Source organism: Cherax quadricarinatus, chromosome 83 (assembly GCF_038502225.1).
Source record: "Cherax quadricarinatus isolate ZL_2023a chromosome 83, ASM3850222v1, whole genome shotgun sequence".
Lineage (NCBI taxonomy): Eukaryota > Metazoa > Arthropoda > Malacostraca > Decapoda > Parastacidae > Cherax > Cherax quadricarinatus.
Genome location: NC_091374.1, coordinates 13,420,650 through 13,564,828, shown reverse-complemented (window position 1 = coordinate 13,564,828; position 144,179 = coordinate 13,420,650). Strand labels below are relative to the sequence as shown.

Sequence of the window (144,179 nt, the reverse complement as noted above, 5' to 3'; positions counted from 1 at the left end):
TAAGTTACTTTGACTTTTTTGGGTTATCATATGTAATTACACATATACTGCTATGTATGATAATTTAAGTAGCTATTTATATGTACCTGTGGTTTAGAAAGACACGTAAGCAAACACTATGACATATTTATTAGAAAACGTTTCGGTCCTGGGACCTTGATCAAGGTCCTAGGACCGAAACGTTTTCTAATAAATATGTCATAGTGTTTGCTTACGTGTCTTTCTAAACCAACTTGTCGGTATTTATTACCAAGGTTTATACCATATGTACCTGTACCTGAATAAACTTAACTGCAGCAGAAATGATGAGGCAAAGATGAAGTATTTGTGTACTGTTCCAGCCAGGATATTGTGACTTTATTCTTCCAAAATAAACGATTACTAAAAGCTTCAGGTGTTATAAATATAAACCAAGAGACGTGTCATAGGTAGCTTATTTAGATTTTTTGAAATGTTTGCTACCCCCCCACCCCCCCGAGCGAAACTTTTATATTTCCTGTATCCTTTCTGAATTTCCGTATTTAGTTTTTCTTGTGATCTCTAAAATGACCAGTTACTGTGATTTCATTCACGTCTTGTGTAAAGATCACATTAATTTCTTGTTATCAGTAAGCTGTTCATAGTGTTCTCAGCGAGCCCTAATATTTGACCTATATACTAGAAACATTTCGGATTTGTTTTGGGTTCCCTTGCAACTTTAATTTCAGTCTAGCTTTTTGCATCCCTTTTTTTTGGCCTTTCTTTTAATAATGGTTTGCAAGGTGACCTTTTTACTTCTTAATGTGTCGACAATTCCTCTCTTCTTACCTAAGATGTTTTGGACTTCAATTCATCTATGCGGGATCATTTTTATTTAATCTAATTTCTCTGTTGGGGATAAATGCTCTTCGGGCATCTTGTACACTATTTCGAAAAATGTGGCTACCTTGGTCTATGAGAGATTCCCACAGGGGCATCCTAACTCAGTGTCTTATCTGGCTTTAAAAACTGGTAATGGATGATTTATTTACTAGCAAGTGTGGTACATAATGCGGCTGCCCTTATCTATGATATTTTACATGGTCACCTGAAGAACTGTGCTTGCCTAATAGACCCACCAGTCAGAATGACTATCAGACCATAGTTCATTATTATTATTATTATTATTATAATCAAGGGGGAAGCGCTAAACCCGGAGGATTATACAGCGCCTGGGGGGGGATGTGGAAGGCATTCAGGCTTAATTCGGGGAACTGGAGCACAGATCCAATTCCCTAAATCAAGAGCCCCTCACCAACATCAAGGAACCTTCCTTGAGGGGAGACCATAGTTCAACACAGAATTGTGGGTCACATCCTGGATTGAGATGCCATACAATTGTGTGCATTTTCATTCATGCTATAGCTCTTGGTAAACCACCACCAATTAGAGCTCCAGACTTACTGACAGTATTCACGTGTTGGGTAAAATATTGATATAATACATTTTCATGCGTCGATAGCGGGGAAAAAAAAGTTTTCGAGATTCAACGTCCGTGAGCCTCGGCAGGAAGAGTTCATTACGGCTTGCGTTGTGGAGGCCCTTAACAACCCCAACAAGAATGACAGGGGGTGGGAGTGGCGCCAGAATTTTTATGCTGAGGAGGAGGGGGGAGGGGGCTTGCTTAGAGGTGGCTCTGTTTGAAAGTAGATGCTACACTATTCGAAGCAAGGCAATTCTTATTACTATTTTTATTTTGGGGCTAAGGGAATTTTGGGCGTTGAAGCCCTCATTTCCCCACCCCCCCACTTGGTCCCGCCCTGCAGACGGGTATATACACTAGTGCATGACCTTCAAAACTCCCAGCAACACAAAGGAATGCAGAAGTATATACATAAGACATTCTTAGTGGCCTCATCTATAAACTATACTTTTAAAAAAGCAACTATAAGGCTTATTTACTTAAATTAATTCTTAAATTCTCAAGTAAACAAAAAATAATTAACGTCAACATACGTGGGGAGCCATGTGTTAAGATTTAAGAACATAAGAAGGAAGGAGCACTGCAGCAGGCCTACTGGCCCATACCGGGCTAGTCTTTCTCAAATCCAAACCCATTAACAAAAACAAAGGAAAGTAGAGCTAATTTTTATGAAAGCAAACTTATTCCCCTGCTATATCCTGTAATTCACTGTACTAAATATCTCACTATGTACATTTTTCTAATTTAATTATTAATGTAAGTAGTGTATACTGAGAACTACTGTATCAGGAAGATAAATGTGTTTGTTTCTATTTTATTAAGAGAAAATTAATGAATAGTGGAGGCGTGAAGCGGTGTACCCTCAGTAGCTAGTGACAGGATGCTACATGGTACCGACATTATACCAAAGTACAGAAAATAATCTCACTTTTGTCTTTAAGTTGTCAGGTGGAGTGTACTTTGCCTTCTCCTCTGTGAAGTTTGTCGCCATGGTGGAGATTGAACGAGTTGGGAGAGAAGACTGGAGAGTGGAGCAGCGAGGAACGTTGAGTACAGGAGCTGCACAGTAACTGCAGCTGGCGTAGTAACAGCGTGGTGCGGGTAGTTCACCACCAAGGACGACCAGGGAGAAGTTGCAGGGGGAGACTAGAAGTAATGGTGTGGGGGAGAGCCGGGAGTTGTTATAGGGAAGGAGCTTCCCCATCCTGCTCCCTCCCATTAACACTCTCATCCCACAACGATACAACATAACTATACAATGAAACAGAGTTAAGATAACAGCTTCTATGTATCTTCAAAACGTTAGCAGCTCATCTGTCTGCAATTAAGTCACTTTTTCTCCAGGCGGTTCAAGTTATTTATTACTAGAATTAATTATCTCAAGGATGCCAGAGACCTCTGGATAGATTGATGTAATATTAATATGCAAAACTGGCTCTCCTCTTCTCAAGTTTAAATTATTAATTAGGCCAAACGATCATCTTGTGTGTACACAAGGGAAGACCTGGCAGGTTACTCACAGCTCTCAACCCACACTGGCTGTGGTTCAATACTATATGTGTCTTGCCAAGAACTAGCGGTATTTCCTCTTTATTTCCTTATATTTTTGTTAATCTTGACTACTGAAGATCACTGACTCAATTCCAGCTCTACAGCAGGACGGAATGAACAGATAAAACATAGTGAGGGTATTAACATCGATCTCGCCTATGTAGTAAACTGAAAAGACTTGATTATGAGAAGTACCTGTGAAAGTAGTTAATGGAACTCTGCCAGCAGTGTTTAAATCTAGCGGTCTCGCTTAACCACACATGCTGTATAGTCCTTGTGGCTTAGCGCTTCTTTTTGATTATAATAATAATCGCTTAACCACAAATGTACATCAAAGGAGGTTCCCCCTTCTAGGGAGGTGTCTTGATGCCGATGAGGCTCTTGATCCAAGGAACGGAAGCTACCCTTCCGTTCCTTGGATCAAATCTGCTTGCCTCCAGTTTCCAGGGTAGTGTATGACCCCTTTACAAATTTAGCGCTTCCCACATGAATAAAATAAGCCAAGTGAGTTTCCTGGGATTAAACCTGATTATCTCCCATTCCACAGGCTCTTTGTGTTCCCTACAGGTTTAACGCTTCTATGTGAGTATAATAATGATGATCTCTTTTCAGTATCATATGAAATTTGTACCAAGTGCCAAACAATATGTTAAGTTTAATAGGTTTATCATACAGCCCATCATCCTGGGCGGTAGTCAAAATATTACAGAGGCACACGATGGGTCCGGTGACCGGACCCTCAAAATTTGATGGGTAAGCAAGTTACAATGGTAATGCATTATTTGCATGGCAATAATTTTGGTAGAATTACCGACAATATGTTAGGTGAAAGGACGCGTTTGCAGCTAATGATATATTTTATTGTGGCCACAATACAACAAGATTATTTACATATTTACATCTGATTACAGATATAAACCCATAATGGTTTATGTCTGTGCTCGTTCAGTCACTCTGAACACGATCTACTTTTCGTATCGCTCAAGCTGTACGTACTTTATATATATATATATATATATATATATATATATATATATATATATATATATATATATATATATATATATATATATATATATATATATATACAGAAGCCGGTATGGGTGTTTTCACGCACACCACGTCCATTGTCCGTCAAGTTATATTCACTTAGACCTCGTGTTCACTACTGGACTCATAATAGAAGGTCTTTGATGCAGGTGTGGTGCTCTTGATGTAAGGAAGTGGACCTGTCTATATTCCGCTTCATTACTGCTTCCCATTCCCTCAGGCGCTGTATGACCCTGTATGTATAAGAGTTGTGTGCAGTTTTGTGTCGGCTTATACAACGCTACACTGTACCGTGGGGTCATCTACGACCCCAACGGATTTAGTACTTCCTCAGAAATATAAGAGTTATGTGTCGGCTAGTTTAATTAATTTAACATCTTTATTTTGCACCCCATACCCATCCTGTGGGCGCTCTTGTGTCAGCTTATACAACACTACACTGTACCCGTGAGGGGCATCTATTTGTTGGATCACTTATACTGTTGTTGTTGTTGTTCTTGATTCGCTGAGGTTCTATAAGTATCCCGCTACCACTGATGTTGTCTACGTAGTTTCAAATCTCAGAACACTGATACGATCCCACAGATGTTCCACCACGGTAAATAAACTCCCACGAGCTACAACTGTGCACTTTCTGAGGACACTTCCCACACAAGTGACTACAGCAGACACAGGGAATAATGCTTCAAACATCTGGAAATAAGTAAAGGACCCTAATGGAAATAAGTTACTTTGACTTTTTTGGGATGGGTGATCCCGTGGCCTGGCTGGCTCTTGCTTCACACACGGAGGGCCCGGGTTCGATTCCCGGCGGGGTAGAAACATTTCGACGCGTTTCCTTACACTTGTCCTGTTCACCTAGCAGCAAGTAGGTACCCGGGTGTTAGTCGACTGGTGTGGATCGCATCCTGGGGGACGAGATTGAGGACCCCAATGGAAATAAGAGAGTCCTCGATGACGCACTGCCTTTCTTGGGTTATCCTGGGTGGCTAACCCTGTGGGGTTAAAAATCCGAACGAAATCTTATCTTATCCAAGGTTTTCAACACATATGCTGCTATATATAATAATCTATGTAACTGCATCTGTGTATACCTGAATAAACTTACTAATCTTTGGTGAACTGGCCCCCTGAGGCCTACTAGTCGCACTCCGACGTCGAAATCGCTGACCTAGCAGTAAATCGTTTCAGTGAGTGCCAACATGTTGCCTTGGCACTCATAAATAACAATATTAGTATCATCAACATAGAGTGTTGCACAATACCATGCTACTGTACTATAAATATAAGGGCATAATTCATAATTCTGAGTTATGTGTAATAACTCCTAATTTGTAGTTCACACTTCAGAACACTCCTCTGGAGGTTTATAGTTCTGACTCTTAGGTAAGACGTTAAGATCCCATTTTTTTTTTTTGGTATTAGGGTGATGGCTGATGGGGACAGCGTGCTCAGGTAGCTTTTCTGTGTCAGAGACCCAGGCCAGGGTGGAGGAGGTGACCAATGTACTTCCCCAGCACGACACACAGCCGCACCAATTCCACAGCTGCCTGATAAGTGCTGCACACCACCGTTGACGCAATCATCAACCTGAAACGTAAACAATATATGAGAAACAAATAAACATTGCTATAGGCCTACTGGCTCAATCTACGCAGGTTTTACTTAATGGTCGTCTTCAAGAGGGAGCTGGACAGATACCTAAAGTCGGTGCTGGATCAACCGGGCTGTGGTTCGTACGTTGGGCAACGTGCGGCCAGCAGTAACAGCCTCGTTGACCAAGCCCTGATCCACCGGGAGGCCTGGTCATGGACCGGGCCGCGGGGGCGTTGATCCCTGGAATACCCTCCAGGTAGACTCCAGGTAGGGTGGGAAAGGTAATATAAACATCCTCCCACCTCATTCTCCTCCTCCTTCAGTTGTATGAAGATCATTTTGTCACAAAAAAATGCACCAGTTGCTGATCATGTTAATGTTTTTCAGAATTATGCTTCCAACTGTGCAACATGCATACTGTGTTCCTCTGTGCCAGAACTTTTGCAACACACCAGGTGGCCCGGTGGTCTGGTGGCTAAAGCTCCCGCTTCACACACGGAGGGCCCGGGTTCGATTCCCGGCGGGTGGAAACATTTCGACACGTTTCCTTACACCTGTTGTCCTGTTCACCTAGCAGCAAATAGGTACCTGGGTGTTAGTCGACTGGTGTGGGTCGCATCCTGGGGGACAAGATTAAGGACCCCAATGGAAATAAGTTAGACAGTCCTCGATGACGCACTGACTTTCTTGGGTTATCCTGGGTGGCTAATCCTCCGGGGTTAAAAATCCGAACGAAATCTTATCTTATCTTATCACACGATATCAGTTGTTTGGATAAACGATGGCGTAAGTTGAGAGACCCCGAAGTTTACCTAATGAAGGCTTTGGGGATCAACGTCCGAGGAGCCCAGTCCCAGACCAGGCTTCCTAGTAGCCTGATCAACCAGGCAGTCAGTACTTGCTTCAGTGTCCAGTGTATGCATCACAGCCCGCCTGATCAGGAACTGGGTGAGGAACTTATCGAACCGATGAGTTGGTAATCCTCACTTATGTATGAAGGAAGTATGCTGAAAATTCAGTCCCTTAATGTGTATTGTGTTACCTTTTGTTGTACTCACGCAGCCTCCTGCTTATCTGGGGTTATTTTGCACCGTCTGTCGAGTCTCATTGAGAACGACTTTGTGTGCAGATTTGGGACCAATCTTTAGAATTATCCAGGCGTAAATTGTGACGCATTTTTCTCACTTACGTTCCATAGAGTTCAGTTATAAAACGTCATATTTGCATGTTTTCTTGCAAGCGTAGTCTATTTCTCGCCACCAGGAATTTCTCTGAAATGTTGCATTACTGCAATAGCGTTGTGCCCTATAGTATTGACGTCTTTGCAAATTTTGTTGGTTGTCCACCTAGATCTTGCTACCTTGCCTTGCATTTTGAATTACTGTAAATACTGCAATGATTTTCATATCTGTTAGTTACTAGATGTCTCCATCAGTATCTGTTTAAATATGGCATATTAGGTGATGGTATTTTCTTCTAATATTAAGGTAACCTTACCTAAGCAAATCAACCTCACAACCCTACCTGCCCTTTCCTAAAATTGCCTAACCTAACCCTGCCTACCCTTCCTTAAAATCACCTAACTTATCTTTGCCTTACTTAACTTTACCAAGACTAACCCAACCCTACTGGAACCTTGCTTAACGAAAAATATCTTAACCTAAAGAGGAAGGAGCCCATATTTTTTTTTACTGTAGGAAAGAGAGAGATTGATCTGAAGAACTTAACAGGACAGAGAGATTGATCTGAAGAACTTAACAGGACAGAGAGATTGATCTGAAGAACTTAACAGAACAGAGAGATTGATCTGAAGAACTTAACAGGACAAAGAGATTGATCTGAAGAACTTAACAGGACAAAGAGATTGATCTGAAGAACTTAACAGGACAGAGAGATTGATCTGAAGAACTTAACAGGACAGAGAGATTGATCTGAAGAACTTAACAGGACAGAGAGATTGATCTGAAGAACTTAACAGGACAGAGAGATTGATCTGAAGAACTTAACAGGACAGAGAGATTGATCTGAAGAACTTAACAGGACAAAGAGATTGATCTGAAGAACTTAACAGGACAGAGAGATTGATCTGAAGAACTTAACAGGACAGAGAGATTGATCTGAAGAACTTAACAGGACAGAGAGATTGATCTGAAGAACTTAACAGGACAGAGAGATTGATCTGAAGAACTTAACAGGACAGAGAGATTGATCTGAAGAACTTAACAGGACAGAGAGATTGATCTGAAGAACTTAACAGGACAGAGAGATTGATCTGAAGAACTTAACAGGACAGAGAGATTGATCTGAAGAACTTAACAGGACAGAGAGATTGATCTGAAGAACTTAACAGGACAGAGAGATTGATCTGAAGAACTTAACAGGACAGAGAGATTGATCTGAAGAACTTAACAGGACAGAGAAATTGATCTGAAGAACTTAACAGGACAGAGAGATTGATCTGAAGAACTTAACAGGACAGAGAGATTGATCTGAAGAACTTAACAGGACAGAGAGATTGATCTGAAGAACTTAACAGGACAGAGAGATTGATCTGAAGAACTTAACAGGACAGAGAGATTGATCTGAAGAACTTAACAGGACAGAGAGATTGATCTGAAGAACTTAACAGGACAGAGAGATTGATCTGAAGAACTTAACAGGACAGAGAGATTGATCTGAAGAACTTAACAGGACAGAGAGATTGATCTGAAGAACTTAACAGGACAGAGAGATTGATCTGAAGAACTTAACAGGACAGAGAGATTGATCTGAAGAACTTAACAGGACAGAGAGATTGATCTGAAGAACTTAACAGGACAGAGAGATTGATCTGAAGAACTTAACAGGACAGAGAGATTGATCTGAAGAACTTAACAGGACAGAGATTGATCTGAAGAACTTAACAGGACAGAGAGATTGATCTGAAGAACTTAACAGGACAGAGAGATTGATCTGAAGAACTTAACAGGACAGAGAGATTGATCTGAAGAACTTAACAGGACAGAGAGATTGATCTGAAGAACTTAACAGGACAGAGAAATTGATCTGAAGAACTTAACAGGACAGAGAGATTGATCTGAAGAACTTAACAGGACAGAGAAATTGATCTGAAGAACTTAACAGGACAGAGAGATTGATCTGAAGAACTTAACAGGACAGAGAGATTGATCTGAAGAACTTAACAGGACAGAGAGATTGATCTGAAGAACTTAACAGGACAGAGAGATTGATCTGAAGAACTTAACAGGACAGAGAGATTGATCTGAAGAACTTAACAGGACAGAGAGATTGATCTGAAGAACTTAACAGGACAGAGAGATTGATCTGAAGAACTTAACAGGACAGAGAGATTGATCTGAAGAACTTAACAGGACAGAGAGATTGATCTGAAGAACTTAACAGGACAGAGAGATTGATCTGAAGAACTTAACAGGACAGAGAGATTGATCTGAAGAACTTAACAGGACAGAGAGATTGATCTGAAGAACTTAACAGGACAGAGAGATTGATCTGAAGAACTTAACAGGACAGAGATTGATCTGAAGAACTTAACAGGACAGAGAGATTGATCTGAAGAACTTAACAGGACAGAGAGATTGATCTGAAGAACTTAACAGGACAGAGAGATTGATCTGAAGAACTTAACAGGACAGAGAGATTGATCTGAAGAACTTAACAGGACAGAGAAATTGATCTGAAGAACTTAACAGGACAGAGAGATTGATCTGAAGAACTTAGCAGTAGAGAGAGAGATTGATCTCAAAAACGTAGCAACAGAAAGAGGATGATCTGAAGAACGTTGCTACACAAATCGTTTAGATATACACTAACTGGTGTGTGTTAGAATATGAATCTCTTAATTATATGCATGAAGGACGTGTGTTACATGACACCACCGAGCTCAGTGACTAAGCAATGAGCGGCGTACCCAAGCTGAGTTGCTACCCCTGTCGAGAAATATATTTGTAAATAGTACTTTCTGGGGATATTTATACCGTATGTACTCACCTAATTGTGGTTGCAGGGGTCGAGACTCAGCTCCTGGCCCCGCCTCTTCACTGATCACTACTAGGTCCTCTCCCTCTCTGCTTCCTGAGCTTTGTCATACCTCTTCTTAAGACTATGTATGGTTCCTGCCTCCACTTCCTGACGACTCTTTGACTGAAGAAACACTTCCTAACGTCCCTGTGACTCGTCTGAGTCTTCAGCTTCCAATTGTGACCCCTTGTTTCTGTGTCCCCTCTCTGGAATATCCTGTCTCTGTCCACCTTGTCTATTCCCCGCAGTATCTTGTATGTCGTTATCATGTCTCCCCTGATCCTTCTATCCTCCAGTGTCGTCAGTCCGATTTTCCTCAACCTTTCCTCGTATGACATTCCCCTGAGCTCTGGAACTAGCCTTGTTGCAAACCTTTGTACTTTCTCTAACTTCTTGGCGTGCTTGACCAGGTGTGGGTTCCAGACTGGTGCTGTGTGTGTGTGTGTGTGTGTGTGTGTGTGTGTGTGTGTGTGTGTGTGTGTGTGTGTGTGTGTGTGTGTGTGTGTGTGTGTGTGTGTGTGTGTGTGTGTGTGTGTGTGTGTGTGTGTATACTCACTTATTTGTGGTTGCAGGGGTCGATTCACGGCTCCTGGTCCCGCCTCTTTGCTGGTCACTACTAGGTCCACTTTCTCCCTGCTCCAAGAGCTTTATGGTACCTCTTCTTATTACGTGTGTGTGTGTGGGATGAGGGGTAGGTAGTTTTTGAAGCGAGTTGTAGGGGTATTGTTTAGGGAGTAGGTTATTGTTGATGAGAGTTGATGCTGTTGAAGGGGTTGCGGATGTTGTGGGAGGGGGTTGTCGATGTTTTAGAGGTAATTGTTATAGTTAGGGAGTTATTACTGGGGTTGTGAAGGTAAATATTTTTGGGGGTTGTGAAGGAAAATATTATTGGGGTTGATCTTGTGGGTGGATGTTAATGCTTAGATCCTTATTATTGTTAGGATATTGATGTTCTCTGGGTGTTGATGTCTCGTGTAAATATTATAGGTGGGTTAATTGTTGTTGTTGTTAGGCGGTTATTGCTCTTTCGGGGTTAATGTTGTAAGTTCATGGTAAAGCTGGGGTCTACTAATGCCATTGAGCAGGTGCATAAGGTTAAAGTATCAGTCACTGGGTGTTGATGATGTCTGGGGGGGGGGTTGAAGTGGGGGGGATCGTACATGTTGTTGGTTGATATTTGGGTGCAGTGGTGGTGATTGTGGTGGGAGTGATCATGTCGGAGGATCTCACCTTCAAGGACCATAACATTGTATCAATTGCATCTGCTAGAAAAATGACAGGATGGATAATGAGAACCTTAAAACATCGGAGATAACAAAGTCTTTTCGACCCTGGACTTGTTACAAGGGTTTTGGTAAGTCCTTCTTCATGAGAACAGCCAAGAGCTAACTGCATTCTCCACTCCTACAGGTCATTATCACTTCCTCCATATGGCCTTTGGATTACGATCCTCCCCTATCACGTTCTCAAGGCTCATGACTAATATCTTTAGAGGTCTCATAGGTAATGCACTTATGGTGTACTTAGATGACGTAATCGTCATGTCTAAAGACGTGGATACACACTTGAAAAGACTTGATGTAGTGCTTGGTAAGCTTGAAGAAGCCAATTTAAAATCAAACTGTCTAAATGTCAATTTTTCAGATCAGAAATCAAGTTTCTTGGTCACGTAGTCACTCCTAGAGGGGTTACAACTGACCAAAGTAAAGTAACTGCAGTACTAAATTTTCCAACCCCCAAAACCGCTGATGCCATAAGATCCTTTGTGGGCTTAGCAGATTTTATAGATCTTTCATTGCCAATTTTTCTTCCATAGCTGCTCCTCTAACTGAGTTGCTTAAGAAAGGTGCTCCTTTAGTTTGGACCTTCCGTAAAGAAAGAGCATTCCAAACTTTAAAAGAAAAGCTCCAATTCTGAAATTTCCAGATTTTTCTAAGCTCTTCTATCTAACAACTGATGCTAGTTAAATTGGCATAGGTGCCGTACTAGCTCAGAAGACTGATGGTAAATACAACGCAGTTGCATTTCCTAGCTGAGTCCTTATGAAGGTTGAACGTAATTATACAGTAACTGAGCAAGAAGCTTTAGCAATAGTATGGTCTTTAAAGCACTTCCGAGACATTATTTACCAGTACCCTGTTCATGTCTTGACAGACCACGCTCCACTGATACCTTTATTTCAGAACAAACAACCTACTGGAAGGTTAGCCAGATGGACCTTGGCTATCCAAGAGTTCAATCCTACCTTTGCACACTTACCTGACAAGTCAAATGTAGTCGCAGATGCCTTATTGCGACATGTTAGTATAGTTACTGCAGACCCTCCATTTAGGGCTAGGGATGTAAAGAATGCTCAACGAAGAGATCCCATGTGGTCTGGTGTGATTCGATTCCTGCTCCAGGAAGATCTTATTCTGACTGTGAAGCCACCAGCACCTATCAGTGACTGTCATGAACCAAGAATTACTGTATCGAACAGCTGAGTTGGGTACTCCTAGCAGAAGAGTATACCAGTTAGTAATTCCACAGTCACTAGTGAATGTAGCCTTACAGCTAGTTCACGATGTACCAGGTATTGCATACCCTGGAATGGATCGCTCAGTAAAACAAGCCAGATTGAAATACTTTTGGCCTCGTATGGCAACTGATATTTCTGAGTATGTTAAGAAATGTAGTGTCTGCATGCAACACAAAGGTAATGCTAATGGTCCTAATCCAATCCAGGTGTATCCAACTACTAGCAAGCCTTGGGAAAGAGTTGTGCTAGATTTATTAACCAATTTCCAATGTTCCCTCCAGGGTAACAAACATCTGTGTGTTATGGTAGACCATTTCACCAGATATAGTGAGTTAGTTCCTGTTGCAGATAAGACTGCCGAGACAGTAGCTAAAGCGTTTAAAAAACGCATTATCTGCAGGCATACCACCCCTAAGTCCCTAGTAACAGAGGATAGAGGTGAATTCTGTAATGAGATTCTTGAAAATTTGTGTACCTTGTACAAGATCTCTAAATCCACCATTGTTCCTCATCATCCTGCCAGCAGTGGGTTAGCAGAACAAACCAATAAGTACCTGATGTCTTGAGAGCCACTATCAGCCCCAACAGTAAAACTTGGGATGAAGTTATACCTGATGTTCAGTTGTCCCATAAATTCTGCTTACAATGTTTCTATAGGTGACACTCCACATTATGCATTGTACGGTGTAGATAAACGTTTGCCTTATGAGTTGCTATATTCTAATCCGAAATCAAATTATAACCTTGATGATTTCATAGCAACTCATACCAGCCTAGCTCAAAGTGTCTTTAGAAGAATCCGTGAAACACTTCATAAATCAACAGCAGAATTTACAAGAGTCGCAAACACTCGAGCAAAGCCGTCCAAAATCAAAGTAGGTTCGAGAGTTATGCTGACTAACTTTAACAAAACGTCTGCAATGCCTAAGCTTGATCAAAAGTTTGTTGGTCCTTATCGAGTAGTTGAACATATCACTGGCAATAAGTATAAGGTTAGAGAAATTAGTACTGGTCAGTATAAAGAATCGCATTTAGATCATATGAAGTTAGAATGTGATGATAATGATGTTACAACCCAGACTAATGTGACAGACTCTGACAGTCTTCCTGATCCTGTACTCTCTACCTCTAATACTCAGTCAGACGATCAACCTAAATGTCGTTATTCCCTATGCACATAACAGGTATTGAGAAATCCTCAAGTATCATTTGTAACTACCAATTCAGATTTACCTCAAATACGGCATGAGTTAGCTAGTGCAACAGAGTTTGATCCTCCCCGAGATGACACCCATTCTGCATATATCAATATCACCCTAGCAGAGTTGGGGTTAAATGTAAATAACCTGTATAGATGAATAATTACAGTATCACTTTATCAATATTCAAGATTTTGTGTGTTCACGTTCTCTCCAAATTCTGAGATTTAACAGTCTAGATTTGAGTGCACCAAGTCTGCCTTTCTGTTAAACACTTCTTTCTTTGTATATATTTCTTCCTCAGAATCCGTAGATCACATGAATACAGATTGATCGATCAAATTTGTTTTTTCACTTCTATTGTGTAATCCCAATGTTGGGTCTCATTCTATGAGTTGTGTTATATCATACCTTGTAATGCATTACAGTTTCATTACAGTAAGTTTCATTGTAGTCAATTACGTTAGCTCAATTCCAATATTCTACTTATGTATGTTATAATGTTCAATTGCTGTGTACTTTGACACTGTATAGAATTAGCCCAATCCGTACGCCTGCCGTCTCTAGTTTGTGTTAGCTGTATGTCGGGACGACATACGTTAGCATCGCCGAGCTCTCAGTAGTATCAGTTCCTAGTAACCAGTTACCAGTAACCAGTTACCAGTAGTATGACTCACTACCAACCGTCTGTGTGAATCACTTGTTATTCACTGTTCAGCTGATCTAGCATGTTTTGAATGCCGCTACCCTCCAAGGCACTCAGCAAGCCAGTTCAAGTAGAGATGTTAAGACAGATGGCAGGTCACTTGGTGCTCCCCCTATATTCCATCCAATATACTAGAACATCCAACGTGAGTGTTATTACCCAATCCACGTTATCGAACCCCCACATGACATAAGAACCTTCAAAACTAGGGATGCCAAGCCCATGATGACACTCTTCAGGTTGCTTGTTCTATCTAGGCTGGAATATTGCTGCACACTAACAGCACCTTTCAAGGCAGGTGAAATTGTTGACCTAGAAAATGTACAGAGAACCTTCACGGCGCGCATAACAGAGATAAAACACCTCAATTACTGGGAGCACTTGAAGTTCCTGAACCTGTACTCCCTGGAACGCAGGTGGGAGAGATACATGATTATATACACCTGGAAAATAATAGAGGGACTAGTACTGAACTTGCACACAAAAATCACTCACAACGAAAACAAAAGACTCGGCAGACGATGCAACATCCCCCCAATGAGAAGCAGGGGTCTCACTAGCACGTTAAGAGACAATACAATAAGTGTCAGGGGCCCGAGACTGTTCAACTGCCTCCCATCATACATAAGGGGATTACCAATAGACCCCTGGCTGTTTTCAAGCAGGCACTGGACAAGCACCTAAAGTCGGTACCTGACCAGCCGAGCTGTGGCTCGTACGTTGGATTGCGTGCAGCCAGCGGTAACAGCCTGGTTGATTGGGCTCTGATCCACCATGAGGTGGCGTTGACCCCCGGAACTCTCTCCAGGTAAACTCCAGGTAAACTTCCCGCTACAGCTTACTCTTCATAATCTGGTATAGAACTCTACCTAACAACATTTAACGAGGGGAAATATTATCCATATCTTGCTGGAAACAGAAAAGGAAGCAGGTGTCACCAAATGAAGGTTAATATGAGGACAGAGATCTAACAGCACCAACAGTGTGGATGAAGGGACAGGAGCATACACGTAGGACATTTTTACGAGAGATGATTCGGTTCTGGGACCAAGATCCTGTTTTCTGACCAGTCTTACCAAACCTACTGAACTAGATATACCTCCTATATCTAACAAATTACTACTACTACTACTACTACTACTACTACTACTATTACTACTACTACTACTACTATTACTGCTACTACCACCACCACCACCACTCAACGATAACATGTGAGAAAGTTACAGGGAAAACGTCATACACAAACATTTAAGGCTAATCTAGCTCAGGTCAAATTATTTTAAGTTAGGTTTGGTTAATTTAGGCTGGGTTGGGTTAGTCAAAGTCAAGTCAAGTCAAGTCAAGTCAAGTCAAGTCAAGTCAAGTCAAGTCAAGTCAAGTCAAGTCAAGTCAAGTCAAGTCGGGTCGGGTTGGGTTGGGTTGGGTTGGGTTAGGTTAGGTTCTACATACCGTGATTTTTTTTACCTAGATTCTACTCAACATGCCAACGTGTCTAAACATCTATCATAGGACAATAGGCCTACTGCAGTGCTCTAATATTTGCTTAATTTCTAGTGATTATGTTTCTGTCTTCTGATTATAAATTATTTTACCATTAGGTGTGATTACAAGACTTGATAAATGCTGCTGCGTGGGCCAGACTTTGTTAATAATATAATACCAATAATATATATTTATTTCTACAAGTATATATACAAGGTATACATACCATAGCTGACATCAATGACATACTACTATATAGAAAGCCGTTTGTTATGCAGAGCATTTCGGGCAAATAAGGTCAGTTTTGTCCCAGGATGCGACCCACACCAGTGGGTCGGTGTAAGGAAACACGCTCAATGTTTCTACCCTCCCCGGAATCGAACCCGGACACTCACCGAATTGCCGTTCGAGTGTCTTGGTAATCTACAACTTGTCGGTATTCCCTACCACCTCTCACAGTTATACATATTCCATATATGCAAAGTTCAGGATATTTATTAGGGAAACGTTCCGCTGCAAGTGACTGAAGAAGTCAGTCGTAGTGAAACATTTCCTCAGTATTTATTTCCAGGCTCGGAAATACGATATTCAGCAGTATAAACATGGTACATGTCGGTTTACGTGCGGCCAACAGTAACAGCCTGGTTGACTAGACCCTGATCCACCATGAAGCCTGGTCTCAGACAGGGCCGCGGGGGCGTTGACCCCCGAAACCCTCTCCAGGTATACATGGGCGAGCACACCTTGATTCTTCAAGGGAGACGAGGGGTACCCTCCCTTTGGATCAAGCCTGATTACCTCCCATTCCCCAGGCGTTGTGTAACCCTTACAGGTTTAGCATTTCCCCTATGAATAAATTCCGTTCAAAGACTGGTTTGCAAGACCTATAAAGTACACGCTACTACACTAACAGGCTTGCAACATCTTGCCAAAACTACACATCGTATGATGCCATCCTTAATAAGGCAGCGGAAGGCCTCGGTCATCATGACAAAAATCTCCAGCTAATTAAACGAGTTAGCATACGACTAAGACTTGTGTCAGGAGACACTCTTGTTTCCTGACGAATAAAATACCCCCCCACCCCCCAGCATCTTTTCGTAACACCCACTACCATGTTGTGAGTGATCCTTCTGCATGTGACGCAAACCCTCAGCAAGACCAGTATTAGGAGTCAAGTGGTTTTTCAAGTTACATGCAGCCGTAATGACTCGTGTAGCCGACAAGTTTTTAACCTAATAAGTCACCCACCGAGAGGTGTGTTTCTCTCAGCACAAATAGGCTGAGAGTTTACTCTAATCCGTATTATCCATATTTTGGGGATTAAAGTATTCTTGTCTAGTGTTGAAAAGTTTACGTGCAGCCTTTATGACCCTTATGTAGCTGATAGGCTTTAAACTCCATCAACCAAACCAAACCAACTAGCCAACCAACCAGTCACTCAGGATGGTGGTCAATCAGCCGGAGTATCAGCGAGGGAGGAAGTCAGGGTCGAATGATCAGCTAGACAACTCTGGTAATGAGATGGTGTACGCCAGACGTACGCTCGCTGCTCACTGATACTAAATGACAGTGCTAAAGAAGTGATGTGATACATCAATACGATACTGAGAGTGCAGTGATGTACTGTATCATTGGTAATGACAGTGAAATGTAACGAACAAGAAGGCACAATACCGTGTCTGGAACAATGCATAAATAACCTTCGGACCACTGACAAGTTACAGTGTGACTTGTTAATGGTCCAAGTCGGACCGAAACGTCATCATAAGCTTTTCTATTTCCTATGTGCGGGTTATTTGTGTAGTGAAATGTAAAGTTTGGTGGTTGATAACTAGAATACAGAAAAAGGTAGATCATCATATTGTTATAGTGAAGCTCGTGGACTTCCTGATAGGCTTCTTACGAGTGCTGATTATTGCAATTAAAACTAAGCGCTAAAGCCACAAGGGTCAAACAAAGCTGCTTAATATTGTTGAGAAGCTCCTGGGCCTGTCAAAGACGTTGATCTCCAGCTCCTGGAGCACTTAGAGATGTTGAGTTATAGCTTTTGATAAAGTTGCTAGTTCTCTGTCTGCTAAGGGTTTTGATGTCCAGCTGTTTGGTGTCTTGTGTACACTGGGGTACAGTGAGCTAGGCTTATATAAGAGATACCTCTCAGATGACGCAACGACCGAAACACATCCAGACAGAGAATAAAAGGCACCTATGCACTAATCGAGACGTTTAAGTAAACGTTTCGCCACAAGTGGTTTCAGTCTGAAGCCACTTGTGGTCTTAACGTTTCTTTAATGTCTTCTTGTAGAAACCTGTATTCCCTGGAACGCAGGAGGGAGAGATACATGATTATATACACCTGGAAAATCCTAGAGGGACTAGTACCGAACTTGCACACGAAAATCACCCACTACGAAAGCAAAAGACTTGGCAGACGATGCACCATCCCCCCAATGAAAAGCAGGGGTGTCACTAGCACGTTAAGAGACCATACAATAAGTGTCAGGGGCCCGAGACTGTTCAACTGCCTCCCAGCACACATAAGGGGGATTACCAACAGACCCCTGGCAGTCTTCAAGCTGGCACTGGACAAGCACCTAAAGTCAGTTCCGGATCAGCCGGGCTGTGGCTCGTATGTTGGTTTGCGTGCAGCCAGCAGCAACAGCCTGGTTGATCAGGCTCTGATCCACCAGGAGGCCTGGTCTCAGACCGGGCCGCGGGGGCGTTGACCCCCGGAACTCTCTCCAGGTAAACTCCAGGTAAACAACTGCCGTCAGTTTCATAAAGGTCAGTAGTCTATTGGTTCCCAATACACCTCTCTGCGAAGCATATGAAATAGATGTAAAATTCTATCTGTAACTAATCAGTTTCGTCTGATTAGTCTCAGTCTTATATTGTCAGTGTTTGACTGGGATGAATCCCAGCTCCAATCTGCACCTCGTGTGCCTCCTGAGGGTTCTTATCAACAATGTGTCTGAGTTATAGGTAAAAGATGTCACAAAGTTAGGCTGCAGCTCCTCTGCCACTTGAAGATTTTGTGCAACTGCTAGATCTGTTTTCTGCTTTCACAAACAAGAGACGGGCGTTTTCGGTATCAGTAGGTGGTGCCTGGGTGTTGGCACACTGCTGTGGGTGGCATCCTGGGGACTTAATGGAAATAAACCAAGCTGATTGATTTTCTTGGGTTATTCTGGGTGACTATGTCTTCTTCAACCTTCCTTATTTGTTTTTTCTTGTAATATAATCGTCCTGGCATGGGTGGAAACGCTGGGCGTGTTTCCTTACGCCTGCTACCCCAGTTCATCTAGCGGTAAACAGGAACCTGGGTGTTAATCCACTGTTGTGGGTAACATCCTGGTGATACGACCCCACTTTAGATAAAGCTGGGCTTTGGAATGAGTTGAGGTAGGATAACAGCTCTTATCAGCATCATTCCTTGTCACATTAGCATGACGAAAACTACCTGGCGGTGGAGTTAATTCAGTTGAGTGTTGATGCCATGTTGTAAAGTCCAAGACTGAGCTTATTCTGAAATGTGAAAGCGAGGCTGAGGCATTGTGAGGAACACGGAATCTCTAATTCATATATTGTTGGAAAGAGGTTTCAGTATCTTAAAAAAAGGATGTGAATAAGGGAACATAACATGTGTCCCACAGCTCACCTGGTCATCATAACATATGTCTTTTATTCTGGCATGCCTTTGTATTCTATAATTATTGTTTCTTTAATTTGTAATTTGTGCTTAGTTTTCTTGACTTCATCAATAAATGTATATGCAATAACGATCACATGTCCCAACTACATAGTTTATTTTCATGGTGGTGAGGTGTAAGGTGGTAGTTTGGGTAAGGTATTGTTATATTTAATTAATTCGCCAAGGAAAGTCACCTGGCAGGACCCTTTGCTATAAGAAGATGCAATGGTGCTGGCACCATTGCAGAGGACGGTTGTACAAGACTGGGTGGCTATGGTTTTGTGGAAATATAAGATAGGCAAGGCTTATCGGTGGGACTGGCTGGTCTGAATGAATGGAGAATTTCTAATACGCTTAACAAAGTACTGTGGCTGTCTAGGTTAGTGTAACGGTCTCACCACTATAATAATCACGGAGGAAGCAATCAAGTTTACATACAGAGTTGGTCGAGACAAAACCCTGGGGCGCAGGTATGGTCCTTGCTGAGGTCGCCGGCTGTTAATGACACGGAGTCTCACCAAGACGCTACATCTGCACAAGTTTCCCCTACTTTAATACTTAAGAGAGAATTGTGGAAACTAAGGGATGACTGCTCTACATTGGTAATCCTAAAAGTGACCAACACTCGAGTATACTCATTTTAGGCTACACACAGTCATAACGCATTAGTTAAGAAAGAAATTTGTGTTGTAGTTATGAAGTAGTGCTGGGTTGAGTATTGTAATATAATGTAATGTAGTATGATTATTATACTGTATGTATTTATCTATCAAAATAAAAATTTAGATTTTTGTTGTTTTGAGGCAGTGGTCCCTCTATGGGAGTAGGGGATGCCTTGATGCTGATGAAGGGCTCTTGATCCAAGAATATGAAGCTACCCTCTATTTCCTTGCATCAGATCTGATTATCTTGTGGTTTATGTGGCTCACATCTGAAGGACCAAGGTTCGATCCCAGCACAAGTAATAATAATAATAATAATAATAATAATAATAATAATAATAATAATAATAATAATAATAATAATAATAATAATAATAATAATAATAATAATAATAATAATTATTATTATCTTTATTTCTACAAGTACAGGTACAAGGTATACAGACCATAGCTGACATCAGTGACATACTACTATATAGAAAGCCGCTTGTTATGCTGAACATTTCGGACAAATTAGACCAATCCATTAATCCATTAGTCTACTTTATAAATTTTTTTCCATACGAAGAAAGATTGAAATCCCTTAGACTATTTTCTATTGTAAAATAAAGAATGAGGGGGATTATTATTACCTGGAGTATACCTGGAGAGGGCTTCGGGGGTCAACGCCCCCGGTCTGTGACCAGGCCTCATGGTGAATCAGGGCCTGATCAACCAGGCTGGTAAACCCACAGTGGTCATACAGCACTGTGAAGAATGAGGGGGGACATGAATGAAGTGTTTAAGTCAGTACTTGACCAGCCGGGCTGTGGTTCGTACGTCAGGTTGTGTGCGGCCAACAGTAACAGCCTGGTTGATCGGGCTCTGATTAACCATGAGGCCTAGTCACAGACCGGGCCGCGGGGGGCGTTGATCCCAGGAAACATTTCCAGGTATACTGTATGGAAAATTTTATAGGGGTTACCTGCATGTACCTCAACATTACATTCATACAAGTAATCTCATTGGGAGACAACAACCATATTGTTTACCGTAGTCACCCCGTGTAGACATGTGAGAAAACTTAACCACCCCTGGTCACTGCAGGTGGCTCCTTCGACCTCACAATCTTACCCATATCTGTCCGAGACCAGTATGAATTGGATAGCACCCGCAAGTACGGCGCTACTAATTAATTGTGGAGTGTATAGATTATATTAGTTTAACTGAATGAAGGGAAGGGGGTAGGTTACACATGGATATATCCATCAAGGAAAGAAAACACTTGTATATAATACCACCACTTACCAGATATTCTCTGGTGGTCACTTGATGTAGCTGGATCACCCACAACCTATCCAATTACAACATACCTAACTGGCCAGTATCAGTTTCCTATAACTAGAAGGGTTACTTAACTGTGGGTGATTGATGCTCCTTATTTCTTCCATTCACCATCTCATTTCAATGTCCTGCTACACCGACACGGTTCTTATTCCAGCAGGACGAGGTATCCGTTGGTTTGTCCCGGTTTAGAAGTCGTGATTCCTTAAAACCTTCACTATCCTCGAGACAGGAACAACGAGGTACACACGTGCTCACTCACTCTGAGAATGGCAGCTCATATCGTTTCCACGATTCCTTAACTTAGTGTTATTATCACTGATTATTTCACAGCCCACCATACGGTTTAACGTCTCATAACTAGTATACACGTTAGAGGTCGCTCTGTTAAGATTTGAGACCGATGAGTGATGATTAAATCACGGGTATTTTCCCCTGAACACTCCATGGCATCTACCATTATTCACACATTTTACCAATTTATTACAGCGGTCCCGCAAATCACGTTCCCTCAGTCTTTACCAGGAACAGTTACGACACTTCCTATTATGAAGTGAGGCCTATATTAATCCTTAGGGCGCCGTGAACGCCAATTTCCTGATCCCATGCTTTCCCAGCCTCTTAACTCCATTCAAAACACTCAAGCTCCTGATGCCCCATCTCAACCTCTCCCCTGCCCATCAGCGCAGGCGCAGAGCTTCCCTGTTGGTTCTATTCCATTTTCAAATACATTTTATGACCCATATCAACACATTAAACGCCTATTAGGCACTATAGCTTCGGAAAATTAAAATATTTTCCACATGACACTCTTCAGGTCACTTGTTCTATCTAGGCTGGAATATTGCTGCACACTAACAGCACCTTTCAAGGCAGGTGAAATTGCTGACCTAGAAAATGTACAGAGAACCTTCACGGCGTGCATAACGGAGATAAAACACCTCAATTACTGGGAGTGCTTGAGGTTCCTAAACCTGTATTCCCTGGAACTCAGGCGGGAGAGATACATGATTATATACACCTGGAAAATAATAGAGGGACTAGTACCGAACTTGCACACGAAAATCACCAAATCCAGTCATTCCTGGAGTGGAACCACAGTCGATGGCCTCCACTCCAAACCAACAGATACAGATACTAATGCCGGAAAAAAAAATCCCCCCCCAGTACCAACAATACCACCAGTCCGATAACATTCTTCTTTGCAAATATACAGGGTCTAAAGCCAGCAACAAACAACAAAATACCTTTCATCCGTGGACTGCTTGCAGAGGCAAAGGCAATGTTCGCAGCTTTCACTGAGACCCACATAAAGGATCACTTGGACAACGAAATATGGATCCCAGGTTACAACCTATACAGATGTGACAGAGTGAACAGGCAAAAGGGGGGGGGGGGTTGGCCTGTACATTGCAGAGTCACTTGTTTGCACAGAACTGCTTAATGCCTCAAATGACGTAGTGGAAGTTTTAGCAGTAAAGGTCGAGAACCAAAACCTAGTCATTGTGGTAGTCTACGAGCCTCCGGATGCAACATCCCAGCAATTCCAGGAACAGCTGTTAAAAATTGACCACTGTCTGGAAAATCTTCCAGCTCCTGCACCCAACATCTTGCTCCTGGGGGATTTCAACTTAAGGCACCTAAAATGGAGGAATATAGCAAATAATATTGTTGCAGTAATAATACCAGGAGGCAGCTCTGATGAAAACTCACACTCACACGAGCTTTTAAATCTCTGCACAAAATTCAATTTAAACCAGCAAATAATAGAGCCTACTAGACTGGAGAATACACTAGACCTCATCTTCACTAACAATGATGATCTGATAAGAAATGTCACCATATCAAAAACAATATACTCAGATCACAACGTAATTGAGGTTCAGACATGTATGCGTGGAGCCCCAGACCGACAAAATGAGACTAGTCACGAGGGAGCATTCACCAAATTCAACTTCAATAACAAAAACATAAAGTGGGACCAAGTAAACCAAGTCCTAACCGATATAAGCTGGGAAGATATACTAAGCAACACAGACCCAAACTTATGCCTAGAACAGATTAACTCGGTGGCACTCGATGTATGCACAAGGCTTATTCCTCTAAGAAAAAGGAGGAGTAGATGTAAAATAGAAAGAGACAGGCGCTCCCTTTACAGGCGACGGAAAAGAATAACAGAGCGGCTAAAAGAGGTCAATATATCTGAAATGCGCAGGGAGACACTGGTCAGAGAAATAGCAAGCATCGAACTTAAGCTAAAAGAATCCTTTAGGAGTCAGGAATCGCGGGAAGAACTAAAAGCCATAAATGAAATCGAAAGAAACCCAAAGTATTTCTTCTCCTATGCCAAATCAAAATCGAGAACAACGTCCAGTATTGGGCCCCTACTTAAACAAGATGGGTCCTACACAGATGACAGCAAGGAAATGAGTGAGCTACTTAAGTCCCAATATGACTCAGTTTTTAGCAAGCCGCTAACCAGACTGAGAGTCGAAGATCAAAATGAATTTTTTATGAGAGAGCCACAAAATTTGATTAACACAAGCCTATCCGATGTTATCCTGACGCCAAATGACTTCGAACAGGCGATAAATGACATGCCCATGCACTCTGCCCCAGGGCCAGACTCATGGAACTCTGTGTTCATCAAGAACTGCAAGAAGCCCCTATCACGAGCCTTTTCCATCCTATGGAGAGGGAGCATGGACACGGGGGTCGTCCCTCAGTTACTAAAAACAACAGACATAGCCCCACTCCACAAAGGGGGCAGTAAAGCAACAGCAAAGAACTACAGACCAATAGCACTAACATCCCATATCATAAAAATCTTTGAAAGGGTCCTAAGAAGCAAGATCACCACCCATCTAGAAACCCATCAGTTACACAACCCAGGGCAACATGGGTTTAGAACAGGTCGCTCCTGTCTGTCTCAACTACTGGATCACTACGACAAGGTCCTAAATGCACTAGAAGACAAAAAGAATGCAGATGTAATATATACAGACTTTGCAAAAGCCTTCGACAAGTGTGACCATGGCGTAATAGCGCACAAAATGCGCGCTAAAGGAATAACAGGAAAAGTCGGTCGATGGATCTATAATTTCCTCACTAACAGAACACAGAGAGTAGTCGTCAACAGAGTAAAGTCCGAGGCAGCTACGGTGAAAAGCTCTGTTCCACAAGGCACAGTACTAGCTCCCATCTTGTTCCTCATCCTCATATCCGACATAGACAAGGATGTCAGCCACAGCACCGTGTCTTCCTTTGCAGATGACACCCGAATCTGCATGACAGTGTCTTCCATTGCAGACACTGCAAGGCTCCAGGCGGACATCAACCAAATCTTTCAGTGGGCTGCAGAAAACAATATGAAGTTCAACGATGAGAAATTTCAATTACTCAGATATGGTAAACATGAGGAAATTAAATCTTCATCAGAGTACAAAACAAATTCTGGCCACAAAATAGAGCGAAACACCAACGTCAAAGACCTGGGAGTGATTATGTCGGAGGATCTCACCTTCAAGGACCATAACATTGTATCAATCGCATCTGCTAGAAAAATGACAGGATGGATAATGAGAACCTTCAAAACTAGGGAGGCCAAGCCCATGATGACACTCTTCAGGTCACTTGTTCTATCTAGGCTGGAATATTGCTGCACTCTAACAGCACCTTTCAAGGCAGGTGAAATTGCCGACCTAGAAAATGTACAGAGAACTTTCACGGCGCGCATAACGGAGATAAAACACCTCAATTACTGGGAGCGCTTGAGGTTTCTAAACCTGTATTCCCTGGAACGCAGGAGGGAGAGATACATGATTATATACACCTGGAAAATCCTAGAGGGACTAGTACCGAACTTGCACACGAAAATCACTCACTACGAAAGCAAAAGACTTGGCAGACGATGCACCATCCCCCCAATGAAAAGCAGGGGTGTCACTAGCACGTTAAGAGACCATACAATAAGTGTCAGGGGCCCGAGACTGTTCAACTGCCTCCCAGCACACACAAGGGGGATTACCAACAGACCCCTGGCAGTCTTCAAGCTGGCACTGGACAAGCACCTAAAGTCGGTTCCTGACCAGCCGGGCTGTGGCTCGTACGTTGGTTTACGTGCAGCCAGCAGTAACAGCCTGGTTGATCAGGCTCTGATCCACCAGGAGGCCTGGTCACAGACCGGGCCGCGGGGGCGTTGGCCCCCGGAACTCTCTCCAGGTAAACTCCAGGTAAACATACTGTGTAATGAATATATGTATATATTTGCTGCATCCCAGCAGGTAGGCACAATATACAATAATCTACTTGATTATACCTCTGTATTTACCTGTCTATACTAATTTTTCATTTTATTTATTGTGCGCACACGTCGTCGCGCGTCCCTGACGTAAGAGGCCCCAAGTATTACGTCAACCAGAGGCAGTGACGTCAGGATCCCCAGCTATCCGGATTCCCACTAAAAATCTTGCATTATCCTCTAATTAATTAATTACATTTTACAGCATGCATGCATAAGGTTTAAAAAAAATAGAATTTGGATTTTTTGTTAATTGTGAATTCACCTTTGAGGAGTTGGATTATTATTATAATCAAGGGGGAAGCACTAAACCCGTAGGATTATACAGCGCCTATGGGGGGATGGAAGGCATTCAGGCTTAATTCAGGGAACTGGAGCACAGATCCAATTCCCTAGATCAAGAGCCCCTCACCAGCGTCAAGGATGAGGAGTTGGAATAAACATGAGTTGGAATAAACATGAATTTGGATCGAGTAAAATAGATCGACTGAATTCGTAAAATTAAATGATGTAATTATGAAATTCATGTGTAAGTATACGCTTTTATATGCATATTTAGTTTTCATTACTTTCTATATATTTGCCATGAGTGGCTTGAGAATATATATATATATATATATATATATATATATATATATATATATATATATATATATTATATATATATATATATATATATATATATATATATATATATATATATATATATATATATATATATATATATATATATATATATATATATATATATATATATATATATATATATATATATATATATATATATATATATATATATATATATATATATATATATATATATATATATATATATATATATATATATATATATATATATATATATATATATAGTTAGTTTCAAATAAGATATATAACAAAAATAACCGTGAGCATTAATTACTACGATTTACAGATGAATAAAGCTTTGGAAAAGTGTATACACCGGACACATGTGTTTAGTGTTTACAGAACAACACACATTGGTGTGTAACCGACCAGCGGCAGCTGAGGCGAGGCGGCTCTGCTCTTCCTCTTCACCATATTTAACCTCAAAACCCACGAAATAATTACGGTTCGTCTTCATTATTAGGATGTAAGACTATTGAAGTTACCAGGGAAGTGTGTGTTAGTCTCTCTCTAGGTTATTTTGAGAGGATAAAGGTGGAATCTGTTGTGGAAATTAGTCACATTTTGCGAGAGTGAATCTTCAAGATGATGATGATGATGATGGTAAGATTTAGAAGGTGATGATGGTAAGTTTTAGAAGATAAAGATGATGATTTAGAAGATAAAGATGATCAATCAGTCAGTCAAGATGATGTTGAAGAAGAAAGACGAATTAGGATGACAGTAAAAAAGAAAAGGAAGAATGATGATTTAATGCAGATTTCTGAAATTGAGTATTTTTACCACAAGATTTTTTTGTCCTACGGGTTTAGTGCTCCCCCATGATTATAATAATACTACCATAAGATTTTAAGCATTCTCTGTCCGCCAGTTGCTTCAGAAATATCCAGATTTTAGTTAGCATTTCCAGGGACTCCAATGGAAATAATTTACTTGTTTTTCGGTTTATTTTAGGTAATTTAAACATGTTACTATGTATGATAATTGTGCTTGTGTATACCTAAATTTATTTCATATTTATGCACTTATAAAATTGTTCACAACCAGTGTCCCCAATATCTTATTGCCAGTTTTGTGAAGGCTGGGAACCAATGCAATTATAGAACCAAGGGAAGGGAGAAGAACTTTGCAGTATATAGAGTCAGTGGTCAGGCTTGAAAGGCATTTTTCTACATAGTAATTAAAGAGTGGAATAGACTGCCTGCACAGGTCAAAGCTTGTCATAGCTTGAACCAGTTCAAGAAGAGAGCCAAAATGTACCTTATGAATAAGGCTACAGAGAGGGAGGAGAGTGACTTCTTGTATGAAAATAACTAAGTTTACCTCTCCCCTAGTATATCTTCTTTTATTGTAACTCCTTACCTGTTTAATGATTGCAAGGACTCCAATGGAAATAAGTCACTCTGTCTGACTTTTTTGGGTTATCCTAGGTTCTCTACACATATGTTGTTATGTATGATAATTTATGTAACTGTATTTGTGTATACCTGAATAAACTTACTTATTTTTGCCATCATATTTCTTCCAATAATTATTATAGCTAAAATTGTCAATACAGATTTAATGTACTGTATAGGGTTTTGTTACTTAAAATTATTATTGCACTTAATAGACTTACCCTCAGAAAACTTATATTAACGTTGACATTCGACTAAAGTTTTAACGATGTATAATGGCAAATTGATTTAAGTTGTAGTTTTAATGTGCCCAAAATACTCAGCCTATCAATGGGATTTTCAAAAAGTATGAAATAATTGTAATGTAATTTTGTAACAATTATACATGTGCAGTATGTTTACTTTACATGAATTTGCTCTTGCAGTTCAATCATTGTAGAAGCTTTTCAAAACTAGAAATTGAAAAAAAATGTGAAATATATTCTTCATAACAAGAGTTTTCTTCAGACTTTGGTTTATTTTATCTTTTATAAACTATATCTCTACAGTTTTTTATGTCTCATTCGTAAGAAATAACTCCCAGAATAAAAAGTGATTTGTTCCCGTGAAAGTCATTGAGCCAGAAAAATATTAGATAATTGAATCTATTTGCTGGCTGACCCTTTGTATAAACACTGGACAAATGACTCAGTTTGCTGGTTACTTATCAGTATAAATGCTGTATGTTGGTTGCTTTTCAGAATAAATGTTGGATAAATGAATTTGTTAGCTGGTTGCCCACTAATAAAAGCAGATAATTGAAACACAAATACTGAAGCCTGCAAATTTGTATGGGTGACTGTACTGAATATTGTCCACTTAAATTATTTTTATGTATACTTTTCATTAATTGCCTCTATGTGTATAGAGTTATTACCATAATAGATATTAATTGTCTTAATTTATTCACAGGCAAAATGAAGTGTGCAGAAGTCAGGCAGATGTTCTTTGACTACTTCCAGAAGCAGCATAACCACACCTATCAACACAGCTCTCCGACTATTCCTCACGATGACCCCACTCTGCTTTTTGCTAATGCTGGCATGAACCAGTTTAAGCCCATTTTTATAGGCAGTGTAGATCCCAGCAGTGACATGGCCAATCTAGTACGTGCTGTTAACTCTCAGAAATGCATCCGTGCTGGTGGAAAACATAATGATCTTGATGATGTTGGTAAGGATGTGTATCACCACACTTTCTTTGAGATGTTAGGCAACTGGTCTTTTGGGGACTATTTCAAGAAAGAGGTATGTGCTTGGGCCTGGGATCTTCTTGTTAACTGGTACAAGTTACCTAAAGAGCATTTGTATGTTACCTATTTTGGGGGTGACAAAGAACAGGGCCTTGAGCCAGACTTAGAGTGTAAGCAGATCTGGATTGACTTGGGTATACCAGAGGATCGTGTATTACCAGGAAATATGAAAGACAACTTTTGGGAAATGGGTGAAACTGGGCCCTGTGGTCCTTGCTCTGAGATTCACTTCGATCGTATTGGTGGACGTCATGTAGCTCACCTTGTTAATATGGATGACCCAGATGTTTTGGAGATATGGAATCTTGTATTTATGCAGTACAATAGGGAAACAAATGGTTCTCTGAAACCTTTGCCAAAAAAGCATATTGATTGTGGCATGGGTCTAGAACGCCTGGTGTCAATACTTCAAAACAAGAGGTCTAATTATGACACTGATGTTTTTGTACCAATCTTTGAAGCCATCCAAAAGTCATCAGGTAGTAGGCCATACTCTGGTAGAGTTGGTAAGGATGATGTTGATGGAATTGATATGGCTTATAGGGTTTTAGCTGATCATATACGAACATTGACAATAGCATTATCTGATGGTGGCATGCCAGACAATACAGGAAGAGGTTATGTCCTGCGCCGCATTTTGAGGAGGGGTATCCGTTATGCCTCAGAGAAAATAGGAATGAAACCTGGAATGTTTGCCAGTCTGGTTGATGTGGTAGTAGAATTATTAAAAGATGCTTTTCCAGAGGTATCAAAAGACCCAGAGTACATTAAAGATGTAATAAACGAAGAAGAATTACAATTTTTGAAAACTCTAGACAGAGGGCAGAAAATGTTTGGGCGTACAATAAGAAAACTAGATGGGGCTCAGGTGGTACCAGGTGATGTAGCATGGAGACTTTATGATACATACGGATTCCCAGTTGATTTGACCCAGTTAATGGCTGAAGAGAATGGTCTGACCGTTGATATGGTGAACTTTGAAGAAAATAAAAAAGAGGCTCAGGAAAAGTCAAGAGGGGAGAATAAGGACAAGGATAATTCATTCAGGTTAGATGTTCATGCTATTGAAGATCTTAAGAACAGGGAAGTACCTTTCACAGATGATAGTGTTAAATTTACGTACAGTGCTGGGGATTCACCAGAGTCAAGTTATGAGTTCCAGCCTTGCAGTGGAAAAGTTATTGCTATTAGGTCCAATAACCAGTTTGTAGACAAAGTTGCATCTGGAAATAGATGTGGCATTATTCTTGACAAGACAAATTTCTATGCAGAAAGTGGCGGTCAGATGTCTGATGAAGGGTTCATGGTTAAGATGAATGATGAAGAGACAGAATTTAAGGTTGAATCTGTGGAAGTGAAAGGTGGCTTTGTTTGCCATATTGGTGTGGTGGAAGGTACAATAAGTGTTGGTGATGACATGAATCTGACTTTTGATTGGGAACGCAGGAAGCACCTTATGAATAATCACACAGGTACTCACATTCTCAATTATGCTCTTCGGCAAGTGCTTTCTTCAGAGGCAGATCAAAGAGGGTCCTTGGTGGCACCTGATAGACTTCGATTTGATTTTACAAATAAATGTGCCATGACTGTAGACCAAGTGAGGAAGACTGAAGAAATTGCCAGAGAAATGGTTAGAGAAAATAAAAAGGTGTATGCCAAAACTGCACCACTGTCTGTGGCAAAGAACATTCAGGGTCTTCGTGCAGTGTTTGGCGAGGTGTACCCAGACCCCGTTAGAGTAGTTTCTGTGGGTATCCCAGTTGAAACCTTAGAGGCTGATCCACATAGTCCAGCTGGAAGTATTACCAGCATTGAATTTTGTGGTGGAACTCACCTCCTTCAAACTGGACATGTAAGAGATTTTGTTATTGTCAGTGAGGAAGCTATTGCTAAAGGAATCAGAAGAATTGTTGCCATTACAGGTCCAGAGGCTATTAAAGCTTTAAACAAAGCTTCACACCTAGAGAATGAAGTCAATAAGTTGAAGAAAAGGATAGAAGGAAATAATCTTTCGTTCAGAGAAGTTGTTCGGCTTCTTACAGATGTGTTAAATGACATTAATCACGCTCATATACAGCACTGGAAGAAGGAAGAATTGCGGAAGGCAGTTGAAGCCATTAAGAAAGTTCAAGGAGATGCTGATAGGGCACAAAAAACTGCTGCATCTAAGGAAGCCATCCAGATTACGAAGAATTTGTTGGCAGCAAACTCAAACATTCCATATTTAGTGACCGAAATAAAAGCATTTGCTCAAAATAAGGTGGTTAATGATGCCTTAAAGGAAGTAAAGAATGGGCCTCCAGCGCTCTTTATCAGTGCTGATGAAGACGCTAATAAGATTCTTGCTATGGCATCTGTACCACAAGATATAGTTGCTAAAGGCCTAAAAGCTGATGAATGGGTTAGAAATTTGATAACACTCTTGAATGGCAAAGGTGGTGGTAAACCAGAGTCTGCTCAGGTGAGTGGCACCAATGTTAATGCCCTGAAAGAAGCATTGGCTCTTTCTGAAAAATTTGCTCAAGAAAAATTGGGTGTTGGAACTGTGGTCCTAGCTGCCCCACAGCCAACTACTAATGATGTAAGCCAACCAAAGGAAGTTAAGAGAGAAAAAATTGAACAGCAAATTATACAAAAAGTAACTCCTCAGGTCTCTAAAAATGGAATTGTGCTTCATACGTATGCTAACAATGTCCGTGCATTTCCAGCACTGATAGCTGCTAAATTTTCTGGGAAGGAGGTCACAGTTTCTTCAAATTTCAAGGCAGGGGTAACAAATGTTTCAGAGGAATATATTTCTCGATTTGGCTCAAGTATAGTGCCTGGCTTACAAACTCCAGATGGGCCCCTAAGTGGAAGTATAGCTCCTGCCTGGTACCTTGCATCTGAACAACTTAGAGGTTCTAATGCAGTTGACCAAGGGCAAATATTAAGTTGGATGTCATCAGCTGACTCTCTCCTGTTACCAGTTGTGTGTTCTGGGATGGTGCCATCTCAGGCTAAGTCCAAGAAGGGAAGTAATGCAGGTGATGCTTATGGAGCTGCTATGAAGGAGATGCAGAAACTTAATGTTTATCTTCGGGATCATACCTTTCTGGTTGGAGAGAGACTGTCGCTTGCTGATATAAGTGTCTTTGCATCATTGATACCAGCTTTCCAAAATGGATTTGATGGTGCTTCTCGGAAGAAGATGCCTTGTCTAACTCGTTGGTTCAACACTGTTCTACACCAACCTCAGGTTGCTCAGGTAACTGGAGTACTAAACTTGAAATAACCTATATAATAGCATAGCTGTTAACTAAAGGTTTTCCCGTTATTAAATTCCTACATTTGGTATGTTTTATCTTGTACTAAATGGTGTACTGAATCATGTCATTACGATTTTGTGAGTCAAGTCAAAGCTATGTTGGGAACATGCAAAAAAAAAAAAAAAAAAAGGCAGCAACTTCTGTGTTGTTTGTTCATATTATCAGTAAAACTTCTTATCTAGAAAATGCAGAGAAGTTGTTTGCCTTCTTTCAGACTACTGACATCAAATTTGTTGACATCCAGCATTTCAATTATAATCTGCTGATGAACTCTATTAGTTCTTGATTAAACGGTTAAAGGAGCGGACCAGTAAGCCAGTGGAAGGCCTTGGTCAGATGACCAAAAGCTCCAATGGCGGGTCATCATCTGACTAAGACCCGCCTTGGGAAACACTTGTCCTGTTTCCTGATGAACCTTACCTAACCTAAATGGTTACTACGACTAATTTTATCTTGGAGAGATTGGTGCTCTTGTTCTTTCTTAACATTAGTAATACTATAGACTTTCTGGTAAGCAGGTGCATAAAGCATTACGAATAGCAAAATAATAATTTATTTAAACAATACATTGCTATATCAAATAATCTCTTACTCTCAAGGTGATGTTTAAGTGATTGTACATTAATTTATAAAAGAAAATGTGTTCATAACTTTCTAGGTGGTATGATGGGTTAGTGATGAAATTGGGAAAGCTTATAACTGAAGTTTTAGTGATGTGTGTTATATCGGCCCAGCCTCCTAATCAAAATCAGTTTTTTTTTTTTTACTATATGCTTTGAATGTTCTTATCACCTTCATGTATTATGGCATTTATTGGCATCATGGTACATTATACTTAGATTGTCACTTAAAAAAGTAACTAACCTAACTTAGCTAAGTATTGTAACACGAGAGATTTGCTTAAAACTGTATGGTGGAAATAGATTTAGGTTTTCGGAGGGTGGGTTGAGTATAGTATATGATGCCATTAAAAGTGTAAAAACATTTAGGATTGTCTTAAGATTGATCTCCAGTTTGTGGGTTAGCTGTCAACATCATTCATCTTTTTTATCTGGTTTTAAAAACCCCTTTTAGAAAACATACTGTAACTTGCTTGGGACAATAGATGTGCAATGTAATCAGGGAAAGGTTGTACAGTAATTCAGGTTTCAGTAATGTTTGGTGTATACTATGGCATTAAAAATGTAAAAACTTTTTTTTTTTTTTACCCAGTTTTAAAAGTCCCTCTTGTGTACATATTTGTAATGTTCTGAGAAGCCGTTAATGTTGTTGAGAGTAATGTTATAAAGTTTAGTTTATTAGTTAATATTATTGGTAAAAAATGTGAAAAGGATAAAATTTGTTACAAAATGGTAATATTTCTTACCATAATGTTTACTACACCAGTAACTTAAATAGTACAGTGGACCCTCGACCAACGATGGAATCGTATAACGTTAAATCCGACTAGCGATACATTTTAACGCAAAAATTTTGCCTCGACTAGTGCTAAAAAACTTGACCAACGCTGAGCGCGCCTCACTTGTCCCGTGGGTGCCAGTGTTTACAAGCCAGCTACTGCGGTCCATTCCAAACATACAATCGGAACATTTCATACCACAGCGTTTTTAGTGACTGTACCAGCAAAATAAGTCACCATGGGCCCCAAGAAAGCTTCTAGTGCCAACCCTGTGGTAAAAAGGGTGAGAATTAGTATGGAAATTAAGAAAGGGTTTGGGGTTATCCCTGAGATGCCTATGCCAGTTGTGGAATCCATTGTGCCTATTTCAAAGATTAAGGAAATGTGTGCAAAGTGGGTTGAACTGCAAACCTTTATGGATGAAAATCACCCTAACACAGCTATTGCAAGCCGTGCTGGTGACTATTACAATGACAATGTTATGGCCCATTTTAGACAAATCTTAAAGGAACGGGAGGTACAGAGCTCTATGGACAGATATGTTGTGCAACAGAGGTCAAGTGACTCTCAAGCTGGTCCTAGTGGCATTAACCCTTTCAGGGTCCAAGGCCCAAATCTGGAGTCACGCACCAGTGTCCAAGAATTTAAAAAAAAAAAATTTGTTATTTTTTCTTATGAAATCGTAGAGAATCTTTCTGTGAAGGTAATAAAACAAAAAGTACGAAATTTGGTGGAAAATTGAAGTAATTATGCTCACGAATTTTGATGTGTGAGCGATATTTACGAATCGGCGATTTTGCCGACTTTGACTCCCATTTTAGGCCAATTACATTATTCCAATCAACCAAATTCTTAGCTATTTCACTAGTATTACTTCTATTCTATCGATTGAGCACAAGAAATCGCCAAGTCAACTGTTTCAACTACAAAATAAAGTGATCGGAAATTGTTAATTTGGCCAATTTAACACAAAGTTCAAAATATTCCAATTTCAAAATAGGGTCCAGAATGAACAATGTAGGCATTCCTGGCACTAAACTAACATTTCCTCTGTTCATTAGTTATGTTTTGAGGCTTTACAAATAAATTCCATTTTGATTTTTTATTCACATAATGAATTTTTATTCACACCAAAAAATAGAAGATTTACTCTTATGCAATACTGTAATAATTGTATAAATATCATCACCATATTTGTGAATGTATATTAGACCCACCAGCTGACGTGTATTAGATGTGTGAGGTCGTTTGTTTACTCTTGAATATCGGCAAAAATTTAACATTTTCGCTACTTTGAGCTCAGTTTCAAGCCATTTCCAATGCTAAAACTAATCAAAATCATCTCTATTTCTGTAATATGTCTTCCATTCTATCAAATGAGACCAAGAAATCGCAAATACAACTATAAAAAACATACGTAAAAACACTGCAAAGTTGCTGTTTTAATCGAAAAATCATGATTTCATTTTTTTTCTCTCATTATACACAGTGTGCTGCAGGATCTGTTTTATGTGGTGCACACATACCACATAGATGTATTCTCTCATATCTAGGCCCAAATGTACCACTCACAGTTTATCAGAGTGAGCTGAGCTCATGGCGTAGATCTACGGTTTGGACCCTGAACGTAAAGCCGTAGATCTACGGGACGGACCCTGAAAGGGTTAAAAGACGAAGGGAAGTAACCCCGGAAAAGCACTTGCTACCTCAAGTCCTAATGGAAGGGGATTTCCCTTCTAAACACTAACACCATCCACACTCTCCCTTCCTCCCATCCCATCAATCATCACCAGATATTCAATAAAGGTAAGTGTCATGTAATTATACATGTCTTCTTCAGTTTGTGTGTATTAAAATTAATATTTCATGTGGTAAAATTTTTTTTTTCAATACAGTGGACCCCCGCATAGCGACCTTAATCCGTGCAAGAGGGCTGGCTGTTATGCGAAATGTTCGCTATGCGAATGAATTTTCCCCATAAGAAATAATGGAAATAAAATTAATCCGTGCAAGACACCCAAAAGTATGAAAAAAAATTTTTTTTACCACAAAAAAATGTTAATTTTAGTACACACAAACTGAAAAAGGCATGCACAATTACATGACACTTACTTTTATTGAAGATCTGGTGATGATTGATGGGATGGGAGGAGGGGAGAGAGAGTGTTAGTGTTTAGAAGGGGAATCCCCTTCCATTAGGACTTGAGGTAGCAAGTCCTTTTCTGGGGTTACTTCTTTTAATGCCACTAGGACCAGCTTCAGAGTCACTGGACTTCTTTCGCACAACATATCTGTCCATAGTGGCCTGTACCTCTCGTTCCTTTATGATTTGTCTAAAGTGGTTCACAACAGTGTCATTGTAACAGTCACCAGCACGGCTTGCAATAGCTGTGTGAGGGTGATTTTCATCAAAAAAGGTTTGCACTTCAAGCCATTTTGCACACATTTCCTTAATCTTTGAAGTAGGCAATTCCTTCAATTTCTCTCTCCCCTCCTTCGAACCAGTTTCCCCAGGTCTGGCCTCTTGCTCTTGAAGTTGATCTATCAGCTCATCAGTGGTTAGTTCTTCATTGTCCTCCTCCACCAACTCTTCCACATCATCCCCACTAACCTCCAACCCCAAGGACTTCCCCAATTCCACAATTGATTCCTCAACTGGTATACTCCTCTCAGGGTTAGCCTCAAACCCTTCAAAATCCCTTTTGTCTACACATTCTGGCCACAGTTTCTTCCAAGCAGAGTTCAAGGTTCTCTTAGTCACTCCCTCCCAAGCCTTACCTATAAGGTTTACACAATTGAGGATATTAAAGTGATCCTTCCAAAACTCTAAAAGAGTCAATCGAGTGTCTGTGGTCACTTCAAAGCACTTTTGAAACAGAGCTTTTGTGTACAGTTTCTTGAAGTTGGAAATGACCTGCTGGTCCATGGGCTGCAGGAGAGGAGAGGAGTGGTATTAGGAGGCAAAAACTTCACCTTAATGAAGCTCATGTCCCCATAAAGTCGCTCTGCCACGTCTGTAGGATGACCAGGGGCATTGTCTAACACCAGGAGGCACTTAAGGTCTAATTTCTTTTCAGTTAGGTAATCTTTCACATTGGGGGCAAATGCATGGTGTAACCAGTTATAGAAAAATTCCCTAGTGACCCATGCCTTACTGTTTGCCCTCCACAGCACACACAAATTATCCTTGAGGACATTCTTTTGCCTGAACACTCTGGGAGTTTCAGAGTGATACACTAATAAAGGCTTAACTTTGCAATCACCACTAGCATTGGCACACATCAACAAAGTAAGCCTGTCTTTCATAGGCTTATGTCCTGGGAGTGCCTTTTCCTCCTGAGTAATGTAGGTCCTGCTTGGCATTTTCTTCCAGAACAGGCCTGTTTCATCACAATTAAACACTTGTTCAGGTTTCAGTCCTTCAGTTTCTATGTACTCCTTGAATTCATGCACATATTTTTCAGCCGCTTTGTGGTCCGAACTGGCAGCCTCACCATGCCGTATCACACTATGGATGCCACTACGCTTCTTAAATCTCTCAAACCAACCTTTGCTGGCCTTAAATTCACTCACATCATCACTAGTTGCAGGCATTTTTTTAATTAAATCGTCATGCAACTTCCTAGCCTTTTCACATATGATCGCTTGAGAGACGCTATCTCCTGCTAGCTGTTTTTCATTTATCCACACCAATAAGAGTCTCTCAACATCTTCCATCACTTGCGATCTTTGTTTCGAAAACACAGTTAAACCTTTGGCAACAACAGCTTCCTTGATTGCCGTTTTCTTGCCCACAATAGAAGAGATGGTTGATTTTGGTTTCTTGTACAACCTGACCAGGTCGGTGATACGTACTCCACTTTCATACTTATCAATGATCTCTTTCTTTATTTCAATAGGAATCCTAACCCTTATTGCTGTAGGGTTGGAACTAGAAGCTTTCTTGGGGCCCATGGTCACTTATTTTCCAGAAACAGCACCGAAAACACTGTAATAATACGAAATATTCCGAGTGTATGCTTGAATGTTACCGCGGAGGCTGGCTGGTAAACAATGGCACGGGCGGCACATGTGAGGCTGGCTGAGGGCGCACATTGGACGCGTCTCGGACGAAGGCCGCTGAGCGGGTTTTTGTCCACTATGCGGGGCAAAATTTTAGCGAACAAAGCGTCCGCTATGCGGATTGTCCGCTATGCAAGGCGTCCGCTATGCGGGGGTCCACTGTACTTTGGGGTGTCGGGAACGGATTAATTTGATTTCCATTATTTCTTATGGGGAAAATTAACTCGACTAACGATAATTTCGACTAACAATGAGCTCTCAGGAATGGATTAATATTGTTGGTTGAGGGTCCACTGTATGTCTGTTCAGCAAAATCTATCATTGCTCCATGAAAGGGTTAAATACAGTAGTCTTTTTGCCACAGTGAATGGGCTGTTAATCTGAGGAAATGGACCTTTTCTCCTCTTCATCCAATTAAGTTTGAAATACCCTTCTCCTCTTGATCTTATTAATGGGGATAATTCTCCTTTTCTGAAATAGAACTCCTAGACAGAAGAAAAAGAAATGGCTCTTAGCCCTCGTTTGATAGTTCTGGGGTGGTGGGATCACTCCACCTGATTATTATTATAATCAGATAAAGCGCTAAACCGACAAGGGTCATGTAGCGACTCATCTGATGAATAATGGTTCATCATGAGGTGTCGGGTAACCCTCCAGTGAGGCCTTTGTTCTTCTAGCAGGACTGATGATGGTGTTACTAGATTTCTTGTGAATCTGGCAGTGGCAATTCAACCACCATTGTTAGTTGAAAGATGATTGCGTAGTTCATACTATAGTTAAACCCTTTCAGGGTCCATCCTGTAGATCTACAGCTTCATGTTGTGTCCTAACTGTAGATCTACGCCAAAATTCTAGCGCTGTCAAATTTAGCGCAAAAACGCTCATAGGCCTACATGTGAGAGAACGGGTCTGCGTGGTGGGTGTGCGCCATGAACAAAAAATCTAGGCGCCCGCATAGCATTGTGGGAATGCCGGCTCAGTTACCCTTGTTCACCATGCCTCGTCGCAAGGCAGCTCTCACTCCAAGGAAAATTGGGACTCTCCTGTTCCTATCTGATAGTTCTGACAGTGATGGAAGTGGAAATGAAGACGAATTCTTTGGCTTTGATCAGTTAGTGATCAAAAGGAATGACCAGGACATCGATAATAGTGCAGAAAACCCTGACGATCCTCAACCTTCTACCTCTGGTGTGGGCACTCGTCAGTCACGGTCGGTTGTACCTCAGTGCAAGAGAAAACTATAATTTTCACGTGGCCAGGCCTCTGACTTCAGTAATGATGATGATAGTGACGTGGATTGTGATTTTATTGCTCTTGATGGTCATTTGAGTAGTGATAGTGAGGAATCATATTCACCAGTGAAGCGTTGGTATGTACGCCGCCGCATGCGCTCGGGTAATGTACCCTATGCTGTGCCCAGGGGACGGAGTACAGTGGACCCTCGCCTAACGATGGCATCGCATAACATTAAATCCGTCTAGCGATACATTTTAACGCAAAAATTTTGCCTCGCCTAGCGCTAAAAAACTCTCTCAATGCGATTCGTCCGAGACGCGTCCATGTGCTGCCTGAGCCAGCCTCACTTGTTCCGCGGGTGGCAGTGTTTACAAGCCAGCCTCCGCGGTCACATCCAAGCATACAATCGGAACATTTCGTATTATCACAGCGTTTTTAGTGATTTCACCTGCAAAATAAGTGACCATGGGCCCCAAGAAAGCTTCTAGTGCCAATCCTACAGGAATAAGGGTGAGAATTACTATGGATATGAAGAAAGAGATCATTGCTAAGTATGAAAGTGGAGTGCGTGTCTCCGAGGTGGCCAGGTTGTACACAAAACCCCAATCAATCATTGCTACTATTGTGGGCAAGAAAACGGCAATCAAGGAAGCTGTTCTTGCCAAAGGTGCAACTTTGTTTTCAAAACAGAGATCGCAAGTGATAGAAGATGTTGAGAGGCTGTTATTGGTGTGGATAAACGAAAAACAGACAGCAGGAGATAACATCTCTCAAGCGATCATATGTGAAAAGGCTAGGAAGTTGCATGAGGATTTAATTAGAAAAATGCCTGCAACTAGTGGTGATGTGAGTGAATTTAAGGCCAGCAAAGGTTGGTTTGAGAGATTTAAGAAGCGTAGTGGCATACATAGTGTAATAAGGCATGGTGAGGCTGCCAGTTCAGACCGCAAAGCAGCTGAAAAATATGTGCATGAATTCAAGGAGTACATAGACAGTGAAGGACTGAAACCTGAACAAGTGTTTAATTGTGACGAAACAGGCCTGTTTTGGAAGAAAATGCCAAGCAGGACCTACATTACTGAGGAGGAAAAGGCACTCCCAGGACATAAGCCTGTGAAAGACAGGCTTACTCTGTTGATGTGTGTCAATGCTAGTGGTGATTGCAAAGTGAAGCCTTTATTGGTGTATCACTCTGAAACTCCCAGAGCGTTCAGGCAAAAGAATATCCTCAAGGCTAATTTGTGTGTGCTGTGGAGGGCAAACAGTAAGGCATGGGTTACCAGGGACTTTTTCTATGACTGGTTACACCATGCATTTGCCCCCACTGTGAAAAATTACCTAATTGAAAAGAAATTAGACCTTAAGTGCCTCCTGGTATTAGAGAATGCTCCTGGTCATCCTTCAGACGTGGCAGAGCGACTTTCTGCAGACATGAGCTTCATTAAGATCAAGTTTTTGCCTCCTAATACCACTCCTCTCCTGCAGCCTATGGACCAGCAGGTCATTCCAAACTTCAAAAAACTGTACACAAAAGCTCTGTTTGAAAGGTGCTTTGTAGTGACCTCAGAAACTCAATTGACTCTCTTAGAGTTTTGGAGAGATCACTTTAATATCCTCAATTGTGTAAACCTTATAGGTAAGGCTTGGGAGGAAGTGACTAAGAGGACCTTGAACTCTGCTTGGAAGAAACTGTGGCCAGAATGTGTAGACCAAAGGGATTTAGAAGGATTTGAGGCTAACCCTGAGAAGCGTATGCCAGTTGAGGAATCAATTGTGGCATTGGGGAAGTCCTTGGGGTTGGAGGTTAGTGGGGAGGATGTGGAAGAGTTGGTGGAGGAGGACGAGGACAATGAAGAACTAACCACTGATGAGCTGCTAGATCATCTTCAACAGCAAGAGGCCACACCTGAGGAAACTGCTTCAGAGGAGGGGAGAGAGAAATTGAAGAAGTTGCCTACTTCAAAGATTAAGGAAATATATGCAAAGTGGCTTGAAGTGCAAACCTTTATGGATGAAAATCACCCTCACACAGCTATTGCAAGCCGTGCTGGTGACTATTACACTGACAATGTTGTGAAACACTTCAGGAAAGTCATAAAGGAACGAGAGGCACAGGCCTCTATGGACAGATATGTTGTGCAACAGAAGTCCAGTGACTCTCAAGCTGGTCCTAGTGGCATTAAAAGAAGAAGGGAAGTAACCCTGGAAAAGGACTTGACACCTCAAGTCCTAATGGAAGGGGATTCCCCTTCTAAACACTAACACCATCCACTCTCTCCCCTCCTCCCATCCCATCAGTCATCACCAGATCTTCAATAAAGGTAAGTGTCATGTAACTGTGCATGTCTTCTTCAGTCTGTGTGTATTAAAATTAATATTTCATATGGTAAAAAATTTTTTTTTCATACTTTTGGGTGTCTTGCACGAATTAATTTGATTTCCATTATTTCTTATGGGGAAAATTAATTCGCCTAACGATAATTTCGCCTAACATTGAGCTCTCAGGAACGGAATAATAGCGTTAGGCGAGGGTCCACTGTACATCCCGGAGTACATCCCGTTGCCCTACACCAGGTATAGATAGTGATAGTCAGGATGATGTGGCTACACTTGGCATGGATAGACCACAGGCATCAGTAGATGGTGGTAGTGGTGATGGTAGTGCCACGGCCATGCGTGACTCACCAGCCCAGGCTGGGACCCACGCTGCTGACTCCTCAGTTCAAGGACAAAGCAGAGCGTCAGCCACCAGCCCACCACAACCACAACTACCCGCACAACCAGCCTATGATGTCCAGTATCCACCAGCAAACCGTATCTGGGATTGGCAGCAAAATCCCAATTTTGTTCCCAAGCCCCACCTCTTTGATGACTCTGAAAGTGGAATTCTACCAACTTGTCCCCTTGGAAACACTGTAAATGAACTGGAATTCTTTGAATTATTCTTTGACCAGCCATTGATGGAAACTAAGTATTTTGAGTACACCATGGCAAATACGATCATATCACCACAGTCAAGGCTACACCGGTGGAAAGAGATGACTGTTGCAGAAATGTATTTGCTTTTTGCAACAATAATGCTTATGCCTCATGTCTATAAGCATAATATAAAAACATACTGGTCCACAGATCGGCTAATTTCTACCCCGGTCTTCAGTGAAATCATACCAGTGAACAGGTTTATCTTACTGTTACGTATGTTGCACTTCTCTGACAAAACCAGGCCTGACAGAAGTGACAGGTTATACAAGATTAGAAATGTTTTTATGTATCTCAAACAAAAGTTCAGCATATACTTTTATCCATTCAAGAATCTTGTAATTGACGAATCTTTGATTTTGTTCAAAGGTAGGCTGTCATTCAAGCAGTATATACCGAGCAAGAGGAAACGCTTTGGTATAAAACTGTTTGTACTCTGTGACTGTGACAGTGGCCTGGTATTGGATATTGTTGTATACACGGGAAGTAAAACATTGAAAGATACCAAGATGTTATTGGGTATCTCAGGTATCTTGGTAAGGGGCATACATTATATACCGATAACTGGTACACAAGCCCGTTACTCAGCGATTTCTTGCGAGTGAACAAGACAGATGTGTGTGGCACAGTGCGTTCTAATCATAAACATATGCCCAGGCTCAGCGCAGGTGCTCGTGATGACGTGCAGGTGTTTACTGCCAGTGACTTCATGGCATTATGGTGGCATGACAAACGAGATGTCACATTGTTGACAACCATTCACCGTAATGAAATGCAAGACAGTGGCAAAGTTGATTGAGTGACTAATGAACGTATTCGAAAACCCGTGACAGTGATTGATTATACACAAAACATGCGCTTGGTTGACAAATGATTGGCTTTGTTGATTGTGTTTGTAAAAGTTACAAGTGGTACATGAAACTTTTCTTCCATCTCAGGGACATTTCAATGCTCAATGCATATAATATGTACCAAATGAAGACTGGCAACAGACCACTGTATGGTGAATTTTGTTTGCCTGTTGTCAGACAACTCATAATGAAGTACCAGGTAACAAAACCTACTATACAACAAGGTCCTCGAACTCCTCAGGATATACCCAAGCGTTTGAGGAGGGAAGGTGATCATTTCATAATACAGCTTCCTTCAACTCGGAAGAAATTTGCTCAGAAGAGATGCATCGTCTGTGCACAAACAAAACGACGGCAAAGACACTCGGTTTATGTGTGAGGAATGTAAGGTACCTCTGTGCATCGTGCCTTGTTTCAAGGAGTTCCACAAGCTCCAGCAGTTCTAAAACCATGTCCAGTGATTGTAAATATATGATAGAACATTAGTATTATACTACAAGATTTGTGCATGTTTATTGTAATAAACAACAGTGGTAAACAATGATATGATAATAACTTTAGTGCAGTTATTGTGTTCAATACAGTGAGTTAATAGATATAAATTATATACAGTATTGGTCTCTCAGGCCCCAAATGTTAGTAGGAAAAGAAAAAAATTGGAAAAGAAAAAAACTACAAAAACTGCTAAATAAAGTAATGTGCGTATGTGGAATTCGTCGATGTTGCCACCACCAGGTCATTTTGGACAAACTTCTCGGTAAGTACTGATCAGAATTTTTTTTTTGTCTTATTACCTTCACAAAAATATGCTCTTTAATTCTGTAAGAAAATTTTTTTTTTTTAACCCTTTGACTGTCGCGGCCGTATATATACGTCTTACGAGGTACCGTGTTTGACGTATATATACTCGTAAATTCTAGCGGCTTCAAATCAAGCAGGAGAAAGCTGGTAGGCCCACATGTGAGAGAATGGGTCTGTGTGGTCAGTGTGCACCATATAAAAAAAATCCTGGAGCACGCAGTGCATAATGAGAAAAAAAAAACTCCGACTTTTTTTTTTAATTAAAATGCCGACTTTGTGGGCTATTTTCGTATAGTATTTATGGTTGTACAGTGGACCCTCGACCAGCGATGGCATCAATTAACGATAAATCTGACTAGCGATACATTTCATCGCAAAAATTTTGCCTCGATTAGCGCTAAAAAACTCGACCAACACTATTCCTTCCGTCTGAGACGCGTCCACTTCTGGCCAGTGTTTACAAGCCAGCCAGCCACCGCGGTCGCTTCCAAGCATACAATCGGAACATTTCATATTATCACAGCCTTTTTAGTGATTGCACCTGCAAAATAAGTCACCATGGGCCCCAAGAAAGCTTCTAGTGCCAACCCTACAGCAAAAAGGGTGAGAATTACTATGGATATGAAGAAAGAGATCATTGCTAAGTATGAAAGTGGAGTGCATGTCTCCGAGCTGGCCAGGCTGTACACAAAACCCCAATCAACCATCGCTACTATTGTGGCCAAGAAAACGGCAATCAAGGAAGCTGTTCTTGCCAAAGGTGCAACTATGTTTTTGAAACTGAGATCGCAAGTGATAGAAGATGTTGAGAGACTGTTATTGGTATGGATAAACGAAAAACAGACAGCAGAAGATAGCATCTCTCAAGTGATCATATGTGAAAAGGCTAGGAAGTTGCATGACGATTTAATTAGAAAAATGCCAGCAATTAGTGGTGATGTGAGTGAATTTAAGGCCAGCAAAGGTTGGGTTGAGAGATTTAAGAATCGTAGTGGCATACATAGTGTGATAAGGCATGGTGAGGCTGCCAGTTTGGACCAAAAAGCAGCTGAAAAATATGTGCAGGAATTCAAGGAGTACATAGACAGTGAAGGACTGAAACCTGAACAAGTGTTTAATGGTGACACTGACAATGTTGTGAAACACGTTAGGAATGTCATAAAGGAACGTGAGGTACAGGCCTCTATGGGCAGATAAGTTGTGTGACAGAGGTCCAGTGACTCTCAAGCTGGTCCTAGTGGCATTAAAAGAAGGGAAGTAACCCCGAAAAAGGACTTGCCACCTCAAGTCCTAATGGAAGGGGATTCCCCTTCTAAACACTAACACCATCAACACACTCCCCTCTTCCCTTCCCATCAGTCATCACCAGATCTTCAATAAAGGTAAGTGTCATGTAATTGTGCATGTCTTCAGTTTGTGTGTATTAAAATTAATATTTCATGTGTTAAATTTTTTTTTTTTCAATACTTTTGGGTGTCTTGCACAGATTAATTTGATTTCCATTATTTCTTATGGGGAAAATTAACTTGACTAACTATTATTTTGACTAACGATGAGCTCTCAGGAACGGATTAATAGCGTTAGTCGAGGGTCCACTGTATTCTCGTTTTCTTGGTCTCATTTGATAGAATGGAAAACATATTATAGAAATAGAGGTGATTTTGATTGATTTTACTATAAAAAGAACCTAGGAATGGAGCTCAAAGTAGGGGAAATGTTTGATTTTTGCCAATGTTCAAAAGTAAACAAATGATGCCATTGTCCAATAAATGTCCAACTAGCCATTCTAATATGCAGTCATGAATGGGTTGATGTTATTTATACAATTATTACAGTATTGCAGTAGTCTGCATAATAGTAAGTCTTCTATTTTTTGTTTGAATAAAAATTCAAAATAGAAAGCAAGAGTAATATCAGAGGGGCCTGGAGACATGACTCATGAGCCAAGAAAATGTTATTTTAGAGCCAGGAATGTCTGCATTGTTCATTCTGGACCTTATTTTGAAATTGTCATATTTTTTAGTTTTCGTGAAATTGGCCAAATTGCAAATTTCTGACCACATTATTAGGTAGTTGAAATTGGTAAATGGGCAGTTTCTTGTACTCAATCGATAGAAAAAATGGAGTTCTAAAGAAATAGCTATGAGTTTGGGCGACTGGAACAATGGAATTAGCCGAAGAGGGCTCAAAGTGGGCGAAATTGCCGATTTGTAAAAAGCACCGAGGTCGCTAACTTCGCGAGAGCATAATTCCGTCAGTTTTCCATCAAATTTCATTTTTTTGGTGTCATTACAATCGGGAAAAGATTCTCTATCATTTCATAAGAAAAAAATAATTTTTTTTTTAAATTTTGCGACACCAGGAGACACCTCAGGATTGGGGGTTGCAACAGTCAAAGGGTTAAATTTCTTGGACACTGGAGCACCACTTCAGATTTTGGCCTTGGACCCTGAAGGGGTTAAACAGGCAGCTTTTTCCAAACCATGCTCAATTAATTCTGGAAATGCCATCCAGGTTTTGTATACTAGGTACGTTAAGAGGTGGTTTCCAGGGAACAGAATTATCTGTTGCGGCAGCACTGTATGACCCTTGTAGGTTTAGCATTTAGCACTTAGTTCTGATTGTAATAACGCCTTCCTGTGGCAGTGAAACTGACTAGTTCATGGTAGGTAGGATTTTTCGCTTATTTTTTGGGGCTGCTCCATTTCTTTTAACACATGATAAATTGTTTAAACAGTTATTGGAGGACAGATGGGCTAATGAGAGCATAGGCAATGGGGTCGAAGAGGTATGGGGTAGGTTTAAAAATATAGTGTTAGTGTTCAGCAGAAGTTTGTGGTTACAGGAAAGTGGGTGCGGGAGGGAAGAGGAGCGATTGGTGGAATGATGTAAAGAGAGTAGTAAGGGAGAAAAAGTTAGCATACGAGAAGTTTTTACAAAGTAGAAGTGATGCAAGGAGGGAAGAGTATATGGAGAAAAAGAGAGAGGTTAAGAGAGTGGTGAAGCAATGTAATGAGAGTGGGTGAGATGTTATCAACAAATTTTGTTGAAAATAAGAAAAAGTTTTCGAGTGAGATTAACAAGTTGAGGAAGCCTAGAGAACAAATGGATTTGTCAGTTAAAAATAGGAGAGGAGAGTTATTAAATGGAGAGTTAGAGATATTGGGAAGATGGAGGGAATATTTTGAGGAATTAAATGTTGATGAAGATAGGGAACCTGTGATTTCATGTATAGGGCAAGTGAGGAATAACATCTTGTAGGAGTGAGGAAGTCAGTTGTGAGTGTGGGGGAAGTTCGTGAGGCAGTAGGTAAAATGAAAGGGGGTAAGGCAGCCGGGATTGATGGGATAAAGATAGAAATGTTAAGAGCAGGTGGGGATATAGTTTTGGAGTGGTTGGTGCTATTATTTAATAAATGTATGGAAGAGGGTAAGGTACCTAGGGATTGGCAGAGAGCATGCATAGTTCCTTTGTATAAAGGCAAAGGGGGCATAAGAGAGTGCAAAAAAATTATAGGGGGATAAGTCTGTTGAGTATACCTGGTAAAGTGTATGGTAGAGTTATTATTGAAAGAATTAAGAATAAGACGGAGAATAGGATAGCAGATGAACAAGGAGGCTTTAGGAAAGGTAGGGGGTGTGTGGACCAGGTGTTTACAGTGAAACATAAGTGAACAGTATTTAGATAAGGCTAAAGAGGTTTTTGTGGCATTTATGGATTTGGAAAAGACGCGTGACAGGGTGGATAGGGGGGCAATGTGGCAGGTGTATGGCATAGGAAGTAGGTTACTGAAAGCAGTGAAGAGTTTTTATGAGGATAGTGAGGCTCAAGTTAGAGTATGTAGGAAAGAGGGAGATTATTTCCCAGTATAAGTAGGCCTTAGACAGGGATGTGTGATGTCACCGTGGTTGTTTAACCCTTAAACGTTCAAATCCGTAGTGCTCCAAAAGTAGATCTACTTTTTTTTTTACATAATTTCAAATATAACAAAAAATAAAATGTATTTGTTTTTTACACATTTTCAAATGCCAAAAAAAAAAAAAAAACATTATTTTACATACTTTCAAATGTTGAAAAAACGTATACATACGTTTGGACCGTTTAAAGGGTAATATATATTCATAGGTGGGGGTAGTAAGAGAAGTAAATGCGAGGGTCTTGGCAAGAGGCATGGAGTTAAAGAATCACACAAAGTGGGAGTTGTCACAGTTGCTCTTTGCTGATGACACTGTGCTCTTGGGAGATTCTGAAGAGAAGTGGCAGAGGTTGGTGGATGAATTTGGTAGGGTATGTAAAAGAAGAAAATTAAAAGTGAATACAGGAAAGAGTAAGGTTATGAGGATAAATATTAGGTGTTGAAAGATTGGAGGGAGAGAGTATGGAGGAGGTGAATGTATTCAGATATTTGGACGTGTCAGTGGATGGGTCTATGAAAGATGAGGGGAAAAGGGTGAGTTGTGCACTTAGGAGTCTGTGGAGACAAAGAACTTTGTCCTTGGAGGCAAAGAGGGGAATGTACGAGAGTATAGTTTTACCAACGCTCTTATATGGGTGTGAAGCATGGGTGATGAATGTTGCAGCGAGAAGGCTGGAGATAGGTCTGAGGGCAATGTATGGTGTGAATGTAATGCAGAGAATTCGTAGTTTGGAAGTTAGGAGGAAGTGCGGGATTGCCAAAACTGTTGTCCAGAGGGCTGAGAAAGGGTTGTTGAGGTGGTTCGGACATGTAGAGAATGGAGCGAAACAGAATGACTTCAAGAGTGTATCAGTCTGAAGTGGAAGGAAGGCGGGATAGGGGTCGGCCTAGGAAAGGTTGGAGGGAGGGGGTAAAGGAGGTTTTGTGTACAAGGGGCTTGGACTTCCAGCGGGCATGCGTGAGCGTGTTTGATAGGAGTGAATGGAGACAAATGGTTTTTAATACTTGACGTGCTGTTGGAGTGTGAGCAAAGTAACATTTATTTAGGGATTCAGGGAAACCGGCAGGCCGGACTCGAGTCCTGGAGATGGGAAATACAGTGCCTGCACTCTGAAGGAGGGGCATTAATGTTGCAGTTTAAAAACTAGTGCAAAGCACCCTTCTGGCAAGACAATGATGGTGAAAGGTTTTCTTTTTTGGGCCACCCTGCCTTGGTGGGAATCGTCCAGTGTGCTAATAAAAATTGTTTTATTCTTCTGGATCCCAAATAACTGCTGCACTCACTTAAGACCCCTGTAGAACCTAGAATCACTTTTGGACAATAACTTTATTAGTACTGGCATTCTACTTCTTTCCACTGATCCCAAAATTATCTCGACTCTAGGACCAGCTTCACCCATAATGCAATGATAATTCACAGATCGTATGTGTGCCAAAGGGCAGTGGCTCAAAGCCACTAGTGAAGTGATGACACTGGTATAACACATACTAATTGTACGCTAAGAGGAAGAGTGACTGGAACTTCTACCACCAGACTAATGGTAATCTTTCGAATATGACAGTGAAGAAATTTTTTATCCCAAAACGTATCTGCACAAGAACTCATGACTCGTACCAAGGAAAGCTCCTCGATTATACGAATACATGCTAAATAAATAGTAAATAACTACTCGTACTGTATAAGTAAATACCAGTATTGAAAAGTAAATAAATGAATACGAGCCACAGACTTGCCGCGTTCGTGGTAGGGAATTATCTTAGTTTCATCACTCAAGTAACTGCTTTTGCACCATCGTAAGGTCGAAATATCGTAAGTCAAATCATAGTCGAGGAGCACCTGTATCTTCTTTGCACGTATAGGAGTACATGTATTTTTATAATCGCAAGCAAGTACTAAACCTGAATATATTATACACTGTTATTGATAGTGATTTTTTTATTGTGGATAAAATAAAAGTTTGGATATTAAAATATAACTGATACATATGTATTCAGATCATTCTCTTCTATATACAATATCAACAACAAAGTACACAAATATCAATGCTACTTCCAGTATTGTGGCATATTGCATCTTAACACTGAAAAGCACTAAACCTTTAGGTCATTTCAGTGTTTGGTAAATACTGGAAATGGCCTGTTTGACTTGGTAAACCTTTAGAATATCAATTAAAAATTTATCGAGGCATGTGTATGTGCGTGTATATATATATATATATAGCATACTATGCAAGTATCTTTACATTGATTACATATGTAAATGTCAGTGATATACAAAAACAACCTAGCCAACATTTACAGAGAAATTGTTGTGGTACTGTACAATAATAAATGTGTCGATGCAGACAAGTCAAGTCAACCACAAAGTCAGAAATGCAGCATTGTGGAAAGGAAGTTGAAAATAATTTTAAGAATTGTAATTTGAAAGGGAAGGAGTTAGTATACGGTGCTAACTACAGTATTTAAATTAATCACTTAATATTTCTCGATTTTGGCTTTTTACCATGGCTCAATAAGCTAAGAAACTAAAGCTACTACTTACTTCCTTGGAGAAAACATTATTACCTCCCATGATTATGCTAACAGAAGGTTCAGTTCCAGGGTCTGCAGTTTCCTTAGCTCTGGGACTATGGTAATTTTAACTGAAAACCAGTTATTTATTAAGCTTTTAACTTGCTTGATATTTCGTGGGCTTCATTTCTGTGCTGAAAGCACATGAGCTCACAGATTCGTTTACATGGATCACATCTCTGCTTCTGACTTTGGCTATGATGACTGCTGCTGCCACCATCACAACAGAAGCAATGAAATGCTGGATACTTTACTAATCTCCAAGTCTAAGGTATTCCCTTATCCACAAGATCAGTTTTTTCTATCACTTATAGTGAAGCACCATATAAAATACTTTAAAGTGCTGGGCCAAGTCTATCTAGTTCAAAGAATATAGAACCATACCATACCCCCGGCCGGGATTGAACCCGCGGTCATAGAGTCTCAAAACTCTATGACCGCGGGTTCAATCCCAGCCGGGGGTATGGTTTGTTTGCAATCGCGTCATTACGATTTCTTGAGTCAATACAGAACCATTGAGTCACACACATTTGATATAAAAGAATATTTTACATACTAATTAGATTAAAAACTATGTACACTATTTAAATCAGCTTAACTAAAAATTGCAAACCACAAGTATAAATGTCAAAAAAACTTTGCAGTATGAGTGCACAACATTATCACTTACTGTAATGCACCAGCTGGCAAGCTTTTATCACGTGGGGAAGGGGGGGTTAGAATTACGTGTACTGACAAAATGTTAGGTGAAAGGACGCAGATGCAACTAATGCAACATTTTATTGTGGCCACGTTTCGCTCTCCAGAAGCTCATTGAGAGTGAAATGTTGCCACAATTCCATGTCACATTAGTTGCATCTGTGTCATTTCACCTAATATTCTGCCACATGCTCAACTTTACCACTCTAATACAGTACATATTTGCAATCACAATTAAATTTTTAAACTATTCTTTATTGAAACTGATTCACTCATCCTTAAGGTATTCTGTATATATTTTGCTTAAAACATTATAAAATGCAACTTTCTTAAAAAATATGATTTTTTTGTTTATATACACAGTAACATTGACATACATTATTTCTTGCTTGGATTATACTTGGCTCAAGTGGACAAACATTATGTATGCAGTTTAGGCTCAAGGTTGTTTGTGAAACCCAACATTGCAGAGCACCACTCGATATCAATTTCTTACAACGGTGCAAGACACCCCTTCACTACACTGGTTCCTGTCTCAGTGTGTGTGTATTTTTTGCTCTTTAGTAGTGGTGCAGTACATGAAAGGCGAGTACAAGGAATTACCGACATGAGCCTGCTAGTCAAACAAAAATTAATAGAATTACCCTTTGCAGCTAGTTATTACTGAGAAGTATGACAAACAATAATGCAGTCTTGTTTTTGCCAGAAATCATGATCACAAAGTGCTGCACCACAAGGGGCCGAGAATTTCAGGTTAGAAGATTTCTTTGCGGAAATCAAAACCATATTCATCACATTTGTAGCGAAGGCTACGCCCAAGAGCAGGTGGGCCACAGTAGAACACTGTAATCTTTCCTTTCCGCTGATTCTCCAGCTGCTTGAAAACCTGGGGAAAATAAAAATACAAAACAGGTCACTTCTATATATATACATATATACAGGCACTATATGAGTTTAGGACAATATAAATTTCAGTGATACACCTTTAATGAATTCAGAGAGGTTTTTCTAAAGAGCCTGGGCATGGGCCAGGCTCATCTGGTGCTAACCTGATCAACCAGGCTGTTACTGCTAGTGGCCCATTGCCACACACATCCATCACAGCTGGGAGTTGCATTTATGCCAGTCTGGGGCTCTTGACCCAAGAAACTGGATGAAACATTTATGCCTTCCATACCACAATCACTATATGATTTCTATAAGTTTAGAACTTCAGTCCAAGAAGATTTTCAGCAGGGATTTACTCTCCAATTTTTATCACAAACCACTAGTTAGATCTCGAGTTTTATATAGTTATTCTCTTAGGCAAGGACAAATGGTGGCTCATAGGACTGTACAAAAATATTTTTAATGCAGCTTAATATTTAATAACTGTTGTAGATTGTATAAAAAATAAATGGTTAAAGGGAATTTCTTGAGAAATTAAAGGGACTAGGTTAAAATTTTGTAAAGAGCCGTTTAATTTTTTACCTTGCTTGGTTGTCTGCAGAACTAGGTAATTATGATACCAATGCTCCAAAAACTAAATTAAAAAAAATTAGTATATAGGAGGTTACAAAGCCCACTAAACATTTAATTAAATCTTCCTTTATATAAGAAATGCTCCAGTGGAAAGTTTGAAACATGTCCAAAGAGGAATTCTCCTGAAAGGGCACAGAATTCAACAATTAGGGGTTATGTTAATAAATAGGTGTATTTGCAAATGCATGATCCATGAGCAATTTAAACCTTTTAAAAAGTATGATTTACCAGTGTTGAACATTTCATGTTGATCAGAAAGGCTCTTTCAAGTTATTGCATGGAAATCAAAACTGGGAACTGTCTGCAAAAAGTTTACCAGAGGGAACATGCACACAGGAATAGTTACAGTGCATCAGCAGTGAAAATTTTAAGCTGGTCTGATGAAGCATTCAAGTTCAAAAGGAAAATACTGGACGAAGCTGAAAAAAATTTAAGGTGATCACTAACGTTATTTCTTCAAGAATTTCTAATTCATCATCTTACCTTCCAACAAACTGGCCATATCCCACCAAGGCAGGGTGGCCCAAAAGGAAGAAAAAAAAGTTTCTCCTTTTAAATTTAGTAATATATCCAGAAGGGGTTACTAGCCCCTTGCTCCTGGCATTTTAGTCGCCTCTCATGACATGCATGGCTTATAGAGGAAGAATTCTGCTCCACTTCCTCAAGTGGAAATAACAAGAATAAGAATTAGTAAGATAAACAAAAACCCAGAGGGGTGTGTATATATACATGCTTGTACATGAATGTGTAGTGTGACCTAAGTGAAAGTAGAAGTAGCAAGATGTACTTGAAATCTTGCATGTTTTTGAGACAAAGAAAGGACACCAGCAATCCTACCATGTAAAACAATTACAGGCTTTCGTTTTAAACTCACTTGGCAGGACGGTAGTACCTCCCTGGGCGGTTGCTGTCTACCAACCTACTACCTAAAAGATACCTACTTATTGTATAATACTCAGTGGAACCACACAGTAATGTGCTACAAAGATTTTGAATTTTCTCTGGTGTCATTCGAGTTTGAAAGCAATGGTTAGGCTCTCTCCTAAATGAGCAGACAATTACATTTTTTACCTTTGAAGCAATGACAGATGATCTAGACTACAAGTTTGGTGCTTTTTTTTTCGAATACTTTAACAGTATGTAGAAATCAATATTAGCACATACAAGACTAAAGGCCTCACCTTATCCCAGTTTGGTCTTCCAGCATTAGTACGTGTCTTGAGGCCAGTGATAAGGTCTCTTTTCTCCTGTAGGGACAAATAAATCTATCATTTTCTGTAGTTCAGTCACCAAATGTCAAGAAAAAAAAAAAAAATCAAACCAAACTTTTCAATTGCTATCAGGGTTTAGCACTTAGTTATGATTATAATTATAATTCAATTGTTATCAATGCTACATTTTAAACAAGTGATTTATAAAGGAACCAGAGCACAAAAACTCACCTTCTCATGGAGGAGGTCAAGAGCCAGCTGTAGTCCCACAGCCTTCATGTCTGTCTTCTGGAGAGCTGAGGTGATATACATGTGCATATCCAGGAATCTGTCAAGCACTCCCCCATGCTCAGCCTGCTCTATTTCCAGCTGGGACAACAGGTTCACAAACCACTCAAATGAACGCTGGTCTCTGTTAATCCAGAAGAAGTCCACCTGAAATGCAAGAGTTAAAAGTTAAATTTTACACTCCAGTTAATACTGGACTGTGCTGTTTTGCAAATGAAACCTCTCTCATTATCGAGAATACACAAGAAATACCCTGGCATGATAGTGGCTTTCTTTGTACTTAAATTAAAATTTTAATTACACATTGTAACCTTTGAAGAGAAAAAAAAATCTTGATTTTTCTATAGATCTGGCTATCACACATTGAACTAGGAATTAACTAAGACAGTAGTACATATATACTGTACTATCTAGTAGTTCCCACTTTTTGTTTCATTGCTATGTTCTTTATTTTGTTGCACTTACCTGATGATTCATTGCCAGATTTCTAAGGCATTACAGATATTTTGAGTTGCACAAAAATCAGACAGATTTATCAAATCAGTTGGTAAATAGTATATGGAGCCTATGGGCATTCCTAAAAATTGTCATTTCCTCTGAACTGCAACTAAATAAAAAAAATCTAAATTCAAGAAAATTGGGGACCCCCCTTCATTATTTTTTTTTTTTTTTTTTTTTTTAACTTTTTCTTTACATTAACGGTGTCTAGTCTCCTCTACAACATTCAAACACCATACCCAGCACCTATAAAAAAAAAAAATGTTGACATGGATGTAAGCAGAGACCCTCCCTCCCTCTGTTTTTGTTGATTAACCTTTCTTCACAAATGACTGTACAACTTCATTTTCCTTCCTCCTCCATTTCCTACCCCTTAATTCATCTGTTTTCATACATTCATCTGCAGTCATATCTACTTCCAAATGCCTGCTGTAAATATACAGAACTCACCTTCAATATATTTCCTACCCTCATTCTGATTTTTCATTTCCTAGGCTTGTACTTATTCCCATCACTTGGTCTCTTTTATGTTCACTTCCAACTTTTATATGCACCTTCTCAAACTTTCACCAACCTTTCTAAATATCAACAGTATTGTCATCAACAAAATTCAACTTTTTGAATAACTTGTATGAAGCGAGTTGACAAAGTGTGCATCTTTCCCAAACAACTGTAGCATTGATGAATTAGATATGTGCAGCATCTGGCTATCTCTACTTTGAAGTAGGTCACATACAAGAGTTGGGCCAGGAGAAGGCAAGTAGGTTATGGAGTTGTCAGACAGCAATATCATGAAATCTTGGTACAGAGGACATCTCCACAACCTACTAGACTACTCCTGGCCCAGCTCTTGGGTACGACTTACTTCGACTGGGAAATCTTGCCTACCACTGACAAAGCCTTAGTCTGATGCACCTCATCTGATGCTGGCATGTAAGTGCCAATTTTCTTGCCTGTGCTTCAGATTCTTCAAGACTATGATTATCTTCACCTGCTCCTAGGCCGAGGAACACTACCTCATCTTCCACTGTCTTCTGTATGTAGTTTCAGTCTTCACATTGTCTTTGTATTGTACTGATCAAGCCACTGGGTGGCATAATGTCTACAAAGTAAAGATACCCAGATGTTGCACGTTTCTAAATCATCTTGTTGGTACTGTATACCATACATATACACTTCATTTTATACCCCTATCTATAATCACATTAAATACCTGTGACATCTCGCATTTATAATGGCCTAATTTTATTGAAAAATAAGTCCTCATCTCTTGCATACCTTGACCTCAGCTTGACTCTTCTCATAAACCTTCATAGCTTTAAATAGCCTACTATGCTTTTCCAACATTTGCAACACCTGTCACATTGCTTCCTTATCTACCTTTCTCTAAAGCCATAAATGCAATGAACAGCTTTTCCCCATAACTGAATACAGTATTGCTCACTTTCATGATTTAATGGAAATACTTGCTCCACTTGCACAAATACAAGAGTAGCATGTGTATGTAGGTCGAAAGGTCTCTCTAGTGTACAACGCACTAAGAGGTAGTGTATGAAGTTTTCTTATATTTCCTGTTTTAAGAATTAAAGCACTATATTAGGGTCTAGGTAGACTGTGGCCTTAATGACCATCGTGTTGTCAAACATTCAGATAGTGTGGAAAATACTGTATATATTTTCCAGAAATACAGTAGTTATATGTAAATAGATGGCCATACTGTATTTAATAATATATGTCATAGAAAACGGAAAGCCTGCATCTGCGCAGAGGACAGTCGCCATTGTTTTTTGAATGTGTTACAAGCACGTTAATGTGAAGTGTATAATTTTCGTGCTCTAGATGTAAAATTGGGTTGACACCTCAAATAGGAGACGAAATTGTTGGATGTGCATTCCTGCATAACTTGATTATCAGGCGACAGGACAGGACAACTCCAGGAACCTCAGATAAGCTGTCTAATTTATGTTTAAATTCTGGCCAGTAAATTTTTTCATAAATGTAGGCAAAAGGGAAAGTCCTGTATATGACACATAAATCTCCAGTCAAATTGGTGAGTGTTATGATTAAAATATATTCTCCTGTTATATAAATGTGTGTATATATAATAATTTTTTTACTTTTAATATACAGTCCACAAATTTACATATTTACCAGCATTCCTGGTGATGTATATTTCATTTACAATTAATAGGTCCAGAGCAACTTGTGGATATGACAGTGGTAGGTATCGAAGGGGGACATTTTTTGCGACCTGGGTGTCCCAAATTCCTACTTGTCTAACTGATAAATAATAATTATCTTTGTTATTTACTGGTATGTACATTATGAGTTACATACAGATAAATGCAATTTTTCACAGATAGTGTACCTCAATCCATCCCAATATAATTGCCTATTAACTAGCGCCCCCCCCCCGTCATACCTTGCGAAGGTTCATGACTGAATGAGGGAGGTCAGAAGTCCAGGAATAGGCACACTTGGGACAAGTGTGACGAGCCTTCCAGTACTTGTGCATGATGGACTGGAGGATAGAAGCGAAGGGTGTAACACCTATCCCTGTGGCAATGAGCACAGCATGTTGAGCCTGGAAGATGTGGCTGGAGGGAGTTCCGAATGGCCCATCGATGTAGATCTAGGGAAGACAAAATTGCTCTTATTATAGCCATAAAAAGTATTAAGTTCATATCGGTCATTCATTGAGTTGGTGTTCCCCTCTCATTTCTCAGGCACTGTATGAACCTTATGGATACAGTACTTGAGGTAAGGGAGGCAATCAAGCTCGATATAAAAGGAGAAAACTTTCAATTTCTCTGATCAAGAGCCCCTCACGAACAAAGACACCTACCTCGATAGAAAAAAATACTAATAACCATTCATTCCTTCTTGGCAGCAAGAGTGCCGACATTCCTGGAAAAATGTGAGGATGTCATGTGCAAAGTAAGAAGATAGTAGGTGAAAGAAGTGTCAGCATTATGCTGTGTCTGGACTTGCTGTGTTCTGCTTTTGGGACAACTGCTGTGGAGTATTTTGAGGACTTAAATTTTGGAAGCATTTGTCCTGTGTGGACAGCTCCATAACATGCTGTGATAAAGGCATTAAAACCACTGAGCAAAATTCTTCTGACAGCAAATCTTGATGCATACCTTACTGACAACACTGGCAAAGGACTCAGAGCTTTCAATTGCCTAAACATCTCAGACCATCCATTGAAGAGTGGGATGATCAATACCAAAGTTAATTATGCTGACCAGGCTAACAAACTACCGCATAACAGATCTTGATCACCAGCAACCCCGCCATCATGATACAGCAAGTCCTTTCTCAATTCAACCTGATAAACTATTGCCGCTATACAGTAGCACTTAAGAAAATACACACCAGGATATCTAGGAGGGCTCTGATACTTGATTCCAGCAAGACCCTAACAATACTAAAATTGCTGGCATTTTTCCGATCCATTCAAGTGTTGTAGATCACAAGTTTGCACAGCAGTAGCTCATATCATTCTATGACTTTTCCTCTCGCTTTGACAGTGGTTAAATCTACCCTTTGTATACTCGTTTATGTCCTCAATTTTCCTCTAGGAAAGATATCTAATGTTCTAAGTTACAATAGGGTTTGTCCTGTAATCAGGCTTTAACTCTTAAGCCAACAGGAAAAATCCCCTCAAGGAAGGTTCCTTGATGCTGGTGAGGGGCTCTTGATCTAGGGGATTGGATCTGTTCTCCAGTTCCCCGAATTAAACCTGAATACCTTCCACTTCCCTCCGAGGGCGCTGTATAATCCTACGGGTTTAGCTCTTCCCCCTTGATTATTATTATAATAATAACAGGAAAAATACATGCTAGGCAGTTCCAAGTCACCTGCCGGCCCAAGTTACTGGTTAAGCCAGTCAGGTGGAAGTCACATCCACTTAAGAAGGATGGAGCACTGCATCAGACCCACTAGCGCAAACCCGAGTTGCCTAGCAACCTCAACATCCAGTGTGAACCAACACCACGATTACTCTAGTGTTCAACCCTTACAATGTTTTCACTTGTGATGTTTGTACCTTTTCAACTGTCACCTCTGCTAGCTTACGCAACTTCTTCAGCAGTTCCTTCGACACTTCGGCCACAATCCCAAAGGTTTAAAAAAAAAAAAAAAAAAAAAAAAAATTATCCCACAGGAGCTCGTGCCCATCCCACATGCCTTTTAAGTTTTAACTTTTGAGATAAAATACTGTACTTCAAACCAACCCCTCCTACGTTCATGACAACTGTTGAAAAAACTGATACTCCCATGACTTTCTGCTATCATTCCAAAATGCTTTCAGTCTCCCTCCATCTCAAAATACACTAATTATAATCAAGGATGCTGTATAGCCCTTGTGGCTTAGCGCTTCTTTTTTGATAATAATAATAATAATAATATAATCAAGGATTATTATTATTATAATAAGCTGTATAGCCCTTGTGGCTTAGCGCTTCTTTTTTATTATAATAAAAAAAGAAGCGCTAAGCCACAAGGACTACAGCGATAATCAAGAGAAGCGCTAAACCCGTAGGATTAACCCCTCTCAATCCCTTTCTTTTCTACCAACCTTACATGTAAAGACGAGACTTGAACCTAATTTCTCGAAGCCTCATCCTTTGTGTGGTTGCAAAACAAAGAAGCTTCCTAAGAATAGTCTGGCTGAACAATATCCTGGTGAACCAGACAGTCACAGATTGACAATCAAGGTCAACTTGATTACTTTGTTTTCCGAGCTGTATTACCCCCACTAGTTTAGCGCTTGCACACGAATATAGTATAATAATAATACTAAAGCCTACCACTAATGGCTTGCCCACGGCACATCCTCCCTCGGCTATGGCTTCCTCCATCCTGCTTATCTTCCTCACTCGACGTTCTTCCTGCCTCGACCTCCTCTTCAGCTTCGCCTCCTCCTGCCTTGACTTCTTCCTCGCCTCCTCAAGGTTGAACTTCCGGCCTAATCGACCCTCCTCCGCTGCCAGGGCTGACAAATCTGAAGGACATATGAGCAGAAATTAAAATAAAATTCTTCCACGGAAAAAGTTGTCATTTCTAAACAACTGGTACACCTAAATCATTGGCACACCCTAAATACTTGGTATACATCCAGTTAAAAATTTTAACTAGGTTGCAAATGCCCAACTAAGAGGCACCAAATTTTCTGTTTATCTCAAGCACTCGGGTAACTTGTTGTACAGGGTTTCTACTACAATTAATCGCTGTACATTAAAGTCACAAACTACATTGCTCTTCCTGCTAAGATTTCGTTGACATAATCAAGCTGTACACCTGTTTCTCGTTCGGTGACTACACAGGCAATCCTGAAGGATAGCCATCTGTTCACCCTTTAATGCGGTACTGGTTGGTATACACGAATTTTTTTTTTTTAATTTAATTGAAATTAGTGTAAATTTTGAGTAATATAATATTGTTTAAAAAAGGTAGCGTTTGCGTGACTTAGAAAAAAAATTAGGCACGAGAGAACTAACAGAGGTTGAGGCGGGAGGCGTCGCGTCGAAATATGGTGTAGAAACAATTGGATAGTGTAATAGAAAAGAAATCTGGTTTAATCACGTCTAATAAGAAGTGTATCGGCGTGAATGGAGGACTATGAAATAATTAAACGTCGTGGGCTCCTGTAATAGTGAAATTCAAGAGTGACTCTGCTACAATAAAGGTAATAATTGGAATAGAGAGAGACGTGACGTCTGGAAATGTTGCACACCTTGTGTACGCAAGTTTCACAGTTCATTGTGCTGTATAGCCCTTGTGGTTTAGCGCTTCTTTTTGATTATAATAACAGTTCACTGCAGGAGAATACTATGTTGGTCAGCCTCTAGTATAACTTTGTTAGGGAAGTGTTAGGATGCGACACCTAAGAAATATTTGGGTGAGGTTTCTTTGTGAATATTAAAATGGTATAAAATACCGACAGTTGTTAGGCAAGACATACAACGGTTAGGTATCTTTATTTCGAAGAGTTTCTCTTACCCCTCAAGGGACGTTCCTTGATGCTGGTGAGGGGCTCTTGATCTAGGGAATTTGATCTGTGCTCCGGTTCCCTGAATTGAGCCTGAACACCTTCCATCCCCCCCGTGCGCTGTATAATCATACGGGTTTAGCGCTCCCCCATGATTAACAATAATAATAATTCGCCTACACAGTAGGCTTCTTCAGTCTAGTACAGAAAAGTTGGTAGGATCAGAAGAGATGTGAAGACGATGTTATCAGTCCATCACCCTCGAAGACGTAGTTTTGAGGTGGTCAGTCCCTCAGCCTTGATATCTGGACTGGAGCTATCTGGAGAGAGTTCCGGGGGTCAACGCCCCCGCGGCCCGGTCTGTGACCAGGCCTCCTGGTGGATCAGAGCCTGATCAACCAGGCTGTTGCTGCTGGCTTTACGCAAACCAACGTACGAGCCACAGCCCGGCTGGTCAGGAACCGACTTTAGGTGCTTGTCCAGTGCCAGCTTGAAGACTGCCAGGGGTCTGTTGGTAATCCCCCTTATGTATGCTGGGAGGCAGTTGAACAGTCTCGGGCCCCTGACACTTATTGTATGGTCTCTTAACGTGCTAGTGACACCCCTGCTTTTCATTGGGGGGATGTTGCATCGTCTGCCAAGTCTTTTGATTTCGTAGTGAGTGATTTTCGTGTGCAAGTTCGGTACTAGTCCCTCTAGGATTTTCCAGGTGTATATAATCATGCATCTCCCGCCTGCGTTCCAGGGAATACAGTTTTAGGAACCTCAAGCGCTCCCAGTAATTGAGGTGTTTTATGTCCGTTATGCGCGCCGTGAAGGTTCTCTGTACATTTTCTAGGTCAGCAATTTCACCTGCCTTGAAAGGTGCTGTTAGTGTGTAGCAATATTCCAGCCTAGATAGAACAAGTGACCTGAAGAGTGTCATCATGGGCTTGGCCTCCCTAGTTTTGAAGGTTCTCATTATCCATCCTGTCATTTTTCTAGCAGATGCGATTGATACAATGTTATGGTCCTTGAAGGTGAGATCCTCCGACATGATCACTCCCAGGTCTTTGACGTTGGTGTTTCGCTCTATTTTGTGGCGAAAGATAAGAGAATTTTTTCGATAGTTTGAAACAATATGAAGTTGAAGTGATGGTATGGAGTCTTATATACTGGATACACCTACCGTGAATGTCTGTCGCAGAGCTCAAACCACTTTCCAAGATGGTCACCCTCACTTCTTTCTTGCGTTCCCTTTCTCCTCTGTGCTCTACCTCTTCCTCTTCCCCATTCTCTTCTTCACTATCGTTATCATCAGTTTCAGAGGGCAAGTCTAGTGTTATTATTGTTGGCTTACGCCTCATGTATCTGTAAAAGAAACAGTCATGTTAATAGAGTTAGGGATCCTTAACCTAACCTTGTCACACCCTGTAAAAAAAAACTGCAAAATTTTGATATTTTATTAAATATAATTAAGGATTAGGTATGAAATCATTAACATTTAAGGACACAAAAACCACGCTACACCGGACTACCAAACCCATAAATAGGTAAGACTTGTACCAAATCGCACTGTACTTCAATGTATTCAAATACAACGCGAAAATTATTCTATATAGCTTGTTTGAAATTCAGTCTAAATTATTTTATAAGTTTGATCACATAATATCTATATCTACAAGTACAATGAGTTGGCTAGGTCTGTACGAAGTATATAGGCCTAGCCGACATCAGTGACTACTAAATAGAAAGGCCTTTGTTATGCAGAGAATGTCAGGCAAATTAGGTCAGTTTTGCCCCCAGGATGCGACTCTCACCAGTCGACTAACACCCAGGTACCCATTTTACTGTCCAGAATATTATTCTGCTAATTTTGTCAAGGTCAGGAACCATAGTACTAGGGAGAGAGAGCACAACTTTGTAGTACCTACAGTCAGTGGCCAGGCTTCAAACACCTTTCATTGTACAGCAGTAAAGGAATGGAAAAGACTGCCTGCACATGTCAAAGCCAGTCATAGCATGAACCAGTTCAAGAAGACAGCCAAAAGGTACCTAATGAATGTAGCAACAGAAAGGGAGGAGAATGATTTTTTATTTTATTAACTAACAAACATGTATATGTAAATAACTATTTACCTTATTCCTAGTATATATCCTTTATAGTATAATAAGATACCTCCTACATTGTATAATAAAGTATTCAAAGGACCCCAATGGAAATAAGTCACAGACTTTTTTGGGTTATCTCAGGTTCTCTACACATATGCTGCTATGTATGATAATCTTTGTAACTATTTGTGCATACATGAATAAACTTATTAGAAACACGTCAATGTTTTCCAGCCGTACCGGGGGATCAACTCCCGGACCTCAGTGAGGGCGTTAGCTACAGAGCTATGAGACACCTAATATCCTCTTTTACCTATTGTTTTAAAAGTTTCTTAAAAAAAAGCCTAACTTAAGAATGAGTGTTACAAAACATTAAATATAAATGTTCCTGCCTGAAACTCATAGCAGCTGAGGACTTGGGTCGCTCGTGGAAGGGCAAGTTGGCGGTCATAGCGGCTAGGTGAGCCTGCTTCATTAGGCTATCTTCGAACCTTCTCTCAGAGGCGGCTCTAAAGTTGTCACGCAGGCTGCAAGGAAGAGAGTGAACTTTATGTATAGAACTGGGATCAGTTGATCATTAAGTGCTACTGTCAATAAAAGGGTGCCTATATGCACACTAACACATTTAAACACTAAATAAAATATTGGACTACAATTCATTAATTTGTTATGCCCATCGTAATTCCACTCCTGCCTCACTGACAGGGGTAGCACAATCGATACATCATGAAAATAAACGAGGCAAAACGAAATGTCTCCAAGCAACCATTATCTAACATAAAACAAAACTGTTATTAAGACATTCGCGAGATTATAATTCTGATAATTTAGTCAAATTAACGTAGTGGAAGTTTTAGCAGTAAAGGTCGAGAACCAAAACCTAGTCATTGTGGTAGTCTACAAGCCTCCGGATGCAACATCCCAGCAATTCCAGGAACAGCTGTTAAAAATTGACCACTGTCTGGAAAATCTTCCAGCTCCTGCACCCAACATCTTGCTCCTGGGGGATTTCAACTTAAGGCACCTAAAATGGAGGAATATAGCAAATAATATTGTTGCAGAAAAAACACCAGGAGGCAGCTCTGATGAAAACTCACACTCACACGAGCTTTTAAATCTCTGCACAAAATTCAATTTAAACCAGCAAATAATAGAGCCTACAAGACTGGAGAATACACTAGACCTCATCTTCACTAACAATGATGATCTGATAAGAAATGTCACCATATCAAAAACAATATACTCAGATCACAACATAATTGAGGTTCAGACATGTATGCATGGAGCCCCAGACCGACAAAATGAGACTAGTCATGAGGGAGCATTCACCAAATTCAACTTCAATAACAAAAACATAAAGTGGGACCAAGTAAACCAAGTCCTAACCGATATAAGCTGGGAAGATATACTAAGCAACACAGACCCAAACTTATGCCTAGAACAGATTAACTCGGTGGCACTCGATGTATGCACAAGGCTTATTCCTCTAAGAAAAAGGAGGAGTAGATGTAAAATAGAAAGAGACAGGCGCTCCCTTTACAGGCGACGGAAAAGAATAACAGAGCGGCTAAAAGAGGTCAATATATCTGAAATGCGCAGGGAGACACTGGTCAGAGAAATAGCAAGCATCGAACTTAAGCTAAAAGAATCCTTTAGGAGTCAGGAATCGCGGGAAGAACTAAAAGCCATAAATGAAATCGAAAGAAACCCAAAGTATTTCTTCTCCTATGCCAAATCAAAATCGAGAACAACGTCCAGTATTGGGCCCCTACTTAAACAAGATGGGTCCTACACAGATGACAGCAAGGAAATGAGTGAGCTACTCAAGTCCCAATATGACTCAGTTTTTAGCAAGCCGCTAACCAGACTGAGAGTCGAAGACCAAAATGAATTTTTTATGAGAGAGCCACAAAATTTGACTAACACAAGCCTATCCGATGTTATCCTGACGCCAAATGACTTCGAACAGGCGATAAATGACATGCCCATGCACTCTGCCCCAGGGCCAGACTCATGGAACTCTGTGTTCATCAAGAACTGCAAGAAGCCCCTATCACGAGCCTTTTCCATCCTATGGAGAGGGAGCATGGACACGGGGGTCGTCCCTCAGTTACTAAAAACAACAGACATAGCCCCACTCCACAAAGGGGGCAGTAAAGCAACAGCAAAGAACTACAGACCAATAGCACTAACATCCCATATCATAAAAATCTTTGAAAGGGTCCTAAGAAGCAAGATCACCACCCATCTAGAAACCCATCAGTTACACAACCCAGGGCAACATGGGTTTAGAACAGGTCGCTCCTGTCTGTCTCAACTACTGGATCACTACGACAAGGTCCTAAATGCACTAGAAGACAAAAAGAATGCAGATGTAATATATACAGACTTTGCAAAAGCCTTCGACAAGTGTGACCATGGCGTAATAGCGCACAAAATGCGCGCTAAAGGAATAACAGGAAAAGTCGGTCGATGGATCTATAATTTCCTCACTAACAGAACACAGAGAGTAGTCGTCAACAGAGTAAAGTCCGAGGCAGCTACGGTGAAAAGCTCTGTCCCACAAGGCACAGTACTAGCTCCCATCTTGTTCCTCATCCTCATATCCGACATAGACAAGGATGTCAGCCACAGCACCGTGTCTTCCTTTGCAGATGACACCCGAATCTGCATGACAGTGTCTTCCATTGCAGACACTGCAAGGCTCCAGGCGGACATCAACCAAATCTTTCAGTGGGCTGCAGAAAACAATATGAAGTTCAACGATGAGAAATTTCAATTACTCAGATATGGTAAACATGAGGAAATTAAATCTTCATCAGAGTACAAAACAAATTCTGGCCACAAAATAGAGCGAAACACCAACGTCAAAGACCTAGGAGTGATTATGTCGGAGGATCTCACCTTCAAGGACCATAACATTGTATCAATCGCATCTGCTAGAAAAATGACAGGATGGATAATGAGAACCTTCAAAACTAGGGAGGCCAAGCCCATGATGACACTCTTCAGGTCACTTGTTCTATCTAGGCTGGAATATTGCTGCACTCTAACAGCACCTTTCAAGGCAGGTGAAATTGCCGACCTAGAAAATGTACAGAGAACTTTCACGGCGCGCATAACGGAGATAAAACACCTCAATTACTGGGAGCGCTTGAGGTTTCTAAACCTGTATTCCCTGGAACGCAGGAGGGAGAGATACATGATTATATACACCTGGAAAATCCTAGAGGGACTAGTACCAAACTTGCACACGAAAATCACTCACTACGAAAGCAAAAGACTTGGCAGACGATGCACCATCCCCCCAATGAAAAGCAGGGGTGTCACTAGCACGTTAAGAGACCATACAATAAGTGTCAGGGGCCCGAGACTGTTCAACTGCCTCCCAGCACACATAAGGGGGATTACCAACAGACCCCTGGCAGTCTTCAAGCTGGCACTGGACAAGCACCTAAAGACAGTTCCTGATCAGCCGGGCTGTGGCTCGTACGTTGGTTTGCGTGCAGCCAGCAGCAACAGCCTGGTTGATCAGGCGCTGATCCACCAGGAGGCCTGGTCACAGACCGGGCCGCGGGGGCGTTGACCCCCGAAACTCTCTCCAGGTCTCCAGGTAAACTCCAGGTAATGTTTATACGTTATAATTATGGAAAAAATTGAAATAGAAAGATAACATGTAACCTTAAATACCCGATACTGTACATTATTCAGTAAAATCGCTATTTCTACTTAAGAGTTATTAATGAATTTAAGGAGAGTATTTTTAAGTGTAGTTGACAACGTGCTTGGGATAAAAAGTAGAAACATCAAGACGAGGAAAATATATTGCTATACTACCGTCTCAACCCTTTAAACCTTAACTAAATTCTCGGAGCGGGAGACCCCTCAAGGGAGGTTCCTTGATGCTGATGAGGGGCTCTTGATCTAGGGGATTGGATCTGTGCTCCAGTTCCCTGAATAGAGCCTGAATACCTTCCATCCACCCCCCAAATGCGCTGTATAATCCTATGGGTTTAGCGCTCCCCCATGATTATATATATATATATATATATATATATATATATATATATATATATATATATATATATATATATATATATATATATATATATATATATATATATATATATATATATATATATATAATCTGAGCGGGAGATACGAGTTGACACCACAGGTCTCCCGTAACACTCTTCACACATTTGTGAATCAAACTAACAATAAAACATTCCAATACCGTGTTTGATTACCTCTTATTTGCATTCTCAACCAGTGAAGCGCCAGGCATCATTGCTACTTACATCATGTTTTTCTCTCGCTTCTTCATTCTCTTGTTGAAGTCAGGCACGGAGCTCGTCTTAACCAGCTTCTTCCTGCACACTCTTGATGCCAAAGTGAAGCTTGGAGACGACTGGTTCTTCGTCCCAAGTCTTGCTCGTGATGTTGATTTCGTCTTGGTGCCAGCCTGGGTGTCGTCGTTGGTTCCAGTTGCTCCTGGGGAAACCTTGTGAGCGGCCTTATTCCCACTGCTATCAAGCTCGAAGGCCAGGTTGGTCATGCCATTCTCCAGTAGTGCTTCTGGCCCGGCGGAAGTGTTGCCTTGAGGGTGGAGCACAAAGGAGCAGTATTAATAAGATACAGTGAAAGGTTTATGGCAATTTACTGAGGAGACATTTCGTCCACCAAGGAATTTATTATTTCACCAAGGACATAACAGTTTAGTGAACTGATCAAGTCGGATGGCAAAACTATTGAAAATATCAAACTGCATAATATGTCTTACTAACATACTTGTCGGTTTATTATACCACTGATATACAGAAGAACTTTATTGCTATTAAAAGAACTTTAAGCTAAAGAAACAGAGGGCTAATGGATAAATATATTCAAGTTATGCACGATGATAGATGAATAAAGGACAGTAGTAGTAGTAGTAGTATAGTAGTACAAAGGGACAGAAAAAGGAAGATTACAAGCAGTGTGGAGTCGAACCACAGGGTAGGAGTGTGAAGAAAGGGAGTAACATACCCGAGGTGGGTGTGTTGGTCAGTGCCCTGCGTCCGTCGCTCACCATCCTGTACGAGAACACACGTCACTCATTAGCACTCACAGTAACGCACTTTAATGGTAAGGGTGCAGTGGTATACTGGGCATGCTGTGGGAATGTTAGGTAAAAGGCCAAGTGCAGCAAATGTGTATCAAGCTTTATAAAGCACCTGGAGAGCGAAACGTTGCCACAATAAAATGTCACATTAGTTGCACTTCTGTCCTTTTACCTAACATTGTCGGTAATTCTACCAACATTTATACATGCTATGGTAATGAATAATGCAATGAGTGAATGAAACTAATGCAATGAGTGAATACATATTAAACTATTTTTAGAGGAACAAATATTAAATATGCTTTAACGTGTCATGTTTACATTAATGTTTATGTGGCCGAATAAATTATGTAAGATCTCTTATTATAGTTACTGAAACTTAGTTTTGTAAGCGGGTTCATCACTACTGTAACTTGCTGGGCTGAATGTTGGGGTACAGTCTCTAGACTAGTTATGTGCCTGTTAAATTCCATGACTACCCCAACCAGCAGGATATTTATGGGTTGAATAACTGAATTACCAAATTTACAGTGAATTAGACTAAACCGGGTACCACTGAGAATATTGCATAGTAGTAATTATCTTGAGTACTGTAAAGAGCTTTAGCAATTTTATTTAGGTACAGCTACACAAATACAAATGAATATGTAAATTACGTAAGATAACCCCAAAAAAGCCAAAGTAACTTACGTGATACACCCGTGTGGGTTATTAACTGCACGAGATGTGGAGACTATCCTCCGTCCTCTAAGAGAAAATACTAACTGCGCTTTTATAGCCTTACAATGGCCATTAATATCCCGGTGATGGCGAATTTTATAAGAACCATCTTTTGTGATGTAAAAAAATCATTGTGATGGATGTGACAGGTAAAGTAACAAGTTCTTCTAACTGTATATATAAATTGTAGCGGATAAGTTAGCTGTATAAGACGGTTATACTAATAAAAGAAAAAAGCACGGAGAGACTAACGTGTTGAGAGGAGTGGGGTCGAGTGCTAGAGCGGTGCTTGTGTCGACAGAGTGGGCGACCAGCTCGCACATCTGGCGGTCAAAGCGTTCTTGTTCATGCTCGAAGTAAGCGTAGAGTCTGTTGGTCCACTGTCCCACAGCTCTGATGTGAAGCCACACCACGTCTGTGTACCAGAGGAACATCACAACCTGTCCTACTTATGAATTCTGCTGGTAATTCTCTCAATTTATAGAAAAAGCAGTGGAGTAATGCTGAAGTCAGTTTCAGAAAACAGAGAGCATTATGCATCACTACAAAATATATTTAATAAATATTTTAATAATAGAAATTACAAATAAATACTGTTACTTCAAGTTAAAATAAACATCAGTAATAGTTCTCACTAAATTGTCAGAGATAAAAGTTCCCAGAGGTCCCTACAGGCACTACAATAATTATAAAAATCACGCATTAAGTGAAAAAAGTTGGAGCTGTTAGCAAACAATTAACGTGCCCTCCACAATCAGCTGCACTATAAATCACCCAGAAGGGCAGAAGCACCTGCAAACAAAGGCTAGGAGTGAGGTCCGTCTGATCAACCTACCGAAAACTAACTGACGATTCACTGAAGGAAGATAGTCACATTCCCTCACCAATCAAAACTAATTTGCTGCTCGTCTGTAGGACCCACCGAATCCGTCCCTTGCAAAGGACATGATTTAGGATTGAACCCGCGGTCATAGAGTTTCAAAACTCTATGCGACGGGCTGGAGTTTTGAGACTATGACCGCGGGTTCAATCCCGGCCGGGGATATGGTTTGGTTGGCATGATTTATTTGGCCCAGGTGACAGCAATAATGAATCATAATAAGCATTAAGGGGTAACTTACCCTCTTGTTCTGGTGCGGAGGAGATGGTGAAGGGATGCCACTCATATTTGGCTATCTCGGGGATACTGATGAAGACGTAGTCACCAGGGTGGAAGTGGAACTGGGGTGGCCTCTTGATAACCAAGTGGATCACTTTGGAGGGCAGTAACACCCCAGAGCTACCAAACAGATAGTCAAGTTACGCGGGGTAAGGTTTTCAGCGTTTTCTTAGCCTAAGAGTGTGTCCATTCTACTAGTTTCTCTTCTGATATTTTTTTTTTTGAAATTGGGTGTTTGATTGGTTTTAATCCTGAAGAGAATCAAGGAAAACAAGTGACAGCAGCTCAGACTATCATTTTACTATATATATATATATATATATATATATATATATATATATATTCTTTCTTTCTTTCAACACACCAGCCGTATCCCACCGAGGCGGGGTGGCCCAAAAGGAAAAACGAAAGTTTCTCCTTTTACATTTAGTAATATATACAGGAGAAGAGGTTACTAGCCCCTTGCTCCCGGCATTTTAGTCGCCTCTTACAACACGCATGGCTTACGGAGGAAGAATTCTGTTCCACTTCCCCATGGAGATAAGAGGAAATAAACAAGAATAAGAACTAGAAAGAAAATAGAAGAAAACCCAGAGGGGTGTGCATATATGTGCTTGTACATGTATGTGTAGTGTGACCTAAGTGTAAGTAGAAGTAGCAAGACGTACCTGAAATCTTGCATGTTCATGAGACAGAAAAAAGGACACCAGCAATCCTACCATCATGTAAAACAATTACAGGCTTTCGTTTTACACTCACTTGGCAGGACGGTAGTACCTCCCTGGGCGGTTGCTGTCTACCAACCTACTACCTATAATATATATATATATATATATATATATATATATATATATATATATATATATATATATATATATATATATATATATATATATATATATATATATATATATACACACACACACACACACACACACAGGGAAGGAGGGGGAGGGAGTGTTTGGAAAGAGGACCATAGGGACGTGCATTCTCTTGTGACCCATCTGATTGGTAAGGCATGTGTAACAGTTAGGCATCTTTATTCTGAAATGTTGAACGTGCGTCTTACCAATCCGTAGGTACTGTATACCATTTTAATATTGACCCACCTGATGTAGGCCTTGCCGGAGCTGATCCTCATCCTGATGGTGCGATGGATGCGCTCAATGACGAAGATGATACCTGGTGCCACGAACCACTTCCAGAAGTTTGGGCCGTGAAGGAGGGTCAGCACCCAGAAGGCCACATACAACAGGTGAGTCCAGTAGAACACCTGAGGCAGGAACACTTATTGTGATATTTGTGTGAAACAAACTGCATGGACTATCTAGGACAAGTAGTAGTGTAGGTTATCCTTCGTCTGCAAGTCAGTAGACCAAAACACTACTCGCATAGTTTGATTTTCCTCTCCAGGGAAAAGTGTTTACACTGCAGCAGTTTACCATCTAATTACTGAGCTGTTTATTTACTAACATATTGCATCGACTTAAGGAAAGACACACAAAGGATTTTGGGTTTGTCATTTTTTGGTCTAAAATTTATATTTTTCTTTGGTTCAATATATATGATTATTTGAACGAAGTCTTCCTTTCAAATATTCATGCCAGGTTATTAGGGAGTTTGAGAACAATTTTACAAGGATGACACATCCTTATGCCAGACACAAAGGCAAGCAACACCACCTGTGTTGCCTATCGTAATCTCCACACCTGCCTCACTGACTGGGGAAGCACAATCGATAGATCATGAAAATACACAGGGCAAAACGAGCTGTCTCCAAGCAGCCATTATCCACAAAACCATAGAACAAAACAGTTATATATGATTAAGCAAAACCCACTGCACATACACTGTCCAGGATCAACACAGAAAACAAAACGCCTCAATTTAATATCTACATCCAGCTCCCGCCTTCTTTGGTATCACCCGACCTCCATCAACACTAACCACAGAAAAGTTACATTCTTTATTAGCAACTTTCTGGGAAAGTTTCTTAGTACTTCAAACCCCACTTAGTGAATTTTTTTAGAATAAAAGTGCTGTTCTTTTTTTTTGAATGCTCAACTAAGTTTACTCTCGGTTTATCGTCAACAATGGAGTGCCAAAATAAACACCGAATCATGCAGTAATTTCCTATCATAGAAAAAAGAATAATATTCACATCGAAGAATGTTTACTCTAGTAATGATCACCTAAGACCACTTCTGGATAAAGAAATCTCACCTCAAAATATCCAGATTTTCTGACGAAAGGAAGAGAGCAGATCACCATGATGGTGAGGATGACCATAAGCGCCACGCCAGTCGGGTTAGCGATGCCCTTCACCAGGCCGAATTGTCCAGGCTTCATGGTCAGGATCCACTCTCCCAGGGTCCACGCCTCGCTGTTTATCCCATAGATGTCAGGCACGATATACACAGCTGAGGAAGAGAGATGGGGTTAGTAGGAGACACTGATTTTAGAATGGAGGAACACTATCGGATCCACCATCCTATAATAGACTGGAGTTTCTCAAATCTAATTCATTTTAGATACGTGTATTTCTCCAACCTATTTTCAAGACTACATGTCATTAACAAATATATGCTACGATCAAGAGCCAAAGTAGTAGCTGTAGAAATGCAAATTACGTGGATGTAGAAGGCCTAGAGTACACACCGAAGTTGATGAGATGCATGATGGTGTGAACGACAGAGTAAATGAAGATAAGCCAGCCACACAGCTTGTGCAGGTACATGTGTTGGTCCAGGGGCAGGAACGCCGCGGCTCCCATGGACCGAAGGTACGTGATGCACTGACGCAACATCAGAACCAACACGAACATACAGTTGAAGTTCAGACACTGACCTGGGAAAAGATGTTATTGACCTGGGGACAGGAGAAGTGCAGGCACTAACCTGGGGACAGGGCAAGTGCAGGCACTAACCTGGGGACAGGGCAAGTGCAGGCACTAACCTGGGGACAGGGCAAGTGCAGGCACTAACCTGGGGACAGGGCAAGTGCAGGCACTAACCTGGGGACAGGGGAAGTGCAGGCACTAACCTGGGGACAGGGGAAGTGCAGGCACTAACCTGGGGACAGGGGAAGTGCAGGCACTAACCTGGGGACAGGAGAAGTGCAGGCACTAACCTGGGGACAGGGCAAGTGCAGGCACTAACCTGGGGACAGGGGAAGTGCAGGCACTAACCTGGGGACAGGGGAAGTGCAGGCACTAACCTGGGGACAGGGGAAGTGCAGGCACTAACCTGGGGACAGGGGAAGTGCAGGCACTAACCTGGGGACAGGGGAAGTGCAGGCACTAACCTGGGGACAGGGGAAGTGCAGGCACTAACCTGGGGACAGGGGAAGTGCAGGCACTAACCTGGGGACAGGGGAAGTGCAGGCACTAACCTGGGGACAGGGGAAGTGCAGGCACTAACCTGGGGACAGGGGAAGTGCAGGCACTAACCTGGGGACAGGAGAAGTGCAGGCACTAACCTGGGGACAGGAGAAGTGCAGGCACTAACCTGGGGACAGGAGAAGTGCAGGCACTAACCTGGGGACAGGAGAAGTGCAGGCACTAACCTGGGGACAGGGGAAGTACAGGCACTAACCTGGGGACAGGGGAAGTACAGGCACTAACCTGGGGACAGGGGAAGTACAGGCACTAACCTGGGGACAGGGGAAGTACAGGCACTAACCTGGGGACAGGGGAAGTACAGGCACTAACCTGGGGACGGGAAGTACAGGCACTAACCTGGGGACAGGGGAAGTACAGGCACTAACCTGGGGACAGGGGAAGTACAGGCACTAACCTGGGGACAGGGGAAGTACAGGCACTAACCTGGGGACAGGGGAAGTACAGGCACTAACCTGGGGACAGGGGAAGTACAGGCACTAACCTGGGGACAGGGGAAGTACAGGCACTAACCTGGGGACAGGGGAAGTACAGGCACTAACCTGGGGACAGGGGAAGTACAGGCACTAACCTGGGGACAGGGGAAGTACAGGCACTAACCTGGGGATAGGGGAAGTACAGGCACTAACCTGGGGACAGGGGAAGTACAGGCACTAACCTGAGGGCAGGGGAAGTACAGGCACTAACCTGGGGACAGAGGAAGAGGTAAGAAATACTACTGGACTTCTTTTTGAAAGAAATCCGGACCACTAACGGCTACAAGTGCCTGATCGTCGGGCCACTAGCAGCAACAGCCTGGTTGATCAGGTAGTCAAGTCTGGCCTCGATCCGTGTTGAGAGGTAAAGGAACTCCCTAAATATATTTCGGGTATATCATGTGGAGAGGAAGATGATGCTGCGAGAGGAAGATAGGTGCAAAAAATGATAGGGAGGGGAGGGAGGCCGGTTCCTGGGTACCTCAGTGTGGAAAATTATCAAGGAAATCCTATATAAGAACACGCAACACACATACGTACATGTTAAAATAATTAACAGGCATCGGTTAAAAATTAAATCACGACAAAAAGATTAAAAAAAAAAAGTTCCCCCAGGTAAACTCCAGTCCCTACAGGGACCTCAGTAACCATAACATTCACGACTTAAGTGAAAAGACCGAAGTCATTAGTAAACAAAGTTTGCTTTACAGTCGTCTGCATGCCGCAATACACCTGCAAAGCAGGTAGCTATGAGTGAGTTTGTGTGATTTACCTTCATCCTACAAAGAACAGGTGTCAGAGTGACTATCTCTGTGTTGAAGGAGGAAGGCCGAGCATTCACGTCCTACCAAGCTCTGTATACCTTGTTGCATTTCTGGGTGGTTCACTGGGCCAGTTAGGTAGGTTTGTCAGGAAACAGGACAGGTGTTTCCTGATGCGGGTCATTGTCGTATGACCCGCAGTTGGAGCTTTTGGTCATCTGACAGAGGCCTTCCGCTGGCTTACCGGTCCCGTGACTTCCCAAACACACATCTATGTGATCAGTGAAGTCACTGATGACAAGTCTGCTATATAGCACACACAAAATAGCAGCCTTAGTCTCGTTGGGGATGGAAAATGACAGTGTGGGGAGACAGCATTACCACCTTCCAGAGAACTGATGATGGGGGGGGGATAGTGAAGCTGTCTGTTGCTATCGCAAATCTCATATTTGCTTTTGCGATTTTTTTCCCCCCTTACAACGTTTTTACTTTTAAGATTTTAAACTTTTCGACTTGGAGGTCAAAAGTACTCTCATTTGAATTTTTAATAAGTTTAAGAGAGTAAGAACTTTCAGAATAAAATTTTGATTTGTTAAGAAAGTTGGTAAACTGATTTTTACAGTTATAGGCATAAAAGTTGGTGTGTAAAATTACATTCCTATACATTTATGTAATTGACTCAACCTAACATGAAACTAAGAAAATAAATTGACATTGAGCATCACCAAAAAATAGGCAATGAAATAATTCAGTTGGAAGACTGGCTTACCACAGGCCCGGGCCACTATGGTGAGGCCGTTGTGCGCCTTGTACTCTATGGCACGGGAGATGAAGAGACCTAAGTTGACACCGATGTAGAGCAGCAGGAAGATGATGTAGACGTAGTTGTTCTTGACGTAGGGCAACGACATTTGGTAGGGCCTCAGCTTGGACACCTTCTCCAGGAAGGTCTCCCTCTTGGTACCTAGATCCGGAGGTACCAGCCACCGGTCGATGCTGAGTAAGGGAGGGTGAGGAGGCATGTATGAGTGTAGGGATGCGTGAATGATAAGGAGGTAGAGCAAGGAAGTGAGGGAAGGAGGACAAGGCAAGAGAAGGGAAGGTGGGAGAGGATGAGGCTGGTGGATTTATAATTTAAGATTTTGTTAGGAAAGACACATATGCAACAGTTAGGTATCTTTATTTCGAAACGTTTCGCCTACACAGTAGGCTTCTTCAGTCGAGTACAGAAAAGTTGATAGAAGCAGAAGAGACTTGAAGACGATGTAATCAGTCCATCACCCTTAAAGTTTTGAGGTGGTCAGTCCCTCAGTCTGGAGAAGAGCATTGTTCCAAAGTTTGAAACAATAATTGTTTCAAACTTTGGAACAATGCTCTTCTCCAGACTGAGGGACTGACCACCTCAAAACTTTAAGGGTGATGGACTGATTACATCGTCTTCAAGTCTCTTCTGCTTCTATCAACTTTTCTGTACTCGACTGAAGAAACCTACTGTGTAGGCGAAACGTTTCGAAATAAAGATACCTAACTGTTGCATATGTGTCTTTCCTAACAATCTGTCGGTATTTTATACCATTTTAATGTTCAATTTAAGATTTTGTTCAGATTTTTTATCCGGCTCTGGTGGCCTGGTGGTTAACGCTCTCGCTTCACACGGTGAGGGCCTGGGTTCGATTCCCAGCCAGAGTAGAAACATTGGACGTGTTTCTTTCCACCTGTTGTCTATGTTCCCCATCAGTAAAAATGGGTACTTGGGTGTTAGTCGACTGGTGTGGGTCGCATCCTGGGACACTGACCTAAGGAGGCCTGGTCACAGACCGGGCCGCGGGGGCGTTGACCCCCGGAACTCTCTCCAGGTAAACTCCAGGTGAGTCGGTATCTCAGGATAAACCAGTGAATTCAGTCATCGGGGTCCTTTAATCCTCTTCCCCAGGATGCGACCCCGCAACAATCGGCTAACACCCAGGTACTTTCTACTAGGTGAACAAAGGAACAAGTGTAAAACATGCCCAACGTTTCACTCGTGCTGGGGATAGATCCTCAGTGAACGAGCTGAGGACACTACCAACCCACTATTTGTGTTAGATAAGAAAGGACGGGATAGAGGGGGTGAGGGGTTGAAGGATTCAAAGTGTTGTGAAGGGCTAGTTATTCACAGATTGATGCTCAGACACTAACATTACCGAATTTAAAAGAACCCGACAAGTAAAATATGACCATTACAGTAAATAAATGCACTATTTGCAAGTTGTAAAAATTCACACACGGTAAGAAACTTGCCAAGATTAACTACAGTACCAACACTGGTATAACTAGCCGCAGTAGCAGCAGGACCTACCTGATAGAGAGGTTCTCAAGGAGACCATCGTGCTTCTCCAGCTGAGCCTTCAGGGACTCGTAGGTGATGGCTCCAGTGTTTTGGGTGTCAGCGTCCTCAAACATGGCCAGCGTCAGGTCCTCTATTTGCTCGTCGCTGAATTTCATACCATTCTCCTCCATACACGCCTTCATCACCTTCTGCAGTTCACTCTGCTGGATCAGTCCGTCACCTGAAAAGTAAAAGAGTTACTGGTGGACCAAAACTTTCGTGAATTTACTGTTGCTATGTTTCACATTCATAGGAAAGCATCATCCCATTCCCAAGATGCTATACGATACAGCACCTTGAGAATGGGAGGCAATCAGTTTCTTGGATGAAGAACCCTTCCTCCTTCAAGGCGTCCATCTAAATATCACTATAATTTGCAAATTTTCAACTAGGAAAAGTAAACGAGTTCTCTAAGACTAGTTAAACCATACCATGGTATAGGTATACGGGAGGGGATAGAACCCTCGGTCAGAGTCGTAAAACTCCAGACCGACGAGTTATCCAATGGGCCAGCTGGCTACAACAAGATTCATCCAACCAGGTATATTTATACACCACAGGAAGGTTAGCATAGGCACCACCGTGACCACAGTGGTGCCAATGATAACCTTGGGCAAGTTCAGATCAATTTCAGCTTTAGCCAGTTCCAAATGATAAATATATTTTTTTACCAAGATCTGCTCTTCCTCTAGGTTTCCTAGGATGTAAATAGTAACCGTACTGGGTATCAGCAGTGAGAGGCGTGTATCAATACACATAGTTTACTCTATTCCAGTAGACAACGTTTCCTCATTTACTAGTAACTAGTTAAGACTGGTCCTAATGACCCCTTTGCAGTCGATCATAACTAAACATAACTAATAGTTGTAGATGAATAGTTCAGAGAACCGACACGTTGATAAATTAGACACATGTGCAACTCTTGGGTATCTTTATTGTCAGACACTGCAACTTCTTGGGATCTTAATACTTAGGAATTCTTCGCTTGCCTAACCCTTGGGCACGACCTACTTCTACATTGGAAAAATGTGACACCACCTACGACTGCTGCACCTCTCCTGCCTACGGTTCATAAGCTACTTCTCCAAACATATGCCGTATTCTATTCAAGATTGATGGACTGACCACATCGACTCAAGGTTGAGGGACTGATTACATCATTCTCCTCCTTTTCTTCACGATTCTCCTTTGTATGGACTGATGAAGCCACTGTGTGGCGAAACGTTTCCTCAATAAAGATACCCAAGAGTTGCACACGTGTCTAATTTATCATAACTAATAGTAAACTAAATTCGTCTCTGAGGACTGAATCTTCTCTCTCTTACCATCTAGATCGTAGACCCTGAAGAGAAACTTTATCTTGTCGTTCGGTGACTTCCCTGCGAACTGGTGCATGGCATCGATGAACTCTGAGAGCGACACCGTGCCGCTGTTGTCTCGATCGAAGATCTGGAAGACTCGCTCAGCGAAGAACGACTGAACGAGAGTATAAATTTTAAAGCACGAAATGCAGAAAGATAGGTTTATGGAATGATAAAACACGATTGACGAAACTAAAGTAAAGCTTGAGACGGAAAGATTAGACTCGTAGGTCATGGTCTTTCCCCGCCACCCGTTGGTACTCACGTTGCGAGAGTGGACGATCTTCTTGAAGTCATCGAAGGAGAGCTCCTGTTTGTGTCCAAGAGCCTGGCGGAAGAGCTGTTCGAGCCATTCTAGGTTCTCCCGAGTGAACCCCGTCCGTGGACTGTAAAAAATGGATTAATCTTAGTGGACAACTCGTAGAGCGAGGAGGATTTAGATGAACTCCATCCGGGAACTGCGGAAAGGGAAGAGTTCATAGTTGTGCGTCAGTAGTAACCACAAGTTGTGAGAAAGGTTTCAAGTGAATCAGTAGGGCAGTAGGAAAGGTCACTCAGTCCACGCACAGCTGGAGGAAGGGATTTTGGGATAGTGGCGGCTTCGGATTTTTGTTTAAGAAAGGGACGAGAAGTAAGATTTAATGCGTTCGTGACCTTTAGGAAGTCAGCAGCACCATGTAGTGCAAAGGTAATGAGAACGAAAGTATATTATTAATTACGTCTATAGGATTATGATCAGAGCAGCAAGGGCACTATGGAAATGTGAAATTGAAAAGGGAAAAACCACTTTCACGGACAAAATGACAATTTGCGGGAAAAATAATTTAAATACTGGCTACATGCACTTTTTTTTTACAATAAATATAATCCATTTTTAAGTCTGACTTCAACAAACTACTTCGTCCACAAATTTATTTGTCCACACCTTTTCGACCAACAAATTTTTTTACAGGTGGAATTCTAGAGCATCTAAACCGGATTCTATTCTGTTTTACAAGTAACAGAGAACGACTAGAGAAAATAAGCACATAAAAAAAGTAGTCAGCTTGTCCTCAATACAAAGTCGGGAAGAACACGAGCCAAGGAAATTAAAATCAGGTGTTATTATCAGTAGGGTCGACGCTCATATCCGGCGCACCAGCCCCAGCAGTACGTCAGGAGTCGAGGACTCGCACACTGGAGGCCAAACATCACGTTAACATATGCAGAAGCATCATGTAAGATATATAGGTATAAAACCGTCAGGAACGCAGTCCAAGAATTACACAATAGAAGCAGGTTCAAAACATTACATTACGTCCTTTGCACAGTCTGGATCTCATTTCAGAGGTGGGGGCATGGATGATTTTGAGATACAGTACCTATAATTCAAGACTGGATCATGGTAATTTCTCTTTCCATAACTGATTTCATAATTCCAGTGAATACCTTCGCCACCCAGCCAACACTCGCATGCTACCTTGTAATCAATATTGGGTGCTAGGCGGCCGAAATATGTACCAAACTATATAACAAGTTCTTAGCTCGGTACATTATTTTCACTAAAACCAAAAGAACACAATTTACATCCCATTTTACAAGCAGTTTAGCTTGATGAAGAGTAGTGTCTGCCTCAAGTCTGTTCATAAGAATTTAGAGTAGACCCGATCTCAGTCATGACACTGTCTAACTAGACATGTCTGTGTTGTAGCCTCTGCCTCGAGAAACTACATTACTTATCTTTGAAACTATATATTCTTAGTAACAATTAACAAGCCTGTGAGGAATCCTGCTTGTGAGAGTACAATACTGTCTACACTGCGAGGAAGCCTGGTCTTAATATTGCCGGCATTTTATTTGAGGAAGCCATGTATCTTAATGAAGAGGGAGTAAAGAAGGGGCCACATGCTGCCCGCATGTGGCCTTTCTAGGAAATGGATGATGCCCTCACACGAAATTATGAAGTCACTTAGTTTCCACACTGCACAGTGTCATCAATTACAAAATATAAATAAAAATTATAAAATGCGGCCCTCCTTTAAATCTGGCTTATCAAGCTGGCCCTTTCATACTAAAAAGTTGGGACTACTGAATTATTATTGGTAATTAATACATTGGACTGACTGGTAACTGGGAAAATAAAGAACTACTAATCAAAACTTTCCTGCACCCTAACAACGACAGTGTCATAGCAACATTTTAACTGTCAACTTCAACTAATTAGCAAGAGTTATTCATCTTGGGCGCTTTCAGGAGAGGAAGGGAGTCTGGCTTCCGTCAAGCCTGGCGAAGGCTGGAACAGCTGGGTTGACCCAGCAAATACAGGCAGCCCTGCTACGTTATTGCGACAGTTACCAAACTGGTTAAATAATTTAATATGGTACAACACAATAAATGTTGTGAAATGAAATAACGGCGCTAATACGTGCCTATGAGACCTTCAACTTATTTCCATCGATACTTGTTAGGAGGACTTGGGTTTATGGAAATACAATAAAGTGTGATTTGGCGAGCAAGTGTGGATAGAAGAAATGACTTACCGGGCATAAGTGAGGTTAGCGAGGAAGTCCATGATCTCTTGCCGACTCACAAGACCATCACTCTCCTTGTTGATGAGACGAAATAACTTCTCCAACACCTGTGGTACCAGGGTAGAGAGAAGGGAGAGAGAGGGTAGAGAGAGAGGTTACACACACATACAGGGTAGAGGAAGAGAAGAAATAGGGAGGGGGGGGAAAGAAAGAGAAAGAGAGAAAGAAAGAAAGAGAGAAAGAAAAAGAGAAAGAAAGAAAAAGAAAAAGAAAGAAAGAAAGAGAAAGAGAGAAAGAAAGAGAGAAAGAAAGAGAAAAAGAAAGAGAAAAAGAAAGAGACAGAGACAGACAGAGACAGAGACAGACAGAGACAGACAGAGACAGACAGAGACAGAGACAGACAGAGACAGACAGAGACAGACAGAGACAGACAGAGACAGACAGAGACAGACAGAGACAGAGACAGACAGAGACAGAGACAGACAGAGACAGACAGAGACAGACAGAGACAGAGACAGACAGAGACAGACACAGACAGAGAGAGACAGAGACAGAGAGAGACAGAGAGAGACAGAGACAGAGAGAGACAGAGAGACAGAGAGAGACAGAGAGAGACAGAGAGAGACAGAGAGAGACAGAGACAGAGAGACAGAGAGACAGAGAGAGACAGAGAGAGAGAGACAGACAGAGACACACATTAGTAATCACATTGCCATATTCGAAAAAATTCAAATCCTCAAGCCACAGAAAAATCTTTTCACCTGGCACTTTGAAGTACCTTCATGACCTCCCACCTTTACACACTATGACCATTGTAAATTCCTAAACCCGTATGTTTTAAGCGCTAAATCCACAAGGGTCATACCTCGGCTAATAATTAATAACTAGTATTTATTAAAAAATAAAGAAATCAGAGGAACACAACGTCCAAAAATCGACGTTAAATTGGAATGGGTTGCACTAACACTACCTAGGTCACCAGACCTCTTCTTGGGGAGTACAACGCAGTTTCATTAATGGCCCACCATACCACAAAGCACTTGCGAAACATGGCCCTGGGTCCCTGTAGGCGAGGTACTCACCCCTCTGGAATTAAGGATTGTGGTAAAGAGGTCTTCAGTGACCTCCTGGTCCTCTCCACATACCACGTAGGCCAACACCTCCAGCAGCTCCGCCCACTCCCTCGCTCCAACCTCCCTGAAAAACATCCCAGTCATCAGTGGTCACGTCAACAGAAGGAGTCAATTATATCATAAAAAAACATTAATCCCACTCCTAAGAAGGCATTTACACATCTTTAAGTAAATAAGTTTATTCAGGTATACACAAATACAGTTGCATAGATTATCATACATAGCAGCATATGTGTAGAGAACCTAGGATAACTCAAAAAAAGTCAGAGTGACTTATTTCCACTGGGGTCCTTTAAAACATCGAACACCTCGCCAGAATGCATTCACATCACTAGAAAGTATCAGTCATCTCATTAGAATGCATTTACATCACTAGAAAACAAAAATGCCCTTTCTTCAATGGCATTCACCTTAGAAAACATTAATAATCCCCCCCCCCTCGAGACATCACCATGAAACATCCTGCCATCACAATGTGAAATTTAATACGAGGTGGATGTCTGGTTTATGACAGTCAAGACCTGGCGAGCAGTGGCCAAGACCAGAGGCAGCAACAGGGCCACAGCGCCTGTAGAGGAATAGAGGCAGCCAGGTTCGATTCCTGGAGGACGAGAAACTCCTGTTTCTAGGATCAAGATTCCTTCACCAGCATTCAGTAAAGGTACAGAGACAAAAAAAAAAAAACACGATCATAAAATTATTACACGTTCTGAAAAATTACCTGGGAATTATCTATCAAATTTATAGTGTAATAATTCTTAGTTTTAAACAGTAATTATATTAATCGTGTTAAACTTTTCTCCATATCTATAACACTAAAATATCCAGAAAGATTATTCTAATTCTATATCTAATCGTTTGTACATTATCAGAAATTATGGTTTTTCTGTTTTGTATAATAAAAAAAATAACATTGAAATTTACAATCGGTAATCTACGATCTTAAAAGTATTTAAAAATTGTAATCTCTATAATAAAAAAATATTTATGCATTTCTTGGTAGACAAACACAGAATTCTTGACTGGTGGTGAACAGGTTACGTGCAGCCTAATGGCTCGTGCAGTCGATAAGCTTTAAACCTCATTAGCCAAGACAGTGATATAGTTAGGAATTTTAACGTGAAGAACACGGGTTTAGCCGTACCTAGGAATCAATCAGCAAAAGTTGGGCGTCCAAGAGGGTTTGGTTATTACGCATTTTTCTTCATTTACAAAGAATTGACATGCGAAGGGAAGGTGCAAGATTTACTCAAGGAAGAACTTGTTTGGGTAACTTAAGGTATTTATTCACTGTAGGATGAAATATCCTCGAGACTTGCTTGTTGCTTGACTCGTCCAAACAGGCACCTACCCATCAAGAACAAAGACTACCGTGGCTGTCTACCACTACTCACCTACTTACTACTAGCACTACTAATAAATAAAAAAAAAGGCACAATACCGTGACTGGAACAATACACAAACAACCCGCACATGAAAGAGAGAAGCCCACGACGACGCCTCGGTCCGACCTGGACCATTGACAAAGTCAATGGTCCAAGTCGGACCGAAACGTCGTCGTGAGCTTCTCTCTTATGTGCGGGTTATTTGTGTATAGCACTACTAACTCCATTACCAACATTACTTCTACCACTATTACTACACTTCCTATCTAACTTCCTTCTTCATCTCTTTGTCCCGTCCGTCCCTTCTATATATGCTGGCTTCCTCATCTTTGTGTGTGAGTTTGACTTGTTAATGGTCCGAGCTGGGCCAGTATGTCGTCATAAGCATCTTTCTCCTAAGTGCGGGTTGTGTACCTACCCATCGTATGATAAATAGGAGCTCATAGAACGCTAACTAGTAACTTACCCATCGCAGGACAATCGTAACTCGCCCATTGTAGAACGCTACACAGGAACTCACCCATCGTAGGACTCGCAGAAGGAGTCCTCCCCAAGCCAGATAGGCTCTCCATAGTAGCGATAAAGGAACTTCTTCACCCACTGGCGTAACATATCTCCTCTAAGCCTTCCTGCCTTTCATGCAGATCCAAGGACTCCCTCCTTGTGATCACCGGACGGAGGACCGAACCTACACCCTTCTAAACATCGAATTACCCACACGGGATTAACTTTCAGCAAAGAGGTGTAATCCTCACTGCCTCTCACGCACTTGTATTTTCTCAGTACAACAATGGATTAATTTGATTTACTTTTTCAAAGTAAATATTGTATTATTTGCCGTTTACTGTCCAGATGGCATCGGCTGTTCCCAGTTTACACTCGGACACAATGTAAACAGAGATATGGGCGTTGTGGAATTTCTTGCCGATCCGTTATCCTCATCTCTCTCCAAGGCAACAAACTGTTCAATTCTCAACATATGACACAAACAATACAGTCTGCCTTTTTCACTTTGACCCATCGCCAAAAAAAATATTTGTGGCAGATTTTCGGCGAAACCGTCCAACACACAAAAACCTTCCCCACCAGCCAGCACACAACACAGTGTGAGGACCCAAACAACACAGGTAGCAGCAGTAATTTCTCTAGGGCATCGAGTACCCCAACTGGCTGCCCACCGAACTGTCATTTACCAGAGAGAATGACCTGGTTTAGAGACTGGCTTTTCTGATGGTATTTTTGCTTTTATTATTAATATTATTATTATTATTATTATTATTATTATTATTATTATTATTATTATTATTATTATTATTATTATTATTATTATTATTATTATTATTAATGCGAGATGCTTCCTACAATACATACGCACAATGCAATAGTTTAAACATCTATAAATAAAAAAGCAGGTGAAGAATAATTTTTTTTTGTTGAAAAACGTTTCGTTCTGTGTGGAGCTTAATCACTTCATTAACAGAGTGGAACGTTTGTCACAATAAAAAGCTCCTCTTGCACTTGTGTCCGTTTTTATTAGGTAGCTAACGAAGAAAATTTATATTGCATAATTCTGAAGTACTGTAACCTCACTCTTGACATGTCAACATAAACAGTGTATAAGTGGATAGAAGATTCATAGTGCTACAGATAACCAAATGAAAAAAAAAATACATTATATTGTATGTTTGAAAGCTCTAAGTATGTATATCCCAAGAGCTTAAATGCCACAGATATCCTCTCCCATGTGTTTATTGTATTATCTGCACGCTGGAGATCATTGTGATAACACGGAAATAAGTCACGTCATGATTCGTGATCTGCTGATAAGGCGATGTGATTGTAAACAAATCCCACGTGCGTTTGTTTACTATCACTGGAGTTTATGAATGAGAGTTGACGCGGAGTTCCGCCGTTTCCCACTAAGGCAGGGTAGCCCGAAAAAGAAAAACTTTACCATCATTCACTCGATCACTGTCTTGCCAGAGGCGCGCTTACACTACAGTTATAAAACTGCAACATTAACACCCGTCCTTCAGAGTGCAGACACTGTACTTCCCATCTCCAGGACTCAAGTCCGGCCTGCCGGTTTCCCTGAAACCCGTCATAAATATTATCTTGCTCACACTACAACAGCAGCACGTCAAGTCCTAAAAACCATTTATCTCCATTCGTTCCTATCTAACATGTTCACGCATGCTTGGTGGAAGTCCAAGCCCCTCGCACATAAAACCTCCTTTACCCCCTCCCTCCAACCTTCCCTAGGCCGACCTCTACCCCGCCTTCCATCCACTACACATTTATACACTCGAAGTCATTCTGTTTCGTTCCATTCTCTCTACATGTCCAAACCATCTCAGTAACCCCTCCTCAGCTCTCTGGATAATAGTTTTAGTAATCCGGCACCTCTTAATTTCCAAACTACGAATTCTCTGCATTATATTTACACCACACATTGTTCTCAGACACGACATCTCCACTGCCTCCAGCCTTCTCTTTGTTGCAACATTCACCACCCATGCTTCACACCAATATAAAAGCGTTGGTGTAGATATACTCATACATTCCCCTCTGTGCACCACTCATCTTTTTCCCCTCGTCAATTCTGTGATTCCCCTCATCATTCATAGACCCATCTGCTGACACGTTCATTTCTAAATATGTGAATACATTCACCTCCTCCAACTCTCTCCCTCCAATCTGATATCTAATCTTTCGTCACATTTTTTTATCCTCATCACCTTAATCTTTCCTATATTCACTGTTAATTTTCTTCTTTTACATACCCTACCAAACTCACCCACCAACCTCTGCAACTTCTCTTCAGAATCTCCCAAAAGCACAGTGTCATCAGCAAAGAGCAACTGTGATAACTCCCACTTTGTGTTAGATTCTTCATCTTTTAACCCCACACCTCTTGCCAATACCCGAGCATCCACTTTTCTTACAACCCCATATATATCTAATTACCTGGTGGAACACTTGAGGTGGTCGACCCACTCCTCCTGCAGAAGGACACCGTCGCCCTGCACGTCCCACAGGGAGAACACACGTTGTAGCAGCTCCTGGGAAGAGGAAACAGCACGTTAGTATGCCTGTGAATCCAAGAATCACAGCTCAATCACGATGTTAACATCACAGACTTAAACATAGATAATTACCGCAGTGCGGTTACATAGAAATATATTATTATTCTGGCAGAAAAAGCTCTAGACGTATTTTTCATAAATAAAGGAATACTGAGGGCCGAACGAGCGTTCCTGTAGACGCAAGACCACATCTGTGCCAATATTACCACAGGGTTAGTATAAATGCGGATTTGCAATTGCAAGCTCGACGGATAAGTCCCCAGTACCGGTTGCAGAATTCGTTTTTCATGATATGGTAAATTTTTCATTTCATGCTTGCCAGAACAGGCAGCTAGATCGATAATACTTAAAAAAAAAATATAAACTCATTTTTCACTAACTGCGAATTTTGCTGGACACGCTGTTGTGTGATGAGGCCCCAGTCAGTAGCGTACATACGTTCCATGATTCTTCTTACTGGAACTTTATGACCCTTCTGACCATATCATATATATATATATATATATATATATATATATATATATGTCGTGCCGAATAGGCAGAACTTGCGATCTTGGCTTAAATAGCAACGCTCATCTTGCCATATAGGACAAGTGAAAATTTGTGTATGCAATAATTTCGCCAAAATCTTTCTGAACCTAGCGAAAAAAATATATTTCACTGTGTTTGTTTAGTATTAAATTATTGTAAACAAATCTAAAATATATTCGGTTGGGTTGGGCTAAAATAAATTGTTCTTGTAATAATAAGGTTAGGTAAGTTTTCAAAGTTCATTTTGGTGCAAAATTATAAATTTTTATATCAACATTAATGAAAAAAATATATCTTTAAACGTATAAGAGAAAATTTTAGAAAGGACTTAATTTTAAATGAGTTCTTGCTAATTGACCAGTTTTACATATTCGGCACGACATATATATATATATATATATATATATATATATATATATATATATATATATATATATATATATATATATATATATATATATATATATATGTATATATGCAAAATAACCACTGTGAAAGAATAGAGAAGTTCCAAGCGCTTTCGTGACTACTCACATTATCAAGGAACAATGAAAGTAAAGCATCAAAGGAAGGTATATAAAGGGGTAGCCCACACCTCACTATCAGATCCCGCAAACAACGAAACACCTGACGCGAGACAGCAGGCCCACCGGCCGAACTAGACAGGTCCTTCATACAACCCAGAATAGTTTGTTGGTGGGTTGTATGAAGGACCTGTCTAGTTCGGCCGGTGGGCCTGCTGTCTCGCGGCAGGTGTTGCGTTGTTTGGGGGATCTGATAATGAGATGTGGGCTACCCCTTTATATACCTTCCTTTGATGCTTTACTTTCACTGTTCCTTGATAATGTGAGTAGTCACGAAAGCGCTTGGAACTTCTCTATTCTTTCACAGTGGTTGTTTTGCATACATACATATATATATATATATATATATATTTATATATATATATATATATATATATATATATATATATATATATATATATATATATATATATACATATATATATATATATATATATATATATATATATATATATATATATATATATATGTGTGTGTGTGTGTGTGTGTGTGTGTGTGTGTGTGTGTGTGTGTGTGTGTGTGTGTGTGTGTGTGTGTGTGTGTGTGTGTGTGTATGTATGTATGTATATTTTGGCTTTAAATAAAATATATATAAATATAGGGGTTGTAGGAGAAAACAATTTTCAAACAGCTTCAAAGGGAGTCTTAAGTTTGCCTTGAATCAAGTTTATTCTTTTTTCTGAGGATGATGGCCCCCAGGAGACTTCCAGAGTGGTACTTCCCTATATTACCTCCCTATATTGTCCCTATATAATCGGTAGACTGGAGAGCGAGAAGTCGAAACACAAGCTAGGAGCTCCTCCACTGTACCAAGAGGCTCCCAATACCATCATCCAACACACCATATATTGGGGGGATTTTATATTGCATAAATTCACACTGGATGATTTAATATTGGATGAAGTCATAACCACCAATAGCGTGTTGGTGACTAGCTGTCTCCAGGTGGAGTCAGGTGTTTCCACACACAAGGAAAAATGATGTCACAGATGTTTCAGAGCAAATATTGCCATCAACATTCAGTCAGTTTGTACAGTAGCCGGCGAAATTATATAAAAAAAATATTTTAGGTCAAGCAAATTGAAAATTAGGTCAGGGAAAATAAGCGTACTGGGAAGGAATCCCGGGGGCGGATCAAAGAGAGAGATCAGTGGAGCCATACGAAGACTGCAACAATACTAACTACACAGCAACAGAAACAACAGAACAATAGAAACAACAGATCAATAAAAACAACAGATCAATACAAACAAGAGAGCAGTACAAACAGCAGAGCAATTGAATAAACACCAGCAGAGACAAAAGAAAAAGAACCTAGTGGAAGTTCACGTTACAGACAGGTCTTGTGTGAAGGTATTACTGGTTTAACACCAAGACTTTCACACCATCTGTATTATTATTATGGGGGAGCGCTAAATCCGTACTGATTATATAGCGCATGTGGGGGGGGGATGGAAGGCATTCAGGGTTAATGCAGGGAACCGGAGCACAGATCCAATTCCCTAGATCAAGAGCCCCTCACCAGCGTCATGGAACCTCCCTTGAGAGACCCCGCACCATGTGCAAATATTTTTTTTCTTTACACAGCTGAATTTACAGTGTAAGAGCTGCTGTTATCTTCCCTCAGCTCATTTACAGGCTAAGAGCTGTTATCTTCCCTCAGCTCATTTACAGGCTAAGAGCTGTTATCTTCCCTCAGCTCATTTACAGGCTAAGAGCTGTTATCTTCCCTCAGCTCATTTACAGGCTAAGAACTGTTATCTTCCCTCAGCTCATTTACAGGCTAAGAGCTTTATCAGGCTAAGCCGTCATATCTGTTATCTTCCCTCAGCTCATCAGGCTATGTTATCTTCCCTCAGCTCAAAGGCTAAGAACTATCTAGCTCACACTAAGAACTGTTATCTTCCCTCAACAGGCTAAGAGCTGTTATCCAAGATGCAACCCACAACAGTTTACCTGTTTCTGCTGGGTGAAAAAGGATCGAACCCGGGTCTCTCAGTTACGTGCCGAAGACGCTACCACTTGAGCCACGAGCCCCTGCACGATGGTCATCAAGGTAACAATTTACATGAGCAATAATGATTAAGACAACTTTAATTCCTAAAATATGGGTTAAACTCTCAGCGTTTAAGGTGACCTGCAGCTCAGTGGTAGCGCCTTCGACTGACCATCATAGGACCCGGGTTCAATCTTTGGTGGGTGGGGACAGTGAGCGAGTCTATCCATGTTGCTCCTGTTTACTTAATGGTAAGTGGATATTAGCCGTTGACAACCAGTAACTAAGACAACAGGTCAAGTAATGAGTAATGACATTATCACCTCAGAGAAATTAAGTTATTACACACACACACACACACACACACACACACACACACACACACACACACACACACACACACACACACACACACACACACACACACACACACACATGCTTAATTCGAAAACGGGCGAAATTATTTACAAACATTATACCTCAGTCCACAGCAGGATTCGAACCTGCAAACTCGATATCAGAGCACACAGTACTTTAACCACACATCCAGACTACAGAAAAGTATGGGTGCCTAGCCGAAGCTAGGTCACTTCCCCCTTACTCCGAAGCACCAGGCTTTTGCAAAGAAATTTCAATACCAGCCAGCACATGTTCTTTCGCAACACAACGCACCAAGTAGATGGTATATTGGAAAGAGAGAGCCAAGGCAAGGTAGGCGCGCATATGATTGGCACACAGTACAAGAGAGAGACGCAGAAAAAAAGTTCACTTACAGAAATATTGGTAATACTGCATTTCGTCTGCCATAATTATTGAAAATTGACAGAAAATTGCAGTGTGTAGCGAGACTAGTCTCAGAGCTAGGAGGAGTGAGCTGGGAGGAGTGAGCTGGGAGGAGTGAGCTGGGAGATACTAAACGTGCTGAACATGGCATCAGAGGATACAGGGAAGACGCGATAACGACATACATAATACTTAAAGAACTTGTTAGGGTGGACAGAGATAAGCTGTTCAATAGGTGGGAAACAGGTACACGAGGGCACAGGTGGAATTTAAAGAGAAAACTTCAGCCTGTCAGATTTACAAATGGGTATAGCCCTTTTTTCTATGTAAAATAGCTTACGAAGGCTTATTCGGTATATCTTCAGTCTTCAACTGCCGATACATCTTATGTAAAAGATAATAAATATCTACTTTCAGCTCGTGTAGGTGCCAGCTTGCTTAAGTCAATAAACAATAATGTTGATTTTTTGGAGGCAGTAACTCGCGAATAGCTCTTCAGGTTGGCTTCAAACTTAGAGAACAGCTTTGTTTTTTCTCAAGGAAATTCTCACCATTTCTAATTAGGTAAACACAGGCAGAATATTGTCTTCCTTACTTTCTTTTCTTGTTTTACTTAAATGGCTTTCTTCATTCGATTTTAATGGGTCAGTTTAGGAAAATCAACGTTGTTAATACATTATCACTGACTTAACAGATATAACAATGGTTATAAATGACCATAATTTTTAAAGGGGTGGACCGGTAAGCCAGCGGAAGGCCTCGGTCAGATGACCAAAAGCTCCAAAGGCGGGTCATCATCTGACTAAGACCCGCGTCAGGAAACATTTGTCCTGTTTCCTGACGAACCTTACCTAAACTAACCTAACTGACTTAACTCTGTCTCAACATTTTTGCCATAGTGTGTTGCAGATGCAATTAACACGATGAAAAGTAATTACATAGAGACTTAATACCATACGAATAGTGTCTTGAACAGCTGAGGAATCCTGGGTGTGGCACTCTAGTATCTTGAACAGCTGAGGAATCCTGGGTGTGGCACTCTAGTATCTTGAACAGCTGAGGAATCCTGGGTGTGGCACTCTAGTATCTTGAATAGCTGAGGAATCCTGGGTGTGGCACTCTAGTATCTTGAACAGCTGAGGAATCCTGGGTGTGGCACTCTAGTATCTTGAACAGCTGAGGAATCCTGGGTGTGGCACTCTAGTATCTTGAACAGCTGAGGAATCCTGGGTGTGGCACTCTAGTATCTTGAACAGCTGAGGAATCCTGGGTGTGGCACTCTAGTATCTTGAACAGCTGAGGAATCCTGGGTGTGGCACTCTGGTATCTTGAACAGCTGAGGAATCCTGGGTGTGGCACTCTAGTAGCTTGAACAGCTGAGGAATCCTGGTTGTGGCACTCTAGTATCTTGAACTATCTGAGGAATCCTGGGTGTGGCACTCTAGTATCTTGAACAGCTGAGGAATCCTGGGTATGGCACTCTAGTAACTTGAACCATCTGAGGAATCCTGGGTGTGGCACTCTAGTGTCTTGAACCATCTGAGGAATCCTGGGTGTGGCACTCTAGTGTCTTGAACCATCTGAGGAATCCTGGGTGTGGCACTCTAGTGTCTTGAACCATCTGAGGAATCCTGGGTGTGGCACTCTAGTATCTTGAACCATCTGAGGAATCCTGGGTGTGGCACTCTAGTATCTTGAACAGCTGAGGAATCCTGGGTGTGGCACTCTAGTATCTTGAACTATCTGAGGAATCCTGGGCGTGGCACTGTAGTATCTTGAACTCTGAGGAATCCTGGGTGTGGCACTCTAGTATCTTGAACCATCTGAGGAATCCTGGGTGTGGCACTCTGGTATCTTGAACCATCTGAGGAATCCTGGGTGTGACACTCTAGTATCTTGAACTATCTGAGGAATCCTGGGCGTGGCACTTTAGTATCTTGAACTATCTGAGGAATCCTGGGTGTGGCACTTTAGTATCTTGAACTATCTGAGGAATCCTGGGTGTGGCACTCTAGTATCTTGAACTATCTGAGGAATCCTGGGTGTGGCACTCTAGTATCTTGAACCATCTGAGGAATCCTGGGTGTGGCACTCTAGTATCTTGAACCATCTGAGGAATCCTGGGTGTGGCACTCTAGTATCTTGAACAGCTGAGGAATCCTGGGTGTGGCACTCTAGTATCTTGAACAGCTGAGGAATCCTGGGTGTGGCACTCTAGTATCTTGAACAGCTGAGGAATCCTGGGTGTGGCACTCTAGTATCTTGAATAGCTGAGGAATCCTGGGTGTGGCACTCCAGTATCTGCAACCAGCTGACCATGTGGGTCAGTCAGTGCAGAGAGTACTGAAGGATCGATCCTCCCTTCGCTAAGGAAGAAACATGCTACCCATGTGCAGGAACCTAGGGTTTTACCAGCCGGGTAGGCCTGAGTGATTTTTGTGTGTGGGAGGGAGGAACACGGATAAAGGAGAGTATATTATAACAGGGCTGGTAATGCCCAAAATGCTCTGTATTGTCCGAAATTTTCCGCACGCTAATAGTGTGTTCCTGACGTGAGCTGTCAGCCGTTGATGAGCCGGGTATTGTCCGGGGGTCGATGCTTGGTACGGCTGAAAACATTAGGATGTAGAAGCTAAAACGTTGTGTAGTTTTAAATATAGGTTAAATGCATGAGTGGGTATGGGTGGGTGTGAGTTGGACCTGACTAGCTTGTGCTAATAGGTCTGATGCCGTGCTCCTTCTTTAGGCAGATGTAAATTGACCTGACTAGGTTGGGTCATTGGCTTAAGCCGGTAGGAGACTGTTCTCCTATCAGTAAAATGGGTACCTGGGTGTTAGTCGAATGATGTGGGTCGCATCCTGGGACAAAACTGACCTAATTTGCCCGAATGCCCTGCATAATCAGGGGCTTTCTATATAGCAGTATGTCATTGATGTCAGCTAGGCCTGTAAACCTTGTTCATACACTTGTAGAAATGCCTAGCCATGCTAGGTGTCCTAGTGGGCCCCTCTGTAATTAGTATTTTAAAACATGTAAACCACACAATATCCAAAATCTGTAAACCCCGCATTGTAATCCTTAAAGAGAATAAACTTGATTGATAAAAATATTATTATTATTATTATTATTATTATTATTATTATTATTATTATTATTATTGACTCACGAAATCGTAATGACACGATTGCAAACAAACACCACGGTCTGGAGTTTTGAGACTCTCTGACCGCGGGTTCAAATCCCGCCCGTGGTATGGTTTATTATTATTATTATTATTATTATTATTATTATTATTATTACTATTATTAGGGAAGTCGTTAGACTAAAAGCTATGTTGGAATAGATCATAGTGTGAGGGGTCTTCTGGACCCCCCCAATCACTGCCTCCGTTGTTCATTCCCTCCCTCTCTCCCTCTCTCCTTCTCCCTCCCTGTCTCCCTCTCTTCCTCCAACCTGAAGGTAAACATCCTTCTTCACTCGTTTGGTAAACGCTAGTGGCAAGCAGGTTATTTTGTGGGTGCTGTTGTTGGTGTAGTGTGGTGTTGGTGTTGTTGTTGGAGGTGTAGTGTGGTGTTGGTGTTGTTGTTGGAGGTGTAGTGTGGTGTTGGTGTTGTTGTTGGAGGTGTAGTGTGGTGCTGGTGTTGTTGTTGGAGGTGTAGTGTGGTGTTGGTGTTGTTGTTGGAGGTGTAGTGTGGTGTTGGTGTTGTTGTTGTAGGTGGCCCGGTGGCCTGGTGGCTAAAGCTCCCGCTTCACACACGGAGGGCCCGGGTTCGATTCCCGGAGGGTGGAAACATTTCGACACGTTTCCTTACACCTGTTGTCCTGTTCACCTAGCAGCAAATAGGTACCTGGGTGTTAGTCGACTGGTGTGGGTCGCATCCTGGGGGACAAGATTAAGGACCCCAATGGAAATAAGTTAGACAGTCCTCGATGACGCACTGACTTTCTTGGGTTATCCTGGGTGGCTAACCCTCCGGGGTTAAAAATCCGAACGAAATCTTATCTTATCTTATCTTGTGGTGTTGGTGTTGTTGTTGGAGGTGTAGTGTGGTGCTGGTGTTGTTGTTGGAGGTGTAGTGTGGTGCTGGTGTTGTTGTTGGAAGTGTAGTGTGGTGTTGGTGATGTTGTTGGAGGTGTAGTGTGGTGTTGTTGTTGGAGGTATAGTGTGATGTTGTTGTTGTTGGAGGTGTAGTGTGGTGTTGGTGATGTTGTTGGAGGTGTAGTGTGGTGTTGGTGATGTTGTTGGAGGTGTAGTGTGGTGTTGGCGATGTTGTTGGAGGTGTAGTGTGGTGTTGGAGGTGTAGTGTGGTGTTGATGTTTTTGTTGGAGGTGTAGTGTGGTGTTGGTGATGTTGGAGTAGTGTGGTGTTGGTCTTGTTGTTGTTGGTGTAGTGTGGTGTTGGTGATGTTGTTGTTGGTGTAATGTGGTGTTGGTGATGTTGGAGGTGTAGTGTGGTGTTGGTGTTGTTGTTGGTGTAGTGTGGTGTTGGTGATGTTGTTGGTGTAGTGTGGTATTGGTGATGTTGTTGTTGGTGTAGTGTGGTGTTGGTGATGTTGTTGGTGTAGTGTGGTGTTGGTGATGTTGTTGTTGGTGTAGTGTGGTGTTGATGTTGGAGGTGTAGTGTGATGTTGGTGATGTTGTTGTTGGTGTAGTGTGGTGTTGGTGATGTTGGAGGTGTAGTGTGGTGTTGGTGTAGTGTGGTGTTGGTGATGTTGGAGGTGTAGTGTGGTGTTGGTGTTGTTGTTGGTGTAGTGTGGTGTTGGTGATGTTGTTGGAGGTGTAGTGTGATGTTGGTGTTGTTGTTGGAGGCGTAGTGTGGTGTTGGTGATGTTGTTGGTGTAGTGTGGTGTTGGTGATGTTGGAGGTGTAGTGTGGTGTTAGTGTTGTTGTTGGAGGTGTAGTGTGGTGTTGGTGATGTTGGTGGAGGTGTAGTGTGGTGTTGGTGATGTTGTTAGTGTAGTGTGGTGTTGGTGATGTTGATGTAGTGTGGTGTTGGTGATGTTGTTGGAGGTGTAGTGTGGTGTTGGTGATGTTTTTGGTGTAGTGTGGTGCTGGTGATGTTGTTGGAGGTGTAGTGTGGTGTTGGTGATGTTGGAGGTGTAGTGTGATGTTGTTGTTGGAGGTGTAGTGTGGTGTTGGTGATGTTGTTGGTGTATTGTGGTGTTGGTGATGTTGTTGGAGGTGTAGTGTGGTGTTGGTGATGTTGGAGGTGTAGTGTGATGTTGGTGATGTTGGAGGTGTAGTGTGGTGTTGGTGATAATGTTGGAGGTGTAGTGTGGTGTTGGTGATAATGTTGGAGGTGTAGTGTGGTGGTGTTGCTAAGACTTGCTGGAAAAGAGTTGAAAGTCTTAAGTAACAAAATAAGACTACTGTCGTAGGGGTTCTTAAAAGGCGATATCGAGGGTTGAAGATAGACACACTTGTTGGATGGTAACGCTATATTGTCAGACTGTGGTAAAGGGAGATGGAGCCCAGCCTTGCCGTGTCCTGGCCTGGATGTCTATGCGCCGACTGAGGCCGAGGTAGCCTGTCCCGCTCACTCATGGAGCATCCCGTGACGTCACACAGTCACAGGCCTAGGGATCTTCTATGTAAACACATGGATGGTACTATGATATGCTATACAACACATATAAGGGGATTCAGCAACTATGCTGACAGCTCGGTCATGTTACGTATGCCGTCTCGACATACACTACTATGCTATAGGCTGAACAGGCAGGTGGTTCTGGGCTGATTCTATACAATAACAAATTCATATATAACTTAGAACTAATGGATGGTATCATAATGGATGTTAACAAAATGAGTTTTACGTAATGGGTGTTAACGTAATCACTTTTAACGTAATGAGTTTCAATGTAATGAGTTTTAACGTAATGCATTACAAACTATAAGAACAAATCATTGTAAAATATGGATGGAATTGATCGATCGATCTGTATTCATGCATTCTACGGATTCTGAGGAAGAATAAATATATATATACAAGGTGAAATTAACAGCAAAGGCATCTGGTGCACTCAGATCATTACTGTCAAATTCTCAGAATACGGAGGGAACGTGAATATGAAAAAAAAAAAATCTGAAAAACTAATCAGTTAATAACAAACAGTTGACAATTTACTTCATCTCGGACATCTAGTTATACAGACTATGTACATTTAAACCCAATTCTGCGAGGGTGAGGTTTACATATGCAGAATGGTTATCATCTCTGGGAGGATCGAATTCCTCTGCAATGGCTAACACATGCCTTGACTGAGGGAGATCTGAACGAGCATCTACAAAAGATACTTGTGGGTTTCTCATTACTTGTCGAGTACGCAAGGAGTAACGACATTCAGGTTGATTATCTGGCTGAGTATTTGAGGTAGAGGGTACAGAGTCAAGAGGATTTTCAGCATCTGTCACATTAGTCTGGGTAGCAATATCATCAACATCGCATACTAATTTCATATGATCTAAATACGATTCTTTGTACTTACCAGTACTAATTTCTCTAACCTTATACTTATTACCAGAGATATGTTCTACAACTCGATAAGGGCCAACAAACTTTTGATCGAGCTTAGGCATTGCGGATGTTTTGTTGAAATTTGTCAGCATTACTCTCGAACCTACTTTGACTTTTGATGGCTTAGCACGGCTATTAGTTACTCTAGTAAATTCTGCTGTTGATTTATGAAGTGTTTCACGGATTCTTCTAAAAACACTTTGAGCCATGCTGGTACGAGTTGCTACGAAATCATCAGGGTTGTAATTAGGTTTCGGAGTGGAATATAACAACTCATAGGGTAAACGCTTGTCTACACCATACAATGCATAATGTGGAGTATCCCCTATGGAAGCATTGTAAGCAGAATTTATGGCACATTGAACATCTGGTATGACTTCATCCCAAGTTTCACTATTGGGGTTGATAGTGGCTCTCAAAACATCAAGTACTTTCTTATTGGTTCGTTCAGCTAACCCATTGCTGGCAGGATGATGAGGAACAATGGTGGATTTAGAGATCTTGTATAAAGTACACAAATTTTCAAGAATCTCATTACAGAATTCACCTCCATTATCTGTTACTAAGGACTTTGGGGTGGTATGCCTGCAGATAATGCGTTCTTTAAACGCTTTAGCTACTGTCTCAGCAGTCTTATCTGCAATAGGAACTAACTCACAATATCTGGTGAAATGGTCTACCGTAACACACAGATGCTTGTTGCCTTGGAGGGAACAGTTAAAATTGGTTAATAAATCAAGGGCAACTCTTTCCCACGGTTCGCTAGTGGTTGGGTACACATGGATTGGAATAGGACCATTGACATTTCCTTTATGTCGCATACAAACACTACATTTCTTAACATACTCTGAAATGTCAGTTGCCATATGTGGCCAAAAGTATTTCATTCTGGCTTGTTTCACAGAACGATCCATACCAGGGTGTGCAACACCTGGTGCATCATGAACTAGCTGTAGAGCTACGTTCACTAGTGACTGTGAAATTACTAACTGGTAAACACATCTACTTGGAGTACCCAACTCGGCTGTTCGATACAGTAATTCCTGGCTCATTACAAAGTCACTAATGGGTGCTGGTGGCTTCACAGTCAGGATAAGATCTTCCTGGAGCAGGAATCGAATCACACCAGACCACAAGGGATCTGTTCTTTGGGCATTTTTGACATCCTCGACAGTAAATGGAGGATCTGCAGTAACTACACTAACGTGTCGCGATAAAGCATCTGCGACTACATTTGACTTGCCAGGTAAATGTTCAAAAGTGGGATTGAACTCTTGGTTAGTCAAGGTCCATCTGGCTAACCTTCCAGTAGGTTGTTTGTTCTGGAATAAAGGTATCAGTGGTGCATGGTCTGTCAAGACATGAACAGGGTACTGGTAAATAATGTCTCGGAAGTGCTTCAAAGTTGGTGATAATGTTGGAGGTGTAGTGTGGTGTTGGTGATAATGTTGGAGGTGTAGTGTGGTGTTGGTGATAATGTTGGAGGTGTAGTGTGGTGTTGGTGATAATGTTGGAGGTGTAGTGTGGTGGTGTTGCTAAGACTACAACCAGCTGACCAGCTGACAGACAAGCACAACCATCTGTCACCAGCTGACAGACAACCACAACCATCTGTCACCAGCTGAAAGACAACCACAACCATCTGTCACCAGCTGACAACCACAACCAGCTGTCACCAGCTGTCAGACAACCACAACCAGCTGTCACCAGCTGACAGACAACTACAGTACAGCCAGCTGTCACCAGCTGACAGACAACACTGTATCGAATGAATGCCTAAAAGAAAATCATATACTAAAAGATAGGAAAAATGACGAAGAAGAGAGAAAAAATAGAGTATGCTAATAATGTTGGAAACAACAGCACAATGCGGATGTACCTATTTTTTTATTAAAAGAAAAAGGTACAAGGAGTAAAATTAATAAATAATGAAATCCTCCAATAAAAAATAAACCGGAAAAAATATTTTACAGAGATTAAGCTGAAAATAAATTGGAGGGCAGTGAAGAGCTTTTGATCCGAGGAATTAGCGTTAACTGCCCCTTCGTCTGATCAGACCTGCTTAGCGTCCCTCCGTAGGTACGAGGGGGGGGGAAGGTGTGTGTACTTACCTACATGTGGTTGCAGGGGTCGAGTCTCCTGGCTCCTCTGTGTGTGTGAGTGTGTGTGTGTGTGTGTGTGTGTGTGTGTGTGTGTGTGTGTGTGTGTGTGTGTGTGTGTGTGTGTGTGTGTGTACGCAGGCATAGTCACGTACACAGGTTGAAGACACACACGACACAAATCAGGTTTTCGTGAGAGCGATACAAGTTAACCCCCAGACGTATACATGCAGTCAGATGTGTAAATATACATGTATATATCCAGATGTATAAGTACGAAGTTAGCAGTATAACCACCAATCAGATGTATAACTACACAGTCAGATGTATAACTACACAGTCAGATGTATAACTACACAGTCAGATGTATAACTACGCAGTCAGATGTATAACTACACAGTCAGATGTATAACTACACAATCAGATGTATAACTACACAATCAGATGTATAACTACACAGTCAGATGTATAACTACACAATCAGATGTATAACTACACAATCAGATGTATAACTACACAATCAGATGTATAACTACACAATCAGATGTATAACTACAAAATCAGATATATAACTACACAGTCAGATGTATAACTACACAATCAGATGTATAACTACACAATCAGATGTATAACTACACAATCAGATATATAACTACACAATCAGATATATAACTACACAATCAGCGGTGGAAATTCACTATTTTTTTCACAGTGATTATTTTGCTGAGATCTCTTTCTCATTTCTGCAACTTTGCAAGCTCCTGATGATGTGTTGATTGCAGCACGAAAGGCCTGTGGTTGTTTATGTATAATAAATTTATATCTATAATAAAATTAATAATTTATTATTTAAAGGACAACGTAAAACAAGAGACCCGAAACTCAGTTTTGGAGAAGAATGTCAATAATCTTAAGACACTGAGTGCTAAAAAGTATAATAAAATAATTCATGTTAAGCTCTAAACCCATGTGGGTCATTCAGCCCAAGACGTAGTGGAGGCTTGATCCTCCGTCTGATGAGCGTCAGATAGACTCCCTTCAAACCACACCAGGGGCGGGGATAGAACCCGCGACCAGAGAGTCACGCTTCCTATTGATAACCAGAAATTTGGACAAGCAAGGTGATCTTTCAGTCGTATATATGATGCAATTTCCCCTCCCCCCCAAAAAAAAGCTATGATCCGGTTATTTGAGATGTGCGTGACTTTAATTAGTAGTGTCAGGTAAACGTCTTACCACTGGTAAGATGCATGTCTTTTGGACAGTTCTATATAGTCGGTATTATGGTCCTGGGTATCCCTTATCCCCAAGTGGGGTTAAGGGATACCCCGGACCATAATACCGACTATATTGAAGACAACACACACGTTCAGATTAACGTTGAATCGGGACAACGTTTGATTCTATTAGAGATATGTCAGTTTATGTGGTCATGGTATGACTTGATGAAACTCTAACAGAACGAAACGCTTTCCCAATGCAAGCTTATCTTGCAAGCTGTGTCGTTCAGCTTACATAGAGGATTATACAGCGCCTGGGGGGGGGATGTGGAAGGCATTCAGGCTTAATTCGGGGAACTGGAGCACAGATCCAATTCCCTAAATCAAGAGCCCCTCACCAACATCAAGGAACCTTCCTTGAGGGGTGTTACAGAAGCCACACGTAGCTGAATGTGACGGAGATTGTTTATCGTCCTGAGTTACATCCGCTGAAGAAGCAGTGATTAGGTGAGTACATTACTTTTTCAAACAATCTATGTTTTTTAGTTATTAATACGGACTCATTATTAGAAAGTTTGTTGCTCATCTCACATAAGTATAAGTCAGAGTACAAATTTTATGTTGATTTTGAACATTAATCTTTATGAAGTTGTAAACAGCAGTAAAATATAATGGTGAACACTGGGAGTACTCACCTTGTTACGCATTGCAGTAACGAAGGAGGACAGAGAGAACATGCCTCCGTCCGCCTCAGACACATCCCACAGGTAATTCCGCATCCAAACGATGTTCTCCCGGAGCTTCGCCTCTCTCTGAACCTCCAGCATCATTTCTGAAGCGATGGTTGCTTCCTCGTCCTCCTCGTCTTGGCTTTCCTCCAGGGCTTCTGGTGGCACTGCGACCAGGGAGAGAGGCCGCTCCTCATCTTCGCCCTCAGGAGTGCCCCTGTGGGGCACTTGAAGATGGGAGGCTGTCGAAGTACGCTTCGAGACTCGAGAAGAAGCTCGTGCCCGCACAAAGGGGTTACTTCGCGATCTTCTGGACCAGAAGTCACGATTTCTGATGTTCTCAATGATGTGTTCCTCGATGTCGCAGTCCGGAGAGAGTGAGGCGGCAGGCATGAGGCTCGATGAAGGCCGCTTGGCGCCTGAAGACTGCCCCTCCGAGAAGAACGACTGAAACCCTGCATAGCTGATATTCGAGGCTCTCTTGTCTACCTCCAACTTGGAAGATTTGCTGTCAAGGAAGTTGACGCTCTTGGACACCTGCAGCTCCTTCTTGGACGAAGGTGCTTGTTTCGCTGCTTCTCCCTCCCCGTATAGAGGGTTGTCGAAGCAAAGTTTTGATTGGTTCTCATCGCGCAGCACCATTTTAAGGAGTCAGATTCGTCCACACTGCTTCATAAATATATAATTCCCGTATCACTTATTTTTTTTAACCTGTCAAAAATTATGTTTAGAAGACGCAATTTGGGATTACATACTCTTGCATGGGCAAAGTTGAATACCCGATGTGGGTCTTAGCTAATGAACGGACGAAGAAGCACGAGGACTAATGGAAGAAACAGCGGAAACAAGAGAGCGGCAGGCACACGCTTAGTGTGATTACCGTCTTGGCCCTCTGTCACCGCTCACTGACACTCCCTGGCCAGAGGAAGCCACTTTTGTCTGGACCCAAGATACCTGAAGCTATCATGGACACTCATACACAACAGGAAATGTGACCAGAATATAGTTTCAACGCAGTACCTGGGCCCAAGTCATTCTTCAGAAGACTAGTATTTGCATTTTGTGTTTTTTTTAGCCACAGGGTTGGCAAGAATGAGGAAGGGGAAGGATTGAGGTAGAAATGGAGCAGTAAAAGAATTGTGTGTATCCAGGAAGACAGGAAAGAAAGAATAAATGACCACACCATCTGGAAAAGCACTCAGCTCACATACTGAGTGTCAGTGGTTCGATCCCCGGTAAGGGTTGAAACGCTGGTCATGTTTCCTTACACCTGCTGCCCCTGTTCACCAAGCAATAAGTAGGTGCCTGGGTGTTAGCCGACTGGTGTGGGGTCGCATTCTGGGGGTGGTAGTATACCGTAGACAGGACTGGGGCTTTAAAAATGAACAGAGGTAGAATAACAACTCTTAGCCTGTAAAACTTATTTGGGTAAAGAGGAAAAATAGTTCCGTCACGGCTATTGGAATGTTCACTTTATATGAACCTTCCAGTATCTCTTATATGCGTTACATTTCCCGGAATTAAGGAAACAGAAAACAGGTGTTTGGATGTACGTGCTTCGCGTCTCCTTCCGTTTACCAGATCCTGGAGTTCCATCCGGTCAGGAAAGGCATCGCTAAGGAAACGTTTGGACCGGAAATAATAAAAGCTTTTTTGAAGTTGTAATATAAATATGTAATTCTTGTGAAGCGCTAAACCCATGTGGGTCATTCAGCGCAAGACGTGGTGGTGGAGGCTCGACCCTCCGTCTGCTGAGCGCGAGGTAGACGCGCTTCCTATTTGTACTCATCTAGACGGCCTTTGAAGTTGTAGAAGCTTGAATGTATATGAAATACATGCCCCCAAAAGTAATAATGTTCACTTTGGTTTATTTCTCAGGCGACACCTAACACCTGCTGCCCCTGTTTACGTAGCAGTAAACAGGTGCGCAGGAGTTAGTAGGCTGTTGTGGAAATTAGCCACAAGGATTGGCTTTTTTTTTTTAAGAAATAAGCCACAATAATTGTCTTTCCTGGGTTATTAATTCAAAGAAAGTCTTTTTACGAAATAGTCTGTCTCTAAACTTCCTTCGTTTGAGTCTAATCTAAGGTCTTTCTCTCAAGAGACTGTCTCCCACACTGACAACAGCGTCTCCCACACTGACAACAACAGCATCTCCCACACTGACAACAACAGCGTCTCCCACACTGACAACAACAGCATCTCCCACACTGACAACAACAGCGTCTCCCACACTGACAACAACAGCGTCTCCCACACTGACAACAACAGCGTCTCCCACACTGGCAACAACAGCGTCTCATTGTCATTGGCTACCACCATCACCACTACTACCACCATATTCCTTTCACCACGAAAACAACCACAATTATTGCTGTCACCATCTCCAGCAACACAGCTATCACTACCACCCACATTATCACCTTCACCACCACCACCACAACTGTCACTATCTTCATCACTAACTCAACCACAATTGTCATCATCACTACCTCCATCATCATAACTATCATGGAAACTACCACCACTCTCCCCATCACCAGCATAACCACTACTACCACCACTACCTCTATCCTCTCTGTTATCACCACAACAACTTCTATAACCATCACAACCACAACGTTCCCCGGTCATCACTACGGTCACTGCATCCCCCACCACTGTCATTACCATCACAACCACTACCACCACTACAACTACCACCACCCCATCACCACAACAACTACTGCCATCACCACCCATATATTATGTATAATTTTTGCTGCTTGCCTCTGTGATAAAAAATATTTTCGAAAAAAATCCATTTACCCTTTGGATGGGATTGACCTGGAGTCTGCCTGGAGGGTGTTCCGGGAGTCAACGCCCCCGCTGCCCAGTCCTTGACCAGGTCCCGGTGGATCAGGGCCTGATCAACTAGCTTGTTACTGCTGGCCGCAACCTAAATGATATTAACTCTAGTTCTACTGAAACGTAATCTCTGAAGCTGCTGTAGCTGTTGAACCTTTACTGAAATACCTGACAATAACCTCATTACCCTACTGAAGTATCTCATACCAGGCTGAAAGATTTTAACACTGGAATCCGCCCTGTGTGTAAATGTGTTTAGGCACAGATACACATAAGTACAATTATCGTACACAGTAACATAAGTTGAATAATAATCCACGTGGAGACAGAAACTCAGGAGATTAATTGATCTGTATATTTCGACCCCCATTCTGAGGTCCTCTTCAGCAGATGTGAATTATTATTGAGCACTGACAGATGTTCCTTGTGTTTTAGTAACATATTGCAATAATCGCGAACAAGCGATACAAGATACAAAACAACCACAGGGGGAGTTGAGTGATAGCTCTAGGCCTTTCGTGTTGCAGTCAACAAATCAAGAGCTTGCAGTGTTGCAGAAATGAAGAGGAAGTCCAGGCAGATTAGCTCCCCTGAACTAATCTGATTGGGTAAGCAGCAACCTTAAACCAAGACAGCAATGCCTAAGCGTACGTAATAAGGCAAACAGATTACTGGGATTTATATCAAGAAGTGTAAGCAACAGAAGTCCAGAGGTCATACTGCAGCTTTATACATCATTAGTAAGGCCTCACCTAAATTATGCAGCTCAATTCTGGTCTCCATATTACAGAATGGACATAAATTCGTTAGAAAACATTCAGCGTAGGATGACTAAATTAATACATAGCATTAGAAATCTTCCTTATGAAGAAAGATTGAAGACTTTTAAGTTACATTCACTTGTTAGACGAAGAATGAGGGGAGACCTGATCGAAGTGTATAAGTGGAAGATAGGTATTAATAAAGGGGATATTAACAAGGTCTTGAGGATATCTCTCCAAGAGAGAACCCGCAGTAATGGATTTAAATTGGATAAGTTTAGATTTAGAAAGGACATAGGAAAGTATTGGTTTGGAAATAGGGTAGTTGATGAGTGGAACAGTCTACCTAGTTGGGTTATTGAGGCTGGGACTTTGGGTAGTTTCAAATTTAGGTTGGATAAGTACATGAGTGGGAGGGGTTGGATTTGAGTGGGACTTGCACATCGGAGCTTGTTTCTTGGGTGGCATTGAAAATTGGGTTCGTCAAATGTTTGTTAGTGGGATGAATTGTAAAGGACCTGCCTAGTATGGGCCAACAGGCCTGCTGCAGTGTTCCTCCTTTCTTATGTTCTTATGTTCTTATATCGGCAACATTGTAATCTGACGTGTTTATTGCAACACGAAAGGCCTAGAGCTATCATTCACCTCCCCATGTGGTTGTTTTGTATAGTAAGACATGTGTAAATTACCTAGGATAATCCAAAAAAGTGACTTATTTCCGTTGAGATCCTTGTGTAATGGAATAAGACGGTAAAACATAGGTAGCTTCTGTTCCCACTGTGTTTACCTGGAGTTTACCTGGAAAGAGTTCCGGGGGTCAACGCCCCCGCGGCCCGGTCTGTGACCAGGCCTCATGGTAAACCTAGGTTATCAAAGTGATGGTATAACTGGGCTACCACAGTGAAGGTATAACTGGACTACCACAGTGATGGTAAACCTGGGTTACCACAGTGATGGTAAACCTGTGTAACAAACGAAAAGAAAAAGACAGCAGTCAGAAGTCAGGAAGGTCATGGGGAAGACTTGGAAATTCCGTGGAGGCTTGGCTTGGACCAGCCACACTCAGGAAGATGATCATAACCTTTTCTGAGTGTGTTTACATGTTAATAAATATAAGATTTATTGCATATTATTATATATCGGATTTGCAAATTGATGACAAGCCTGAAGTTTATTTTTTTTTTATTTCGAGTGTGAGGAGAAATAGCTACGAGAAATAAAGGAAAAGAAAAGAATTCAGCTGAGACATTTGAAGAAATTCAAGAAAAGAGGTGGATAGAAAAACCGAGATAATAACTCAGGGGAGGGAGAGTGGATCCCAGGAAGCGATCAAACCACGGCGCATCCTCTCACGGGCGACCGTGACCCTGAGTAGGCAACACTGCGAGGAGGGTTGCCATATAACCAGTGGTCTGAGTATATACACAGGTAGATGCCTGTCCTTTTATGGCAAGAGTGGAACTCAAGTCAGGGTCTGCAGGAGAGAAGGAGATGGCTTCTAGTATGAGTGGGACTTGGGAATGCGTTAAGTCACTTTTGAATTCCTCAAAAGCAGTCATCAGTAAACAGCAACTGGTATAACTCTTACGTGATACCACATTCATTATCATTTAATTTTACACGTCCAATTTAACATCCATTTCGTTTACAACTCTAAAGATGCCTGCAGTGCCGTTTTAGATTAGGCTGTACAATCAGTGAATGTTACTGTGTTGGGTTGAGGTGCAGATTAAATTACCCAGGTGATATTAAGTTGGACTGTCACAGTTGTTGTTTGCTGATGACGCAGTGCTTTAGAGAGATTCAGAAGTGAAGTTGTAGAAGGTGGGGGTGTTAGAAGGATCGGCAAAGCAGTAAAAAAGAAAGTTGCTGGTTATTTGTGAACTGATCAAGCTACGGTAATGTGACTTTTATTCTTTAAGGAAGTTAAGGGTGAATATGGAAAAGAGCAAAATCTTGAAATTAAAAAGTCCAGTAAATAAAAGATTCGAAGAGAGATATAAAGGAAGAGGCTAGAGGAAGTGGATGTATTTAAATAGTTAAGAGAAACTATTTTGGCAGACGGTTCTGTGAAAGATGAGTGGAATCATAGAACAGATGAAATGAAATTGATGGAGTATTGAGGATTCTGTAAAAAGAAAATGTATCAATATATGAAAAAGGGGCGAATATGTCAGAGTATAGTGATGTCAACACTTGTATTGGTAGTGATGTCAACACTGAATCTTGCAGCGAAAAGAAGGCTGGAGGGAAGCAGTAGAGAAGTATTGTTTGAGATCATTCTATGACGTGAATGTTATGCAGACCTGGAGGAGCGAAGAAATTAGAAGATGGTGAGATGGTATGGAAGGTGCAGGAGTAGGTGATGGAACAGAAGAGAGGTTGTAGAGAAGACTTGGTCATACGGAAACGATGGAACCTCCATCGTTTCTGATAAGTCGACTGAGAGAATGTATAAATCTGGGGTAGATGGAAAGTGGTGTGGAGAAGTTAGAGGAAGGATTGGAAGATAGGTGTCAAAGATGTTTTAAGAGGTAGAGGCTTGAGCATCCAGCAGGCATATGTTAGGTGGGAAATAGAAGAGATATGTGTTCTTTGGGATACGTCATGATTTTAAAGTAAAAAAAGGAACACTTATGAAAGGATTCAAGGAAGTCTGAAGGTGGGAAGTAAGGTGACTACACTAAAAACAAAGAAGGGATGTTGTGGTTTGCTTAGTTATTGGAGCATAATATGTGTGATTCTGGAAGGACAACTGGTGAGCGAGTGAGGCTGGGGACATATCACAATAAGTAAGTAAACAAAGTATGTGTAAGAGAACACTATAAACTCTGACCATTGATCTGGGATTACCAGACGTCTCCGTTAGTCTATCATACATTAAAAGCTCAAGGTAATCACTGCGGTTCCAGTCAAAAATGTGACCTTAACACAGATTGCTCGTTCACGAAACTGAAACTTCAATTTGCAAAAGAAAAAGGCACAGAACTAAAGTACTATTTCACAAAAAGGTATTGTTTTTAATGAGCAGCGACCGTTCATGATGTACTCGGCTCATTATAAGTTTTAAAGCGGCCGGGAGTGGGCTACACGAAGGACAGTAAGGTTGTACGTAGCCTTTTTATCACAACTCATACATACTTTAATCCCTAAAAAAGAGATGACAGTAAACTCTCAGCGAATATACACTGTGGTATAATACACCTTCGGTGTATATTATCATTTCCCAGGAAGATAATACTGTCCTCTCACGTGAGAGACGCAAGAGCTTGTTATGTGTTAGCACGACTGTTATTCTTTCTTTTATGTCTTGAACACTGTAAGGTGGCGGGGCGGGTAACTCTTACAAACTTCCACTTACATGAAGGATACGCTTGTACTCACCTATATATGATTGCAGGGGTTGGGTCACAGCTCTTCACTCCTCCCCCCCTCACCGCCTCTTCTCTGGTCGCTACCAGGTCCACTCTCTCCCTCCAGTGGATACCTTTTAATAGTTCTAAATTTTGCATTTTTTTTTTCCAATTTATGAAGCCTGGTCTATGACCTGTCTTCAGAGGCGAAATTCCCCCAATGGAAATAAGTCAATTTGACCTTTTTTTAAGGAGGGGGTATTTTACACTATGTATGATAATTGTTTTTATGTGTACTTGTGCCTAATTAAACTTACTAACAGATAACTGGTTAGCAACAACAGTCTGTCGTGAAGAAAATATATAGAAGACACAGAGATAAAGCACAACCAACCCAGAAGAATCATAGACAATTCACCAGGTGTCCACATCACAGAGATGAGCACTGGTGTCCTCCACATCACAGAGATGAGCACTGGTGTCCTCCACATCACAGAGATGAGCACTGGTGTCCTCCACATCACAGAGATGAGCACTGGTGTCCTCCACATCACAGAGATGAGCACTGGTGTCCTTCACATCACAGAGATGAGCACTGGTGTCCTTCACATCACAGAGATGAGCACTGGTGTCCTTCACATCACAGAGATGAGCACTGGTGTCCTTCACATCACAGAGATGAGCACTGGTGTCCTTCACATCACAGAGATGAGCACTGGTGTCCTTCACATCACAGAGATGAGCACTGGTGTCCTTCACATCACAGAGATGAGCACTGGTGTCCTTCACATCACAGAGATGAGCACTGGTGTCCTTCACATCACAGAGATGAGCACTGGTGTCCTTCACAACACAGAGATGATCACTGAAGGGAAAACAATACATATACCTCGTTCCTGTCTTTCCTAAATCCAGCCTCCAGGTGGGGACAAAAATTCCGGGACTAGAGGGTGGCGTCCACGCGGGATCCTTAAGGCGGAAAGTCCCACGCTAGAATACTGGCGTCTAGACCTAATCGCTAGCAGAGATACATGTCGATTTTCTCTTCTTCGAAGTGACCTTAGGAAAATATTTGCTGAATGTGAGTGGGTGTTAGACAGTCTCTTAGAGTTTTATCATGCGTGTTTATACGCGCGAGCGCATGGACCGAGGCAGGCAGTCAGACGTATAAATAGATATGTTAGGTAAGACACATATGCAACAGTTAGGTATCTTTATTTCGAAACGTTTCGCCTACACAGTAGGCTTCTTCAGTCGAGTACAGAAAAGTTGATAGAAGCAGAAGATACTTGAAGACGATGTAATCAGTCCATCACCCTTAAAGTTTTGAGGTGGTCAGTCCCTCAGTCTGGAGAAGAGCATTGTTCCATAGTATTGTTTCATACTATGGAACAATGCTCTTCTCCAGACTGAGGGACTGACCACCTCAAAACTTTAAGGGTGATGGACTGATTACATCGTCTTCAAGTATCTTCTGCTTCTATCAACTTTTCTGTACTCGACTGAAGAAGCCTACTGTGTAGGCGAAACGTTTCGAAATAAAGATACCTAACTGTTGCATATATGTCTTACCTAACAACCTGTCGGTATTTTATGCCATTTTAATGTTCATAAATAGATATGCAAATAAGCGTACATACAAGCTAACATAGGTGCAAATACGAGTATATATACAAACATACAGATAGACGGGCTAAGTTATGTACAGGTATACATGAACTTGCTTATATAAAACCGTATATATACCGAGACAAGCAGACAGATATATAGACAGGTATACATATTCTTGGTTGAAGATTAATTTTTATTCTTTTTAGGGGTGTAAAATGTATTTCTAAATTTTTTTATAGATCTGTCAATGAAACGTTTGTTTTTTTGGATATTTTAGATCATATGCTATGTCATGAATCTTCAATATTTTCCTCATCTATGTACGCTGGGTGACAAATATGCAGAACTCTCAAGAACACGGAGGAGAACACAGAACATTGAACTTTGTCATGTGATGAATTGTACAAGTTAGATTCATTTATAATATATAAATTTTGTGAAGATTATGACCTATGCCGTAAAGTAAAGGACACAAGTGCAACTAATGTGACATTTTATTGTGGCAATAAAATGTTACATTAGTTGCACTTGTTGAGTTCAATCAAGTCAACGTTTTGTTGATTTGATTGAACTCTGTGTTAATTTCAACTGTTTTTCTTTCAATAACAAGCTCTACAAACAAACCTACGGCATGGGAATGGGGTCCCCCATCAGTGCCGTCCTGGCCAACTTATACATGGAACACCTAGAGTCCGAACACTTCGCCAACATCATCCCTTCAAGCGTCACTTGGTTACGTTACGTGAACGACGTCCTCGTAATAACTCCCAAATGTTTTGATGTACGGAATCTTCAGGCAAGGCTCAACGCAGTTGAACCGGCGATCCAGTTTGCACTAGAAGAAGAGTCCAATGACAAGCTACCTTTCCTCGACGTCCTCATTCACAGAGTAGACAACAACCTAAGATTTCAAGTTTATCGGAAACCCACCAATAAAAATGATCTCACACACTTCTATTCCAGTCAAGATACCAAGACCAAAAGAGGCATCATCATCGGGTTTTTCCTAAGAGCATACCGAATTTGTAGTCCTGAGTTTCTTGACGAGGAATGTACATACATTCACCAAACCTTCACTGAGTTACAATTTCCTTCCTTTTTCATCAAAGACTGCAAGAAAAGAGCTCTTCAGATCATTAATTCTCCACGCACCAACACCATTCCCAACAAAGGTATAATTCTTCCCAACAGCCAGGTTGCACTGAACGTCTCAAAAGTACTTTCACAAGCTAACACCAGAGTCGCCATCGCTTCTAGCACTTCAATAAAGGATATAACCAGGACAAAATCAAAGCACCACGAACCAGTCAATGCAGGGGTTTATACTATACCCTGTGGAGGCTGTGACAAGATTTATGTAGGTGAAACAGCAAGAAACCTCGACACCCGCCTCAATGAACACATTTACGCATGTAGGAACGATAACTTGAACAACGCCTGTGTACAACACCAAAATTCCATCAATCATCTCATGAAATTCAGGGACGCCCAATTAGTGATCAAAGAAACTAATTTCCGCAGACGCAAGTGCCTCGAATCAGCACTGATCGCTGTTTCGAATACAATTAAACAAAACAACGGCAGCTTCACCATCTCTGAAGTCTTAGCGAGAATCCTCCTGAAAACAGTAAACCCTGCCATCACATAGTCTCTCCTGTTATACTACACAAAGCACATTACAGAGAGTGAACACTAAAACAGGCCTTCTCTATCCAGTCTGTATTTATCCAACCTATTTTTATGTTACCCAAGTAATAGCTTTTATATCCTTTTACTCATGTACGAATTAATTGCTCAGCCTTATTGTATTACTACTACTACTACAACTTTTGTCACTACTACTACTACCACTAGTATTGCACCTCACTCTGAGCCTTTATATACCCTCTGTGTCCATATACTGTTTGTATCGGCTTGACAAAGCTCCTGGAGAGCGAAACGTTGCCACAATAAAATGTCACATTAGTTGCACTTGTGTCCTTTTACTTTACATATTGTCGGTAATTCTACCAACATTATTACATGACCTATGCTGACAAAATTCTCCTTCACCTGACATGTTATTCTTAAATTTTATCTGACATGTCACTTTTAAATTTTACCTGACATGTGACCTGACTAGAAACTTCAGAGCAGCGGAAATGTATCTCCCACGCTCATTAAGGTCACATATGAGGACATATGTGAGATCACATCTATTCTTTATAGATCTGTTTTTTCTAGCATTTGCTGTTCCTTGATACTGTGAGAAATAATGAAAAAGCTTGGAATATTACTACTTTTCACTATAGTTATCTTGCATATTAAGATATCACCTGTTTCCTGCGATCTTATTGCATCACTGAGCTGACATATTGACCTTTTCTACAGTCCTGAATATGGGATTATTACTATTTATGTGAATGGCTAGATCCATGTGTCAGTCAGTAGGAGTAGTGGAGACTCGACCCTCTGTCCACCTATCGTGGCTCAGTTTCTGAGCAGTCCAGGTGTCGTTAATTGCCTTACACAAGGGAGTACATGGGGAAGGCAACATCAGGAGACGCCAGGCTTGAGGGTAAAGCCTAAAGGAGTAATTAACTCCTACCAAGGCTGAGAAACTGATCTGCCAATGTTGAGGGTCTGATGACCTCCTACCAGTGTTGAGGGATTGATGACCTCCTACCAGGGTTGAAGAACTGAACACCTACTACCAACACTAAAACACGGATTACCTCATAACTGTTACTACTGCCTTCAGTGTTATATTCACCTGTATTAAGCTGAAGAAGCCTGTTGCACAGGAACAGTGTTTCAGTAATAAAGACACCCAAGTGATGCACATGTATGTTATCGAGGCTGTCTTCTGAGATAGACAAATTACGCTATCTAGATAAATGAAGTTTCGGGGGCGTTGACCCCCGAACCCTCTCCAGGGAAACTCCAGGTATGAGAGCAAAACAGAATACCTCATGATTACTAGGAAGAAAACAGAATGTTAAATGCAATCATGCATTTAGTTAAATTACATGATAGTAACATGAAAGGAATGTTAATAAAATTGATAAACATTCGCAAACAGAGACGTGCAGTAAGTTCTCACTTAACGTCGTTGATGGTTGGAATCTGCAGCTAAGCAATACGACGTATAGCGAAACCAATTTTACCATAGGCTAATTGATATAAACATCAAGGGGTGCACAGGGCGCCTTTAGCACTCAATGCAACAGGTTTAAATCAAGGAACAATTGTTTATAAAGAGAAAATTGTAAGTAGCGCCACCTACCACCATGTAGTTCAACAACGAACGTGCAAACTCCCTCCACATAGACAGTGGCTCCGACCGGAAATCGATTGTTTCTCATCAACGTTATAATGAAATGACGTTGAGCGAAACGACGTTAAGTGAGTAATTACTGTAATTGGGGAAACTACAGGCTAAGTCAGAGATACTGAATAGAAGGATAATAAGTATATCCAATGGTTAGAATCATAATTATTAGGAGGGTGGGAGGGTTAGCCAGCGGAAGGCCTCGGTCAGATGACTAAAAGCTCCAGCTGAGGGTCATCATATGAATAAGACCCACCTCAGGAAACACTTGTCCTGTTTCCTGACAAACCTTACCTAATCTTGAAGGATAAGACTGAACGAGTGTCCCCAGAAACAGTCAAGAAATGAAACAGGCAAGGCAACAAATCTGACCTCATAAAAGTAGTGGACAGATATTTTAATGAATATTAAATAGGTTCAAGCTGGGCAAATTTTTATTCAAAACGGGTGTAGGAAAGTAGTGGTTTGGCAATAGAGTTGTGGATATATGGGAGGAACTCCCAAGCAGCGGCATTAAAGAGGACTTTGCGCGGCTTTAAAAATAAGAACATAAGAAAATAGGTTGGAAAGGTACACGAGTGATACAGAAATGGAAGTAAAGAAGAAAAATGTATATCAGTATAGAACACTAGAAGAAATAAATACTACAAGGTCAACAAATATATCACGAGGAGAAATGTGGATCGAATTATATTATGATTCATGAATTATCTGAGCCATTAGGCTACAACACAGCTCAGTAAAAACTTGAGGAATTGAGCTTCTTGTGCAAGACGCTAGCCCAGATCAGTCCAGTTGGGTTACACCAGTCTACTTGCTAGTCTTCTTGTCAGATTGCGTTCACCAACAGCCTGGTGGATCAGAGACTAGGCTGCTTTGAGGTAACAAGAGGCTCAAGCCTTCTCCAATCCTTCCACTGAATAACATACACAAACTACCATCACCAGTCTCCTACCACCATCACCACTGCTACCACCATCTATTATCACTAGCTGGTCTAGTGGCTAACGCGACGGGCTGGAGTTTTGAGACTCTATGACCGCGGGTTCAATCCCGGCCGGGGGTATGGTTTATCACCATCACTAGTCTCTTACCACCATCATTATTCTACTTCCACCACCACCAGTCTCCTAGCACTAACTCCACCTCTTCCCCCTTTCCATTCTTTCAACTTCCTGCCACAAAGGCCCCTTAAACCACCACGCCTCCACAACCATTTCTCTCTATCCCCTTTTCCACGTCATCCACTATCCACAAAACCATCAACCACCATCCATAGACCATCAGCCACTATCCACGGACCATCGACCGTAACTCGATGGCTAGCGCACTCAGCTCACACACTGAGGTCCGTGGTTCGATCCCCGGTACAGGTGGAAACATTAGGACGTTTCCCTAAGACACCTGCTTTCCATGATCAACTTGCAGTAAAATAGGTACTTGGGTGTTAGTCGACTGGTGTGGGTCACATCCTGGGGACAAAATTGACCTAATTTGCACGAAATGCTCTGCATAACAATTCGGCTTTCTATATAGTAGTATGTCATTGATGTCAACTATGGTCTGTTTTACTTGTAGAATAAAGATTATTATTATTATTCACAGACTATCAGTCACCACCCACAGACCAACCAAGACTCCCACATTCCCACACCCAAACGCACACAGTACCTCCCCTCCCCCCGGAGATACCATGTCATGCTCTCTCTCTTCCCTCCCACCGACAACCCTCCCACCGACAACCTGGCGGCTACAAACAGGTTGATAGCAAGCTAAGCCACGTCCAGGAGCTGAGATTTGACCCCCCTCTCCCCAGCGAAGACAAATCGGCAAGTACCTACGCATATATAGGCATTCCGTATCCAACACTTTTCCATTTCTCATTTTCATTTTCCATTTTGTCAAGATAATATCTAATAACATATTACCTATTTTGATTTGGACAGAAGTTTTCACATCGCTTTAACATTCACCAACAGGCTGATTGGTCAGACGGCCGCGACTGATGGAAGGAAAATCGAGCCTTCACCACTCCTTGTGCTGACTGACTTAAGCCAGTTATAATAATAATAATAATAATAATAATAATAATAATAATAATAATAATAATAATAATAATGATAATAATAATAATTTGTTATTTCTACAGTACATGTACAAGGTAGACAGACCATAGTTGACATCAGTACTACAATATAGAAAGCCGCTTGTTATGCAAAGCATTTCGGACAAATTAGGTTAATTTTGTCCGCAGGATGCGACCCACACCAGTCGACTAACACCCAGGTACCTATTTTACTGCTAGGTGAACAGGGACAGCAGGTGTCTTAAGGAAGCACGTCTTAATGTTTCCACTCGTACCGGGGATCAAACCATAGACCTCAGTGTGTGAGCTGAGTGCGCTAACAAACGAGCTACGGGACACATCTCTTGGCATAGAGCCAGTGGGGGGCCTACATTTTGGGACCCCTGAAGATTGAACTGTTATGGGGTCTTGTTCGCAACGAGCGACATCTAGCCTACATAATATTTTAACGATTATTTTACATTGAATTACACTTTTATTATTATTATTATTATTATTATTATTATTATTATTATTATTATAATATTAAAAAACCTCTTCTCATTTAAGTAATGCGGACTAAAGTCGCTTTTGGGGGCCCCTCCGTGATTAAGGGCCCTGAAGCTTAAACTTCATTAAAAACCATACCCCCGGCCGGGATTGAACCCGCATTACTTTCGTAGTAGATCCGCTCCTGCATAGAGCCTTGAAAAAAGGGCATAAGAATGTTAAACTGTTGCTTTCCTCACATTCTTATGACTGTTGTGAAGGTTCTCTGCAAAGAGGTGTTATTAACTCAGTGATGCATTCGCCAGGAAACTGGACAGGTGTCTCCTGACGCGGGTGTTAATCATAGAGAGGACCCGTACTCGGCGTTGCGAGGTAGGGATCACATGTGGGGGAGTGCTACTGAAGGGTAAGTTGTTGGCTCCCTTGGTGTTATAACTATCCGTTGTCACACTTGATACCACTTCGATATATATTTTTTTTTCTCTTATAATAAGTTAACGAGTAATTTTCAAACGAGACTTTTCTTCAGTCCACCAATAGGTCACGAGATCTTAACTTCGTTCATAATTAAGTAAGTAAATTTTGCTTTCTTTGCCCATAATGTATTTTTTCACGAACAGTTGTTTGAATTAATTCACTGTTTTGAAATGAAGCTTATTTTTTTCACTACCACAAGAAGAACAATTGTTTCTTTTCATAAACTCACTGGGCATCTGGGTACGTTGTTGCCCACCGCTGAGGCAGACGAACGTGTGGAGGCTAATGGTGATACCCGTTCTCGCGTCCAGCGAGAGAGCGAGTGTTGCCCGGGGTATGGCAGGTGTGGAAGACTTAAACAAGTGTAGCAGGTGACAGGTGTGGCTAGCACAGCCAGTTACTAGGAACACCCACGGCGGACACACGGGGAATACTGGAGGTGTGCTTGAGAATGATGCAGTTACCCCTTCTTTCCCAGCCACCCTCACGTCCGCAGTTCCCCCTTCCTCACTGGCTAAATATCTCCTTAACTTATCCTCCCTCCTCCGCGTCCTATGCCTCCTCTTCCTCCTCCTGCCTCCAGACCTCACCTTCATACTACCGCCCTGGGCATCCACTTACCTACCGCTTTTTACGTGTTCGGTGACTGCTCTCTTCATTCTTTTCCTCTTCAAATTGCTCATATTTTCCTCTTCCTTTTCTTGCTCTTCTACATGCACCACTTCATTTTTTCATTACCTTTCCTCCCCATCTTTCTCATCACTATCATCGTTGTCTCTGAGCATTACCAAAACATCCCACTTATTACTAGTACCACTACAACTACTATTAATACTACTACTACTACCACCACCATTACAAATACCCCTACAGCAACAACTACTACTACTATTGAATATTAAAATGGTATAAAATACCGACAGGTTGTTAGGTAAGACACAAATGCAACAGTTAGGTATCTTTATTTCGAAACGTTTCGCCTACACAGTAGGCTTCTTCAGTCGAGTACAGAAAAGTTGATAGAAGCAGAAGATACTTGAAGACGATGTAATCAGTCCATCACCCTTAAAGTTTTGAGGTGGTCAGTCCCTTACGTGTCCCTTATGTGTCTTACCTAACAACACTACTACTATTGCTACTACTACTACTATTATACACAGGCTAAGCATTACACACGCAGACTCAGATTTATGGAGACACATGCTTATAGTTATACACAAACACTTTGAGTTAAAACACACAAGCTTCGAGTTATAGAGACAGCGTTAGAGTCGAAATAAACACTTTAACCTTTAACCTCAGCCAGACAGCTTCAAGACTTTTAACAAGAAGTTGAATTCATGAACTGGGTCATGAAAGTGCTCATCATGGATTGAAGGGCATATGATGATTACATATATATGATATACCTTTGACGTCTGATATGTTCTGAGACTTCTGACTCACGTATAAGACGACCATCACAGGCTTGTCCACACTTGTCGCACTCCTGCTCAGTGGTGGATCTGCGTTTTTGGGGCCCTGAAGTTTGAACTACTGTGGGGGCCCCTACGCAACCAGCAACGAGGTCTGGGGATTGAATTACGCTATATTATTAATATTATTATTTTTAAAACCCATTCTCATAAGTAGATCAAAAATTTTTTAAGCAATGTGGACTAAAGTGGCTTCTGGGGCCCATCCAGGATTAGGGGCCCAGGACCGAAACGTTTTTTTATATGTCTTTCTAAACCACATTGTGTATGTGATTAAAACTCGTGTTAGGAAACACTTGTCCTGTTTCCTAACGAGTAAAGCAACAACAACGAATTGAGAGGTAAGGTTAGGTCAGGGAAGGTTTGTCAGGAAACAGGACAAGTGTCTCCTGTTGCGGGTCATAGTCATATAATGACCCACAGCAGTTGGAGGTTTTGGTCATCTGACCAAGGCCTTCCGCTGGCTTACCCCTCCACCCCCTTAAAAAGTGTGGTGATATTTATAACCATTAGGAGATAAGGACAAGAATGTACTCACTTAAGAAGAACATAAGAAAGAAGGAACACTGCGGCAGGCCTACTGGCCCATGCGAGGCAGGTCCAATTTTCCTACCGGCTTAAGCCTTTGGGTGTTTGTACTGTAAACACTTTAAAACAAAAAAAAATAAATTAAACTCGGAAGCATAAAAAACAGGCGACGAAAACACAAAAACAAAAGCTTACATAGTATAATGTGGATAGATTGTGAAAGTTAGAGGGAGTATGCAGGCATGAGCGCACAAACCTTTACTGCTAACTACCACCGCTGGTGAAGGCTCCTAGAATTCAATCTGTGATTTTCTTGATGAACATTAAAATGGTATAAAATACCGACAGATTGTTAGGTAAGACACATATGCAACAGTTAGGTATCTTTATTTTGAAACGTTTCGCCTACACAGTAGGCTTCTTCAGTCGAGTACAGAAAAGTTGATAGAAGCAGAAGATACTTGAAGACGATGTAATCAGTCCATCACCCTTAAAGTTTTGAGGTGGTCAGTCCCTCAGTCTGGAGAAGAGCATTGTTCTGATCAGTTTGCTTTACTGAGTTCCCCGAACAATGCGTCACCTGACTTGATTAATACCAAGTTTCCCTAATTTTACGAAGGAGTTCAAACTCGATGAACAGTAATTGATAGCTTGGCTGTCTTGCAATTACGGGACAGTGGCAGTGAAGACATTGGTAGAAGAATATAATTTCAATAAAACTTTTCGCCCTGTTCGTCTAAGTTCAAGGCGAAACGTTGTATTGGAAGATCTCTCTGCTACTAGTCTCTTCATTTCCACTTGGGTTTTGTCAGTCTACCCAGCGGACATAATATAATAATCTTTATTTCTGCAAGCATATGTACTGTGTATACAGACCATAGCTGACATCACTGACATATTATATAGAAAGCCGCTTGTTACGCAGAGCATTTCAGGCAAATTAGGTCAGTTTTGTCCCTAGGATGAGACCCACACCAGTCGACTAACACCCAGGTACCTATTTTACTGCTAGGTGATCATGGACAAACGTTGTCTTAAGGAAATACGCCCGAATATTTTCACCCGTACTGAGGGTCGAACCACGGACCTCATTGTGTGAGCTGAATGCGCTAGCAACCAAGCTACGGGATCGACCCTTGACTGCATAACTCACAGGCACTCAACGCTTCACATATGAAATGATATGCCTGTATTTTTTTTATATATCCTCCGCTCGCTTTAAGTTGGCGTGTGTGAGAGTGAGTACATATATGGAAAATGCAGACAGCAACATTATCCACAGGCTGTGTCGAGCAGAGAAAATAGCCACGTATAAAGATACAAAGATTAAACATCCTCCCCTCCACCTGTCAACTGCAACAACCTCTCTCTCTCTCCTGTTGCCTACTTTCTCTTGGGCCTTGTCGCCAGACTGTGACCTGTCTGGGTAGGTCAACGTGGTCAGGTCACAGCGACGGGGACACTGACCAGACCCGATAAGGCGAGGACGATTTGATCGGGTCACAGCAACCAGAATAGGCCCAGGAGGTTGAGAGATAAAGTGAACATTGTATGCAAGCCACAAGATGACAGAAAGGAAATAAAAAGAAAATGGCAGCAAGAAGAAAAGGGGTGAAAGGTTAAAGATAAAGACAATATGAGAGAAGGAGGAGTTAAAGGGGGGAGTAAAGAAGCGCCATATAAAGAGAGGGAAGAAGATAAAGATGCAAAGAGATAAGAGAGAGAGTTAAAACCTGTATACTTCCCTACCCTTCTGCCTCCTTACCTCGTAGCCCACCTGTTTCAATCTCTATCCACCACTGTCACTATATCCACCACTACCACCACGACCAACACCATCTCCACCAACACTATCACCATCACTACAATTATCACCGCTATTACTTCAACCACTACCATTAGGACATATACTTCTGCCACTTTACCACCACCATCACTACCACTCAAGTTACCACCACCACTACCACTCACGCTATCATAAGTACCAACAACCACTCACGCTACCACCACCATAACACCACACTACCAGCACTCCCGTTGCTACCACCAACAGTCACACTACCACCACCACCACCATCACACCACGCTACCACCACCACCTCGTCATATAACACTCACCTGTCTCTGGGATTCCCTAACATTCAAACTGGAAAACTCCAAATCTTTGTTTTTCTATTTTTGTGACGGTTTACATTGCCTCTGTGTCCATAGAGAGAGAGAGAGAGAGAGAGTGTGTGTGTGTGTGTGTGTGTGTGTGTGAGTGAGTGAGAGAGAAGACTCTTCCTATCTAATTTGTCTAGATGCTCGAGGCCACGATCGTAAAGCTCTCCCTACCCTCCACTCCGGGAATTGCAGCCGTGAAACAATGGGGAAAAAATCGAAAAATCGGCATAAATATTTTGCCAGAAAAGTTAAAAATAGGAGGATGAAAGGACGACGTATCGCTCCAACTTGGACCATTAACTAGTTACACCGTGCGACTAGTTAATGGCCCAAGTCGGGCCGAAACGTCGTTATAAATTTCATTCTCTTGTGTGCGGATTATTTGCGTATTATTCCAGTCACGGTATTGTGCCTTTTTGTTCTCCAGAACTCAGTATACGGCCTTTGTGCCTTTATCCACTGTGTCGCCATTTTATACCATTTCTTCCCATGGATGAAAGATGTCCATTTGTCTCCTTTCATCCATATATACTATTTTCCGTAATGTATAGTCGCTTCTGTCCATGGATACTTTGAGAACCTTGAGAACAAAGGTATATCAAGGGTACCTTGTGTAGTTTGGGAACTGCTGCAGGAGTACCGGTGCCCGGCACCTGGAGTCGCTTCTGCAGAACTACCGGTGGCCGCTACCTGGAGTCGCTTCTGCAGAACTACCGGTGGCCGCTACCTGGAGTCGTTTCTGCAGAAGTACTGGTGGCTGCTACCTGGAGTCGTTTCTGCAGAAGTACTGGTGGCTGCTACCTGGAGTCGCTTCTGCAGAAGTACCGGTGGCTGCTTCCTGGAGTCGCTTCTGCAGAAGTACTGGTGGCTGCTACCTGGAGTCGCTTCTGCAGAAGTACCGGTGGCTGCTACCTGGAGTCGCTTCTGCAGAAGTACCGGTGGCTGCTACCTGGAGTCGCTTCTGCAGAAGTACCGGTGGCCGCTACCTGGAGTCGCTTCTGCAGAGGTATCGGTGGCCGCTACCTAGAGTCGATTCTGCAGAAGTACCGGTGGCTGCTACCTGGAGTCGCTTCTGCAGAAGTACCGGTGGCTGCTACCTGGAGTCGCTTCTGCAGAAGTACCGGTGGCTGCTACCTGGAGTCGCTTCTGCAGAAGTACCGGTGGCTGCTACCTGGAGTCGCTTCTGCAGGAGTACCGGTGGCTGCTACCTGGAGTCGCTTCTGCAGGAGTACCGGTGGCTGCTACCTGGAGTCGCTTCTGCAGGAGTACCGGTGGCTGCTACCTGGAGTCGCTTCTGCAGGAGTACTGGTGACTGCTACCTGGAGTCACTTCTGCAGGAGTACCGGTGGCTGCTACCTGGAGTCGCTTCTGCAGAAGTACCGGTGGCTGCTACCTGGAGTCGCTTCTGCAGGAGTACTGGTGACTGCTACCTGGAGTCACTTCTGCAGGAGTACCGGTGGCTGCTACCTGGAGTCGTTTCTGCAGAAGTACCGGTGGCTGCTACCTGGAATCGCTTTTGCAGAAGTACCGGTGGCTGCTACCTGGAGTCGTTTCTGCAGGAGTACCGGTGGCTGCTACCTGGAGTCGTTTCTGCAGGAGTACCGGGGGCTGCTACCTGGAGTCGCTTCTGCAGAAGTGCCGGTGGCCGCTACCTGGAGTCGCTTCTGCAGAAGTACCGGTGGCTGCTACCTGGAGTCGCTTCTGCAGGAGTACCGGTGGTTGCTACCTGGAGTCGTTTATGCAGGAGTACCGGTGGCTGCTACCTGGAGTCGTTTCTGCAGGAGTACCGGTGGCTGCTACCTGGAGTCGTTTCTGCAGGAGCACCTGTGGCTGCTACCTGGAGTCGCTTTTGCAGAAGTACCAGTGGCCGCTACCTGGAGTCGCTTCTGCAGAAGTACCGGTGGCTGCTACCTGGAGTCGCTTCTGCAGGAGTACCGGTGGCTGCTACCTGGAGTCGTTTCTGCAGGAGTACTGGTGGCTGCTACCTGGAGTCGTTTCTGCAGGAGTACCGGTGGCTGCTACCTGGAGTCGGTTCTGCAGGAGTACCGGTGGCTGCTACCTGGAGTCGTTTCTGGAGGAGTACTGGTGGCTGCTACCTGGAGTCGTTTCTGCAGGAGTACCGGTGGCTGCTACCTGGAGTCATTTCTGCAGGAGTACCGGTGGCTGCTACCTGGAGTCGTTTCTGCAGGAGTACCTGTGGCTGCTACCTGGAGTCGCTTCTGCAGGAGTACCGGTTGCTGCTACCTAGAGTCGCTTCTGCAGGAGTACCGGTGGCTGCTACCTGGAGTCGTTTCTGCAGGAGTACCGGTGGCTGTTACCTGGAGTCGCTTCTGCAGAAGTGCCGGTGGCCGCTACCTGGAGTCGCTTCTGCAGAAGTACCGGTGGCTGCTACCTGGAGTTGCTTCTGCAGAAGTACCGGTGGCTGCTACCTGGAGTTGCTTCTGCAGAAGTACCGGTGGCTGCTACCTGGAGTCGACTATGGTTAGTTGGGTCTGATGTTTGTTACGTGTTTTGTCAACAGATCCTTGAGGGAAGTGGCGGATCTACATTTTTGGGGCCCCTTCGTAACCCCTTCTCATACAGTAGACCCAAAATTTTAATTAAGCCATTTGGACTAAAGTGGCTTCTGGGGCCCCTCCGGGATTAGGGGCCCTGAAGCTTAAGCTTCATAGTATATTCGCCCCTGCTTGAGGGCATCAGTAATGGTACACAGTAACAAAATGGTGGACGAGACTTGTGGAGCATCTGGATATAGGAAAGCACTTGTTTGGTAATAGAGTTGTGGATGAATGGTACAAACTCCCGAGTACCGTCAGTGAAGGTAAAACGTTGTGTACTTTTAAAAATAGGTTAGATAAATACATGAGTGGGTGTGGATGGGTGTGAGTTGGAACTGACTAGCTTGTGCTAATAGGTCTGATGCCGTGCTCCTTCCTTAAGTGGATATGACCTAGACCTGACTAGGTTGGGTCAGTGGCTTGAGCCAGTAGGTGACAGACCTGCCTCGCATGGACCAGTAAGGCTGCTGCAGTGCTCCTTCTATCTTATGTTCTTATGTATCTTTCTTGTGAAGGAGTTTCGCCAGCCACTGGTTTTATCTATTTATTACAGAGGTTATTTGAAGGCGTTGAAACTAGACAGTAAAACAACCTTACTAAAGAAAGTAGACTATTTTAGGGCTCTGTAACCCTGTTTGCAAAAAAAAAAAAAAAAAACCTTACCTACATCCATATTAAACTGTTTGTCATGGAGTTTCATAGTATTTTCCGGCATATAAGGCGCGCATTCCCCCTCCCCCCCAAAAATCTTGGAAAATCAGCCTGCGCCTTATATGCTCAAGGTCAGGGTCACAAGTAGGCTTTGGGTTACACATTAGCAATTGTTTACTAACGTTACGTTACAACTACATAGAAACATCGTACCAGCAAGCAGTCAATACTCGTGCGCCTTATATGCCGGAAAATGCGCTATTTACTTAGTCAAAAAATATATTGGCTTATTTATTTACTTCCGCATAAGAGCTACTTGACTTTACATTAAATATCTCTGTTACTCATAGGTGTGAGTTTTCATTTGTATTCATCAAATCATAACTCATAACCGCTTATAACTGCACTGTAATGTTTTGTGACTGAATTCATGACTGTAATCGCTTTACTAGTATTCTGAATTCTCAATATATTTTGTAATATAGTGCATTAGAACTGTAATTTGTAACTTGTCGAGCACATATGTCAGGGCCCAGTCCCTGGACCCCTTATGTACCTCTGTAATGTCGGGGCCCAGTCCCTGGACCTCTTATGTACCTCTGTAATGTCGGGGCCCAGTCCCTGGACCCCTTATGTACCTCTATAATGTCGGGGCCCAGTCCCTGGACCTCTTATGTACCTCTGTATTGTCGGGGCCCAGTCCCTGGACCCCTTATGTACCTCTGTAATGTCGGGGCCCAGTCCCTGGACCTCTTATGTACCTCTGTAATATCGGGGCCCAGTCCCTGGACCCCTTATGTACCTCTGTAATCCTTTGACTAAAGTCTACAGGATGGGTATTGCAGTAACTATCACCTCCAGGATGGGTATGGGGTAACTGCCGCCTACTGGATGGGTATGGAGTAACTGCCACCTACAGGATGGGTATGGGGTAACTGCCGCCTACTGGGTGGGTATGAGGTAACTGCCGCCTCCAGGATGGGTATGGGGTAACTGCCACCTACAGGATGGGTATGAGGTAACTGCCGCCTCCAGGATGGGTATGAGGTAACTGCCACCTACAGGATGGGTATGGGGTAACTGCCGCCTCCAGGATGGGTATGGGGTAACTGCCTTTCAAAGGTATATCAAAGGTAAGGTACTCATCCCTCCAGGATGGGTACCTTACCTTTGATATACCTTTGAAGAGTTTCGAGAGTTTATCTACTCTCTGAGCCCGGCTTTGCGCCAGGCTCGTCTGGTGCTTGCCTGGTCATCCAAGCTGTTGCTGCTGGAGGCCCACTGCCCCATATATCCATCACAGCATGGTTGATCGGGCACCTGGTGAAGATACTTGTCAAGTTTTCTCTTGAAGGCTTCTACACTTGTTCCAGCAGTGTTTCTGATATCTTCTGGTAAGATGTTGAATAGTCTGAGACCCCGGATGTTGATACAGTGCTCCCTTATTGTCCCCACCGCACCCCTGCTCCTCACTGGGTTTATTTTACACTTCCTCCCATATCTCTCACTCCAGTATGTTGTTATGGCAGTGTGCAGATTTGGGACCAGGCCCTCGAGTACTTTTTAGGTATATATTATCATATATCTCGCTCTCTCCGCTCCAGTGAGTACATGTTCAAGACTTGAAGGCGTTCCCAGTAGTTTAGGTGCTTTACTGGCTCAATGTGAGCCGTAAACGATCTCTGTATTTGTTCCAGCTCCAATATTTCTCCTGCTTTGAACGGGGCCGTCAGCACTGAACAATATTCTAAGTGAGGGAGCACTAGTGATTTGAAGAGTGTCACCATCGGCATTATTTCCCTTTTTTTGAAAGTTCTCAGTACCCACCCCCGTCATCTTCCTGGCTGTCGTGATCTTTGTCCTGTTATGCTCTTTAAAAGAAAGGTCAACTGACATAATTATTCCCAGGTCTCTTACGTGTTCCTTACGTTCTATTTGGTGGCCCTCTTGAGTTTTGTATATAGTGTCCCTTTTGAGTTCTTCATTCTTTCCATACCTAAGCTGCTGGAAGTTATCACCATTGAACGTCATGTTGTTATCCACTGCCCACTGGAAAACCCTGCTGATGTCTGCCTGTACTTTTTCCGTGTCCTCTACCGTAGTGACTTTCATGCTTATTTTAGTGTCATCTGCAAATGATGATACAAAAATGTGCCGGGTGTTTTTATCTATGTCTGGTATGAGGTAACTGCCACCTCCAGGATGGGTATGAGGTAACTGCTACCTCCAGGATAGGTATGGGGCAACTGTGACCTCCAGGATGGGCATGGGGTAACTGCCACCTCCAGGATAGGTATGGGGTAACTACCTCCCGCGTTTAACCTAATGGAACTGTTAACAGTATTCGATATTTTTACTTCATTTAACATTCACCTTCAGACTTTGGGTCATCTGTTTTACATATATTTATTCTTAGATTCCTTGTAGCCAAGAATTAAACCCAAGAAGCATTCAGTGTCCCTCGCCAGACTATCTATGCATAACCACGTGTCCTCCAGGATCTTAGACAATTTTTTCCGACTATGAAGCAATTTTTATTCATATTTAGAGCGCTGGGTTTCCTAAACGTCACGGCTACTAGAGAGGGATTTTTCCTCGTGTTTGTTAGGGTTTACCTATGTGTGGTTACAAAGACAGAAGTATAGGTGTGGTGGCGTCCGGTTTTCAGAGAGTGTAGCTACAGGATCAGAGTTATGGTTGTGGTACCCAGTCTTCAATGTTTGTAGCTACGAGATCAAACTTATGGTTTTGGTTCCTAGTCTTCAGTATTTGTAGCTCCGAGATCAAAGCTATGGTTGTGGCATCCAGTCTTCAGTGTTTGTAGCTGCAGGATCAGAGCTATGGTTGTTGTCCCCAGTCTTCATAGATATTCTTGTGGTGTACAATCTTCCGTACTTCCATTAGACATAAAAAACATAAAGATAAACATAGGATAAGCAATAAGACAAAGATAGATAACATAACCGAAAGGATGTTACTAGAGTAGTAACTTCTACAAGAGCATATAGGTGGAAACTACACACTATAATGAGTCACTGGGATATCAGAAAACAAATCCTCTACGTAACACTGGTGGAACAAGACTATCACACTGAGAGCTGACTCCATACAAGTCTTCACAAGGAGGCTGACAACTGCTTTTCGTTTCATTTGGTTAATAGTAAAGGGTATAGGTCAAGCGGAAGGCCTCCGTCAAATGATCAAAAGCTCCAGCTGTGGGTCATCACATGACTTAAGACTCGCATCAAGAAACTCTTGTCCCGTTTCCTGACAAATATTATACTGACCTTTCGAGCCGGTGTTCATGCTTCCCAAACTTAAGTACACATAAGAACATAAAAAAGAAGGAGCACTTTAGCAGGCCTACTGGCTCATGCTAGGCAGGTCCTGCCTAGCACATACAACACAAAAGTGATAATAGCTTGTGAGTTACTGTCTCATACGAAGGACACGTGTAGATTTAAACGTTTCATGGTAATAATAATAATAATAATAATAATAATAATAATAATAATCATAATAATAATAATAATAATAATAATAATCTTTATTTCTACAAGTACATGTAAAAGGTATACAGTCCAAGCTGACATCAATGACATACTACTATATAGAAAGCCGCTTGTTATGCAGAGCATTTCGAGCAAATTAGGTTGATTTTGTCCCAGTATGCGACCCACACCAGTCGGCTAACACCCAGGTACCTATTATTACTGCTGGGTGAACAGGGATAGCAGGTGTCTTATGGAAACACAAAGAACCCCAGTGGAAATAAGTCACTTTGGCTTTTTTGGGTTCTCCTAGGTTCTCTTCACATATGCTGCTATGTATAATAATCAGTGTAACTGTATTTATGTGCACCTGTAACTCAATAAACTTAACATGTGTACTTCCGTCGACGTTATTATTGGATTCACTGTTGACGCTACATCCTGTCATGGGGCTTTCTTAATGTCTCACAAAGTAAAAATTCCAAATATCACACATGCATACCCCCCCCCCCACACGCACACACACGCACGCACGCACACACGCACACACACATGGATCTTCCCGCAGGGAATTCTTCAAAAGCTGGCCTAATCTATAGGTAAGACCTACTGCCACTAGTGGGTTTTTTTCACTGGTGACCCCACCTACCACTGCTTCACTTCATAAGAACATAAGAAAGAAGGAACACTGCAGCAGGTCTACTGGCCCATGCGAGGCAGGTCCAAGTCTCCTACCGGCATAAACCAATGCCCCAACCTAGTCAGGTCAGGTCACATTCACTTAAGGAAGGAGCACGGCAACTGACCTAGTAGCACAAGCTTATCAGGTCCAACTCACACCCACCCACACCCACTCATGTATTTATCTAACCTATTTTTAAAACTACACAACGTTTTAGCCTGAATAACTGTACTCGGGAGTTTGTTCCACTCATCCACAACTCTATTACCAAACCAGTGTTTTCGTATATCCTTCCTGAATCTGAATTTTTCCAACTTGAAACCATTGCTGCGAGTCCTGTCTTGGCTGGAAATTTTCAGCACGTTATTTACATCCCCTTTATTTATTCCTGTCTTCCATTTATGCACTTCAATCATATCCCCCCTAACCATACACCCGGCCGGGATTGAACCCGCGGTCATAGAGTCTCAAAACTCCAGCCCGTCGCGTTAGCCACTAGACCAGCTAGCCACAATAAGATTCATCCAACTAGGTATATTTCTACACCATAGGAAGGTTAGCACAGGCACCTCTGTGACCACAAATGCAAGTTTTTACTGACGAATCTCCAGCTAGCGTGGCCGTGACGAACTCTAGCTCAAGTCCCTTCACTGCCGTCAACATGACTCAAGAAATCGTAATGACACGATTGCAAACAAACCATACCCCCGGCCGGGATTGAACCCGCTGTCATAGAGTCTCTTGAGTCATGTTGACGGCAGTGAAGGGACTTGAGCTAGAGTTCGTCACGGCCACGCTAGCTGGAGATTCGTCTGTAAAAACTTGCATTTGTGGTCACAGAGGTGCCTGTGCTAACCTTCCTATGGTGTAGAAATATACCTAGTTGGATGAATCTTATTGTGGCTAGCTGGTCTAGTGGCTAACGCGACGGGCTGGAGTTTTGAGACTCTCTGACCGCGGGTTCAATCCCGGCCGGGGGTATGGTTTGTTTGCAATCGTGTCATTACGATTTCTTGAGTCATATCCCCCCTAATTCTACGCCTTTCTAGAGAGTGCAGATTCAGGCCCCTCAGTCTATCCTCATCTGCCCCATCTCCGTAAATATGTCGCAAAAAACATAAAAATGGTTATAATAATCATAATTTTTAAAGGGGTGGACTGGTAAGCCAGCGGAAGGCCTCGGTCAGACCAAAAGCTCCAGCTGCAGGTCATCACATTGTAATAAAGTTGGTAGAATTACCGACAATATGTAAAGTAAAAGGGCACAAGTGCAACTAATGTGACATTTATTGTGGCAACGTTTCGCTCTCCAGGAGCTTTATCAAGCTTTATCAAGTAATGGCTTGATAAAGCTCCTGGAGAGCGAAACGTTGCCACAATAAATGTCACATTAGTTGCACTTGTGTCCTTTTACTTTACAGGTCATCACATGACTAATGACTATGATCCGCGTCAGGAAACACTTGTCCTATTTCCTGACCAATCTTGCCTAATCTAATATACTGCATTTTTACCAAGACTGGCGGACTGAAAACATTGATGGACTGAACACATCGACTCCAGGCTGAGGGACTGATTACCTCAATCTCCTCCTCTTCTTGCACCTCTCTGCTTTGTATTGGACTGATGAAGCCACTGTGTGGCGAAACGTTTCCTAAATAAAGATTCCCATATGGTGCATAAGTGTCTCAATCTTCAACTTGTCGGTTTTCAAAACCATTCATCACACACACACAGTAAAATAGGTACCTGGGTGTTAGTTGACTGGTGTGACTTAAGAAATCGTAATGACACGATTGCAAATAAACCATAGCCCGTCGCGTTAGCCACTAGACCAGCTAGCCACAATAAGATTCATCCAACTAGGTATATTTCTACACCATAGGAAAGTTAGCACAGGCACCTCTGTGACCACAAATGCAAGTTTTTACAGACGAATCTCTAGCTAGCGTGGCCGTGACGAACTCTAGCTCAAGTCCCTTCACTGCCGTCAACATTACGATTTCTTAAGTCATGTTGACGGCAGTGAAGGGACTTGAGCTAGAGTTCGTCACGGCCACGCTAGCTGGAGATTCGTCTGTAAAAACTTGCATTTGTGGTCACAGAGGTGCCTGTGCTAACTTTCCTATGGTGTAGAAATATACCTAGTTGGATGAATCTTATTGTGGCTAGCTGGTCTAGTGGCTAACGCGACGGGCTGGAGTTTTGAGACTCTATGACCGCGGGTTCAATCCCGGCCGGGGGTATGGTTGACTGGTGTGGGTAGCATTCTGGGACAAAATTGACCTAATATGCCCGAAATGCTCTGCATAACAAGGGGTTTTCTATATAGTAGTATGTCAATGATGTCAGCTATGGTCTCTATATCTTGTATGTACTTGTAGTAAATAAAGATATTATTATTATTATTATTATTATTATTATTATTATTATTATTATTAAGAATGGATATAAATGCTCTGGAAAACGTACAGAGAAGGATGACAAAGATGATCCCATGTATCAGAAATCTTCCCTATGAGGATAGACTGAGGGCCCTGAATCTGCACTCTCTCGAAAGGCGTAGAATTAGGGGGGATATGATCGAGGTGTATAAGTGGAAAACAGAATAAATAAAAAGGATGTAAATAGTGTGCTGGAAATTTCCAGCCAAGACAGGACTCGCAGCAATGGTTTCAAGTCGGAAAAATTCAGATTCAGGAAGGATATAGGAAAGCACTGGTTTGGTAATAGAGTTGTGGATGAGTGGAACAAACTCCCGAGTACAGTTATAGAGGCTAAAACATTGTGTAGTTTTAAAAATAGGTTAGATAAATACATGAGTGGGTGTGGGTGGGTGTGAGTTGGACCTGACTAGCTTGTGCTACTAGGTCTGATGCCATGCTCTTTCCTTAAGTGGAAGTGACCAGACTTGGTGGGTCATTGGGCTATTCCGGGGGGGACATGGACATGCTCCGCATGGGCCAGTAGGCCTGCTGTAGTGTTCCTTCGTTCTTATGTTCTTATGAGAAAATCGAGCGAGCGCATCGGAAATTTACTATAGTTAGTCATAATAAGTTTTCGTTTTCTTCCTTTTTAATAAACATTAAGTTTTCTATGAATGTTGATGGCTAACTTAGTTGTTTTGAATCATTTATATTTGATAAGTAATGTTAAGAAGGAAAAGATTTTGTTCGGGTTATTAACTCGGAGGGTCAGTAACCCAGGATAACCCAGTAAAATCAGGATGTAATCAGACTGTCTGTCCAATATTATTAACCCCAGGATAACCTAAGAAAAGCAAATCTTTTTTTTTCTTGGGGGTCCTCAGCTCCTCTTCCTCGAATACTACTACTACTACTACTACTAAAAATAATAGTAATAATACTAATACTACTAATAATATCTTTATTTTTACAAGTACATGTACAAGGTATACAGACCATAGCTGACATCAATGACATACTTCTATATAGAAAGCCTGGCCTTGTCATCAACACGTGAGTGGAAAAAGGCACTAAAACATCTGCCCATAATCAGGAAGATGTCAGAGATCTGTAGAAGTACATACAGTGCCATCATTGCAAGTGCCTTCAGGAACGGGGAATACGACACTGGGTTTCACTACCTAGATGTTATGTGGCAAGAAAACAAGTTACCCACGGATCAGGTGTTCTTGGAATGGGTCAAACAGTGCACTGCTCTTAAAACAACTGAAGAGAAGAAGGCAATGATGGAAACTCTGTTTCACAAACTTGCTACATATGAAATTTTTCCTACACTGCCTGTTATTCAGGAGATTGACTTAATGTATAAAGAACACTTAGCTTGGTTTAGCAGCTATGTGACGATACCCTCAAGTGGTAAATGTCCAGCATGTGGAGGTCAGCTGAAGAGTCCTGAACTTGATGAAGAGGAATTTAAACAATTACAGAAAGTTTATGCCCCGAGTCCTACATGGATCAGACATTTTTCTTTCAACTAGCCCCAAAGAATGGAAGATCTTTCAAGAGTTTGTAGACAAACACAAACCTTTCACAACTGTAGTCGATGGTCTTAATGCATCATATTCATCTGGTTTGATTAATAGCACACCTGGCAAACGTGTTAATTTTCTGAGAGATTTGATTGTGAAACTTGAGAGAAATCTTGAGGGTCGTATATTAGTTATTGGACGAAATCACATGAATGCCTGGATGCCTAGAGATCCACCTACCTGGGGAACATTACGGGGATCAACACCCCCATGGCCCCGTCCACGACCAGGTTTATTCAAGAACGAAAAAAATGTGATTTTATATACCCTCAATAATTTGACCAAAGATGACGGATTCTTCATATATGCTGCCCTCCAATCTGGATATGGAACTAAAGTTGTAACTAATGACTTGCTACGAGACCATCTGTTTCGTCTGGGACAGACGATACTGAGAGACACTTGTTATTGTTAAAGTCTCATAATTCCAGTATGCCCAATAAATTAATCCAGGGAGCATAGGCTTATGCCCCTGAGAGAATGGAACACTAATTAGTCCATTTTGAGGGTTCAATAAATATGGATGGCCATGGAGTTGGTGCCTATATGCAGTAATGTGCTGGGGCTGACTTGGGATACTGAGAGAGACTTGTTATTGTTAAAGTCTCATAATTCCAGTATGCCCAATAAATTAATCCAGGGAGCATAGGCTTATGCCCCTGAGAGAATGGAACACTAATTAGTCCATTTTGAGGGTTCAATAAATATGGATGGCCATGGAGTTGGTGCCTATATGCAGTAATGTGCTGGGGCTGACTTGGGATTCTGAGAGACTTGTTATTGTAAAGTCTCATAATTCCAGTATGCCCAACAAATTAGCCCCGAGAGCATAGACTTAGTGTCATACCTTACAATAAGAGGGAAATTGTTAATACCAGAAGCATGGAGGCTTGAGTGTGCTTTGGATGGAGCCCTACCTGAGGAGTTAACAGGTGGAAAGAATTAATGGGTGATTATGTAAATATCAATGTTGGAGTTCCCAAGCCAGGTGGCCAGTGAAGATGGGAAAATTGTACTCCACATTATGTAAGTCGTCTAGCAACGACCTCCGCCCGGCCGCAGTGTGGAAAATTTTTGATTTTCCGAAACTATAGTGCCTAATAGGTGTTTAATGTGTCTATATGGGTCAAAAATGTATTTGAAAATAGAGTAGAACCAAGAGTTCCCTTTGCGCATGCGCGGATGTGCGGGGGAGGGGGAGGCGGATTGTTTTGAATGGGGTGAGGAGGCTGAGGAAACCGGGAATGAGGAAACTGGCGTTCACGGGGGCCTAAGGATCAATATAGGCCTCAATTCATAATAGGAAGTGTCGTGACTGTCCCTAGTGAAGAGTGAGGGAACGTGATTTACGGGACCACTGTAAAGGGGTGGTAAAATTAGTGAATAATGTTCGACCGGGTGGCAGGTGCACGGCCAGGGTGTGTGTCCAGGGGACATACCCGTGTGTTAATCCTCGCTCATCGGCCTCAGATCTTAATGGAGTGACCTCTAATTTGTATAATAATTATGAGACGTTAAATCGTCTTGTGAATGGTAATGTAATCAGTGATAATAACATTGAGTTAAGAGAATGCGGGATGTGAAATAAGTCGCCTTGCTCCGAGTGAACACGTTAGACCTTGTTGTTCCCGAGACGAGGAAAGTGAAGCTCATTGAGTCAAGACTTCTAAACCGGGACAAACCGACGGATACCTCGTCCTGCCGCCGGAATGAGAACCGTGTCGGTGTAGCAGGACATCGAGATGAGATGGTGAATGGAGGAAATAAGGAGTATCAATCACCCACAGTTAAGTAACCCTTCTAGTTATAACAGACTCATGCTGGCCAGTTATGTTATGTTGTAATTGGATAGGTTATGAGTGATCCAGCTACATCAAGTGACCACCAGAGAACAGCTGGTAAGTGGTGGGATTATGTACAAATGATTTCCTTGATGGATGTATCCATGTGTATCCTACCCCCCCCCCCCCCTTCATTCAGCTAAACTAATATAATATATACAGTCCACAATTAATTAGTAGCACCGTACTTGTGGGTGCTATCCAATCCATACTGGTCTCGGATAGATATGGATAAGATTGTGAGGTCGAAGGGACCACCTGTAGTGACCAGAGGTGGTTAAGTTTTCTCACATGTCTACACGGGGTGACTACGGTAAACAATATGGTTGTCTCCCAATGAGATTACTTGTATGTATATAATGTTGAGGTACATACAGATAAGCACCCTAGAAAATTTTCCATACCCTTGTTATGCAGAGCATTTCGGGCATATTAGGTAAGTTTTGTGGAAATAAATGGTATCAAATACCGACACAGTGGAAATATAAACACATATGCAGTATAATGTGATCCTTTATTGACAACGTTTCACCCACACAGTGGGCTTTTTCAAGTCACACACAGATCTGTGTGTGACTTGAAAAACCCCACTGTGTGGGCGAAACGTTGTCAATAAAGGATCACATTATACTGCATATGTGTTTATATCTCCAGGTAAGTTTTGTCCAGGATGCGACCCACACCAGTCCACTAACACCCAGGTACCTATTATTACTGATGGGTGAACAGGGACAGCAGGTGTCTTATAGAAACACAAAGGACCCCAGTGGAAATAAGTCATTTTGACTTTTTTGGGTTGTCCTAGGTTCTCTACACATATGCTGCTACGTATGTGACTGTATTTGTGTATACGTGAATAAACTTACTAGCTACGGGACACCTCCATCGAGCTACAGGACACCTCCATCGAGCTACAGGACACCTCCATCGAGCTACGGGACACCTCCATCGAGCTACAGGACACCTCCATCGAGCTACAGGACACCTCCATCGAGCTACAGGACACCTCCATCGACCTACGGGACACCTCCATCGAGCTACGGGACACCTCCATCGAGCTACAGGACACCTCCATCGAGCTACAGGACACCTCCATCGAGCTACAGGACACCGCCATCGAGCTACAGGACACCTCCATCGACCTACGGGACGCCTCCATCGAGCTACAGGGCACCTCCATCGAGCTACAGGACACCTCTATCGAGCTACAGGACACCTCCATCGAGCTACAGGACACTTCCATCGAGCTGCAGGACACCTCCATCGAGCTACGGGACGCCTCCATCGAGCTACAGGACACGCCCATCGAGCTACAGGACACCTCCATCGAGCTACGGGAGGCCTCCATCGAGCTACAGGACACCTCCATCGAGCTACAGGACACTTCCATCGAGCTACAGGACACTTCCATCGAGCTACAGGACACCTCCATCGAGCTACAGGAGGCCTCCATCGAGCTACAGGACACCTCCATCGAGCTACAGGACACTTCCATCGAGCTACAGGACACCTCCATCGAGCTACGGGACACCTCCATCGAGCTACGGGACACCTCCATCGAGCTACAGGACACCTCCATCGAGCTACAGGACACCTCCATCGAGCTACAGGACACCGCCATCGAGCTACAGGACACCTCCATCGACCTACGGGACGCCTCCATCGAGCTACAGGGCACCTCCATCGAGCTACAGGACACCTCTATCGAGCTACAGGACACCTCCATCGAGCTACAGGACACTTCCATCGAGCTACAGGACACCTCCATCGAGCTACGGGACGCCTCCATCGAGCTACAGGACACCCCCATCGAGTTACAGGACACCTCCATCGAGCTACGGGAGGCCTCCATCGAGCTACAGGACACCTCCATCGAGCTACAGGACACTTCCATCGAGCTACAGGACACTTCCATCGAGCTACAGGACACCTCCATCGAGCTACGGGAGGCCTCCATCGAGCTACAGGACACCTCCATCGAGCTACAGGACACTTCCATCGAGCTACAGGACACCTCCATCGAGCTACGGGAGGCCTCTATCGAGCGACAGGACACCGCCATCGAGCTACAGGACACTTCCATCGACCTACGGGACACCTCCATCGAGCTACAGGACACCTCCATCGAGCTACGGGACGCCTCCATCGAGCTACGGGACACCTACATCGAGCTACAGGACACCTCCATCGAGCTACGGGACGCCTCTATCGAGCTACAGGACACCTCCATCGAGCTACGGGACACCTCCAACGAGTTACAGGACACCTCCATCGAGCTACAGGACACCTCCATCGAGCTACAGGACACCTCCATCGAGCTACAGGACACCTCCATCGAGCTACGGGACACCTCCATCGAGCTACGGGACACCTCCATCGAGCTAGAGGACACCTCCATCGAGCTACAGGACACCTCCATCGAGCTACAGGACACCGCCATCGAGCTACAGGACACGTCCATCGACCTACGGGACGCCTCGATCGAGCTACAGGACACCTCCATCGAGCTACAGGACACCTCTATCGAGCTACAGGACACCTTCATCGAGCTACAGGACACTTCCATCGAGCTACAGGACACCTCCATCGAGCTACGGGAGGCCTCCATCGAGCTACAGGACGCCATCGAGCTACAGGACACCTCCATCGAGCTACGGGACACCTCCATCGAGCTACAGGACACCTCCATCGAGCTACAGGACACCTCCATCGAGCTACAGGACACCTCCATCGAGCTACAGGACACCTCCATCGAGCTACAGGGCACCTCCATCGAGCTACGGGACGCCTCCATCGAGTTACAGGGCACCTCCATCGAGCTACAGGACACTTCCATCGAGCTACAGGACACCTCCATCGAGCCACGGGACGCCTCCATCGAGCTACAGGACACCTCCATCTAGCTACAGGACACCTCCATCGAGCTACGGGACACCTCCATCGAGCTACAGGACACCTCCATCGAGCTACAGGACACCATCGAGCTACAGGACACCTCCATCGAGCTACGGGACACCTCCATCGAGCTACGGGACACCTCCCTCGAGGTACGGGACACCTCCCTCGAGCTACAGGACGCCTCCATCGAGCTACAGGACACCTCCATCGAACTACGGGACACCTCCATCGAGCTACGGGACACCTCCATCGAGCTACGGGACACCTCCATCGAGCTACGGGACACCTCCATCGAGGTACGGGACACCTCCCTCGAGCTACGGGACGCCTCCATCGAGCTACAGGACACCTCCATCGAGCTACGGGACACCTCCATCGAGCTACGGGACACCTCCATCGAGCAACGGGACACCTCCCTCGAGGTACGGGACACCTCCATCGAGGTACGGGACACCTCCATCGAGCTACGGGACACCTCCATCGAGCTACGGGACACCTCCATCGAGCTACAGGACACCTCCATCGAGCTACAGGACACCTCCATCGAGCTACAGGACACCTCCATCGAGCTACAGGACACCTCCATCTAGCTACAGGATACCTCCATCGAGCTACATGACACCACCATCGAGCTACAGGACACCACATCGAGCTACAGGACACCACAATCGAGCTACAGGACACCACCATTGAGCTGCAGGACACCTACATCGAGCTACAGGACACCATCATCGAGCTACAAGACACCACCATCGAGCTACAGGACACCTCCATCGAGCTACAGGACACCTCCATCGAGCTACGGGACACTTCCATCGAGCTACAGGACACCTCCATCGAGCTAAGGGACACCTCCATCGAGCTAAGGGACACCTCCATCGAGCTGCAGGACACCACCATCGAGCTGCAGGACACCACCATCGAGCTGCAGGACACACCATCGAGCTACAGGACACCACCATCGAGCTACAGGACACCACCATCGAGCTACGGGGCACCACCATCGAGCTACGGGGCACCACCATCGAGCTACGGGACACCTCCATCGAGCTACAGGACACCTCCATCGAGCTACAGGACACCTCCATCGAGCTACAGGACACCTCCATCGAGCTACAGGACACCTCCATCGACCTACGGGACGCCTCCATCGAGCTACAGGGCACCTCCATCGAGCTACAGGACACCTCTATCGAGCTACAGGACACCTCCATCGAGCTACAGGACACTTCCATCGAGCTACAGGACACCTCCATCGAGCTACGGGACTCCTCCATCGAGCTACAGGACTCCGCCATCGAGATACAGGACACCTCCATCGAGCTACGGGACGCCTCCATCGAGCTACAGGACACCTTCATCGAGCTACAGGACACTTCCATCGAGCTACAGGACACTTCCATCGAGCTACAGGACACCTCCATCGAGCTACGGGAGGCCTCCATCGAGCTACAGGACACCTCCATCGAGCTACAGGACACTTCCATCGAGCTACAGGACACCTCCATCGAGCTACGGGAGGCCTCTATCGAGCTACAGGACACCGCCATCGAGCTACAGGACACTTCCATCGACCTACGGGACACCTCCATCGAGCTACAGGACACCTCCATCGAGCTACGGGACGCCTCCATCGAGCTACGGGACACCTACATCGAGCTACAGGACACCTCCATCGAGCTACGGGACGCCTCTATCGAGCTACAGGACACCTCCATCGAGCCACAGGACACCTCCATCGAGCTACGGGACACCTCCAACGAGTTACAGGACACCTCCATCGAGCTACAGGACACCTCCATCGAGCTACAGGACACCTCCGTCGAGCTACAGGACACCTCCATCGAGCTACGGGACACCTCCATCGAGCTACGGGACACCTCCATCGAGCTAGAGGACACCTCCATCGAGCTACAGGACACCTCCATCGAGCTACAGGACACCGCCATCGAGCTACAAGACACGTCCATCGACCTACGGGACGCCTCGATCGAGCTACAGGACACCTCCATCGAGCTACAGGACACCTCTATCGAGCTACAGGACACCTCCATCGAGCTACAGGACACTTCCATCGAGCTACAGGACACCTCCATCGAGCTACGGGAGGCCTCCATCGAGCTACAGGACGCCATCGAGCTACAGGACACCTCCATCGAGCTACGGGACACCTCCATCGAGCTACAGGACACCTCCATCGAGCTACAGGACACCTCCATCGAGCTACAGGACACCTCCATCGAGCTACAGGACACCTCCATCGAGCTACAGGGCACCTCCATCGAGCTACGGGACGCCTCCATCGAGTTACAGGGCACCTCCATCGAGCTACAGGACACCTCCAACGAGCTACAGGACACCTCCATCGAGCCACGGGACACGTCCATCGAGCTACGGGACACCTCCCTCGAGGTACGGGACACCTCCCTCGAGCTACAGGACGCCTCCATCGAGCTACGGGACGCCTCCATCGAGTTACAGGGCACCTCCATCGAGCTACAGGACACCTCCAACGAGCTACAGGACACCTCCATGGAGCTACGAGACACGTCCATCGAGCTACGGGACACCTCCATCGAGCTACAGAACACCTCCATCGAGCCACGGGACACCTCCATCGAGCTACAGGGCACCTCCATCGAGCTACGGGACGCCTCCATCGAGCTACAGGACACCTCCATCGAGCTACGGGACACCTCCATCGAGCTACAGGACACCTCCATCGAGCTACGGGACACCTCCATCGAGCTACAGGACACCATCGAGCTACAGGATACCTCCATCGAGCTACGGGACACCTCCATCGAGCTACGGGACACCTCCCTCGAGGTACGGGACACCTCCCTCGAGCTACAGGACGCCTCCATCGAGCTACAGGACACCTCCATCGAACTACGGGACACCTCCATCGAGCTACGGGACACCTCCATCGAGCTACGGGACACCTCCATCGAGCTACGGGACACCTCCATCGAGGTACGGGACACCTCCCTCGAGCTACGGGACGCCTCCATCGAGCTACAGGACACCTCCATCGAGCTACGGGACACCTCCCTCGAGCTACGGGACACCTCCATCGAGCAACGGGACACCTCCCTCGAGGTACGGGACACCTCCATCGAGGTACGGGACACCTCCATCGAGCTACGGGACACCTCCATCGAGCTACGGGACACCTCCATCGAGCTACAGGACACCTCCATCGAGCTACAGGACACCTCCATCGAGCTACAGGACACCTCCATCGAGCTACAGGACACCTCCATCTAGCTACAGGATACCTCCATCGAGCTACATGACACCACCATCGAGCTACAGGACACCACATCGAGCTTCAGGACACCACAATCGAGCTACAGGACACCACCATTGAGCTGCAGGACACCTCCATCGAGCTACAGGACACCATCATCGAGCTACAAGACACCACCATCGAGCTACAGGACACCTCCATCGAGCTGCAGGACACCTCCATCGAGCTACAGGACACCTCCATCGAGCTACGGGACACTTCCATCGAGCTACGGGACACCTCCATCGAGCTAAGGGACACCTCCATCGAGCTAAGGGACACCTCCATCGAGCTGCAGGACACCACCATCGAGCTGCAGGACACCACCATCGAGCTGCAGGACACCACCATCGAGCTACAGGACACCACCATCGAGCTACAGGACACCACCATCGAGCTACGGGGCACCACCATCGAGCTACGGGGCACCACCATCGAGCTACGGGGCACCACCATCGAGCTACAGGACACCTCCATCGAGCTACAGGGCACCACCATCGAGCTACAGGACACCTCCATCGAGCTACGGGGCACCACCATCGAGCTACAGGACACCTCCATCGAGCTACAGGACACCTCCATCGAGCTACAGGACACCTCCATCGAGCTACGGGACACCACCATCGAGCTACGGGACACCTCCATCGAGCTACGGGGCACCACCATCGAGCTAAGGGGCACCACCATCGAGCTAAGGGGCACCACCATCGAGCTACGGGGCACCACCATCGAGCTAAGGGGCACCACCATCGAGCTAAGGGGCACCACCATCGAGCTACGGGGCACCACCATCGAGCTAAGGGGCACCACCATCGAGCTAAGGGGCACCACCATCGAGCTAAGGGGCACCACCATCGAGCTAAGGGGCACCACCATCGAGCTAAGGGGCACCACCATCGAGCTAAGGGGCACCACCATCGAGCTAAGGGGCACCACCATCGAGCTACGGGGCACCACCATCGAGCTAAGGGGCACCACCATCGAGCTAAGGGGCACCACCATCGAGCTATGGGGCACCACCATCGAGCTAAGGGGCACCACCATCGAGCTAAGGGGCACCACCATCGAGCTACGGGGCACCACCATCGAGCTACGGGGCACCACCATCGAGCTACGGGGCACCACCATCGAGCTACGGGGCACCACCATCGAGCTACGGGGCACCACCATCGAGCTACGGGGCACCACCATCGAGCTACGGGGCACCACCATCGAGCTACGGGGCACCACCATCGAGCTACGGGGCACCACAATCGAGCTACGGGACACCACCATCGAGCTACGGGGCACCACCATCGAGCTACGGGGCACCACCATCGAGCTACGGGGCACCACCATCGAGCTACAGGGCACCACCATCGAGCTACGGGGCACCACCATCGAGCTACGGGACACCACCATCGAGCTACGGGGCACCACCATCGAGCTACGGGACACCACCATCGAGCTACGGACACCATCATCGAGCTACGGGGCACCACCATCGAGCTACGGGACACCACCATCGAGCTACGGGACACCACCATCGAGCTACGGGACACCACCATCGAGCTACGGGACACCACCATCGAGCTACGGGACACCACCATCGAGCTACGGGACACCACCATCGAGCTACGGGGCACCACCATCGAGCTACGGGACACCACCATCGAGCTACGGGACACCACCATCGAGCTACGGGACACCACCATCGAGCTACGGGACACCACCATCGAGCTACGGGGCACCACCATCGAGCTACGGAACACCACCATCGAGCTACGGGACACCACCATCGAGCTACGGGACACCACCATCGAGCTACGGGACACCACCATCGAGCTACGGGACACCACCATCGAGCTACGGGACACCACCATCGAGCTACGGGACACCATCGAGCTACGGGCCACCACCATCGAGCTACGGGACACCACCATCGAGCTACGGGACACCACCATCGAGCTACGGGGCACCACCATCGAGCTACGGGGCACCACCATCGAGCTACGGGGCACCACCATCGAGCTACGGGGCACCACCATCGAGCTACGGGGCACCACCATCGAGCTACGGGGCACCACCATCGAGCTACGGGACACCACCATCGAGCTACGGGACACCACCATCGAGCTACGGGGCACCACCATCGAGCTACGGGACACCACCATCGAGCTACGGGCACCACCATCGAGCTACGGGACACCACCATCGAGCTACGGGACACCACCATCGAGCTACGGGCACCACCATCGAGCTACGGGGCACCACCATCGAGCTACGGGACACCACCATCGAGCTACGGGACACCACCATCGAGCTACGGGACACGTTGGAACCCGCGGTGTACTATTTAAAATAATTCCATTACAAGTTCACAACTATTTCTTCTGGCAAAAATGTTTGTTTTAAATGTGAGATAAGAGGACACAAGTACAACTAATGTGACAGTAGTTGCACCTGTGTAATTCTACCCATATTTTCACGATATTTTAAATGGTCCAGGATGGATCGAAACGTCGTCAAACGTTTCAACCCCTAACGAGTATTATGTATGTAAGATTTTATCAAGCAAAGCAGTCAGTATGTACCAAAAGAAATAGGTGTAAAAAATGTAAAAAAAAAAACCCATATATCAGTGGGCATTATTCCGTATAGGTTTTTTTATTCTTCCGAATATTAAATCCATGAAGTTAATATTGATTTTCCTAGAGTTAGAAAGTACCATCGACACCATGCCCAGCCCTTCTAGGGTAGGGTAGGTGCCTGAGCCAGAGTTTGCAGCTCACAAGACTGTCATTCCCATTTGCTCCCTTGGGGCGGGGATGGAAGACCAGAGAGGCCTAGCTTGTGGCTAGGCCTGGGGACAGTTGGTCCCAAAGATGAGGAGGTACTTGTGCCTCCTCCAATGGGAGACTTAGGTCTCAGACACTCCCTAGAGAGGGAGCCAAGGCCGGGCCACCACTTGGAAAAGGCCCGGGCCGGGAGAATACCGGCGAATCTTTAATAATAATAATAGAAAGTACCGCTTGCTTATGTCGCTGTTAAGAAACGTTAGTTTTGTATTTCGTAGCGCAGTGACAGCGCACTCGGCTCACATACTGAGGCTCGGGGATCGATCCCCGTTACTGGTGGAAACATTAGGACGTGTTTTCTTTAGACACCTGCTGTCCATGTTCACTTAGCAGTAAAATAGGTACCTGGGTGTTAAGTCAACTGGTGTGGGTCGCATCCTGGGGACAAAATTGACTTAATTTGCCCGAAATACTCTGCATAACAAGCGGCTTTCTGTATAGTAGTATATAGCAGTATGTCATTAATGTCACCTATGGTCTGTATACCTTGTACTTGTAGAAATAAAGATTATTATTATTATTATTATTATTATTATTATTATTATTATTATTATTATTATTATTATTATTATTATTATTATTATTATTATTAAGCAGCCGTGGCCGAGCCGTGGGTAAGGCAGGATGTATGTGCAGATCTAACAGCTGGTGCCTCTGTTTCCTAGCAGTAAATAGTTACCAAGGAGTTAAAAGACTGTTGTGGGTTGCATCCTGGGGTTGGATGTTAAAAAAAGATACCAGCGGAAATGAGCGTCACTCCTTGAATTTCTTGGGTTATCCTGAGTGACTGATACCACGGGGGTTACTGACACTATGGGGTTACTAACACTACGGGGTTACTGACACTATGGGGTTACTAACACTACGGGGTTACTGACACTATGGGGTTACTAACACTACGGGGTTACTGACACTATGGAGTTACTAACACTACGGGGTTACTAACACTACGGGGTTACTAACACTACGGGGTTACTAACACTACGGGGTTACTGACACTACGGGGTTACTGACACTATGGGGTTACTAACACTACGGGGTTACTAACACTATGGGGTTACTAACAATATGGGGTTACTAACACTACTGGGTTACTAACACTACGGGGTTACTAACACTACGGGGTTACTAACACTACGGGGTTACTAACACTACGGGGTTACTAACAGTATGGGGTTACTAACACTACGGGGTTACTAACACTACGGTGTTACTAACACTACGGGGTTACTAACACTACGGGGTTACTAACACTACGGGGTTACTAACACTACGGGGTTACTAACACTACGGGGTTACTAACACTACGGGGTTACTAACACTACGGGGTTACTAACACTACGGGGATACTAACACTACGGGGTTACTAACACTACGGGGTTACTAACACTATGGGGTTACTAACACTACGGGATTACTAACACTACGGGGTTACTAACACTACGGGGTTACTAACTCTACGGGGTTACTAACACTACGGGGTTACTAACACTACGGGGTTACTAACACTACGGGGTTACTGACACTACGGGGTTACTGACACTACGGGGTTACTAACACTACGGGGTTACTAACACTACGGGGTTACTAACACTACGGGGTTACTAACACTACGGGATTACTAACACTACGGGGTTACTAACACTACGGGGTTACTAACACTACGGGGTTACTAACTCTATGGGGTTACTAACACTACGGGGTTACTAACACTACGGGGTTACTAACACTACGGGGTTACTAACACTACGGGGTTACTGACACTACGGGGTTACTACACTACGGGGTTACTAACACTACGGGGTTACTAACACTATTACTAACACTACGGGGTTACTAACACTACGGGGTTACTAACACTACGGGGTTACTAACACTACGGGGTTACTAACACTACGGGGTTACTAACACTACGGGGTTACTAACACTACGGGGTTACTAACACTACGGGGTTACTAACACTACGGGGTTACTAACACTACGGGGTTACTAACACTACGGGGTTACTAACACTACGGGGTTACTAACACTACTAACACTACGGGGTTACTAACACTACGGGGGGGTTACTAACTACTACTAACACTACGGGGTTACTAACACTACGGGGTTACTAACACTACGGGGTTACTAACACTACGGGGTTACTAACACTACGGGGTTACTAACACTACGGGGTTACTACGGGGTTACTAACACTACGGGGTTACTAACACTATGGGGTTACTAACACTACGGGATTACTAACACTACGGGGTTACTAACACTACGGGGTTACTAACACTTACTAACACTACGGGGTTACTAGCACTACGGGGTTACTAACACTACGCGGTTACTAACACTACGGGGTTACTAACACTACGGGGTTACTAACACTACGGGGTTACTAACACTACGGGGTTACTAACACTACGGGATTACTAACACTACGGGGTTACTAACACTACGGGGTTACTAACACTACGGGGTTGCTAACTCTATGGGGTTACTACTTACTAACACTACGAGGTTACTAACACTACGGGGTTACTGACACTACGGGGTTACTGACACTACGGGGTTACTAA

General features: G+C 42.8%; 3 protein-coding genes and 1 pseudogene across 4 annotated transcripts in view; 2 read left to right on the top strand and 2 right to left on the bottom strand.

Annotated features, from left to right (window-relative positions):
* The window catches only part of LOC128702106 (uncharacterized oxidoreductase YjmC), a 23,685-nt gene extending 20,705 nt beyond the window's left edge, over positions 1-2,980 (bottom strand). Inside the window, exon 1 of the mRNA XM_053796130.2 lies at positions 2,370-2,980. Coding sequence (XP_053652105.2) covers positions 2,370-2,690 — 321 coding nt within the window. The 5' untranslated portion in view covers positions 2,691-2,980. The remainder of the gene's footprint in view (positions 1-2,369) is intronic.
* A 23,542-nt stretch (positions 2,981-26,522) lies between these two features.
* On the top strand, positions 26,523-32,347 carry AlaRS (alanine--tRNA ligase, cytoplasmic). Its single transcript, XM_053796129.2, has 2 exons — positions 26,523-26,653; positions 28,557-32,347. The coding sequence occupies exon 2, from the start codon at positions 28,562-28,564 to the stop codon at positions 32,171-32,173; it is 3,612 nt and encodes a 1,203-aa protein (XP_053652104.2). The 5' UTR covers positions 26,523-26,653; positions 28,557-28,561; the 3' UTR covers positions 32,174-32,347.
* Positions 32,348-49,416: 17,069 nt separating this feature from the next.
* Nox (NADPH oxidase) lies at positions 49,417-115,672 on the bottom strand. 2 transcript variants are annotated; one of them, XM_053796117.2, is made up of 23 exons: positions 115,408-115,672; positions 100,212-100,955; positions 85,667-85,761; positions 81,264-81,378; positions 80,191-80,288; positions 77,937-78,057; positions 77,636-77,786; positions 76,281-76,491; positions 74,712-74,938; positions 71,967-72,155; positions 71,532-71,728; positions 70,418-70,581; positions 69,271-69,428; positions 68,402-68,564; positions 67,354-67,400; positions 66,627-66,924; positions 62,718-62,852; positions 61,403-61,584; positions 59,054-59,247; positions 56,662-56,871; positions 53,685-53,888; positions 53,424-53,489; positions 49,417-51,607 (listed from the first exon to the last, which is right to left on the bottom strand). In XM_053796117.2, exons 2-23 carry the CDS (start codon positions 100,884-100,886, stop codon positions 51,476-51,478), a joined length of 4,032 nt encoding a protein of 1,343 aa, XP_053652092.1. In that variant the 5' UTR covers positions 100,887-100,955; positions 115,408-115,672; the 3' UTR covers positions 49,417-51,475. The 2 variants fall into 2 exon arrangements, with proteins under 2 accessions (XP_053652092.1, XP_053652094.1); XM_053796119.2 differs by lacking the exons at positions 85,667-85,761; positions 100,212-100,955; positions 115,408-115,672 and adding an exon at positions 83,220-83,825.
* A 14,490-nt stretch (positions 115,673-130,162) lies between these two features.
* Positions 130,163-131,171, top strand: LOC128702103 (mitochondrial ribonuclease P catalytic subunit-like; annotated as a pseudogene).
* Positions 131,172-144,179: the final 13,008 nt, after the last annotated feature.

Excerpts from the sequence above, each read along its gene's own strand:
- AlaRS (XM_053796129.2), top strand. The coding sequence starts at position 28,562 with ATGAAGTGTGCAGAAGTCAGGCAGATGTTCTTTGACTACTTCCAGAAG.
- Nox (XM_053796117.2), bottom strand. The coding sequence starts at position 100,886 with ATGGTGCTGCGCGATGAGAACCAATCAAAACTTTGCTTCGACAACCCT. Across the intron at positions 76,492-77,635 it reads CAGGGTCTACGATCTAGATG|GTGACGGACTGATCCAGCAG; the intron begins GTAAGAGAGAGA and ends TTTACTTTTCAG. Across the intron at positions 53,889-56,661 it reads CAGTCATGAACCTTCGCAAG|GTGGACTTCTTCTGGATTAA; the intron begins GTATGACGGGGG and ends CTTGCATTTCAG.